The sequence below is a fragment of the Balaenoptera musculus genome, chromosome 1 (genome assembly GCF_009873245.2).
Source record: "Balaenoptera musculus isolate JJ_BM4_2016_0621 chromosome 1, mBalMus1.pri.v3, whole genome shotgun sequence".
In the NCBI taxonomy this organism is placed as follows: domain Eukaryota; kingdom Metazoa; phylum Chordata; class Mammalia; order Artiodactyla; family Balaenopteridae; genus Balaenoptera; species Balaenoptera musculus.
In genome coordinates this window covers 134,789,303-134,933,481 of record NC_045785.1, presented here as the reverse complement: position 1 = coordinate 134,933,481, position 144,179 = coordinate 134,789,303, and the positions used below count along the sequence as shown (strand labels likewise).

At 37.8% G+C, this 144,179-nt stretch overlaps 1 protein-coding gene across 3 annotated transcripts; it reads right to left on the bottom strand.

The window, feature by feature from the left end:
* Window positions 1-43,743: 43,743 nt before the first annotated feature.
* Window positions 43,744-138,987, bottom strand: TDRD5 (tudor domain containing 5). 3 transcript variants are annotated; one of them, XM_036864700.1, is made up of 19 exons: window positions 138,794-138,987; window positions 137,722-137,967; window positions 136,702-137,109; window positions 134,562-134,755; window positions 106,587-106,670; window positions 105,340-105,396; window positions 89,615-89,768; window positions 87,432-87,640; window positions 85,694-85,911; window positions 83,414-83,626; window positions 82,764-82,830; window positions 71,190-71,390; window positions 70,523-70,681; window positions 68,116-68,280; window positions 58,484-58,666; window positions 57,577-57,720; window positions 49,864-50,074; window positions 48,433-48,474; window positions 43,744-45,132 (listed from the first exon to the last, which is right to left on the bottom strand). In XM_036864700.1, exons 2-19 carry the CDS (start codon window positions 137,951-137,953, stop codon window positions 44,885-44,887), a joined length of 3,189 nt encoding a protein of 1,062 aa, XP_036720595.1. In that variant the 5' UTR covers window positions 137,954-137,967; window positions 138,794-138,987; the 3' UTR covers window positions 43,744-44,884. The 3 variants fall into 3 exon arrangements, with proteins under 3 accessions (XP_036720595.1, XP_036720603.1, XP_036720613.1); XM_036864708.1 differs by lacking the exon at window positions 68,116-68,280; XM_036864718.1 differs by lacking the exons at window positions 57,577-57,720; window positions 58,484-58,666; window positions 68,116-68,280.
* Between the last annotated feature and the right edge of the window lie 5,192 nt (window positions 138,988-144,179).

The window sequence follows — 144,179 nt, the reverse complement described above, 5'->3', positions numbered from 1 at the left end:
GTATTAAATCAGAGCTAGGATTTAAGTTTTTCTTTTTAAAGATGTCAAATACTGTTTAATCAGTGATTAAGACCACAGATGTCTCTAGAGAGGGGTTAGATTATAAAACCCAGCTCAGTGGTTTTCTCTCATACAGTTCTACAATCCCTTATCCACAATTTGAAATTCAAAAACCTCTGAACATCAGTATAGAAAAGATCTCATTTGAGAAAGAACCTGAGTCGATCTGATCTGATTTGGTGGCAAATCTCAAGCAACAGTGAGGCTATTTAAAATCTTTATTTATCTCAGTTGGTGCCAGTATTTATTAATTCTGCAAAAACTTTGATGTATTTGAATGCCACTCCAGTCTCTATAAGGGGTGTGTTATGTTAATAGACAGGATATGCACCAAATTTCCTTTCTAAATTTAGGGGGGAAATTGATTTTCAAAAAACTGTTCTCCATGAGGCAAGGGGAAGACTTTGTTGCTCCTGGGATGTAAAGAACAAGGAGGAAGAGAGGAGGTCAGTGGACACAGGCACGTGTCACCCCTTCCTGTGAACTTCTTCCCCCAAATCTTCAGCAAAGTTTCTAAACTGACAATATGCATTTCTGTGAGCGAATTTGTGGGTGTGTAGGAACAAGTGAAGGGGGTTGGCTTTGTGCCTGTTGCAGTGCAGGTCAGGAAGGAAGAGCATGTGTTAATATACATGAGACAGAGAGAAATGTGAGAAAATGAGTTCTGAAAACTCCCAGAAATAATGCGGGTGTGGTCTTCTCTCACAAGTCCTTGGAAATGAGACTCTGGTAAGGTGTAATGAATTATCCAACAAAAAGGGGTGTGCTACCTCTGTGAAGGTCTGAATTTTATCTTGCATTTAAATTCATTCAACTTTGCATTTTCTTCTGTCTCCCTTTCTTGGTCTCCCCAATACAAGTGAAGCATCTATCCTCTCTTAAGATAAAGTCTTTTAATTTATAGTTGCTTCTTGGGAATCAGGAATTTTTTTTTAATATTTATTTATTTATTTGGCTGTGCCAGGTCTTAGTTACGGCACACAGGATCTTCGTTGCGGCATGCGGGATCTTTAGTTGCAGCAGGCAGGATCTTTAGTTGTGGCAATGCAGGATCTTTTAGTTGTGGCATGTGGGCTCTTAGTTGCAGCATGCGAGATCTAGTTCCCTGACCAGGGATCGAACCCAGGCCCCCTGCATTGGGAGTACGGAGCCTTAACCACTGGACCACCAGGGAAGTCCAGGAATCACGAGTTACTGGCTTGAATTTTAAATAATCATACTGCAAAAACAAATAGTATAGTCAATAGTCAAACGATTAACAGCATGAACATTTTAATCAAACAAACTGAGTCTGGATCTTTTCACAGCCAGAGTAACCTTGGGAAAGTTACTTAATCTTTCTTAACCTTAGTTCCTCAGCTGCAAAATGGGAGATAAATACTCTCTACCTCTTAAGGCTGCACATACGGAGATTGCCTAACCCAGTGCTTATGCAGAGTTAGTATACAATAAAGACAGCTTTAAAAAACAGAGAGTTGCTAGGGTCCCTGACTCATCTCTGTGTGCTTCATGTTCATATCACTATCAAGCAACCCTTTTTACTTTCACACTCTAGGAAGACTTTCTGAGCAGGTTTGTGTTCACATCCTCTCCTCTGGCTCCTCTCACCTGCCCTGGTGGCCAGGACAGGCCCATGCACGAGACTAAGCAACCACTTTACAGCCAGTGTAGCTGCTTTTAGAGTTGAATGTGGTCAGTCTCTTTTCTTGTGTGGGCAGGGGGGTGGTGGTACAAATATAACTCACTAAAACAATGTGTTGAAATGTATTATAATCATAGTGGAGTACTTTCTCACCACTGAGTTAAGGTAACTGGTACAGCAAACTGAGGGTAAAAAAGTGTGTGGCTGTATGGGAATACAGTACCAACGCCCATACCCTGAAAGCTCCACCCAGCACCAAAGAGCTTTAGGGCATCTATGTTTCCATATGAAGCAAAGTTGACATCCAATTTCCATTTGGCATGGGCCACCAGAATATATTGAAGGATGAATCTGTTTTTGAATAAAAATTCACAAAAGAGCTATGGGATAATTCAGTAAATAAGTAAAGAGCAATTTCTTATTCAGACTTGTAACCTCTTTAAGTGGTTCCTGCAATTGCTTAAATCAAAGGAGAGTGATTTAAAGAAATAGAGGGACTTTCCTGGTGGTGCAGTGGTTAAGAATCTGCCTGCCAATGCAGGGGCACAGGTTTGAGACCTGGTCCGGGAAGATCCCACATGCCGCGGAGCAACTAAGCCCGTGTGCCACAACTACTGAGCCTGTGTGCCACAACTACTGAAGTCCGCACGCCTAGGGCCCGTGCTCCTCAACAACAGAAGCCACTGCGATGAGAAGCCCATGCACCGCAACAAAGAGCAGCCCCCGCTCGCCGCAACTAGAGAAAGCCTGCACATAGCAATGAAGACCCAACGCAGCCAAAAATAAAAAAATAATAATAAGAAAAAAAGAAAGAAAAATAGAATTCGCTTGCCTTGGTCTGTTTTTATCCACCTAAAACATAGGCAGGATATTAACTTACCTTTCTCAACACAATTATATATTTGGTAATTAATTCACATGGTTGGGAACCTCTCCAGGTCCATGTGAACTGGGATTATTAGCCTATCTTCACATGGGGATAGAATATATAAGTGATTTACTCAAGCTATGCAAAAGATCTGAATAGACCTAGGAACATCGTTGGCACTATAGTCTTTCTTTGCCATCAAGGATGTAGCATTTGTCTTGTTCCTAGAGGAAAAGCTTTCAGCTTCTCACCATTAAGTATGATGTTAGCTGTGGGCTTGTCATATATGGCCTTTATTATGTTGAGGTGCATTCCTTCTATACCTAATTTGCTGAAAGTTTTTATCATGAAAGGATGTTGACTCTGTCAAATGATCTCTATTGAGATGATCATACAATTTTTAATCTTTCATTTTATTAATGTGGTGTATCACATTTATTGATTTGCATATGTTGAACCATCCTTGCATCCTGGGGATAAATCCAACTTAATCATGACATATGATGCTTTTAATGTGCTACTGAATTCTGCTTACTAGTATTTTGTTGAGTATTTTGCATATATGTCCATCAGGGACGCTGGTCTGTAATTTTCTTCTTTTGTAGTATCCTTGTCTGGCTTTGGTATCAGGGTAATGCTGGCCTCAGTAACAAGATAAGGATGCCCACTCTTGCCACTTTCATTCAGCATAGTACTGGAAGTCCTAACCAGAGCAATTAGAAAATAAAAAGAGACAAAGGCATCCAAATTGGAAAGGAAGGAGTAAAATTGTCTCCATTTGTAGATGATATAACTGTATATATATATAAAACCCTACAGTCCACCAAAAAACTGTAGAATTGATAAACAAATTCAGTAAAATTGCAGGCTATAAAATCAGCATACAAAAATCAGTTGTACTTCTATTCATTAACAACAAACTATCAGAAAGAGAAATTAAGAAAACAATCCCATCTATAACAGCATGAAAACAATAAAATAATTAGAAATAAATTTAACTAAGGAGGTGAAACATCTGTATGCAGAAAACTATAAGACACTGATAAAATAAATTGAAGAAGACACAAATAAATGGAAAGATATCCCATGTTTATGGATTGGAAGAATTAAAATTGTTAAAATGTCCATACTACCCAAGGTGATCTACAGATTCAATACAAAACCTATAAAAATCCCAGTGGTATTTTTCACAGAAATAGAACAAGCAATCCTAAAATGTGTATAGAACCACAAAAGACCCTGAACAGTCAAAGCAATCTTGAGAAAGAAGAACAAAACCGGAGGCATCACTCTCCCAGATTTCAAAATATATTACAAATCAGTAGTAATCAAAACAGTATGGTATTGGCATAAAAACAGACACATAGATCAATGGAACAGAATAGAGCACCCAGAAATAACACATGCAGGTATGGTTAACTAATCGTTGACAAGGGCTCTAAGAATGGGGGAAAGGAAAGGATAGTTCCTTTAATAAATGGTGTTGAGAAAACTGGATATCCACGTGTAAAAGAATGAAACTGGATCCCTATCTTACACTGCTCACACACACACGAAAATAACTTGAAATGGATTAAAGACTTCAATGTAAGACCTGAAACTGTAAAACTCCTAGAAGAAAACACATAGGGAAAAAGCTCCTTGACATTGGCTGTGGCAATGATTTTTTGGATATGTCATCAAAAGCATAAGCAACAAGTGCAAATATAAGTAGAACTACATAAAACTAAAAAGTTTCTGCCTAACAAAGGAAACAATAAACATAATGAAAAGGCAACCTATGGGATGGCAGAATATATTTACAAGCCATATATCTGCTAAGGGGTTAATATATAAAATATATAGGGAACCTATACAACTCAATAGCAAAAACAAAAACAAAAACAAAATAATCTGATTAAAAATGGGCAAAGGACTTGAATAGACACTTTTCCAAAGAAGACATACAAATGGACAACAGGTAACATTAAAAGGTGTTCAACTTCACTAATCATCAGAAAAATGCAAATCAAAACCACAGATAGCACCTCATGCCTGTTAGGACAGCTTTTATCCAAAAGACAAGAGGTAACAAGTGTTGGTGAGGATGTGAAGAAAAGGAAATCCTTGTATACTATTGAAGGGGATGTAAATTGGTACAGCCATTATCAAAAACAGTGTAAAGTTTCCTCAAAAAATTAAAAATAGAACACAGTATGATCCAGCAATCCCACTTCTGGGTACATAGCCGAAGGAAACAAAATCAGTATCTCTAAGGTATCTACACTCCCATGTTCACTGCAGCATTAGTCACAATATTCAAGATATAGAAACAACCTAAGTGTCCATTGACAGATGAATGGATAAAGAAGATGTGAGATATATATATGAATACAAATATGACTCAGCCATGAGAAAGAAGGAAATCCTGCCATTGTGACAACATGGATGGGCCTTGAGGGCATTATGCTAAGTGAAGTAAGTCAGAGAGAGAGACAAATGCTGCATAATATCACTTATATGTGGAATCTAAAAAAGCTGAACTCATAGAAACAGAGAGTAGAATGGTGGTTAACAGGGGCTGGGGTGTGGGGGAAATGGGGAGATGCTGGTCAAAGAGTACAAGCCTTCAGTTGTAAGATGAATAAGTTCTGAGGAACTAATGTACAGCACAGTGAAGATAGTTAATAACACTGTATTGTATACTTAGAATTTGCTGTGAGGGTGGACCTTAAATTTTCTTATTACACACACACACAAAGGTAACTATGGGAGGTGATGGATGTGTTAATTAACTTGACTTGTGGTCATCATTTCACAAAGTATACGTATATTAAACTATCACTTTAAAATACGTACAATTTTATTTGTCAATTATAGCTCAATAAAGCTGGAAAAAAAAAATGAAGGACAGCAACATCACAACAACAAAAAGAGGAGGCAATATTTGCCCTCTAAAAAGACTTTATATAGCATATCCGGGCACAAGGGAAAAGAATGGTGTTCTTCTAATTTGCAAGCTGCTTGAAGACACAGAGGAATCATGATGAGGTCATTCTAAACACCGCAGTTTGGGCAATGCTGAGTCTGGCCAGAATGGCCTAAGTCCAGAGCATTATTTATTCAGGCCAAGGTGAGCACCACAAGTCAATATTTTCTTCTTATACCGGAAGTTATCATTAAAAATCTACCATATAAATTGTTTTCTCATATGTCACGTCTTATAGAGCAAACTGTCCTATTTCCTGTGGAAATTTCTTTGAGGCCACTCTCCTACTATTATCATTGCTGTCCAAAGGAGAGCCCTAAATCTTTGTATTTAGCTCAGTATTGCTCTCCCAGGCTCTCACATCAGAAGTGATTTGCTCATTGTCGTCTGGACATTTGCTGCTACTTCAGTCTCTCCTTTGCTACTTCACAGCCAAACTCACATTTATAGTTTTTCATGGCATATCACCTCATAAATCTATATTCCTCTTTCTTCTGAGGCCATTCTGTCTGAACTTACCTTAACCCTCCAATACTAAATATATTTGTCTCACTGATTATACTAGAAAATTTTTTGCTTCAACCTAATGAAGGATAAATAACCATTTCAAAAAACGAGTGTGTTGGACTTGTATCACAAAAACTAATTGCAGGCATTAATATACAACTTTTTCTTTTGCAAATTCAAATTTTGCAAATTTTAATTCCAAGTTAAATTTTAACAAATAAATTAAAATTCCAAATTAAATGCCTGGCTCAGCAAATAAATTTCTACGTAAACTTTTGAGCTTTCCTCAAAAAAAGAAGCATTTATTTCAATAATTAGCTGTGGAAACAAGATAGGGATAAACACTCATAATCTTTCTATTTATTTTCCCTACTAACAATGATTTTGAGCTTTATATTCCATCTATTTTTTTCATATATTTGCTGAGTGCAAATCAGTGCTTTTTTACACTAAGGGCTCACAAAAAATATACAGATTCTGGTTGGAGATCCAGCATAATAAGCTGCATAGACGGGCTCTTAATATTTTCTGCTGATGACAACAAAGGTGTTAATTTCAGCTTGAAAAACAAACATCCCCATGGATTCTTCCTATGGCACTGGTTCCTATTTTATATCAAATGCAAAGAAAGGGAAACCAGGGGACCTTTTCCTTCCCAGAAACTTGCTGCCAGTGGTCTGAGGCAAGAGTCCAAGTATTGCTTTGACCCAGTAAAGTCACATCAGAGGCCAGGTGTGAAGGCTGTCTGGCTGTAACATCTGTCTCCCCGTGATTATCAGGATTGTTTTGCCTACTTTGGAGGAAAAGGAGGCCCTGCTCCTCCAGCACTGTTCCATGTTCCTAGAAAGAGGAAATCCATTCCTTTTCAGAAGTATACGAGGGTTACAGAAGCTTAGCCTTGATTCTCTACTACTGTTTTAAAATCACTTTATGGATGCCAGCACATGGCATCTTGATGGCTTCCCTAATGGTGATCAGTGCTTATAACTGGGAGGATAAATGCCCCCGCGTGATATGAAAGGTGATTGGGCTGTAAGGATGGTAAGGGCTCTTTGCAAATACCCAACCTGTCTTTCTTCTTGATTACCATTCTCAAACACTGTCCTCATTTCAGCCAGGGCTGATGGGAGGCCAGGCCCCAAAGGTAGGAGGCTGATGCTCAAATCTCCTAATGGAGCCTGACAGCAGCAGGATTAAAAGCACAAGTGCAACACCCAGAAAACAGCACAGGAAAGCGTATGCATCCTTTCTCTGCCCATTCTCCTGCTATCGGCTCTTTCTTTTAGAGAGCTGAACCATAAGATAAATCTTTTCATAGAAACAGAGGTTTAAAAAAAATAGTGATGAAAGGGCTTTGGAAAGTGGGAAAAGAGGACAGAAGTAAACTTTGCTGGGAGATTTCTAGGGGCCAGGATCTGGGCTTGTCTATAGAACAAATTCCTTTAGGGAAGCAGAGAGATCTGTGTACAAAAGACAAAATGACAGTTGCAGTAATACTATTATGCTAGGTAGATTTATTTGTAAAACCAACTATTGACTTATTCTCTCAGGGCAAGTAAGAGCCTTCTCAGACTGGCCCAGCCTTGTGACTTTTTCTCTCCTGGCATCCTTGGCACTGTACCTCCTGGGTCTACATTTCCACTTTGGCATTGAATTGTTGCTTTGCCTTGTTATTGAACTATTTCACCTGAGTATCCCTTGCCTCCCCAGTGAAACGCTAAGATCCTCGAGGGTAAAGTAATGCATTAGAACTAATTCAAAAGTATTTACAGAGTGTCTACACTATATACTCAGCTGAAGGGAATTCAAAGAAATTTAAGGGGCTCACAGTTATAGTTGGAAAAATAAGACACACAGAACAACTATATGTCAATGCAAGGCAATGACTGAAGTCACAAATACATGGGGTTATATAATGAATATCCATCAAATTGCTTTCAAAAAGGAGACAATGCTAAAAAGACATCAAGGGAGCGATTTAAGAAGCCACAACTCCAAGAGGAGAAGCTTCAGGATGGTGCCTTTCAGCTGGCAGAAGGAGAAACAGAAGGGTCCATTCTGACTTTATCCCGTTGAAGATAAGAAGAAATGTTCTTCTCTTTCCAGAACAATAGCTATCCAGCTGGCTACAAATACATTCATTTACTGAGAATATGGGATTAACTGATGCTTTAACAGGATTGACATGCTGCACATATGCCCAGGTTTTGAAACGAATATGGAGCTACCGCTTGGGACATGAGCTGGTGCCTTGAGGAACAGGACTAGAGAGACAGGATAGACACCATTAGCGCCCTTCCCCTTCTGCTAGGGTAGTTTACCTTGGTTGTAAGTTGTCCAAGTTGCTTTGTCTTTCTATCCTTATGGCCATTTAAGCGATCATAGACAGTGACAACTGGGAAATATGTCTATGTGGCAGACATTTCTCAAATAAAAGACCAAAAGCAAACAAATCACAAACCCGCCACCACCCAACAATTGTCATAGGAAAATATGCAAATGCCAGAAAACCTGTCTAGAGACAATGAATGTGGGTGCTCTCACATCTGTACTATAATTGAGCTGAAGGTGGGACCCAGCAGCAGAGAGAAAAAGGAGAAAAATCACTTCCTGCCTGGAATCTGGTACTTGGCAGCCCCTTCAAAGCACTCTTTCAGGCTGAAATGACTTGTCATCTGACCTCACCCTGCCAGCACTAAATGCACTCTGACAAGCCACTTAAGCACAAAGCCTTTCCTTTTACAATTCCTGGAACAGTAACTTTTGTCTATAGTCGCCAGAGATACAATCATTCATAACTGTGGGTGATTCTCTGAGTCACTGTACATTCCCAGGACTCAAATAAGACAATCAGAGATTGAAAATATTTTTAGAAGAAAATGTGAATAGACATAGAAAGGACTAGGAATAGGAAAGATAATACTAAAAATAGCTATGTGCTCACTCTGTGCCAGGTGTTGGTCTCAGCACTTTATATGCGCTGTTTCATTTCACTTGACGACAACATGCCAGCTACTGTCCCATTTCTCTGTCCACTCACAGCAAGTCTCTGGAGTGAGTTAATATTGTTCCCACTGTCTCACTTCTCATTCATTCTTCCACCCATCATAATCAAGCTCCTATCCCTACCCTCCACTGTCAAGGTCACCAACCATCTTCATGCTGGGAAATCCAGTAGACCCATCACTACATGTAGCTCCACACTCAACCTTTTGGCAACATTTGGCAAAGCCGACCAAGCTCTCCTTGAGATCCTCAAAGGCTGGTCTTCCTCAGGCTATTTTATGTTTCTCATAGGGTTTATCAGGACCCAAAGCTATTTTGTGTCTCTCCATACTAGAATGTAAGCTCATTGAGGACAGGGACTCTGTTTCATTCGCTGCTCTATCCCCAGGACCTAAAACGATGCCTGGCACCATTGCCCCTGGGATAAGACACTGGAGGATTAAGGGAAATGGATGGGAGACATTTTTCTGTAGACCCTTCTGAATCTTTTCAAAGACTCAAGTTAGGGCTTCCCTGGTGGCACAGTGGTTAAGAATCCGCCTGCCAATGCAGGGGACACAGGTTCAATCCTTGGTCTGAGAAGATCCAACATGCCACGGAGCAACTAAGCCCATGCGCCACAACTACCGAGCCTGTGCTCTAGAGCCCGTGAGCCACAACTACTGAGCCCATGTGCCACAACTACTGAAGTCCGCATGCCTAGAACCTGTGCTCCGCAACTAGAGAAGCCACCACAATGAGAAGTCTGAGCACCCCAACGAAGAGTAGACCCTGCTCGCCGCAACTAGAGAAAGCCCGCGTGCAGCAACGAAGACCTAACATAGTCAAAGATAAACAAATAAAATAAATAAATTTATATAAAAAACAACAACAACAAAGACTCAAGTTAAAGAATCTTGAAAAGTCATTCATTTCTCTCCCCTACCTTTTCGGGGCCATACCAAAGTGCCCTGAATGTTGTTTTAGAGGAAAAGGAATGGAGACCTAAGGGAAGTGATTTTTGTAGGTCACCTTGATAGTTTTTGTTTTCTTGCCATCTCACTCAAACCCAGATGTATTAGCAGTTGTTTTATTAGACATTGTCAGTAGCCATTCATGAATCTGAGAAAACATTATACTTGGGAAGATGGGCATTTTTCATCACCCCTATCGTCCTGGGCAAGTGTGCAGTGGGATTCCTTGATGTTGATTGTCCTCGGAAACTGGGAGCCAGTTCAGGCTTTATTAAACCTGGCCCTGGTTTCTGGCCACAGATGCAAACTTCTCATCTATGATTAAGCAGCTGATAACTTTGCAGGAAAGAAAGGTGATTTGTGAGCCCAAGATATATTCAAGACGGTACATGCCCCTCTCTCTGCCAAAATGTCAGACATGGCCTCTGTAGGTCTGGACCAAATAGTGGAAGTCACCACTGATGTAATGGGATTGTAAATCATGGAAACAGATTGAAGCACTCCACGGGGTTCTTGTCATGAGTCATTCTTCTTTTTCTGGGACCCACTGTATTTGGGACAACCCTAGAGAGTTCGTGTTTTAATACTTGCCAAGACTGAGGTTGTGAGCAACAGATTTACATACATAATGCCATTCAGTGATGAAGGAGATTTCTAATCTTCACTAGAATTCATATTTACTTTTAGACTAACCAATATTAATCCTTATCTAAATTCTTTTTATTCCCAAAATACTCCAAGTATTATTACAAAAGCTACTATTCCAAATTTCAAAGTTACTATTAGAGAAAGCTATTCATTCCTAAGGCTTTAGGGGCTCAGACATAAGTAGATATAAAGAAGGGAAGGGACCTCCCTGGTGGCACAGTGGTTGAGAATCTGCCTGCCAATGCAGGGGACACGGGTTCGAGCCCTGGTCTGGGGAGATTCCACATGCTGCAGAGCAACTAGGCCCATGCGCCACAACTACTGAGCCTGTGCTCTAGAGCCCGTGAGCCACAATTACTGAGCCCGTGTGCCACAACTACTGAAGGCCATGTGCCTAGAGCCCATGGTCTGCAACAAGAGAAGCCACCGCAATGAGAAGCTCGCTCACTGCAACGAAGAGTAGCCCCTGCTCTCCACAACTACAGAAAGCCCGCATGCAGCAACGAAGACCCAACGCAGCCAAAAATAAATAATAAATAAATAAATTCATTTTAAAAAAAAGGGAAAATAAATTACATTTATTGAGTACCTCTTACATACCTAACACAGCTGAGATATTGGCATGAATTTGGGAAAATAAGTGTAAGTGACCAATATGCTTTGTAAATATTCTTCATGAAACATGAGTTATGGACAGCAATTGCTCTTAGAGTAGAGGAGAGAAATCTTGGTATAGAACCAAAATGACTTAGAATGAGAGGAATCTGGATTTCTTGATTCTAATTTCTCATGCTGTCCTCTAATAACTGGGCAGTCCTCAACACCTAAATCAGGAATATATAAAATCGTAGGTTTGGTCTTATCCACACCTTAAGAGACAGGATGGGAATTGGGGCATGGAAACACTCATAATTCCACTGCAGACCCACTAAATCAGAAAACTTAAAAGTGGGCCTATTGTCTGTATGTTTTAAAAGCTCCACAAGTGATTCTGATCCATGTCTCTGATTAAGATCCCATACAGCACTGTGTCCTGAGCCTCCTTTGTAGTCTGTGAAGTCAACAGCCCCGCTTGATCAGATATAGGCTTTTGCTCCAATCAAGACTTTTTTTTTTTAATTATTAGCACCTTTAATTATTATTTATTTATTTATTTATTTTTTTGGCTGTTGGGGCTTCGTTTCTATGCGAGGGCTTCCTCTAGTTGCGGCAAGCGGGGGCCACTCTTCATCGCGGTGCGCGGGCCTCTCACTATCGTGGCCTCTCTTGTTGTGGAGCACAGGCTCCAGATGCACAGGCTCAGTAGTTGTGGCTCACGGGCCTAGTTGCTCCGCGGCGTGTGGGATCTTCCCAGACCAGGGCTCGAACCCGTGTCCCCTGCATTAGCAGGCAGATTCTCAACCACTGCGCCACCAGGGAAGCCCCAAAAGACTTTTTTTAATTAACTTTTTTAAAAACTGAGACATAATTCACATGCCATAAAATTCACCCCTTTAAAGTGCACAATTCAGTGGCTTATTCATAAAGCTAAGAAACCATTTCCATTATATAATTTCGGAACATTTTCATCACTCCAAAAAGAAACTCCATACCCATTAACAGTTACTCCCTATTCTCCCCTCCCCCCTAGCCGTTGGCAATCACTAATCTACTTTCTCTCTCTATGGATTTGCTTATTCTAGAAATTTCATATAAATAGAATCATACAATATTTGGCCTTTTGTGTCTGGCTTCTTTCACTTACCGTAGTGTTTTCAAGGTTGATCTATGTTGTAGCATGAATCATTACTCCATTCCTTTTATGGCTGAATAATATTCCATTGTATGGATATACCACATTTTGTTTATGCATTCATCCATTTGTTGTCATGAGTCATTGGGTTGTTTCCACTTCTTTCACTATCATGAATAATGCTTCTATGAACATTTATGTCCAAGTTTTTGTAAGGACATCACTTTTCACTACTCTTGGGTAAACAGCTAGGAGTAGAACTGTCAGGTCATATGGTAGTTCTGTATTTAGCCAGACTGTTTTTCAAAGCAGCTGCATCATTTTATATTCTTGCCAGAATTGTATGAGGGTTCCAATTTCTCCACATCCCCAAAACACTTGTCATTTTCTGTCTTTTTTATTATAGCCATGGTAGTGATTGTGAAGTATTACTTTGTGGATTTGCTTTGCATTTCCCTAATTGCTAACGATGTTTAGCACCTTTTAGTGTGTTTATTGGCCATTTGTTTATCTTCTTCGGAGAAATATCTATTAAGATCCTTTGCCCATTTTAATTGGTCTAGTTGCCTTTTTGTTACTGAGTTGTAAGATTTCTTTATGTATTCTAGACACAAGTCCCTTATATATTTGCAAAAATTCTCTCCCATTCTTTGGGCTATATTTTCATTTTCCTGATGTATCCTTTTAAGTACAAAATTATTTTGATGAAATCCAATTTGTCTGTTTTTTCTTTCGTTGCCTGTGTTTTTGGTGTCATATCCAAGAAATCATTGCTAATCCAAGGTCACTGAGATTTATGCCTGTATTTTCTTAGGTCTTTGATCCATTTTGAGTTAATTTTGTATATAATGTGATGTAGGGGTCCAAGTTCATTCTTTCCAGAGCATATGCACAGCCTCAAACAGCTTTCTAGAATCTCAGGAATATGTACATCAGAGCTTTTCAAAGTTCTAGGTATATCTCATGCCCTACTTTTCTTTTATGACTTTTAGTTCAGCTACTGTCCCAACTATTATCTACTGCCTCAGGCATTCATGATGTAAAATAATTGTCTCTGATTGTTTTCAATAAATATCCCCAGGGAATAGGTTGTTTGTACTGGTTGAACTCTGTCTCAAGTCAAATAAAGATATACTTGCTAGTGGAGTCTTCCAGGGAACTGCTAGACAGGTCAAAAAATACAAGTTCTCTGGTAATGGGACTGTGAAGAAGCTCCATCCTACTGCGCCCCTACAGTAGCTGCCAGGCTGCTGATTTTCACTGTGATCATTGGTTTCAAGACCACCATGATGCTGGGGAAAGGGGGAATGGAAATAGGGCAAGTTAAAATGCCACAATGCTTGCTCTTCTTACCAAGTTTTTCTTGAACATTCCTTGGATTGCTGCAAGCCTTTGGTTAATTTCCAGAGTTCTGAACAAGTTGATTCTCACAATGTTGCCAATGTTTTCTTTGCTTTTATGAAAGAGGGAATTTTTGGAGATCTTTACTCCACCAATTTCCCAGATGGCTTTAGGTCCTGGACTCCTCAGTTGTCTCCTTCTCATTCTTTTTTTTTAAATTTTACTTATTTATTTATTTATGGCTGTGTTGGGTCTTCGTTTCTGTGCGAGGGCTTTCTCTAGTTGCGGCAAGTGGGGGCCACTCTTCATCGCGGTGTGCGGGCCTCTCACTATCGCGGCCTCTCTTGTTGCGGAGCACAGGCTCCAGATGCGCAGGCTCACTAATTGTGGCAAACGGGCCTAGTCGCTCCGCAGCATGTGGGATCTTCCCAGACCAGGGCTCGAACCCGTGTCCCCTGCATTGGCAGGCAGATTCTCAACCACTGTGCCACCAGGGAAGCCCCTCCTTCTCATTCTTAAATGACCAGTTGGGATCCTAGTCCCCTCTAAGAGATCAACTTATCTATCTTTCCACTACATGCCAAAGAAAACACCAACTTTAGCAAAAGAAAATGATGCATTTTTTTAAGAAAAAGAGCTTTGATTAGTTATAAGTGATTCATTGGAATTGTAAAAATGAAAAATTTCTGTTTCCAAAAGACTTGAAGGGAGATAACTGTAGTTCAAGGTTTCTGCCACATGACCAGTTCCTCTCAGGGTGCTCTTCTTAGGAACATGGGGAAAGTTTCATAGACTCTGAGTTCCTAAATGTATGTACAGCAAAAGATACAGCTGGAGAGGCCAAATGTGAAACAATATTATTCCCCGAACAGATTCAAGACACATAGATAAAATTCCTGCTTGGAATGTTATTGTTATCTCTTTGCTTTCATACAAATAGATGTGGAGACAAGACATGGGAAAGAGTTATACTTTCTGATAAGATCTTTGGACAGTTTCCTTTTCAAGGGGAGGTAATCTGATCCTCCCTATCCCCTATGTCCTCCTTTAGGGCTTCATGACTTCTACATGGATGATGGATTATTGCAGTAACCTCTTTTTTTTTTAAATTTTATTTATTTATTTGGCTGTGTTGGGTCTTCATTGCTGCGCATGGGCTTTCTCTAGTTCCGGTGAGTGGGGGCTACTCTTCATTGTGGTGCACGGGCTTCTCATTGCGGTGGCTTCTCTTGTTGTGGAGCACGGGCTCTAGGCACGTGGGTTTCAGTAGTTGTGGCACACGGGCTCAGTAGTTGCGGTGCACGGGCTTAGTTTCTCTGCGGCATGTGGGATCTTCCCGGCCCAGGGGTTGAACCCATGTTCCCTGCTTTGGCAGGCGGATTCTTAACCACCGCGCCACCAGGGAAGTCCCTGCAATAACCTCTTAACGAGTGACGCTGTTTCCAATCTTGTGTCCTTCAGTCTATGCTTCATATTTGCTATCAAAGTGATCTTTACAAAGTGCATTTGAAATCTTTCAATGACTCCTTATTGCCCTCAGAAATCTCCACTCCTTTGTATGGCTTGCAAGGCCCATTTTCATTTGGCTTCTATTTGGGGCAGCTTTATTTCTTCATTACCTTATCTGCTCAGTGATCCAGTCGTACTGACCTACTTGGAGTTCCTCAGATACACTCTTCCCTTGCTCCCCACATCTCTGTACCTCTGCACATGTGGTCTCTTTGCTTGGTGCATACTCACTCTCCACCTTATTTATCTATACACTTGTCTCTCAATTTATATGCAATTAATTAAGTGAAGAAGAAATGAACTCCTTTAAAAACAACCATGAACTAATTTAAAAATTACTCAGTTTAGAGGAGATTAACCAAGATGGCGGAGTAGAAGGACGTGCTCTCACTCCCTCTTGCGAGAGCACCAGAATCACCACTGGCTGCTGGACAATCATTGACAGGAAGACCCTGGACTTCACCAAGGAGGATACCCCGCGTCCAAGGACAGAGGAGAAGCCACAGTGAGACGGTAGGAGGGGCGCAATCAGAGTAAAATCAAATCCCATAACTGCTGGGTGGGTGACTCACAGACTGGCGAACACTTATACCACAGAATTCCACCCACTGGAGTGAAGGTTCTGAGCCCCACGTCAGGCTTCCCAACCTGGGGGTCCGGCAACGGGAGGAGGAATTCCTAGAGAATCAGACTTTGAAGCCTAGAGGGAATTGATTGCAGGACTTTGACAGGACTGGGGGAAACAGAGACCCCACTCTTGGAGGGCACACACAAAGTAATGTGTGCATCGGGACCCAGGGGAAGGAGCAGTGACCCTGGGGGAGACTGAACCGGACCTACCTGCTGGTGTTGGGGGGTCTCCTGCAGAGGCGAGTGGTGGCTCTGTTTCACCGTGGGGATAAGGACACTGGCAGCAGAGGCTCTGGGAAGTTCTCCTTGGCGTGAGCCCTCCCAGAGTCTGCCATTGACCCCACCAAAGAGCACCGGTAGGCTCCAGTGTTGGGTTGCCTCAGGCAAAACAACCAACAGGGAGGGAACCCAGCCCCACCCATCAACAGTCAAGTGGATTAAGGTTTTAATGAGCTCTGACCACCACAGCAACAGTCAGCTCTACCCACCACCAGAGCCTCCCATCAAGCCTCTTAGATAGCCTCAACCACCAGAGGGCAGACAACAGAAGCAAGAAAAACTACGATCCTGCAGCCTGTGGACCAAAACCCACAGTTACAGAAAGATAGAGAAGATGAAAAGGCAGAGGGCTATGCACCAGATGAAGGAACAAGAAAAAACCCCAGAAAAACAACTAAATGAAGTGGAGATAGGCAACCTTCCAGAAAAAGAATTCAGAATAATGATAGTGAAGATGATCCAGGACCTCGGAATAAGAATGGAGGCAAAGATTGAGAAGATGCAAGAAATGATTAACAAAGACCTAGAAGAATTAAAGAACAAACAAACAGAGATCACCAATACAATAACTGAAATGAAAACTACACTAGAAGGAATCAATAGCAGAATAACTGAGGCAGAAGAACGGATAAGTGACCTGGAAGACAGAATGGTGGAATTCACTGCTGCAGAACAGACTAAAGAAAAAAGAATGAAAAGAAATGAAGACAGCCTAAGAGACCTCTGGGACAACATTAAACGCAACAACATTCGCATTATAGGGGTCCCAGAAGGAGAAGAGAGAGAGAAAGGACCAGAGAAAATATTTGAAGAGATTATAGTCGAAAACTTCCCTAACATGGGAAAGGAAATAGCCACCCAAGTCCAGGAAGCGCAGAGAGTCCCATACAGAATAAACCCAAGGAGAAACACGCCGAGACACATAGTAATCAAAGTGGCAAAAATTAAAGACAAAGAAAAATTATTGAAAGCAGCAAGGGAAAAACGACAAATAACATACAAGGGAACTCCCATAAGGTTAACAGCTGATTTCTCAGCAGAAACTCTGCAAGCCAGAAGGGAGTGGCATGATATACTTAAAGTGATGAAAGGGAAGAACCTACAACCAAGATTACTCTACCCGGCAAGGATCTCATTTAGATTTGATGGAGAAATCAAAAGCTTTGCAGACAAGCAAAAGCTAAGAGAATTCAGCACCACCAAACCAGCTCTACAACAAATGCTAAAGGAACTTCTCTAAGTGGGAAACACAAGAGAAGAAAAGGACCTACAAAGACAAACCCAAAACAATTAAGAAAATGGTCATAGGAACATACATATCGGTAATTACCTTAAACGTGAATGGATTAAATGCCCCAACCAAAAGACATAGACTGGCTGAATGGATACAAAAACAAGACCCATATATATGCTGTCTACAAGAGACCCACTTTAGACCTAGGGACACATACAGACTGAAAGTGAGGGGATGGAAAAAGATATTCCATGCAAATGGAAATCAAAAGAAAGCTGGAGTAGCTATACTCATATCAGATAAAATAGACTTTAAAATAAAGAATGTTACAAGAGACAAGGAAGGACACTACATAATGATCCAGGGATCAATCCAAGAAGAAGATATAACAATTATAAATATATATGCACCTAACATAGGAGCACCTCAATACATAAGGCAACTGCTAACAGCTATAAAAGAGGAAATCGACAGTAACACAATAATAGTGGGGGACTTTAACACCTCACTTACACCAATGGACAGATCATCCAAAATGAAAATAAATAAGGAAACAGAAGCTTTAAATGACACAATAGACCAGATAGATTTAATTGATATATATAGGACATTCCATCCAAAAACAGCAGATTACACGTTCTTCTCAAGTGCACACGGAACATTCTCCAGGATAGATCACATCTTGGGTCACAAATCAAGCCTCAGTAAATTTAAGAAAATTGAAATCATATCAAGCATCTTTTCTGACCACAATGCTATGAGATTAGAAATGAATTACAGGGAAAAAAACGTAAAAAGGACAAACACATGGAGGCTAAACAATACGTTACTAAATAACCAAGAGATCACTGAAGAAATCAAAGAGGAAATCAAAAAATACCTAGAGACAAATGACAATGAAAACACGACGACCCAAAACCTATGGGATGCAGCAAAAGCGGTTCTAAGAGGGAAGTTTATAGCTATACAAGCCTACCTAAAGAAACAAGAAAAATCTCAAGTAAACAATCTAACCTTACACCTAAAGAAACTAGAGAAAGAAGAACAAACAAAACCCAAAGTTAGCAGAAGGAAAGAAATCATAAAGATCAGAGCAGAAATAAATGAAATAGAAACAAAGAAAACAATAGCAAAGATCAATAAAACTAAAAGTTGGTTCTTTGAGAAGATAAACAAAATTGATAAGCCATTAGCCAGACTCATCAAGAAAAAGAGGGAGAGGACTCAAATCAATAAAATCAGAAATGAAAAAGGAGAAGTTACAACAGACACCACAGAAATACAAAGCATCCTAAGAGACTACTACAAGCAACTTTATGCCAATAAAATGGACAACCTGGAAGAAATGGACAAATTCTTAGAAAGGTATAACCTTCCCAGACTGAATCAGGAAGAAACAGAAAATATGAACAGACCAATCACAAGTAATGAAATTGAAACTGTGATTAAAAATCTTCCAACAAACAAAAGTCCAGGACCAGATGGCTTCACAGGTGAATTCTATCAAACATTTAGAGAAGAGCTAACACCCATCCTTCTCAAACTCTTCCAAAAAATTGCAGAGGAAGGAACACTCCCAAACTCATTCTATGAGGCCACCATCACCCTGATACCAAAACCAGACAAAGACACTACAAAAAAAGAAAATTACAGACCAATATCACTGATGAATATAGATGCAAAAATCCTCAACAAAATACTAGCAAACAGAATCCAGCAACACATTAAAAGGATCATACACCACGATCAAGTGGGATTTATCCCAGGGATGCAAGGATTCTTCAATATACGCAAATCAATCAATGTGATACACCATATTAACAAATTGAAGAATAAAAACCATATGATCATCTCAATAGATGCAGAAAAAGCTTTTGACAAAATTCAACACCCATTTCTGATAAAAACTCTCCAGAAAGTGGGCATAGAGGGAACCTACCTCAACATAATAAAGGCCATATATGACAAACCCACAGCAAACATCATTCTCAATGGTGAAAAACTGAAAGCATTTCCTCTAAGATCAGGAACGAGACAAGGATGTCCACTCTCACCACTATCATTCAACATAGTTCTGGAAGTCCTAGCCACGGCAATCAGAGAAGAAAAAGAAATAAAAGGAATACAAATTGGAAAAGAAGAAGTAAAACTGTCACTGTTTGCGGATGACATGATACTATACATAGAGAATCCTAAAACTGCCACCAGAAAACTGCTAGAGCTGATTAATGAATATGGTAAAGTTGCAGGATACAAAATTAATGCACAGAAATCTCTTGCATTCCTATACACTAATGATGAAAAATCTGAAAGAGAAATTATGGAAACACTCCCATTTACCATTGCAACAAAAAGAATAAAATACCTAGGAATAAACCTACCTAGGGAGACGAAAGACCTGTATGCAGAAAACTATAAGACACTGATGAAAGAAATTAAAGATGATACCAACAGATGGAGAGATATACCATGTTCTTGGATTGGAAGAATCAACATTGTGAAAATGAGTATACTACCCAAAGCAATCTACAGATTCAATGCAATCCCTATCAAATTACCAATGGCATTTTTTACGGAGCTAGAACAAATCATCTTAAAATTTGTATGGAGACACAAAAGACCCCGAATAGCCAAAGCAGTCTTGAGGGAAAAAATGGAGCTGGAGGAATCAGACTCCCTGACTTCAGACTATACTACAAAGCTACAGTAATCAAGACAGTATGGTACTGGCACAAAAACAGAACCATAGATCAATGGAACAAGATAGAAAGCCCAGAGATTAACCCACGCACCTATGGTCAACTAATCTATGACAAAGGAGGCAAAGATATACAATGGAGAAAAGACAGTCTCTTCAATAAGTGGTGCTGGGAAAACTGGACAGCTACATGTAAAAGAATGAAATTAGAATACTCCCTAACACCATACACAAAAATAAACTCAAATGGATTAGAGACCTAAATATAAGACTGGACACTATAAAACTCTTAGAGGAAAACATAGGAAGAACACTCTTTGACATAAATCACAGCAAGATCTTTTTTGATCCACCTCCTAGAGTAATGGAAATAAAAACAAAAATAAACAAATGGGACCTAATGAAACTTCAAAGCTTTTGCACAGCAAAGGAAACCATAAACAAGACGAAAAGACAACCCTCAGAATGGGAGAAAATATTTGCAAATGAATCAACGGACAAAGGATTAATCTCCAAAATATATAAACAGCTCATTCAGCTCAATATCAAAGAAACAAACACCCCAATCCAAAAATGGGCAGAAGACCTAAATAGACATTTCTCCAAAGAAGACATACAGATGGCCACGAAGCACATGAAAAGATGCTCAACATCACTAATTATTAGAGAAATGCAAATCAAAACTACAATGAGGTATCACCTCACTCCTGTTAGAATGGGCATCATCAGAAAATCTTCAAACAACAAATGCTGGAGAGGGTGTGGAGAAAAGGGAACCCTCTTGCACTGTTGGTGGGAATGTAAATTGATACAGCCACTATGGAGAACAGTATGGAGGTTCCTTAAAAAACTAAAAATAGAATTACCATATGACCCAGCAATCCCACTACTGGGCATATACCCAGAGAAAACCGTAATTCAAAAAGACACATGCACCCGAATGTTCATTGCAGCACTATTTACAATAGCCAGGTCATGGAAGCAACCTAAATGCCCATCAACAGACGAATGGATAAAGAAGATGTGGTACATATATACAATGGAATATTACTCAGCCATAAAAAGGAACGAAATTGAGTCATTTGTTGAGACATGGATGGATCTAGAGACCGTCATACAGAGTGAAGTAAGTCAGAAAGAGAAAAACAAATATCGTATATTAATGCATGTATGCGGAACCTAGAAAAATGGTACAGATGAGCCAGTTTGCAGGGCAGAAGTTGAGACACAAATGTAGAGAATGGTCATATGGACACCAAGGGGGGAAAACTGCGGTGAGGTGGGGATGGTGGTGTGCTGGATTGGGCAATTGGGATTGACATGTATACACTGATGTGTATGAAACTGATGCCTAATAAGAACCTGCAGTATAAAAAAACAAACAAAACAACTAATACTAAACTTTCATTGGGTTATTTGTATGGAAATATGTTAATATAAATGTTTCAGACATTACATGAAATTTCTAAAAATCTTATATTTGTATTTGTATGGAAATATGTATGGAAATATGTTAAGATAAATGTTTCAGACATTACATGAAATTTCTAAAAATCTTATATTTGTATTTGTATGGAAATATGTATGGAAATATGTTAATATAAATGTTTCAGACATTACATGAAATTTCTAAAAATCTTATATGTTCTGGTATAATGTTATAAGTAATAATCCTAGTTATTACTTTAAAATGTATATCTCAGAAATAACTAATTTTCTTGTCAACTGCATTATTATGAACTTTCATCAAATCTTTAACCGTGGTCATTTTTAAGTCTTTTGTCATTTACAGACAGTTCTGGGTGTACTCTGATGATTTTGCAAATATGTTCCTATAAAAGGGTTTCATCTTCAAGAAATTCATGGAAAAGACTCTGACAAGTACAGGTTTCTGGTAACTGACTGTACTGCTGAACTGAATGAATAAGCATTTTCAGAACTCTAATGAAAAACTGATGAACTCATAAAAGTGCTAACAAAAGATCAAGATGAAAAAAAAATTAATTACATGGGACTGAGTGAACTGATGAGGATGAGTATAATTTTTGTGACTTTCTGTCTGAATTTAAAAAAAAAAAAAAAAAAATCCCACAAGGACTCAGAGGCAAAGAATATACAAATCAATTTTCACTGCAAAGTAAAGGAGCTGTTACAGTGGAGGATTACTGCAGTGAATGTCAATATTATGACATAGTATGAGTGTGTTTCATGTTTGGTAATTGCAATCATTGTTGCTTTTGTTGTGGTCATCCAAAAAAAAAAAAAAAAAAAAAAAAAAAAAAAATTACTCAGTTTAAACTCATGTCAAAAGTTTTGGATCTTGTGATGGCCAAGCTCAGAAGAAAGTGTCCTAATCACAGTGCTGCACTACTTCCAGCAGGATGTAAGCTTGTTTCCTGGCAGGTATACACTTTCTTAATTTCTACATGGTACTATATGGTTCTGGTGTTCTCAAATTAATCTCTGTAAATGTATATGCTTTTTAAAGCACAAGGAAAAAACCCCACAAATTAACATTTCCATAGGCCCTAGATGAAGCAGTGAAAAAAGGTCCCTATTAGTTCACATAGGTGACAGATCAATAGTTGAGACTGCTGCCTAGATGAAAGTGCTAAGTCTAGATCATTACTGAATATCCCTATTTTTCTTATGATGGAAAAACAGAGGAGAACGTAGCTAATAAGGGTTGGGTAATATCACTAAATTCAAAACCTTTATTTAATAAGCATTTTGCATACCATATATGCTTTTATAATGAGCTATTATTTTCTGGTCATACTTATCTATCAAAGGGTAACTCCCAAAATGTTACAAGCCTGATTTTTAAACAAAAAATAGTGAGCTCATTTCAAAGTTTTATTAACTCTAATGATGAAACCAGCAGGATGGCAAAGTTGTTTTTAAAGGCAATGTGAAAACTTGGGATTTTTATAATTAATGAAGAAAAGAAAAAAGAATGGTGAAATAAATTTGCTAAGTTAGTTTCAAATTGGTTAATGTCCTACAGGACAATAAACTACAAACCTCAGAGTTATCGTCTTTAAATTGGCAAAAAAGAAAATCACCTTATAAATTTTACAGACTTGTAAAATGTTCGGGCCATGATCAGTTGTGCAAATAAAATTAGGTAGGCTCTTTAGAAAATGCTCTTAGCTTGACATAAAAGGTCATAAGATCATCTTTTACCTTCTTTAGAGGTTCTGGGTATTTTCCTTAAACTTATTTTTTAAACTCCCCATCTCCCCCGCAACTGGAATACGTCTCCCATACTTCCTTTCTTCCTTTTGTGCTTTTGAAATACCTTTCCAGTGGTTTTTAAATACCTTCTATGCACTAAAACCAGAGACAGGTAATATGAAATTCAAAACCTAGCATAGGCGAAAACTTCAGAGAAGTCTTCCAGGCAACGTATCCTGCTCTCCAGCCCTAGGCTGGGTCAGGCCTTCTCTGCTGCCGAGGATGCCTAAACATGCTCCACAGAGCATTTATCAAGCCTACAGTGGTTGCTCATTGGCAAGTTCCCGCCATCCTGCCCATCCCCTCACCAAACTGTGGAATCCTTAAAGACAGGAACGACATCTGTCTTTAGCATCTAGCACAATGCCTGACACATGGTAGGTCCCTGGCAAGTATTTGTTGATTGAATGAAGAAGCTGGGCTTTAGCCATCCAGGACCAGTGGGCTAGACATTTATTCACACTTGGCTTTAGTGTTTCCTCTTAGAGTCTATTCCTCAGTTTAAAATGGGTCCTTTGAGTTGGGGGAGGTGGAGACTTAGTTATCTTGGAAGAAATCTTTAACAGCCATCTTTCATTTTGTATGTGACTGGATCACACATTTTTGGACAAAGTAATGAAGAAATTTAACATCTTTTCATAGTTAAAATAATACCACTTCATGTTGCCACAGGTGAGGAATTAGAAACAAGGGGAACTGGCGTCTGTCTGGAGAAGGGGAGGGTTGATTAGGAACTAAAAGTTGTCTCAGTTATGACGAGGGTCAACGGAATGGTTTCTTCGTGGCATAGTCGCAGAATTTAAGTTAATTCTTGTATTACTTTGAGGCATAGCAGCTAAGAAGGGCCTATTTGGTCCTGGACATGTAAAGCCTCATTTTCTTGATTCATTCACTGCTTCTCCAAAAGACAAGCACTCCAAGAAAGGTCATCTAAACGCTTATCGTCATTAGCTATTCCTTTTGACTTGGTTTTATCACATTCCCCTCCTAGATGGCTAAGTTCCCTGGGAAGAAGATTGGGGTTCGGGATAAAGTTGTAAGTGGATCCTTTCAGATCCTAGTTTTTGCAGCAGCGAAAATTTTATTAACCTTTAACATGAAAGTAATGGCGCTGAACATTCAGCCTGAATGTTCCCAATGGTTGTGGACAGTCTGCCGGGCCTGCCCTGAGCGTTTTGTTCTTGGGACATAATCTACTAAAATGATTGAAAATAGTGCCCTTACTTTGGTGCTCAAGGTGTAATTTTTTTCCAGTAAAATTATTTAATTAATTTCTAAAATTATTTTTGCAATTTGAATCTTATTTATTCCAAGATTCCCACCTCATCAAGGTGATAGGAAGGATAAATGCCCAGTGCCAAAACAAGTTTAAGATACTTCCTCTTAAAAAAAAAAAAAAGAAAAAGATACTTCCTCCTAGGACATTACCAAGAAAAAGAAAAACATTATGTTAAGCCAAAGATAAAGGACTGATGGGAAAATCTTCAAGTTGTTGAAGCAAATATGCAGAGAGCATAGATTCTCTCCCCTTTATATGTGCAATTGTTAAAAAAAAAAAAGACGGAAGATTTAGTCAGGGGACTAGATTTCACTATAAGACACTAATAGTTACTAAGAGTGATGGGTAAAGTTTAAAACTGGATAGCCAAATCCTGCCTCTAAAAAGTGAAACAAGGGTCATGCTGCCTAGCAGGGCCTGCATGTGCTGTGATGGGGGAGGGCAGGGCAGGGCCCCTCATGGGGCACAGCAAACAAAGGTCAGAGAGAGAAGAGTTGAAAATGAAAATCTAAGAATGCTGAGGATCAATATGGCTCCTCCCCAGTTTGGCTGGGCCAGTTCTGCCTTACAAGATCTGGCAGGTCTAGGATTTCCCTCTAGAACCCTGGGCTGTCATCTAAGGTGTCCTGAGTTCCAGCTAGCATCTGGTCAGTTTTCACAAGAAGAAAGAACAAGTTCTTGCTACTGGCATTTAGTTGATCCCAAGGCCTTCCTTTTTTTTTTTTTTTTTACCCTCTCTCTGCCTGGTCAGTTGCACTAGGGAACTGTCTTCTTTTAGTAAAGGATGAGCTCTTTTGGTAAATTTAATACCATGGAAACAGGAAGTTTTACAGCCTGTGTCAAATAGGCCATAGTAACTTTTCATTGAATTAGAAAATGACAGCCCTCTCATTGAGTGACGAGTACAAGCTGAAGGTCCACCCGGAATGAAGGGGGAGAGAGAGAAGAGAAAACCATCCTCCCCCAAAGATACTTCTCGCTCCATCTTCTAGTTTATGCATTTTAGCCGTATTACTACTACATTTCTGCAAACCGCTGTAGAATTTTCTAGTTAGCAACTGCATACTGAGATGGTGATTTCTCTAATCAGTAATTCAGGAACATAACAGTGCAGAAATAAGGTGGGTTGCAAATTTACACAAAGTTATTGAGTAAACATTGTTATTCTAGTTGTTAACGATTATGTTTCCTCCTGGGACATTCTGGGAGGAAATGATTTTCAGCAGCAAATCTGCTTCTCGGGGCCCATGTGTGCACGCTCTCATCCTCCCTCTCCCGCTCCACCTTCCTGTTGGCGTCATTCGAGACTGACGCCAACAGGCTTCCTGCGCTTGCTTTAATTTATCTCTGCCCAGTGCATCAGGGTCACAGTGAGGTTAGAGCAGATGTTCTTCTCACTGCTGCTGCTTAATATTCACTTTGTTTCTTCTCTGGGGATTACCAGAGATCTCTGGGGGGAGATGATTGGATATGGAGGGTGTTTGGAAGCTGTGGTGCTTTCTTTGGAAAGGGGGCAAATGTGGTCAGTCAGGCCCAATTCCCAATTTTGTTTTATCAGACAGGCAGGAACCTCAACGCCACTCTAAGGTCCTTCTAGGTAGGAAGTATCTTGTTTATTCTCATATCCTTGGAGTTTAGCATGGGGCCTGGCATATAGAAAGTAAACAACTTTTTGTTAAATAGGGTGCCGAGGGACATGGTGATTGCCTGGGCAGAGAGACATGGACAGTCCCCGTGCCTTGACCCAGAATGTCCCAGGATGGAAGGACCATCACAGCTGGGATGTACGTGCAATCCCCACCTCAGCCAATAACCTCCTCTCCAAACCACACACTCTCCAGTTCTTCAAATATTTTTCATAAGACAAGTTGAAACAGAGGGGATATAACGCAACGGTAAGGAGTGTAGTCTTTCGAAATCATTCATTCATTCAACAAATATTTATCAGGTACCTATGTGCTATTGTTTTAGCCCCTTGGGACGTAATAGTGAACAAAATAGGTAAACATACCTGCTTGTGGAGTTCATATTCTGGTTGCTGGAGACAGACAATACACAATAAGAAGTTACATCCTATGTTAGATGTTAGGTGCTGTGGAAGAAAGTAGGGCAGGGTAGGAGGCATTGGGAGTGCGGGGTCAAGTAGTAATTTTCAAAATGACCTCTTTGAGAAGATGCAGATACTAGAGGGAGAAGAGCCAAGGCAAAGCCAATGGTGGGAGCTGTCTGTTTTACTCAAGGAAAGCAAGGTCAGTGTGGGAGGAATGGAGTGAGCAAGGGGGAGGTTGTGGGGATGAGGGCAGAAGGTAATGGGGGGCACACGTCAGCTAGGGCCTTGCGGGTAGGGTTGGCAGAGTGAGCAAATAAAAATATGAATTCCAGTTACATTTGAATTTCAGATAAACAGTGAATATTTTTAAGTATAACTATGTCCCAAATATTGCATGAGACATACTTACACTAAAAAATTATTTGCTGCTTATCTGAGATCCAAGTTTAACTGGGCATCCTGCATTTTATCTGGCAATGCCACTGAGGGCCACGGTAAAGACTCTGAGTAGAACTCGGAGTCCTTGGAGGGTCTCAAGCAGAGGAGAGATTCCTTCCAACTTGTGGTTTGGAAGTTTCTCTCTGACTTCTTTGTGGAGAACAGAGTGAAAGAGCAACGTAGGCCATAGGGAAGCCAGATGAGGCTGCTGAAGTAACCCGGGCTACACACCATGATTCAGACCAGGTGGCAGGAGTAGGCGTGGTGGGGAAGGGGTCGGATGCTGGATACATTTTGAAGGTAAAGCCAGTAGGACTCCTCCGCTGATTGGGTGCAGGATGTGAGAGAAAGAGGAGAGTTGGTGATAACTCCCAAGGTTTTGGCCTGCGTAGTTAGATGGAGGGAGTTGCAATCACGTGGGTTACAGAAGATTCTGTACAAGGCGTGGTTTTGGTTGCAGACAGGGCAAAGACCATGAGTTCCATTTTGGACCTGCTAAGTTTCAGATGTTGTTTGGGTATCTGAGTGTAGAGGTCAAGCGGGCATTTGAGTATATAGTTCAGGAGAGAGGTCTGGGCTGGAGATAAATATGTGGGAACATACAGATGATAATCAAAAGCCATGGGACTGGAGGAACTCACCAAGAAAGTGAAGGCTGGTGTCCTCCAGCATTAAGAGGTCAGGGGGAAATAGGAGGAGCCAGGAAAGGAGATGCCAAGCATTAACCAACAAGTAGGAGGGAACCCTAGAGAATGTGGCATCCTGAAGGAGAGAAAGGGCATCAAATGCTACCGATGGGTCAGGCAAGATGAGGACTGAGGGCTGACTCTTAGAATCAGCAATGTGGAGGCTACCGGTGACCTCTACAGGAGCACTTTTGATACAGTGGTGTGGGTGGAAGTGGAGGGGGTTTAAGAGGGAATAGAAGAAGCATGGTGTGAGACAACGTAGACAACTCTTTGGAGGAGTCAGACATTTAGTTCCTGCCACTTACTAGATGTGACTTTGGGTAAATTAATTTTCTGAGCCTCAAGTTTCTCCTCTTGTAAAACAGGAATAGTAATAGGGATGCTGTGAAAATTAAATAAAATATGTAGAAGGTATAGCATATAATAAGTACTTAGTAAGTTAATATTAACATTCTTATGACACAATATTAATTTCTGTTAGTGTGGGCAAGATACTTAACTTTTCTGTGCCTCAATTTTCTTATCTGTAAAACAGGAGTAATAGTACCTACTCCATAGTGGTGCTGAAAGGATTAAATGAGATAATCTGTATAAAGCAGATAATCTGTAACAAGCGGCTTGTGGTACCTTACATAAACTTGATAAAGCTCTTATTATTCAAGCAATACTCTTGGGAATGATGGTCTACCTCTTCTGTAAATGTGGTGTTGCCCAGAGGTGAACAGGGTGCTGAACTTATATACGATCCTTGTGCTAATGTGACCCAAACTCATTAGCTTTTGATGGCGGCTATCTCTGCTGCTTTGTGATGTGTACAGCCCTATGAAGTGACGGTTATTAGAACTGATTCAAGATCTTGTTGTGAGTCAAACCCATTCTCTGCACCATAGAAGTTGCTTGTCTTCACCAGACAGTGAAGTCACAAGGGTTGACAGTTGATTTCCATCTCCTCTATAGTCTTTTAACACAGGCTGCAAGATTCCTGAAGGCATTCTTAATCATTCTTGAAGATCCAAGGAAGCCACGGACCTTCCCCCATGAAAACACAAACACACACAATTTAATGCCCTGGGATAAGAAAATCCTTTTAAAGACTCAAAATGTGCTTAAATTGTAAGGATTTTGCATTTTTTTTACAACAGAAATTTATAAAAGAGGGTAAAAACATATCTGCTTGGAAAGTCCAAAATAAAGATGGAAAGGTGACTTTTTTTTTTCCTTAGAACTTTTTCAATGGAGCAAGGTAGCATTAGTAGTTGTAGCTTCCAAATATGGTTATATTGGTGTTTCCCCTCCACCTTCACGTAATAAAGATGGACATACAGTGTTAAAGTCTAAGTTCTGTAAAGAGAGAGCTCTGTGGCGGCTTCTTGTAGGGTCAAATTAGAAGAAATTTTAAAGCGTGGTAAGAGCATCCTATGAGAATTACTCCAAGACCCTTACTTCCCAAAGAAGTCACTTATGTCACTTTATTTGTTTTTTTCAAGTAAAAAGAGAGGTTGGATGAAGTGAGCTCCAGGATCCATCCATTTCCACCACTGAAACTCTACAGTGCTGTGAAACAAAGTATTTCAAGGAAAAGATTTTTAGCACCAGGCTTGGCAACGGAATTTCTGTCCTAGAGCGCCACCTAGCAGTGAGGAGACAGCAAAACCCAATCTCGGAAGAACCACGTACTTCAATTAATTTAGAACACAACAGATTTTATAAAATGCACCTTTGTTGAAATATTCCTTCCACCAAATGTACTCTGAGAGGTAATTCAGGTAGAGAAAGTCTGGGTTTATAATCCCCAAGTTAAAACTCCCACGAGGTTTCCACACACTACTTTCACTCTTGCTGTCTGTCCCGTTTTAGCAGCTGCTCCTCAAAGCTCAGCTGTGTCTGGTCTTGAAGAAAAGCCCAGGAAGTATCATCAACAAACCCTCAGCTAACGCCCTTTGTGACACCAGACCACCCCAACACTCCTACAGATTCCTTCCAAAGACAGCAGGAAATTCAATTTCCTTAGCGCTTCATATCAAGTTTCCAGTTGCACCTGTTTATCTTGTTGAATCAACTGGTTAACAAAGAATAAAAGAAAAGAGTTACTGCTGACTTCACGGTTGGTCATGTCCTTCCCACACTTGTCATGTTGCCGTAACACTTGGTCCTTTTTGAGAGAGGGGAGAAAAGCCACCACAACTCAAGCATATAACACCACCCACATTAATCTTTTTTTTTAACATCTTTACTGGAGTATAATTGCTTTACATTGTTGTGTTAGTTGCTGCTGTATAACAAAGTGAATCAGCTCTACTTATACATATATCCCCATATCCCCTCCCTCTTGCGTCTCCCTCCCACCCTCCCTATCCCACTCCTCTAGGTGGTCACAAAGCACCAAGCTGCTCTCCCTGTGCGATGCAGCTGATTCCCACTAGCTATCTATTCTACATTTGGTAGTGTATACATGTCCATGCCACTCTCTCACTTCGTCTCAGCTTATCCTTCCCCCTCTCCGTGTCCCCAAGTGCATTCTCTACATCTGCGTCTTTATTCCTGTCCTGCTCCTAGGTTCTTCAGACCCTTTTTTTTTTTTTAGATTCCATATGTATGTGTTAGCATATGGTATTTGTTTTTCTCTTACTGACTTACTTCACTCTGTATGACAGACTCTAGGTCCATCCACCTCACTACAGATAACTCAATTTCGTTTCTTTTTATGGCTGAGTAATATTCCGTTGTATATATGTGCCACATCTTCTTTATCCATTCATCTGTCGATGGACACTTAGGTTGCTTCCATGTCCTGGCTATTGTAAGTAGTGCTGCAATGAACATTGGGGTGCATGTGTCTTTTTTTTTTTTTTTTTTATTCACACACACACACACTGTATTTTATTTTTACAAGACATAAATAGACTGACACCAAGCATTGTACATGGATGACCACAACAAAAGCAACGATTGCAATTACCAAACATGAAACACACTCATACTATGTCATAATATTGACATTCAGTCCAGTAATCCTCCACTGTAACAGCTCCTTTACTTTGCAGTGAAAATTGATTTGTATATTCTTTGCCTCTGAGTCCTTGTGGGATTTTTTTTTTTTTTTTAAATTCAGACAGAAAGTCACAAAAATTATACTCATCCTCATCAGTTCACTCAGTCCCATGTAATTAATTTTTTTTTCATCTTGATCTTTTGTTAGCACTTTTATGAGTTCATCAGTTTTTCATTAGAGTTCTGAAAATGCTTATTCATTCAGTTCAGCAGTACAGTCAGTTACCAGAAACCTATACTTGTCAGAGTCTTTTCCATGAATTTCTTGAAGATGATACCCTTTTATAGGAACATATTTGCAAAATCATCAGAGTACACCCAGAACTGTCTGTAAATGACAAAAGACTTAAAAATGACCACGGTTAAAGATTTGATGAAAGTTCATAATAATGCAGTTGACAAGAAAATTAGTTATTTCTGAGATATACATTTTAAAGTAATAACTAGGATTATTACTTATAAATGTGTCTTTTTGAATTATGGTTTTCTCAGGGTATATGCCCAGTAGTGGGATTGCTGGGTCATACGGTAGTTCTAGTTTTAGTTTTTTAAGGAACCTCCATACTGTTCTCCATAGTGGCTGTATCAATTTACATTCCCACCAACAGTGCAAGAGGGTTCCCTCTTCTCCACACCCTCTCCAGCATTTACTGTTTGTAGATTTTTTGATGATGGCCATTCTGACTGGTGTGAGGTGATACCTCATTGTAGTTTTGATTTGCATTTCTCTAATGATTAGTGATGTTGAGCATCCTTTCATGTGTTTGCTGGCAATCTGTATATCTTCTTCGGAGAAATGTCTATTTAGGTCGTCTGCCCCCTTTTGGTTTGGGTTGTTTGTTTTTTTGATATTGAGCTGCATGAGCTGCTTGTATATTTTGGAGATTAATCCTTTGTCACTTCATTTGCAAATATTTTCTCCCATTCTGAGGGTTGTCTTTTCATCTTGCTTATAGTTTCCTTTGTTGTGCAAAAGCTTTTAAGTTTCATTAGGTCCCATTTGTTTATTTTTGTTTTTATTTCCATTTCTTTCACCCATAGGAGGTGGGTCAAAAACGATCTTGCTGTGATTTATGATATAGAGTGTCTGCCTATGTTTTCCTCTGAGAGTTTTATAGTGTCTGGCCTTACATTTAGGTCTTTAATCATTTTGAGTTTATTTTTGTGTATGGTGTTAGGAAGTGTTCTAATTTCATTCTTTTACATGTAGCTGTCCAGTATTCCCAGCACCGCTTACTGAAGAGGCTGTCTTTTCTCCGCTGTATATTCTTGCCTCCTTTATCAAAGATAAGTTGACCATATGTGCGTGGGTTTATCTCTGGGCTTTCTATCCTGTTCCATTGATCTATATTTCTGTTTTTGTGCCAGTACCATACTGTCTTGATTACTGTAGCTTTGTAGTATAGTCTGAAGTCAGGGAGCCTGATTCCTCCAGCTCCATTTTTCGTTCTCAAGATTGCTTTGGCTATTCGGGGTCTTTTGTGTTTCCATACAAACTGTGAAATTTTTTGTTCTAGTTCTGTGAAAAATGTCATTGGTAGTTTGATAGAGATTGCACTGAATCTGTAGATTGCTTTGGGTAGTATAGTCATTTTCACAATGTTGATTCTTCCAATCCAAGAACATGGTATATCTCTCCCTCTGTTTGTATCATCTTTAATTTCTTTCATCAGTGTCTTATAGTTTTCTGCATACAGGTCTTTTGTCTCCTTAGGTAGGTTTATTCCTAGGTATTTTATTCTTTTTGTTGCAGTGGTAAATGGGAGTGCTTCCTTAATTTCTCTTTCAGATTTTTCGTCATTAGTGTATAGGAATGCAAGAGATTTCTGTGCATTAATTTTGTATCCTGCTACTTTACCAAATTCATTGATTAGTTCTAGTAGTTTTCTGGTGGCATCTTTAGGACTCTCTATGTATAGTATCATGTCATCTGTAAACAGTGACAGTTTTACTTCTCTTCCAATTTGGATTCCTTTTATTTCTTTTTCTTCTCTGATTGCTGTGGCTAAAACTTCCAAAACTATGTTGAATAATAGTGATGAGAGTGGGCAACCTTGTCTTGTTCCTGATCTTAGTGGAAATGGTTTCAGTTTTTCACCATTGAAGATGATGTTGGCTGTGGGTTTGTCATATATGGCCTTTATTATGTTGAGGTAAGTTCCCTCTATGCCTACTTTCTGGAGAGTTTTTATCATAAATGGGTGTTGAATTTTGTCAAAAGCTTTTTGTGCATCTATTGAGATGATCATATGGTTTTTCTCCTTCAATTTGTTAATATGGTGTATCACATTGATTGATTTGCATACATTGAAGAATCCTTGCATTCCTGGGATAAACCCCACTTGATCATGGTGTATGATCCTTTTAATGTGCTGTTGGATTCTGTTTGCTAGTATTTTGTTGAGGATTTTTGCATCTATGTTCATCAGTGATATTGGCCTGTAGTTTTCTCTTTTTTTGTAACATCTTTGTCTGGTTTTGGTATTAGGGTGATGGTGGCCTTGTAGAAGGAGTTTGGGAGTGTTCCTCCCTCTGCTACATTTTGGAAGAGTTTGAGAAGGATATGTGTTAGCTCTTCTCTAAATGTTTGATAGAATTCACCTGTAAATCCATCTGGTCCTTGGCTTTTGTTTGTTGGAAGATTTTTAATCACAGTTTCAATTTCAGTGCTTCTGATTGGTCTGTTTATATCTTCTATTTCTTCCTGGTTCAGCCTCAGAAGGTTGTACTTTTCTAAGAAATTGTCCATTTCTTCCAGGTTGTCCATTTTATTGGCATATAGTTGCTTGTAGTAATCTCTCATGATCCTTTGTATCTGCAGTGTCAGTTGTTACTTCTCCTTTTTCATTTCTAATTCTGTTGATTTGAGTCTTCTCCCTTTTTCTCTTGATGAGTCTGGCTAATGGTGTATCAATTTTGTTTATCTTCTCAAAGAACCAGCTTTTAGTTTTACTGATCTTCGCTATTGTTTCCTTCATTTCTTTTTCATTTATTTCTGATCTGATCTTTATGATTTCTTTCCTTCTGCTAACTTTGGGGGTTTTTTGTTCTTCTTTCTCTAATTGCTTTAGGTGCAAGGTTAGGTCGTTCATTCGAGATGTTTCCTGTTTCTTGAGGTAGGCTTGTATTGCTATAAACTTCCCTCTTAGAACTGCTTTTGCTGCATCCCATAGGTTTTGGGTCATTGTGTCTCCATTGTCATTTGTTTCTAGGTACTTTTTGATTTCCCCTTTGATTTCTTCAGTGATCACTTCGTTATTAAGTAGTGTATTGTGTAGCCTCCATGTGTTTGTATTTTTTACAGATCTTTTCCTGTAATTGATATCTAGTCTCATAGCGTTGTGGTCAGAAAAGATACTTGATATGATTTCAATTTTCTTAAATTTACCAAGGCTTGATTTGTGACCCAAGATATGATCTATCCTGGAGAATGTTCCATGAGCACTTGAGAAAAATGTGTATTCTGTTGTTTTTGGGTGGAATGTCCTATAAATATCAATTAAGTCCATCTTGTTTAATGTATCATTTAAAGCTCGTGTTTCCTTATTTATTTTCATTTTGGATGATCTGTCCATTGGTGAAAGTGGGGTGTTACGTCCCCTACTATGATTGTGTTCCTGTCGATTTCCCCTTTTATGGCTGTTAGTATTTGCCTTATGTATTGAGGTGCTCCTATGTTGGGTGCATAAATATTTACAATTGTTATACCTTCTTCTTGGATCGATCCCTTGATCATTATATAGTGTCCTTCTTTGTCTCCTGTAATAGTCTTTATTTTAAAGTCTGATATGAGAATTGCTACTCCAGCTTTCTTTTGATTTCCATTTGCATGGAATATCATTTTCCATCCCCTCACTTTCAGTCTGTATGCATCCCTAGGTCTGAAGTGGGTCTCTTGTAGACAGCATATATATGGGTCTTGTTTTTGTATCCATTCAGCCAGTCTATGTCTTTTGGTTGGAGCATTTAATCCATTTACATTTAAGGTAGTTATTGATATGTGTGTTCCTATTACCATTTTCTTAATTGTTTTGGGTTTTTTATTGTAGGTCTTTTCCTTCTCTTTTGTTTCCTGCCTAGAGAAGTTCCTTTAGGATTTGTTGTAAAGCTGGCTTGGTGGTGCTGAATTTTCTTAACTTTTGCTTGTCTGTAAAGGTTTTAATTTCTCTGTTGAATCTGAATGAGATCCTTGCTGGGTAGAGTAATCTTGGTTGCAGGTTTTTCCCTTTCATCACTTTATATATGTCCTGCCACTCCCTTCTGGCTTGCAGAGTTTCTGCTGAAAGATCAGCTGTTAACCTTATGGTGATTCCCTTGTATGTTATTTGCTGCTTTTCCCTTGCTGCTTTTAAAATTTTTTCTTTGTATTTAATTTTTGATAGTTTGATTAATATGTATCTTGGCGTGTTTCTCCTTGGATTTATCCTGTATGGGACTCTCTGCGCTTCCTGGACTTGATTGACTACTTCCTTTCCCATATTAAGGAAGTTTTCCTTTCCCATATTAAGAGATTTTCCCATATAATCTCTTGAAATATTTTCTCAGTCCCTTTCTTTTTCTCTTCTTCTTCTGGGACCCCTATAATTCGAATGTTGGTAAGTTTTATGTTGTCCCAGAGGTCTCTGAGACTGTCCTCAATTCTTTTCATTCTTTTTTTTTATCCTGCTCTGTGGTAGTTATTTCCACTATTTTATCTTCCAGGTCACTTATACGTTCTTCTGCCTCAGTTATTCTGCTATTGATTCCTTCTAGAGAGTTTTTATTTTCATTTATTGTGTTGTTCATCATTGATTGTTTGCTCTTTAGTTCTTCAAGGTCCTTGTTAAATGTTTCTTGTATTTTCTCCATTGTATTTCCAAGATTTTGGATCATTTTTACTATCATTACTCTGAATTCTTTTTCAGGTAGACTGCCTATTTCCTCTTCATTTGTTTGGTCGGGTGGGTTTTTACCTTGCTCCTTCATCTGCTGCACATTTCTTTGTCTTCTCATTTTGCTTAACTTACTGTGTTTGGGGTCTCCTTTTCGCAGGCTGCAGGTTCGTAGTTCCCATTGTTTTTGGTGTCTGCCCCCAGCGGGTAACGTTGGTTCAGTGGGTTGTGTAGGCTTCCTGGTGGAGGGGACTGGTGCCTGTGTTCTGGTGCATGAGGCTGGATCTTGTCTTTCTGGTGGTCAGGACCGCATCTGGTGGTGTGTTTTGGGGTGTCTGTGACCTTATTATGATTTTAGGCAGCCTCTCTGCTAATGGGTGGGGTTGTGTTCCTGTCTTGCTATTTGTTTGTCATGGGGTGTCCAGCACTGTAGCTTGCTGGTCATTGAGTGGAGTTCAGTCTTAGCGTTGAGACGGAGATCTCTGAGAGAGCCTTCGCCGACTGATATTATGTGAGGCCAGGAGGTCTCTGGTGGTCTAATGTCCTGAACTCGGCTCTCCCACCTCAGAGGCTCAGGCCTGACACCCGGCTGGAACACCAAGACCCTGTCAGCCACATGGCTGGAGTGCCTTCAGAGTTGGAGAAGCTGGCCTGCAGTGGCCGTCCTTCTGCGCTGCACATTAGAATCACCTGCTTCTTCCTTGTTTTGCTCCAAAGGCAGTGTTCCACAGAGAAAAACAGTAGCCTTGAAAATAGTCACAGCTCTGAGATGGCTTTTTTTTTTTCCCTTTGTGCTTAGTCGGGTTTCACTTGCTCACAGGGGGCTACGTGCAGAGGCCTTGCACCTGGCTCTTCCGACCGGAGTTCCTAGTGCGGAGTGGCTGCTGCCAGCACCTCAGCTCAGGCGGGTGTGTGCAGAAGTTGGGTGAAGGACACTGCATCCAAGATGGCATCTGGGGGCCGTGTCCCACATTAAATCTTTACAATATTTAGTGGGAAAAGGCCACCATGCGAGATCAAAGAACCTGGGATTTAGATATCAGATGACCAAAGTAAGATCATTTTGGGGGACATGGGGAGTTGCTAATCCACGGGGTTAAAACCTCAGTAACACAGCTAAGTTCTAGGGATCTGCTGTACAACATGATGCCTATAGTTAACAATGTGGTATTGTCCACTTGAAAAATCTGTTTAGGGGGTAGACCTCCTGTTAAGTGTTCTTACTACAATTAAAATTTAAAATTCAGTTGCAGTAGTCAATCAGCACCCTATTTATTTAAAATAAAAATCATTTTCTAACACAATAGTTCTCAACTCCTCATTCCCAGGCCAGTGTTTCCAAGGGATAAAACCCTCCAGTCTGTCACAGTGGCTCACGTACCTGTGCATGGGAGGGAAAGTGGGGGGTGGGGATGGTGGGCTCTGTCAGATGAGGCAAAGGACGAGGAGATGGGCAGGCAGGACCGGGCAGCAGGAGTAGTTTGAAAAAGTTGGACAGCAACCTCCTCTAACCCCTCCCTGAAGAACCATCACTTTAAACTTTAAAGCTTATGGTGAGAAAGGTCAGGGCACGGTGTGTAGTTTTTCCTGGAGTTGGGATTATCCTCCTGCACAGTAGTTCTCGGCCCTTTCTGCTCATTGGAACACCTGGGACCAATAAAACCAGAACCTTTGGAGGATGATGTGGTCCAAGCTGGGGACGTTTTTGAAAACTCCTCCAGGTGATTAAAACACAGGGCCAGGATGGCAAACTGCTGCCCTTCCTGTGGGCTCTGTAATGTCGGTAACGGTCAGTCACGAGCATTTTATATTTCAGTGTGAATCTTTAATTTAACCTTTGCCATCTAACAAGTTTAAAGCTGGTGGCAGTTTCCCTGCTCGTTTCTTTAGTTGCAAATCACTACACTGAATTCAAAACAGGAAAACCTCACAATACGAATCTTCCAAGTCAATATATTCTTAAAAAGTATTAATGGCATAAAAGTCACCAAAAACTAAAAAGGAGGTTCTGGGTAAGAAGAGTAGATTCTCTGGTGTCTTTCATTTTGCTTTTGCCCCTGGAGGCCATTATTTGGCACCATACATAGCGCTGTCACAAGCCTGCCCCCCCCCCCTCATTACACAACTCAATTTAGCCCCAACTGAGAGGCCACCAGAAAGTCCACAAAAGCAGTTTATGTCCAAATTAATATATTAACCCTAAAGAACACTTTTAAATCAATTTCTTTTGCTTGAATACTGAACTGGAGTCTGTAGTGATGAAAGAATTTTCTGGAAAATAAGATGGGAAGTCAGAGGTGAGGCTCCAAGAATAAAGAACGATAAACTAAAAGGAGCCAATTTGGTAAATCAAATTTTTCTGAGAGACGGCTAAGAGGCTGGTTGCTGAGAAGCTGCAAATGTTGAACTTAAAAAAAAATTTTTTTATTTTGGCACTTTCTTTCGCAAGCCAAACCAGGAAAATAACCAAATACGGTTTGTGCAGAAGAGTGACCTGGACAAAATATCTCTGGTCCTTCTACTACTCAGTTGTCTCATCTGAAGGATGTGCTCCTTATTCAATTCGAAAAGCAAAGTTTAAATGGGCTGTTTGCTCGTATTTGATTAGACTCTTCCCAGTAAAGCCTTCTGTTTAATAGATATTCAGAACATAACCTTGTAGAAAAGAGATCAAGATTTCAGTTGATCTTAATTATATCTTATTCTCTGTCCTGTTTACTTATTCACTCAATAAAATGTACTGAACATCTACCACCTGCCAGAAAAGACATGAAGGTGGCTTGGCCTAAGGTGGTGGCAGTAGCTTCACAGAGAAATAGGACTGGTGAGATATTTAGGGGTAGAATTTGACAGCCCTTTATGACGGGCTGGATGTGGGACGAAGGGCAGGGAGCAGTCAAGAATGATTCTACTCCTAGGTTTATATCTGAGGCAACTAGGGGATGGTGGCAGGGACACCAGGGGTGGAAGTGGGGGGGCAGGGAGGAGGGTAATTTTCCTGTTCACGAATGTGTAGGGTGGGTTTGAGTCACAGACTCCTAAAAAATAGGGAACAATTTTGTACGAACAGGCACTTTCTGGGGAGACAGTCCTCAGTGTTTGACATTTATTTAAAATAAAGTTAATGACCCCATAAATGGTTAGGGATCACAGATGCATAGCATATAGAACTTGGAAATTCTTAAACATTACATTCACGTCAAACAGATGATTCTGCCAAGTTGTTCAAGCAAATGGTCTTTTTTTTTTTTTTAATGTAAATCTTCTCATGTGCCACAATCACATTCTTGGTAATGACAGGGAATATTTTTTAAAAAGTTTTAAAAATTTTTTGGCTATGTTGGGTCTTCACTGCTGCGCACAGGCTTTCTCTAGTTGCAGCAAGTGGGGTCTACTCTTCGTTGTGGTGCAGGGATTCTCATTGCGATAGCTTCTCTTGTTGCGGAGCACGGGCTGTAGAGTGCAGGCTCAGTAGCTGTGGCGCACGGGCTTAGCTGCTCCATGGCATGTGGGATCTTCCCAAGCCAGGGATCGAACCCGTGTCCCCTGCATTGGCAGGCGGATTCTTAACCACTGTACCACCAGGGAAGTCCAAGCAAATGGTCTTTAATAAGACTATGTCTCAAGAGTATTCTATGCTTATGATCTGGTACAAGAACAAGGTAGCATCAGTGAGCGTTAATTTCATTCAACTTGGCCAAGAGACTTGATAAAAATTCTGCGGAACTCTAGAATTTATATCAAAAACTAACTTCCACAATAAGTTGAATGACTTTGTAAATCTGAAAAGATTCTAAGCAAAGCCAGTACAGAATGCGGGTTTATTGATAATTACATGATGTTTGCTAGAACTGATTTGGCTTTTATTGTAAAACTCACCATTTTTCCCTTAACACAAGTTTTGAGGCAACTTTGCTGAGCCTCATCAATCTGGGTAAAGTCAACTGTTGGGTCAATTCCATGTAGAAACCAAATAAAGACCAAAAAGTTTTGGTGGAGTTATATTTCTGAATCCAAACAGTTTAGCAAAGATAAATCTGCATCAACTGCAGAAAAAGTTGTTGAAAAACAGAGTCTACCTGATCATAAACAGTTGTTCCACTGCCTAAAATGTGAGATGTAAGAAGGATGTTATCACTTATTTATAGCCAAATGTTCTACCCCTCTCCTCTCAGTTCAATTAAGGTGGTGGCAGCAGCTCTACAGAGAAATAGGTGGACTAATGAGACATTTAGGAGGTAGAATTTGACAGGCCTCTGCCCCACTCCAGATGAGTAAAGGAATGTTATTACTTTTAAAATTCAGAAAAGAAAGGATAAACTTGTGGCTCTGGCCCATATCATGTATATCTACTTAAGTTTCATCCTTCTAAGCAAAAGGAAAGACCAGTATCTGTTAAGGAGGAAGGTATTGTGAGGAGGAAATATGGAACAGCCTGTGGGGATATATTTTGCCTAATAGTATTCTAAATGGTTCATACACAGTCTTATTTAATTGACAGGTATTGTCATATACATGGTATAAGAAGAGATTTTTCATCAGAATATATGAGTAACAACACTGTAGTAACAGGAGGCTTTTGTCAAGGAGTCATTTGTTGTAGTAAGAAATGAACTGAGCTCAGTCTTTGGTTTCCACCTGTGGTCCTGTGGAATGACAGATTAAGGAAGAGTTTGTACCAAACATCACTTACATGGTGTTGAGAACCACCTGGAAATACTCTGCTCAAGGCAGAAGAGCTACTGCAGCAGACTCTGAATGTGGAACCAGGAAATCAAGGAAGTGACTGAAAGAGCACTGAATTACAGTCACAGCAAGATGGGACTAGGTTTGGAATTCATGTGTGGAATAGTCTCAAAAGAGAATTTAAGAAACTGGAAGATGGCTTAGAAGGGTTTGATCCGTTGCTATGAAGGAGAGAAAGAAAACAAGTCTTTGAAATGTGGCTGCCGGGTACTTAAGAAAAGGCTCCAGTGAATGAATCTCCAATTTCATGGAATAAAAGTATTTACAATACAGCAAAGGTTTACAAAGGCCAAAGTACTTGAAGAATAAAGAGGTCATGCCAAAGATGAAGACATATATTTTGGTCAAGAAGAATGTCAAATATTTGTTTTCACAACTACACAAGGAGATTTTGTATTTTACTCAACTAAGCTCTTTGGGTCACGTATTTAAGTGAAATTTTCGTTCCTGCAGAATTATCACAACAAAAACTATAAAAAAACCACCTAGACATTTTTGACAAAACAAATTCCAACTTCAAAAATATTTAAATAAATCAAACAAAATGCTGTTACAAACTCCAAAGATTAGGCTAATCATAATTCTTTGAGCCCAATAACTTCCCATTAGTTCCATAACATAAATTTAGAAGGCAGAAATAGAGTAATATTTTGGTTTCCTCATCAAATTATTTATCTAAATTGCACCAAGAAGCAATAATCAAGTAAACATTGTTTCCTATATAACCATTTTTCCATAAACTAAAAAACATCAAAAAAATTTAACAGAAATATAAAACAAAGTTTACACCAAACAGAAAGATAAAAGCATTTCCTGAAATCTATGCTTATAACCAAGAAAATTTAGCTATTAATAAATTCTCTACTCAGTTTTGGGGTATGTCAAACACTCAATTTCATGTGAAAAGTGGCACACAATGATAATTCTAAAGTTAGAGAAGTCCTTGCCTGAGAAGTTAAAACAATTTCTGTCTACGTGGTTAAGAATGGCAGAGTTTAAAGTATTCTGGTTCCAAAAGGCTAATGACACCAAGAACTTACTAGGCCAACTGGTGACTGACTAAATGAGACAAATGACACCTGTTAGGAACAGGGCTGCGTTCAAAGCACACGGACAAATCTAGTTGACAGGCGCCTTGGTTGGCATCTTGGAAAATGTCAAGATCTGAATGAGCTATCAGAAATGAAATCTTTTAAATGTCTTAGTGATGGCTCCTGCAAAATTATGAATGTGGCACTGTATACATAAGTAAAATGAATTTAATTCTGAAAAGGTACCAAAAGTTTGTTAGAAAGGCCTTGCTACCTAGTATAAATGTTAATAGGAAGCCTCAGAAGGACTGCTCTGTAAGATTTTAGTTTCTCACCCCCGAAGATTCCCGCCCCCCCACCCCACCCCGATTCAGATTCTTCAGCTGTATAACTGGCCCACTGTTATTTAATCTATCCACATTCAAAAATATGAGATCTTTGTAAATCAATCCCTCTCCCCACCAACACCAGGGGTTGCTCAGCTATCTATCAGAACCACCATTCTTTTGGACTTATGCCCAAACTGTGTCTTCTGGCATCAAATCATTTACATGACACAAGATGGTGTTGCAGTATTTTCCTGTGGAAAGGGCCCTGAGGAGCTAAGAGTCAGCAGAAATGGGAATTTAAGCTGTGTTACTATAGGCAAGTCAGTCTTTCTAGGTTTCAAACTTCCTCATCTGAGGTCCCTTCTACACCAAAATTCTACAATTCTAAGTCTTTAGGTTAGACATAGTCTGACTGCAGGCAGAAGTCTCTAGTTATCCCCTAGTTATACCTTGAAATGGACAACTGGCATCTCAAATGTGTGAGAGTGAGAGGGAAAAGGCATGGCTCACTCAGCTGGAATGGCCCTCTTTTGATATCCCATGGTGTGTTTTTGGATGGGAGCGGGGTATTGGCACAAGCCACTGGAGTTAAAACCTGAGTGGCTAATAGTAAAGCCACTCTCTCTGCCACCCCTAAGGAGTTTACAACCAGGATTCTCCTGTGTGTTCTCACCCCCATTCCCTCAACACACACCTCAGGCCCCCACTTCCCAGTCAACATTTCTTGGGGACCGTCACTACTTCTAATAGATCCTTAACACCAAAAATATGGGGGGGGGGACCTGTTCTAAGTATAGTAGATATCAACCCATCTTTTGACAATAAAATATAATTAACCCTAAACCACGAGCATCTCCCGATCTTTTGAGCATTTCTTATTGCTATTCCTGCCCATATACAGAAACCTATTTATTCATTTTCAAATGATCTATTAAATTTGTTTGATGCTTTGAGCTATTTCAGTTAACTACCAAACAAAGCGCACCTTTTGGGAGAAGGTAGGGAAACATATTGGCAGATTGGCTGTCCTAGTCAAAGTCAAGTAGTCAAAATGTGCGAGCCTCCAAAGGTTCATTCTTCACTCTGCTAATTCAAATAGGATCTTAACTATTCATTACTAAATAGGCTTCTGTCAAAGTGTGTTGACACTCATTAGTTTGACATGGGTCTGTCTAAATGATTCTCTATCTGGCCATTTGCAAATGGATAGGATTCTGAAAGAGCCTTATTAGCACAGTGATTCCATTATCCCCATCTAACTGGCAAAGTGTGAAATTAGTTGCTGTCAGGTTACCCAGTGTTGGTAGAGTTCTTGCTGGTAGTTTTGTGCCGTTATAGAGAGGGTTACAGTTTGACCTACTAAATATGTAGATACTGCTTCTACCAGATTCACCCTACCGGAAACCCAATGATTGTCCATCTGGAGAAGTGATGAATGTAACTCAATATTCTGGGTTTCTTCTCTAAAGAATGAATTCTAAGAAGCATCATCCAAAATGAATTTTCTTCTTTAGAAACAAATTGTGGATAATTACCTAAACTTATATGAAAAACAGCTTTTCCAGTTCATATCACGGTTGAGTATCACATATGAAATTTAACTGTCATGTGATATTTAACTGTTCATTGACCCTCCATATAACTCTTCAACTGTCTTCTCCAATAAAGATGTCTGATGGAAAATCACAAAAACCCAAATGGGAAACCTGTTCTTTCTGGGTCAACGATCACTGATGTTTCCAGACTACAGTTTTTTGGTCAATTAGTATACCACCATTCTTATAGATATATTGGAATTAAAGGTAAATCTGGATTTTAAAATTTTACTGCATTTAACATGTTTTCTCTAAGGTTTTTAAACCAAAACACTCAGTAGTTAGAGATAGTTTGGGTTAAATTTTGTTTCATGATCACTTCATTCTAAGAAAGAAGTTTCAACCAGTAATACTCTACATTTAAATGCACTCTGATATTTACTCTCATCTCACTCCCTTCCTCAGTGGACATTTTGCTTATTAAGTAACTGAGAAGGAAAGAGGAGACATTCCTTATTGTAGAAAGAGAGAAAGGAACTAGGGGCCAGCTCTGCCATTTAATGCCAAAAGAGGAGGCCTTAAAAGAGGGGCTAAAGGGTGAGAACCTAGTCATAGGCAGCGTGCCAGTAATTCACACCTCTTTCTCTGATTTTACCACTAAGAAATGCTTCTGTATTGGATTTTTTACATTTGGGTATAAGTCTGGTATTTTATCATAAAGAAATTTGTATCACTCACATTCTTTAATTTCACCTTTCAGTCTTTTCTCCTGATGGTTTATACTATGAGCTAAACAGAATGTCACATAATAAATTGAACTTCAGAGAACATCATGTTATATAAATGCTTAAACAATACCACTGTTTAACTACTGTTACATTAAGGCTCCAGGGAACTATGATGACTTACAGAGATGGCTCAGCTAAGTTTCAACAATCGGTCTCTATAATTTTGTTGTTAAGTCTTCAAGAAATTGCCTATGCTGAAAGACAGCTTAATTTTTTTTAAATGTAAAAGGGTTCACATGACCAAAGCTTCATGGTATGGATTTTCTTACTGATCCTAGTATTTCAAAGAAATAATGATGGTAAAGATTGGAGCCCTAGATTCTCTCTATGATATAGAAGTTTTCAAATGAGAAAAAGCAGCCTTAAAATTCAGACATCCTTTTTCTGGAGATAGGGATGTGAGAATTTTTGTCTTATTGCATATGGATCACAAAACATTAGTTTTTCAGTTTACATTTATCAGTCACGATATATACAAGAAAAACATTTATAGAAACACAAAAAATCCTTTAAACTACTACACTGAGCAAAGGTGAACAAAACCATACAGAAAAAGAAACATCCATAAAAATGAAAATTAACATTAAACATCAATACTTACACAACAAAGCGGACTGTTAGCATAACAAAGCTAACGAAGAGTCACACAGAAAGACACAAGCATCAACCATCAAAATACTACTTTGTCTCAATACCTCCTTCTTCTTTTGGCCTGGGAGGTCACCATGCCCTAAGCATCTAGTTTATTTTATCCTCCCTGCTCTCTCATGCTTCCATCCTTTTCACACTGGGGTACCAGTGCAGGAGGCTCCTGGATGTGGCTAGCCGCGCAGCAGCTCCTAAGGCAGCAGTGGCTGTGCTTCGAGGAATGTAGAGCTTCTGAGAAATCTGGTGCTCAGGAGACAAAATCAAAGACAGCTGGTCCATGGCTCCCTGACTCTTATCTTTGAACACTGTAATAGCATGGCTACTAGAAAAATCTTCATTCTCTAGGCTCTCTGGAGAGCTTTCCACTGAAAAAGAAAGAAAACACAGGTCTTTTCAAGAGGTTTTCACACCCTCCCATTCTAGACCTTTACTAACGTGTGTTACAACCATCTTCTGGTTAGGTGGTGCCAATTACCAATGGCAAATCAGAGAGAAAGAGACTCAGAAACCAGTCAAAAAATGGAAAGGAGATGAGGATGGGGGATCATGCACTGAGATAAAATGAATCTTGTCAGGATGAGGGCAAAGAAGAGAGGAAAAAATATGTACTTGTGAATAAGGAAGGGAAGATCTCTTTCTAGGACATCAAAAAAATAAATTGGATATAATTCCAATTCCAGGGAAGAATCCTTAAGCTCCCTTACTTCCTCCTCTCAGCAGTGAGCAAAATGGTGTCCCATGGGCCTTCTCTATTGCGGAAGTGGTTCCAATTCCAAGTCTGCCAGCATAAAAACAAAACTGACCAAGACTGTGTTTGCTAAGAAATTCCAAAAGCCAATTATCAGCCACAAAAAGAATTCCTTGGGAATTAGTTTAACTAAGAAGAAATCATCTTTTCAATGGAATAAACTGCTGGGAACTCCATGCTGAGAGTTCTTAATAGCCATGCAAGTGGATACTAGCATCCTCACATGTGTACTCTAGACCAGGGCTACTGAAGGAGCTGGTCTATGAATTGTTTGAACCTGCCTACAATGAGAGAAGGAGTTTTGCCAACATCTAAGCCAACACACTGCTTCCTTCAAGAAAGTCCTCCTTTAGGAAAAAAAAAAATCTAGGGGAGCTAAACAATGTGCTATTGTGTTGTCCATCATCACAAATCCTTCATAGACTAGTACTGGTATGCTGACTACATTCTGAAAAGCACCGCTCTAGACCTTAAAATTACAGATTTCAAAAATTCAGAAAAAAATCAGGCATAATCCAATATCTTATTCATCTTTGCATCTAGCAGCAGTAGCATGTGGTACATGTGCCATACACTTATGATAAATTAAATTAAGGAGAATTTTACAGGGTATTCTAAAAAGTAAAACTCTGACCGCAAGACTATAATTAATGCCCACTAGAGTGGAAAAGAGACAGTGAGTTCTAGTGAAATAATGGGGCTTCACAGGAAGTCACTGATGATCTCAGATTTTAAAAGGTATAAAAACATGAAAGCAGGGACACATGATGAAAGAATTTAAAAGAGTAGCAAAACTTCTGCTTCCAGACATGATGCTAATTAAACAGGGATTGAAAAATAATCTCTCCTGTTTTAAACAACTGAAAAACTGGACAAAGTATATAAAACAACAGCCTTCAGACACTGAACAACAAGCTCAGAGGACAGTGCTCCCTGAGAGACGGGAAACAAAGTGAGCCCTACAAGTGCCTGAGCTCACTGTCAAAATAAAGCCCAGGCTGCAGTACAGGGAGGGAGGGTCCACAGTGACCCTGGAGGTCTCACTGTGCTGAGAAGACAGAGTTTGGAATTCATGGAGGCCAGGTGTCTGGAATTCGTGGGGGAAAAGTACACGCGAAGAGGCAGCTGCAGAGAGAAAAGAAGCTGGAGACCTGCAGAGGTCGCTTTGAGCCTTAGGCTGGGTAGCGATCTGGCTCACGTATGTGAGGGGACCACCAAGGCCAGGGAGAAAACCTACCTGAAAGGAGTAGGCAGAACAATCACTAGGCATTTTATACTGGGGCAAAATAGTTTGTGTTCCCACCAGCTACGGTGTAAAGACATCCTAACACATAGGACACCAAGTCCCATCGATACCCTCAGAAAGGTACTGCCTAGCAGGGCCAACAGACTTAAGGCTTTTCTAAATCAGCCTAATGAAACCTAAAATAAACACAGAAATAATCAAACCAACTGCAGGTAATTTAATTACATTCCTACCCCCCCAATAAATTATACATAGACAGCAGGGAGGGAGGGAAAGAAGGAAGAAGGAAGGGAGGGAGGGAGGGAGGAAGGAAGAAAAAGAGATCCAGCCAACAATATATAATTCAGCATCTGCCATCCAATAAAAAATTACCAGATATACAAAGAAGCAGAAAAATATGACTTGTAATTAGGAGAAAAACCAAACAGTAGAAGACAATTCAGAAATGACAGATGACAGAATGCAGAAATGATACATATGCTAGAATCACAAGACAAGGGTATTAAAATAGCTGTCATAAGAACACTCCAAGGGGCTTCCCTGGTGGCGCAGTGGTTGAGAATCTGCCTGCCAATGCAGGGGACACGGGTTCGAGCCCTGGTCTGGGAAGATCGCACATGCCGCGGAGCGACTAGGCCCGTGAGCCACAATTACTGAGCCTGCACGTCTGGAGCTTGTGCTCTGCAACAAGAGAGGCCGCGACAGTGAGAGGCCCGCGCACCGTGATGAAGAGTGGCCCCCGCCTGCCACAACTAGAGAAAGCCCTCGCACAGAAACGAAGACCCAACACAGCCAAAAATAAATAAATAAATAAAATAATAATAAATTAAAAAAAAAAAGAACACTCAAGTATTCAAGAAGTGAATGATGAGTATGCTGAAGGGAAAGATGGAAGATATAAAAAAGACCCAAACCAAACCCTAGAGATTATAAATTGAACTTCTGAGATGAAAAATATACTGGATGGGAAAAGAACATAGTAAACACTGAACAAGAAAAGGTTGTATTATGCTCATAGATCAGAAGACTCAATATTGTTAACATGTCACTTCTCCCCAACTTGATCTAGAGATTAAAAAAAAATCCCAATAAAACTTTTAGCAGGCTTTCAGTAGAAATTAAATTAATCCTAAAATTCATATGGAATATGACCTAGAATAGCCAGAACAATTTGAAAAAGAAGAACAAATTTATATGATTTCAAGACTTACTATAAAGCCACAAAAATCAAGACAGTGGTATAAAGGCAGACGTAATAATAATAGAACAGAATGAAAGTCCAGAAATAGACCCTCACATATACAACTTAATTGGCTTTTGACAAAGACATCAAGGCAGTTTAATGGAGAAAGGACAGTCTTTTCAATAAATCATGCTGAAACAGCTGAATATTTATATGTAATCAAAATAAACACTGATCCTTACATCACACCATACACAAAAATTAACAAACTAGATCACAGACCTAATGCACGACCTAAAACTATAGAACTTTTATAAGAAAATGTAAGAGAAAGTCTTAGTTACTTGAGTTAGGAGAGATTTCTAAATAGGACACAAAAAGTTCAAACTATAAAGGAAAAAAAGAATCAACAAATCTGATTTCATCAAAAGGAAAACTTTTGCTCTTCCAAGGATGCCGTTAAGGAAATGAAAAGGCAAGCCACATACCTGAAATATTTGCAACAGATGTATCTGACAAAGGTTTTGCATCTAGAATAAAGAATTTTTACAAATCAATAAAAAGAAGATAATCCAATAAAAATGCACAATTCACTAAAGAAGATATACAGATGGTACATAAACACATGAAAACGTAGCCAACATCACTGGCAAACAGGGAAATGTAAATTAAAACCACAATAAGATACCACCACACACCCACTAGAATGGTAAAATTTTAAAAGACTGGCGATATAATATGTTGCCAAGAAGATGAAGCAATCAGAACTTATGTATATCGCTGGTGTGAATTACCAAATGGTTCAGCCACTTTGGAAAACATTTTGGCAGTTTTAAAAAGTTAAACAGGGGCTTCCCTGGTGGTGCAGTGGTTAAGAATCCGCCTGCCAATGCAGGGGACACAGGTTCCATCCCTGGTCCAGGAAGATCCCACGTGCCGCGGAGTAACTAAGCCCGTGCGCCACAACTACTGAGCCTGAGCTCAAGAGCCACAACTACTGAGCCCGTGTGCCACTACTACTAAAGCCCACACGCTTACAGACCATGCTCCGCAACAAGAGAAGCCACCGCAATGAGAAGCCCGTGCACTGCAACAAAGAGTAGCCCCCACTCGCTGCAACTAGAGAAAGCCCACGCACAGCAACAAAGACCCAACGCAGCCAAAAATAAATAAATAAATAGATTTATTAAAAAAAAAAAAAAAAGTTAAACATGCAGTTAGCATATGACCCAGCAATTCCACTCCAAGGTACTTGCTGAATAGAAATAAAAAACATATGTCTACACAAAGAGCTGTATGTGAACACTCAACAGCAGCTTTATTCATAATGGCCCAAATCTGGAAACAATCCAGATGTCTGTCATCTGGTGAACAGAAAAACAAATTGTGGCATTTCCATACAACTGGGTACTACTCAACAATGAATAGGAACAAACTTTAGACACCAGCAACAACATAAATGAATCTCTAAAAATCACACTAAATGAAAGAAATCAGACATAAAAACTACATACTGTATGACTCCCTTTATATGAAATTCTAGAAAAGGAAAAGTAACATGCCAGAAGCCAGAAAGTAAGGGGAGGGAATGACTGCAAAGAGATATGAGGAAGCCTTTTAGACTGATGGAAATATTCTATTATCATGACTGTGGTGCTTATTACAAGACTGTACACATTGGTCAGAACTCACAGCATTGTACACTTAAAAACTGGCAAATTTTACCGTGCATAAACCTGACCCCGCCACCCCCCAAATTGCAGAAAAAAAAAGAAGAGTGGCAAAGTGAAAGGGAACAATTGGAGGAGTTCAGACAAATGCTAACATCAGCAATTTTTCAAGTCATGTTCTGAAAAGATAAATGAAGGTTTTTAACAACATGGCAAACCATTGCATTTGTCAACTGTATGTCAACCTACCTGAACCAGAGTGTTTTTGTGGGGAAGCGACCACTGCAGGAGTTGAGTTGAGCGCTGCTGTGGACAGCTGAATTTGCTCTGGCCGAGTCTCAATGCTGCTAGGCTCAAACTGGCCACCTTCTGCTGACTGCTGCGACTGGATAAGAGAGATGTAGAGCTCCTCCAATTCGGGCAACGCGGGAGAATCTGAGGAACTCTTTAAGTCTGGTTGCTACAGAACAGGGAAAATGGGGCAAAAGCATGAAAAGTAACTGTTAGTTCAACAGTAAGAACTAAGTCTATTTTGTTTCCTTACTTATATACAAAAGAATATTTTCATATCATAATTAATAAATAAAACTCCCCACTTTAAAAAATCTAGATACTCTCTGGAAAACAAGTCCTTCTCCAACTTAGTGACCATTAATTCAAGAAGCATTTATTGAATGCATATTATGAGCAAACATGGTACTGAGGGCTGCCAAGGAAGAACGGCAGGAAATGAGAGAAATAACATTCACTGAGCACTCACTGTCAGGCACAATGCTAGGTTCTTGGCATGTGTTTCTTCAATGAAACATCAGAACGTTTTTCTAGGTTAGGTGTTGTTACATCTTCTTTATTACCGCTTCCTTTACTTAGCATAATGCTTTTTTACAAGAGGCTTACCAAGTTATCCAATGTCAACCAGTAAGCGACAAGGCAGAGAGATGAACTCAGGCTAGCCTATGTTCTCTCTGCTCCATCACACCGCCCCCCAGTAAACACGGTCCCTGTCCCTAAGGAGCTCACAGTCCTCAGCTAGGGAAACAGTACACGTGCTGCAGGTGGCCATGAAGAAGGCATTAACTGCATTCCGCAGCATCAACAACATGCTAGGAGAACACAAAGGACTTAAAGGAAGGCTCCTCAGAAGAAGTGACAAAATGGAGTACTAAGAATCAGGGTTTGAGAGGAAAAGATGAACTTCCCAAACAAAGCCTCGATTTGGGCTAAAGTGAATGAAGTGCCAAATTTTAATCAATAGATCCTATATCCTACCACAGAGTCGCTGCTGAAATAGCTACAGTTTACGGTGACTCAGAGAATTTGTCTTCTGTGATGCTAACTGGCACTGACGATTAAGTGGGCCCCATCAGGACCAGGCCGTGACGAACCAACCTAAGTGGCTGACAGCCTGGGATCTGCCCAGTGTAAACGGAAACAAAATTTATACAAACAGAAAATGTAGCTTTGTGTGTTCTTTAGGCTGTGGAGTAGACATTTAATATCAGCTGGCATTCCTTTTGCATTCCTTTCTTCTTCCATTACGAAACACCTTGTACATTTTCAAACATGGCTGGCATGGATGTGACTGATATATAATTATGTCATATACAAATGGCCGTGCCCCTTTATTTGGCAGCAAAAATGAAAACTCTAAAAGTCCACATAGCTACCCTGCCATACAATATTCTACTTCAGGAGAGCAAAGAGCTGGATTCAAATTTTTGCTTAATTTATGCAGCTTCATGTATGTGCTTTAGCTACCCTTTAAGTTTATTCTCACTGAAAATGAGGTTCTTTCAATAAAGCTTCAGTAATAATTAAGTAAATATTAATATGGCAAACTTTTAGAGCTGGAAAGATCATTAGTCCAAATCAGTCCTTGCAGATGGATAAACTAAGGCCCCAAAAGCCAACTTGTTCAAACTTGTGGTAAAGACTAAGCCACAGATTACAGAACTCCCAGACAGGCGTTCTTTACACTAAGCCCTGCTGCCTATTTTCAGTAGTTTAACAACAATCAAAATCAGAAACAGTTTTTTTAAAAGCTGTATCTTTTTTTCTTTCCTGATAAATATGATTTTGAAGAAAGACAAATTGTTAAAACATATTTAAATGCATTCTCACAGCTTTTCACACTGGAAAAAAAGAACATAGGTAAATGCCTTCTAAATTTGAATGCCAGTACTGAAAGCAAGTACCTGTGGTCAACTTAAGCACTCAATTGAAAAGTAAGAGTCTCTTCCTCTAAACAGTGGTTTAGAGTGCTGCTGCTCAAAATGTGATTCACCATCAAGCAGCTTCAGCATCAGCTGGAAGCTTGTAAGACATGGAGAACCTCGGTCCCCATACCAGATCTGCTCAATCAGAATCTGCACTTTCGTAAGATTCTCAGGTGATCTGTATGAACATTATAGTTTGAGAAGCATTGCTCTACCAGATTTATCCCTCTATAGTTATCAACTACTGACTCCCTCATAGTTGTCTGAAAATATACCTTTATGTAACTAGAGGTCAGTGGCAGATTTTCAAGAAACATGTTCATGATTTCTGAAACATTAACTTATGCAATCAAAAGCACAGCCCAAAACCACAATAACATACAACTTCATGCCCACTAGGATGGCTATAATTTTTTAAACTAGATAATAACAAGTGTTGGCCTCTTTGACATAAATCACAGCAAGATCTTTTTTGATCCACCCCCTAGAGTAATGGAAATAAAAACAAAAATAAACAAATGGGACCTAATGAAACTTCAAAGCTTTTGCACAGCAAAGGAAACCATAAACAAGACGAAAAGACAACCCTCAGAATGGGAGAAAATATTTGCAAATGAATCCACGGACAAAGGATTAATCTCCAAAATATATAAACAGCTCATTCAGCTCAATATTAAAGAAACAAACACCCCAATCCAAAAATGGGCAGAAGACCTAAATAGACATTTCTCCAAAGAAGACATACAGACGGCCACGAAGCACATGAAAAGATGCTCAACATCACGAATTATTAGAGAAATGCAAATCAAAACTACAATGAGATATCACCTCACACCAGTTAGAATGGGCATCATCAGAAAATCTACAAACGACAAATGCTGGAGAGGGTGTGGAGAAAAGGGAACCCTCTTGCACTGTTGGTGGGAATGTAAATTGATACAGCCACTATGGAGAACAATATGGAGGTTCCTTAAAAAACTAAAAATAGAATTACCATATGACCCAGCAATCCCACTACTGGGCATATACCCAGAGAAAACCGTAATTCAAAAAGACACATGCACCCAAATGTTCATTGCAGCACTATTTACAATAGCCAGGTCATGGAAGCAACCTAAATGCCCATCGACAGACGAATGGATAAAGAAGATGTGGTACATATATACAATGGAATATTACTCAGCCATAAAAAGGAACGAAATTGAGTCATTTGTTGAGACATGGATGGATCTAGAGACTGTCATACAGAGTGAAGTAAGTCAGAAAGAGAAAAACAAATATCGTATATTAATGCATGTATGTGGAACCTAGAAAAATGGTACAGATGAGCCGGTTTGCAGGGCAGAAGTTGAGACACGGATGTAGAGAACAGACATATGGACACCAAGGGGGGAAAACTGCGGTGGGGTGGGGACGGTGGTGTGCTGAACTGGGCGATTGGGATTGACATGTATACACTGATGTGTATAAAATTGATGACTAATAAGAACCTGCAGTATAAAAAAACAAACAAACAAAACAACTAATACTAAACTTTCATTGGGTTATTTGTATGGAAATATGTTAATATAAATGTTTCAGACATTACATGAAATTTCTAAAAATCATATGTTCTGGTATAATGTTATAAGTCATAATCCTAGTTATTACTTTAAAATGTATATCTCAGAAATAACTAATTTTCTTGTCAACTGCATTATTATGAACTTTCATCAAATCTTTAACCGTGGTCATTTTTAAGTCTTTTGTCATTTACAGACAGTTCTGGGTGTACTCTGATGCTTTTGCAAATATGTTCCTATAAAAGGGTTTCATCGTCAAGAAATTCATGGAAAAGACTCTGACAAGTACAGGTTTCTGGTAACTGACTGTACTGCTGAACTGAATGAATAAGCATTTTCAGAACTCTAATGAAAAACTGATGAACTCATAAAAGTGCTAACAAAAGATCAAGATGAAAAAAATTAATTACATGGGACTGAGTGAACTGATGAGGATGAGTATAATTTTTGTGACTTTCTGTTTGAATTAAAAAAAAAAATCCCACAAGGACTCAGAGGCAAAGAATATACAAATCAATTTTCACTGCAAAGTAAAGGAGCTGTTACAGTGGAGGATTACTGGACTGAATGTCAATATTATGACATAGTATGAGTGTGTTTCATGTTTGGTAATTGCAATCATTGTTGCTTTTGTTGTGGTCATCCATGTACAATGCTTGGTGTCAGTCTATTTATCTCTTGTAAAAATAAAATACAGTGTGTGTGTGTGAAAAAAAAAAATCAAGTGTTGGCAAAGATGTGGACAAATTGGAACACTCTTATATTGCTGGTGGGAATGTAAAATGGTGCAAGTGCTTGGAAAAGTTTGGCAATTCCTCAAAACACTAAACATAGAGTTACCATAGGACCCAGCCATTCAACTCCTAGGTATATACCTAAGAAAACTGAAAACCTATGTCCACATAAAAACACATACACAAATGTCACAGCAGCATTATTCATAATAGCAGAAAAACAGAAACAACTCAAATGTCCATCAGCTGATACATGGATAAACAAAACGTGGTCTATCCATACAATGGATTATTCAGCCATAAAAAGAAGTAAAGTACTGATACATGATACAACATGATGAACCTTGAGAACATTACGCTAAGAAGCCAGACACAAAAGGCCACACACTGTATTGATTCCAATTATATGAAATGTCTTGAAGAATAAGTAAATCAATAGAGAAAGTAACATTAGTGGTTGCCTGGGGGGAAGAGGGTTGGGGAGATTGGGTGGGGGTGACAGCTGAAGAATGCAGGGTTTCTTTTTGAGATAATGAAAATGTTCTGAAATTCTTATGGTGATGGAAGCACAAAATGCTAGTAAACTAGTGAATATACTAAAAGCCGTTGAATTGTACACTTTAAATGGGTGAACTGTATGGTATGTATGTTATATCTCAATTAAGCTGAGGAGACAGAGGATGGAGTCTGAGCCCCACGAAGGCGGAGGAGCTTTGACAAACTCCTCAGGCTTTCAGCTGAGATCTCCAAAGAATCATGCTTTAGGAGTAAGAGCCACATCCAAGGAGTAAGGACAAAAGTGAAATACAGCAGTCCTCACCAAACCTAAACCAAGCTTCAATATGTGTGAAGGTGACTGGCTGGTATCTGCCAGCCACTAGACAACTGAACCCTCTTTGGAGGAAGCTATCTCATCCAGAGCCTCTCTAATTTTTTACCCATAATGTTCAACATTCAATTAAAAAGAACGATGAGGTATGCTCCGCCTGTCTTTCCCCTCCCCTGAATGCCCAAAACAGGATCAAATGACAAGATCAAATAGAGAAAAAAGACAGTAAGAACACACTCAAAGGTAATTCAGATACTGAAATTATCTGTGAAAAACTTTAAAATAACTATGATTAAAATGTTCAAGAAAATGGAAGTTACAGACAAAATTGAGGAAAATATGGAGAATTTAAATGGAGAACTGGAATCTATAAAATAAAGAATCAAATGGACATTCTAGAGCTGGAAAATAATATGTTTGAAATTAAGAGCTCAATGTGTGGGTTTAGCAGCAGACTGGATCCTGTAGAAGACAGGACTAGTGCACTGGAAGAATCAATATAAAACCTCCAAACAGAGGCATTGCAAAAGTAAAAAAAGAGAGTGAACAAGAAAACAGAGCCCAAGTGGGACTCAGCCAAAAGTGAGTAGAACTGAAAAAAGTATGTAGAACTGAAATGCCAGCAGGAAAGGAGAGAGATAATGAGGCAGAAGTAGTGTTTGATTAGATAAATGGACCAGAATTTTCTAAAACTGATGAACAGTATCAATCTGCTGATTTAATAAGCTCAGTGATACATATGCAGAATAAATCCAAAGGAAATCACATCTAGATATATAATTATCAAAATGCTAAAAGCAAAAGACAGAAAAATCTTAAAAGAAGCCAGAGGGGGAGAAAAAGACATACCTTCAAAGGAGCAATGGTAACTGACAGCTGGCAATTCAACAGAAGCCAGAACATAAAGGAATGACATCTTCAAAGTACTGAAAGAAAACAGTGCCAACCTATAATTCAATACTCATGGAGAATATCCACCAAAAAGGAAGATTAAAGTCAGAAATATGGGAAATTAAACATCATACTCCCGAACAACCAATGGGTCAAAAAAGATCAAAGGTAATTAGAAAATATTCTGAGACAGACAAAAATGAAAACACACAGTATACCAAAATTTAGGGGATGCAGCAAAGGAAGAATTAAGAGGGATGTTTCTAGCAATAAAACATTAAAAACACATTAAAAAAGGAAGAAAGATCTCAAACAACTCAATTTTACACCTTAAGGAACTAAGAAAAGAAGAACAAACCAAGACCAAAGTTAGCACAAGGAAATAGTAAAAATTAGAGCAGAAATAAATGAAATAGAGAAAAGAAAAAAATCAATGAAACTAAGAGTTGTTTTATATATTGAAAATATAAACAAAACTGAGAAACCTTTAGCTAGACTAATGAAGAAAAAAAGACTCAAATGATATCAGAAAAGAAAAAACATTACAACTAATGCCACAGAATTGAAAAGGATTTTAAGAGACCATTACAAACAACTGTACACAAACAAACTGAATAACCTGAAAGAAATGGATAAACGCTTAGAAACATACAGTCTTGCAAGACTGAGTTCGGAAGAAATAGAAAATCTGAACAGACAGATTACTAGTAATGAAATTGAATCAGTAATCAAAAACCTCCCAACAAAGAAAAACACAAGATAAGATGGCTTCACTGGTAAAATTCTACCAAACATTTAAAGAATAATTAATACCAATTCTTCTCAAAGTCTTCCAAAAAACTGAACACTCCCAAACTCATTTTACAAGGCCAGCATTACCCAGATACCAGAGGGATAGTGGTTTTTTTCTGAAGGGGTGATGAAAATGTTCTAAAATGGATTATACGGGTGGTTGCACAAGTCTGTGTATACTAAAAGTTATTTGAATTGCATACTTGAAGTGAATTGCATGGTATGTGAGTTATAGTTCAATAAAGCTATTATATCTTAAAAAAAAACTACCTGAGAAACAAAATACAACAGTTTATTTTATCCTAAAGCTAAATCTGTGCTTTAAGTAACCTACATTTCTGGAACAGACTGTTCTGTGTAATGCAGCATACTTTTATCAATGATCTCATGCAAAGTAACCATATTCTGTAGAAAATGTATCACTCAGAAGGTTCATCTTCCACAAATCTGCTTTTCAACAATTCTCCTATACTTGAGTGCTTCATTTTCAATGTAATGCACAAAAGTACAGAGACCGTTAGCCAAATTTCACGATTCACACAAATAGTCCTGCTGTTTTCAGGATGGAGAAACACAAAACAAACGGATTTTGTTCCAGGGTTAGTGTTTTCTGCCAAAGCAACAAAAAGAAAAAAACTGGCCTAGATGATAGGACAGATACAGAACTTAAAATGTATGGTTAAGTGAAAATACCTGTTTTCTCTATCCCTAATGTAGAGGCTTAATCAATCTTTTAATTCTAGTCTCAGAATTTTTCTCTGGAGAGATGAATAACTATAGTAAGTTAAATGAAATTTATTTTTAAATAAACATACATTTTTATGTATATGTATTGTGCCAAATGCTAAGAGAGGGATCATTAACCAGAATTTTACTTTCTAAAAATGAAAGTACTTCCTCATGAAAACTTGTCACAATAACATTCATTAGACATTTACCTTTTGAATTCTGGTTGTGCCAGTATTTTTTTCTTGAGCACCCAGTCCTTCTAGGTTTTGAACTTCTACTTTCTTTTCACTCACAAGACCTGAAGGCTGCCATGAATCATCCCATATATCTTTGGGTGTAGAAAAACAACAATCCTATAGAGAAAAAAATTGCAAAAATAAACTGAGATATAGTGCCATATGATCCAAATGGAGGATAACTTGGGCAAGGTAAAGGCAAAGAGGCAATGTATACTAAACAAGAAAAGATATTTATTAACTTTCTATATCAGTGTGAGTTTTCCCCCTTGCTTCATTGGTCCATGCCCAATACACTGAATTCCTCTGAATACACAGATCACATAAAAAAACCCACAACTCTCTTTGTAGTATTTTCTTCAATACTGTTTTCATGGTTAGATGATTTTCATGATCACCCAGTATTTAAATGGCACAAATAACAAGGGGCAACTTAAGTGTTGATATTTCTTCTTTCTAAGAGCTGGTGGAAAATAGATTAAAATTTAAATATATAGGGCCCAATATTAGTAAATACACTCACTGCACAGATCCAGACATAATATTACAAGGCAATGCAATAAAAATTAAATTAGGGAAAACTTTATTTTTAGATCCTAAGGCTTTGACTAGGTGCCAATGGTAAAACAAAAATCATAATGATTGATAGGATAGATAGCCACAATAAGTCCATGGTTTACTCTCCCCTGCTTCATCCTGCCCCCATCCCTAACACTACCATCTTTGGTGGGGGGGTGGGGGTGGGAATACATTCTTCTGAATTATTGTCTGATTAATCCCTATGAAATGCAGAATGCATAGCTTTTTTGAGGCTTGGACAACTACATTAATATTTCCTTTTGCAGTAGTGATTTGCTTTATGTTTTCCCAAGGATCTAACCTTCTGTGGCATTTCTTTACATGATGAATATGGTTTCTTTCCACCAAGGCTTGAGGTAGATAAGTGGGAGGCAGCATCACTTCCTTCTCCCATTCCAGCCTGCAAAGGTAACCAGTTCTCATCCCATATATCATCACCTATGGTTACTGACTCCAGGCATGGCATTCCAGTGGGAATCTCATCCTAGAATGTATCAGGTGACAAATAAAACTTTAATTTATGGTTCCTGTATGGATACATTTTGAAATTTAGGTTTACAATTTTTCCTAACTCCAGGTAAAGATGGCAGTTCGAGTACATAATTTATTACTCTCTCTCTCTCCTGACACATCACCAAAATAAAATAATTTAAGGCATAAACTTACGGTCAAAGAGAATGTAAAAGGAGAAAACATCACCTATGTTCTGGATACAGGGAATCAGACAACTGACAACTTATTAAGCAGTCCTGAGAAAGTGGAATCCTGAGCTTGGAGCAGGAAAAACTGAGAGTCAACCCAAATTTATACCATAAATACTGCAAAAGTTCAGGAATTGCTCCTACAGAGTTTTTGGAATTGAGGGTGTAAAGTGGGAATGAAAACAAGAGCTCTCGTTAAAAGTCTGTGTAAGAAGCAGTTAGATCTCCAGGTACCCTCCCCTATTTAAAAAACCCAGGAAACTACACCTCTTCCTCCTGCTGGAAGACTAGAGGTCTTCTGGAGGGTAAAGCTGAGGACGGTGCAAGTATATAATAAAAACAGTGGAATTAAATGAAGGGTTGTTTTATACTGAATATAGAGCTCTGTCACTCTCTTTTTGATAGCAGGACAGAGATGAGAGTAAAGAATGCACAAACTTGAAGATAGATCCAATCTGATTATCCAGTCTGAACAACTGAGAAAAAAATTGGGAAAACAAACAAACATACGTACAAAAATAGATCCTCAGGGACCTATGGGACAATACCAAAAGGTTTAACATTTGTGTCGTCAAAGTCCAAGAAGAAAAGAATGCAGTGCAGAAAAGTTATTTGAAGAAATATGTCTGAAAACTTCCCAAATTTGGTTTGGGAAGACACAGACCTACAGATTTGAAAAGCTTAGCAAAACTCAAACAGGATAAACTCAAAGAAATTCATGCCTACATAGATTGCGATCAACATGGTGAAAACTAAGACAAACAAATATCTTGAATGAAGCCAAAGAAAAATTACACATTATTATAGTGGAAAAACAATTTCAACACTGCACAGGGCTTCCCTGGCGGCGCAGTGGTTGAGAATCTGCCTGCTAATGCAGGGGACACGGGTTCGAGCCCTGGTCTGGGAAGATCCCACATGCCGCGGAGCGGCTGGGCCCGTGAGCCACAACTACTGAGCCTGCGCGTTTGGAGCCTGTGTCCCGCAACGGGAGGGGCCGCGATAGTGAAAGGCCCGCGCACCGCGATGAAGAGCGGTCCCCGCACCGCCATGAAGAGTGGCCCCCACTTGCCGTAACTAGAGAAAGCCCTCGCACGAACCGAAGACCCAACACAGCCAAAAATAAATAAATAAATAAATAAAGTAGCTACAAAATTTAAAAAACAAAACAAAAAAAAAAAACACGGCACATCTTGTATCAGAAAACATGAAAGCTAGAAGGAAGTGAAATGGAATTTTTAAAGGGTTGAAAGAAAAGAACTGGCAACCTAGAATTCTACATCCAGCAAAAGCATCCTTTAAGAATGCAGATGAAATAAATACATTCTCAATGAAGAAAACAAAAATAATTTGTTTTCTACAGACTTGCCCTAAAAGAATCACTAAAGGGAGTTCTTTGAATAGAAAGGAGATGATACCAGAAGGAAACTTGGAATATCAGAAATAAAGGAAGAGCAACAGAAAAAGTAGATATCTGGGTAAATATAATAGACTATTCCCCTCTTGAATTTTTCAGAATGTTTGAAGATGGAAAGCAAAAAATATAACATTATAAATTCTCAATATACATAGTTATTATACATAGTAGAAAATAAAGGAGGTGGGAAGGGGTAAAGACCTATATGGTAGTAAGATACCTACATTCCACTTGAAGTGGTAAATACTGATTAAGTCCACTGTGAAAAGCCAAAGGTGTATATTGTAATTCCTAGAGTAATCAGTACAAAACTATACATATACAATGAAAATGTAATAAGTAAATTAAAATAGGCTACTAAAGAAGAATGCTAAATAATAAAAGAATACTACCAAAAAACAGTAACACTAAAAGAAGAAAGGAAGAGCAAAGGAATGAAAAGCTGGGGAAATGAATAGAAAAATAATAAAATGGTAGACCTAAAATCAAAACATATTGATAATTTTATTAAATGTAAATGGACTAAACATACTAATGAAAATTCAGATTGTTGTGCCTGGACCTAACCCTTCCCACCTTCAGGCTGGAATCAGCCCTGGGACACCCAGAACCATGCAGCCAGCTATGCTGGAAACCAGCTCCGCCACCAGCAGACTGGCACCACAGAACCAGCCGACACAGAACCTGGCCCCAGCCACCACATAAAGCAGGGCCTGGCAACCAACCAGGCTGAGAGCCAGCCTTGCCTACCAGTGCACCCACAGTAGTGGGCACAGTCACAACAGAAGGGCCCATGCAGCCCACATGGGGGCATCCCCATAGAATATAGCTCTGGTGACCAAAGGGGAGTGTGCTGCTGGGACCCACATGACGTCTCCTATATAAGGCCACCTTCCAAGAGCAGGATATGGAACAAACTAACCCAATACTTAGATATAAACACAGAGAATTAGGCAAAATGAAAAAGAGGAATATGTTCCACATGAAGGAATAAGACAAAACCCTAGGAAAGGAACTAGGTGAAGTGGATATAAGCAATTTACCTAATAAAGAGTTTAAGATAATGATCATAAGTATGCTCAACAAATGCAGAAGAAGAATGGATGAACACAGTGAGAAGTTTAACAAAGAATTATAAAATATAAGGAAGACCCAAACAGAGCTAAAGAATACAATAATGGAAATAAAAAATACACTAGAATATCAGCGGTAGATTATATGATACAGAGGAACATATCAGCAAACTGGAAGACAAAGTAGTGGAAATTACCCAAACTGAACAGAAAAAATAATTTTTTAAAATGAGGATAGTTTAATACGAGACCTCTGGGACATCAAGCATGCTAACATTCACATTATACAGGGGTCCTGGAAAGAGAAGAAAGAGAGAGAAAGGGGCAGAGAACTTACCTGAAGATGTAAATAGCTGAAAACTTCCCTAATTTGGGAAAGGAAACAGATATCCAGGTCCAGGAATCACAAAGAGCCCCAAACAAGATGAACCTAGAGGTCCACACCAAGACACATTATAATTAAAATGACAGAAATTAAAGATAAAGAGAGAACCTTAAAAGCAGAGAGAGAAAAGCAACTAGTTACATATAAGAGAACTCCCATAATACTATCAGCTGACTTCTCAGCAGAAACTTTGCAGGCCAGAAGGGAGTGGCATGATGTATGTCTACAACCAAGAATACTCTATCCAGTAAGGCTGTAATTCAGATTTGAAGGAGAGATAAAGAGTTTTAAAGACAAGCAAAAGCCAAAAGAGTTCAGCATCAGTTTTACAAGAAATGTTAAAGGGACTTCTCTAAGCAGCAAAGACCACAACTAGACATATAAAAATTATAAAAGGAAAATCTCATTGGTAAAAGCAAACATACAGTAAAGGTAGTATATCAACTACTTATAAAGCTAATAGGAAGGTTAAAAGATAAAAGTAGTAAAATAATCTATAACCACAATAAGTAGTTAAGAGATACATAAAACAAAAAGATGTAAAATATGATGTCAAAAAACACTATATGTGAGGTAGGGGGAGGGAGTAAAACTGCAGGGTTGTTACATTGTGTTTGAACTTGAGATCAGCAACTTAAAATAACTATATATATATGCTTTGAAAACTTTACATATATGTGTGTGTGGGTGTATATATACATACATATACACACACACATACAGAGAGAAAGAGAGGGAGAGGGAAGGAGGAAAAGGGGGAGAGTTAGTTATATATAAACCTCATGGTAACCCCAAACCAAAACTCTATAATAGATATACACAAAGAGAAAGGAATCCAAACATAACACTAAAGATAGTCAACAAATCACAAGGGAAATGAGCAAAAGAAGAAAGGAACAAAAAGAACTACCAGAACCAATCAACAAAATGGCAATAAGTATATATCTATCAATAACTGCTTTAAATGTAATGCTCCAATCAAAAGACACAGAGTGGCTGAATGGATTTAAAAAAAAAAAAAAGACCCATCTAAATGCTGCCTACAAGAGACTCACATCAGATCTAAAGACACACACAGACTGAAAGGGAGGGGATGGAAAAAAGATATTCCATGCAAATGGAAATGAAAAGAAAGCTAGGTTAGCAATACTTATATCAGACAAAATAGACTTAAAACAAAGACTGTAACAAGAGACAAAAAAGGATATTACATAATGATAAAGAGATTAATCTAACAAGAAGATGTTACAATTGTAAATATATACACACCCAACATTGGAGCACATAAATACGTAAAGCAAATATTAATAAACATAATGGATTTTATTATAAACAATAATAGTAGGGGACTTTAACACTCCACTTACATCAATGGACAGATCATCCAGATAGAAAAATTAATAAGGAAACACTGGCCTTAGATGACACAGACCAACTGGACTTAATAGAGATATATAGAATATTCCATCCAAAAGCAGCAAAATCACATTCTTTGGATGTGCACATGGAACATTCTGCAGGATGGATCACATGCTAGGCCACAAAACAAGTATCAATAAATTTAAGAAGACTGACATCATATTAAGCATTTTCTGACCACAATGGTATGAGACTACGGAAGTCAACTACAAGAAAAAGCTGCAAAAAAACACCAACACATGGAGGCTAAACAATATGCTACTAAACAAAAATGGGTCACTGAAGAAATCAAAGAGGAAATTTTAAAAATACCTGGAGACAAATGAAAACGGAAACACAATGATCTAAAAAATCTATGGGATGCAGCAAAAGCAGTTCTAAGAGGGAAGTTTATAACAATACAAGCTACAAACAAGAAAACAAGGAAACAAGAAAAATCTCAAATATACAATCTAACCTTATATCTAAAGGAACTAGAAAAAGAGAAACAAACAAAACCCAAAGTTAGTAGAAGGAAGGAAATAATAAAGATCAAAATATTGTAGAAATAAATGAAAGAGAGACTAAAACAACAATAGAAAAGATCAATGAAACTAAGAGCTGGTTCTTTGAAAAGATAAACAAGATTGATAAACCTTTAGCCAGACTCATCAAGAAAAAGAGTGGGCCCAAATAAATAGAATCAGAAATGAAAGAGGAGAAGTTACAACTGATACCCCAGAAATACAATCATACAAGACTACTAAGAACAATTATACACCAACAAATTGGACAACCAAGAAGAAATGGATAAATTCCTAGAAACATGCAATCTTCTAAGACTGAATCAGGAAGAAATAGAAAATCTCAACAGACCTATTACTAGTAATGAAATTGACTTGGTAATTAAAAAAACTCCCAACAAATAAAAGTCCAGGACCAGATGGCTTCACAGGTGAATTTTACCAAACATTTAAAGAAGAATTAAAACCTATCCTTCTCAAATTATTCCAAAAAATTGAAGAGGAAGGAATGCTTCTGAATTCATTCTATGAGGTCAGCATCACCCTGATACCAAAACCAGGCAAAGACACCACAAAAAAAAAAAATTACAGGCCAATATCACTGATGAAGAACTAAACTTGTAATTACCATACAACTCAACAATTGTGCTCCTGGACATTTATTCCAGAGAACTTATGTTCACACAACAACCTGTGTACAGACATTCATAGCAGCTTCATCTGTAATAGCTAAAAACTAGAAATAGCCCAAATGTCATTCAACAGGTCAATGATGAAACAAACTATGACACATACATGCCATGGAATACTACTCAACAATGAAAAGATCTAACTATTGATACATGCAATGACTTGAATTATACTGAGTGAAAACAGCCAATTTCAAAGGGTTACATACTATATGATTTTACATAGCATTTTTAAATGACAAAATTTTATAAATGGAGAACCAATTAGTGGGGCGAGGGGTGGTGGGAGGGAGGTGGGTGTGGATATAAAAGGGGCAACACAGGGACCCTCGTGATGATAGAATTATCAGTATCTTGACTGTGCTGTTGGATACATGAACCTGCATCTGTTAATACTGTAGAGAACTAAATACACACACACACACACACACACACACACACACACACACACGTAAGTACAAGTAAAACTGGAGAAATCTGAACAAGATTGGTGGATTGCATCAATGTCAATATCCTGATTGTGACACTGTATTACAGTTTTGTAAAATGTGACCACTGGGGGAAGTGTGTAAAGATTACATGAGATCTATCTGTATTATTCCTTATAGCTGCACATGAATCTTTTAGTTACCACAATAAAAATGTCAATTAAAAAATAAAAAAGAAATAAAACTAATTCAACATTATCTTTTCCAGAAAACAGAAAAGGAAGAAATGCCTCTAGACTCATTTTATGAGGTCAGCATTACCCTGGTACTAAAACCATGCAAAGATAGTACAAGAAAACTACAGACCAATATCCTTCATGGAAATAGACGTAACAATATTCAACAAAATATTAGCAAATGGAATCCATGGTGTATAAAAAGAATAATACACCATGACCAAATGGGGTTTATCCCAGGAAAGCCAGTTTAATCCAATATTTAAAGATCAATTAATGTAATATACCATATTAATACAATAAAGGAGAAAACATGATATCAATATATGCAAAAAAATCATTTAACAAAATTCACATCCATGCATGCATGATAAAACTTTTCATCAGGATAACAAAGACATCCTCTCTCACAACTCCTGTTCAACATCGTGTCTGAAATTCTAGCCAGTGCAATAATAAGGCAGGAAGGAAGATAAAGACATACAGATTGGAAAGGAAAAAATAAAGCTGTCCCAATTAGCAGACAACACTATTGTCTATGTAGAAAATCCCAAAGAAATCTACAAAACACCTCCTAGAACTAATAAATGAATTTAGCTAGTTCACACCATACAAGGTTAAAACACAAAAATCAATTTCTACATACTAACAATGAAAATATAGAAACTGAAATAAAAAGATATCATTTATAATTTCTCCCAAAGTAAATAATTAGATAAGTGTTACCTAAGTTAGCTTAATCTTTGTTAGCTTTAAATACCTAAAGATAACAAAACATATTCTGTATATTAAAAACTATAACACCCTGATGAAGGAATAAAAGAAAACCTAAATAAATATATATATTGTGCTCACAGATTAAAGATGTTAATTCTCCTCAAATTTATCTACAGATTTAATGCAATTCCAATAAAAATCCCAGATACAGATATGTTGATTCTAAAATTTAAATGGAAAGGAAAAGGAACCATAATATTAAAAAAAATTTTGAAAAAGAGTAAAGTAGGAGGAATCATACTAGCTAATTTTAAGAGGTATAAATCTACAGTAATCAAGACAGTACGCTACTTACTGGTAAAGGAACAGACAGATCAATGGAGCAAAATAAAGTCTAGGAATAGTCTCACACAAATATGGACATTTGATTTTTGGAAGGTCTACAAAGGCAATTCAATGGAGAAAGCACAGTCTTCTCAACAAATAGCACTAGAACAATTGGACATCCATATGCAATAAAATGAAACTTAACCTAAATCTCAAACCTTATAGTAAAATTAAGTCAAGATGTCTTGACACTGAAAACACTGTACATAAAAGAAAAAAATCTGATAAACTGAACTTTCTCAAAATTAAAAACCTTTCCTGTATGTAAGACACCATTAAGAGAATGAAGCTACAAGTGGGAGAAAATATTTGAAAATCGCAAAACTGACAAAGGGCTATCCAGAACATATCCAGAACAAAAACCCATCAGTAAGAAAGAAAAAAAACAATCAAAAAATGGACAAAAGACTTTAATAGGCATTTCACCAAGAAATACATGTGGATGGCAAATAAGCACTTGATAAGATGGTCAGCATCATAGTCATTAGGGAAATGCAGAGTAAAACCACACTGTGATACTGCTACACACCTACGAGAATGCCTAAAAATAAAAATTACTGACAATATCAAGTGCTGATAAGATATGGAGCAACTGGAACTCACACACTGCTGGTGGGAATGTAAAATGGTATACCCAGTCTGGAAAACAGTTTGACCACATAAACCAGCAATCCTACTCCTGATTATGTTTATAAAAAAACCTGTACACAAATATTTATAGAAGCTCTATTCATAATTACCAAAACCTGAAATAACCAAAATGTCCTTCAATGCATGAATGGATATACAAACTGTGGTACATCCATACAATAAAATACTATTCATCATCAAAAGAAATGAACTATTGACACATGCAACAATTTGGATGAAGGTACTATGCTGAATCAAAGAAACCCCTATTGCGAAGTTACATACCATATGATTCCACTTATATGATAGTTCTGAAAAGGTAAAACTACAGTGACAGAAAACATAAATGGTTGCTAGGGGGTTAGGGATTTGGGGAGATGTAATTATAAAGGGGTGGCACCAGGGAGCTTTTTCAGATGATGGAAGCATTCTGCATCCTGATTGTGGGGGTGGTTACATAAATCTATACATGTATTGATAGGACAGTACTCCAAATACAAAGTCAATTGTGTACTGTATGTTGATTTAAAGAGAAAGAAATATTAACACCAGAGAAAATAAAAATTATGCAGGAAAGGAAAACTTGCCGTAACATACTACTTGGCTGTAAATAGCATTTACAGTCATAGCAATAAAATACTGAATGGTGATCTAATGGAAAGTTTGATATATTAGTAAGATGATGGTGGGGGAACAGAAAGGATATTTTTGTCTGTGGTGGGGGAAAAGGGATGAAAGAAAACTAAACCCTCATCTTTCGTAGTAAGAAGGGCATACATACTTAAAACTGAAGAATCAGGAAATAACATAAGCATGCTATTAAATGAAAGAAATCGAGGTAAATTCCAGAAAAAGCAGCTAAAAGAGATGAAAATGGTTGCTCGGTGAAATAGGAAATGTAGGGGAAGGGGTTATAGGGAACTCTAAGCTGTGTGTACGCAAACATTTGTTTTTTTTAAAAGCTGTGAATACATAAACATTTGATTAAAATAAAAATAAAGTATATCCTTCAAAAAAGTTGTCAACATTTTTCCTGATGGGTTTTCTTAATACCGTTTCTCAATACTAGTTTCCATTCACTGCATAATTCTTGAAGACTGTCCAGAGCTATGGGATAGTAAAACACATCAAAGTCAAATAATGGCGTTTCTTTTTTTGTGATCAAGGCTATATTGCTGCAACTTTGGTCTTGGTGACTGTTGGAGAATTTGTAATTCATCTGTGGGAGAAGCTCTGATGGCACTGGAGCAGTAGGGTTTAAAGAGCTATGTTATTCCAGTACCCTTCACTTATGAATTAATTATATTACATTAATTACATTAAAAAAAACTATCTTCCCTTCTCCTACCTCATCTTCTTCCTTCAGATCTTTTAGCTCGGAGAAGGAACACTTTGGATCGTCTTCACAGCTCTTCTCTTGGGTTTTCAAAGAACTGAATTCAGAATCCTTTAACAGCTCCTTTGAGGTGACTGACTTAAGGTGACTGAAAGTCTTTTCATCATTAATATCTCGCTAGTAGATATGAAAGAGAAATTATTTTATTTTCTATACTAATGCTATTTCCAAAATCTACTTGTCTATAAATTCTGAGGGGAACTTTTTGCTATGGTCCATGCATATGCCTTATTATTTTCTAACTTTATGCATGACCCTAGGTCTTCCCATCCTACTAAACTAGTTCAGGCCGAAAAACATTTATGGAGTACATATTACGTAACGTGTACAGGGTAGCTCTGTGGATATAAAGATGAATGCAACAGGTCCCAGCTCTAAAGGAACTCAAAATACAGCATGAAGACACACAATCAGATAATCACAGCACAACCTTCAGTGTAGAGCCAACACAGAGATATGACCAAAATATCATTGGGGAAGGAGGATGTCTGAAAATATACAATAAAGGAGATAACACAAATTGTTAGGATGCCTAAAAGAAGAGTAGGAATTACAGGGAACTCGGTGTATAGAGGTAGGTGTGTGTGTGTAGCATATGGGAGTCTTGATATGTTAAAATATAGGCTGGGATAGGATAGAGGAGCTTTGGACCTTATCTTTTTTGCAGAAAAATGGCCTTATTTCATTTTCAGGACTGAACTATGATTATTTAAAGACATCAACACAGTGATGATAAGATATTCTAAAAACTTTTAAGGTTGAATTCAACTGACTATTTAAGAATCAGGAAATATAACTGTTCTAATCAAGTAATAACAACTAGCAAAAATTCAGGTTTCAGAAAGGCAAACATGCCAAACAAGCCCAATTAATTTTAACTAATTTTATTTTATTATTATTATTTTCAAAATAAATTTATTTATTTATTTTTGGCTGCACTGGGTCTTCGCTGCTGTGCATGGGCTTTCTCTAGTTGTGGCGAGTGGGGGCTACCGTTCGTAGCAGTGTGTGGGCTCCTCATTGCGGTGGCTTCTCTCGTTGTGGAGCATGGGCTCCAGGTGCACGGGCTTCAGTAGTTGTTGCACACGGGCTCGGTAGTTGTGGCTCGTGGGCTCTAGAGTGCAGGCTCAGTAGTTGTGGCGCATGGGCTTAGTTGCTCTGTGGTATGTGGGATCTTCCTGGACCAGGGCTCGAACCTGTGTCCCCTGCACTGGCAGCTGGATTCCTAACCACTGTGCCACCAGGGAAGTCCACTAATTTTAAACTAAAATGAAATCTAAAATGCTGACATCATTTTAAACATGCAGCAGTAAACATTCATACATATTTTTCAGAGGTTAATCTCTCAGTAGTCAAATGGCCTTTTAAAAAAATGTTTTATTGAAATATAGTTGATTTACAATGTTGTGTTAGTTTCACGTGTACAGCAAAGTAGCCTTTCCTTTTTATCTTTCCTAATAGTAAAAGTCCACTAAAAAAATAACATCATCCCTGTAATTTAAAAAGTCAGATATATAAAACATACTTACACAAAATAATATTTTCATATTTTATTCAAAGAAAAAAGCTTTGCTGTGTCCAAAAAAATAAATTTGGGGCTCTCAAACTGAACCCAATCTATATTCTTAGCCCAGTATTTGTTGCCATGAGGAATATGAGACTCAGAGGACATGTCTATTTATCTGCTCATTTGTTGAAAAATCATTTAACTTACTTACTAATGTGCTTCACTTTACTTATATCTAAAATGGGGATCTTAAAGCACCAATCTGGTAAAGTGGTTGTGAAGATTAAATTAACTAGTACATGCAAGTACTTAGAACAGTGCCTGCCATGCAGTATGAGTTCAATAAGTGTCGGTTATTATTTTTTTATTATTGGTACTGTGGGATGGAATAATACATAATATTATTATTACTGTGGGTAGGAGTTGCCACAAGGTTTACAGAGAAAGTAAGAAATGAGAATACTTCAAGAAGAATCTAAGGAGTGTAGAGGGAAGAACAGCATTTGGGTCAGTGTAGGTGAGGTCACAACTGCAGCAAGGCAGCAGTGGAATTCAGTGTATGAGAGAAATCATACAGGAAAAGCATGGCTGAAGTAAAGGTTTAAACCAGCAAATGATGACAGACAAGATAACTTAAGATTACTGCATAGTTTCCAAACTTTCCTAGGTTAGGAATGCCTCAGTTTCGTCATCAGTAAAATAGGGTTAATTATAGTCACTACATCACAGGGATTTTATAAGTATTAAATAATATATTTAAAGTGCCTTTTATAGTGTTTGGCATATAGTAAGTACTCATTAAGTATTAACAATAATAAAAAGAATATGATGATGTTTGCAAAAACCTCTTACCAGGGTATATAATTCTCTCTCTTTTGATTGTGGACTTATCTCTCGATCTTCATTAAAATAGTGCTGCTGGGAAGGATAACCCAGTTCTGTCAGGACAATGTCCTCTGGCCCTGCACTGGATTTAGTGTATAAAGTTAAAGGGTTGAGGTCTCTGAAACCCTAGGATTAAAAAAATACGAAGGAAGTTTAGGTTCTCAGAGAAAAAGTGAAAAAGTTAGCACTTCATAATTTTCAAATGTTGTGGAAATGCATTATCTTCTAAAATTTAATAGTCAGATTTTTTTCCATAGTGATAGTTTTTGCTAGCCACAAAAATTATCAACACCAATATTAATGGTAATGTAGACACTGCTATCAATAATTACAAAATAAGAGAGTGTTGCTCTTCTCTAAGAAAACTTCAGAAAATTAAATAATTGGTGGTAAGACAGAATCTTCAATCAATTATTTAAAATAAAAGTATATTCTAAAGGATAATAAGCCTTTAAAAAAATGTAGTTTTTTGTGATCATGTGAAAATTAAGAAAGTGCTCTGCATTAAGAAGGCAGGAATCTCACAGATAGCGCTGAAGAATAAATCAAATAACCTTCAGTATTAAATTCTCTTATACCTTAAACTGTTGAGATTAAATACAATACATTACAAAATATATCCAGACTGCTCCACCTTAGAAGGGACATTTTCTTGGCATACAATAGCATGGCCCTCTGTTCTCAAGACATGATGGAAATAGATGTCTTCATGTGAGGATGTATCACACAGAAAAATGTTAAGGATTCCATCTACATATTCATCCACTACCCCCACTAATGGCTTCAAACCACACAACTTCTGGAACTGCAAAATAGCTCTGGATGTCCAATGTTCCTGAAAGACAAACAAGATATGAGATTCAGATGACAGATTCAAACATGAATTATAAAAACCATATACAAAAATGAATTCCTAATGAACTAGAGATTTTAGTAGGAAAATCAAAGCATGAAAATACTAAAATAACACATTTGAGGATATTTATGATTTGGGGATAAGAAAAGTCAGAATAAAGGAAAAATGATGAAAATGGGATTATGGGAAAAAATTTATTTTAATGTGATGAAAAACTTTCATGTTTGGAAATGTTTGAGTTAGATTATTTGACCAACCCTCCCACAGAAACTATTCTAGATAAAATATTTTTAAAATATGTCCTAAAAGCATCACAGAACTGACAAAATTGTAACAAATTATCAGGCCAAAATTAAAGGGAAAGTGGGAACTATTTTTGCCTTCAGGGTATGTGCTAATCCAGGCAAATCTGCACTTTGGTTTTGATGGTCTCACAGGTCAAAGAGGACAGAAATCAAAGCCAGTATCCACCCAGAGTAGGCAGTGGAGAGGAGGACTTTCCTTTATTAAGCTGAGTCCCTAGGGGTTCATGCTCAGGATAAGGAGGAAAAGAAATAAACTAGCCTTCACATGGATTTGCAGCTCAATTTTCACATCACCTGGGTGGTACACAAATCCTCAGGTTGTTCATTTAAATTAACATGGTTCCAGACTGGTCCTACTGCTAGATACCTGGCAGAAGCAAATGTAAATCTCTCTGGAGGTAGGCAATCTCAATGTGTATTCAACCATTTTTACAAAAATTTCTAAAAGTCAATGAGCAGTACACAGACAAAGATAAAAAGCATATAAAGAAGGCTTCCCTGGTGGCGCAGTGGTTGAGAATCTGCCTGTCAATGCAGGGGACACGGGTTCGAGCCCTGGTCTGGGAAGATCCCACACGCCGCGGAGCAACTGGGCCCGTGAGCCACAGCTACTGAGCCTGCGTGTCTGGAGCCTGTGCTCTGCAACAAGAGAGGCCGCGACAGTGAGGGGCCCACGCACCACGATGAGGAGTGGCCCCCGCTCATCGCAGCTGGAGAGGGCCCTCTCAAAGAAACTAAGACCCAACACAGCCAAAAATAAATGAATAAATTTATATTAAAAAAAAAAGGCATATAAAGAGACAATGAATCACAAGGAAGAACAAAGAGAAACAACATAACTAATACAAAACCTCAAAAACTTTAGATGTTTGAATTTCCAGATGAATTGTAAAAGAACTAACATACTATGCTTAAAATAAAAACAAAAAAACAAAATTAATTTGAAAGCTTCTGCAGAGACCTGCAATCTATTAAAAATTGATCTAGCAGAATTAAAGAACCAAGAGAACTTTTAGAAAGTAATAATATAACAACCAAAATTAAAAACTTAATAGGTTTATTCAATAGCAGATTAGGTAGAATTAAAGAGTATATCCGTAAAGTGGAAGGTGATTTGGAAAAGTTACTCAGAATGCAACACAGAAGACAGAAATATGTAACATACAGAAGAGAGGTTAAAAGATATGGAAGGTAAATTGAGAAGGTTTCACATACTTTTAATTATCGTTCTAGAAAAAGAGAGGCAGAAACAGAGAGAGGGAATATAAATATGAATATGGGGAAATGACAATAATTGAAGAGATAATGGCTGGGAATTAGCCAGATTTAATGAAAAGTAACAATGCACAGATAAAAAGTCCAATGAACCACAAAGCAGGATAAATAAGAATAAATTCACACGTAAACATATTAAAACTGAAGAACACGGTTTTCAGACTTCAGAAACATGTTAGAGTGGAAAAACTACCTTTGTCTCCCCCTTTCAATCTACATCCAGTGAAACATCCACAACTCAACAAAGGTGCCTCCGCCCAACACAATAGGGCACTGGAGAATTCCACACATCTGCACACCCAAAGCTGGGTGTACTGGAACACACAGCGGGGGCGAGGGAACCTCAGAGCCCGTGCCTGCAATCCTGGCCCTCCAACTGAGGCAGCGGAGCCCACAGCTTCAGAGAACCCAGTAGCAGCAGGGAAGGTGGTGCACACACTGTGGCCACCTGACCACTCCCGGCACCCATGACCACAGGCAAGTGGGGAGCAGCAGCAGTGGGGCCCGCGACCCTGTCCCTCCAGCATCTGAGGCGCCCATGACCCCTCCTCCCATCCCCCTTCCCCCACAGAAGATCCTGTGTCTCAAGGGATCCCAGACACAAGGAAAGAGCCAACCATCCTGGTGACGACAGCGGCTCTGGGAGAAGCATGGCAGCAACGACCCTGGTGGCACAAAAAGCAACAAAGAAGGCAATGGAGCCACACCTATTACACAGTAGGTGCAGACTGAAAAGTGCTAACTCTCAAATATGACCAGAGGCAGCTCAAGTAAGAGAAACCGAAAACTTGTGTGATGGCGCCACCTACCGGAGGAAATCTAACTCCTAACCTGTCATTTAATACTAAATGCACTGGCTCAAGAACACTTCATCAAGCAACGTGAGGAGCCACAGTGACACGGTACCACAAAAAGACAATGACAATTCTCCAGAGACCAAAGTTATGGAATGTTCCAATTTAACTGATGATAGAGAATTCAAAATAGCTGTTGTGAAGAAATTCAATGAGCTAAAAGAAAACTCAGAAAGGTAGTTTAATGAGCTCAGGAATAAAATGAATGAACAGAGGGAATACTTTACCAAAGAGACTGAAACTTTAAAAAAGAACCAAACAGAAATTCTGGAGCTGAAAAACTCAATAAATGAGACGAAGAATGCATTAGACTGGGACTAGAGCAGACCATATGGAAGAGAAAATTAGGGAGCTTGAAGATAGAAATCTAGAAATGATACAAGTAGAAGAGGAAAGGGAAGATATTTAAAATGAGGAAATCCTACAAGAGCTCTCCAACTCTTTAAGGACAGGCAACATTAGGATAATGAGTATCCCAGAAGGAGAACAGAGGGAAAAGACAGCAGAGAGATAGATTATTTAAAGAAATAATACAAACCTGAGGAAGAAACTGGATATACAAGCCCATGAAGCTAAGAGAATATCTAATTACCTCTATGCAAAAAGACCTCCTCCAAGACATAATATTAAAATTGTCAAAAGTCAATGACAGAATTTTAAAGGCAGCCAGGGAAAAAAGGATGGTGACCTACAAAGGAGCCCCCATTAGGCTATCAGTAGATTCTCAGCAGAAACCCTACAGGCCAGGAGGGAGTGGAATGACATTCTCAAAATACTAAAAGATAAAAACTGTCAGCCATGAATACCCTATTTCAGCAAAGTTATCATTCAGATATGAAGGAGAAACAAAGACTTTCCCAGACCAACAAAAGCTGAAGGAGTTCATCAACACTAGACCTGCCTTACAAAACATGTTGAAAGGAGCTCTTCAACCAGAAAAAAAATGGCAAAAATACACAAAACTTTGAGCAAAGTAATAAAAAGACAGAACTGGAAAACTGCAACTCTCTATCAGAATAGATTTTTAAACACTTTATTAATAAATAGTATAAAATCTAAAGGGAGAAAAAAATAAAGCAGAAAAACAAATATAGCTCTCTTAGTTTGATAACAACTCACAACATAAAAAGGGGTAATTTAAGACAACAAAAACAAATTTTATAGGGGAAGAGGAAAAGGACGGAACTTGTATAGGTAAATGAATATAAGATGCTATCAGCAGAAAATGGACTATTTTAATTGAGATGTCTTATACAAACTTCAGGGTAAACACAGAACATAAAAATAGAGCAGAGACACAAAAAACAGCAAAAGAGGAAGCTAAGAAAAATATCTTAGAAAACCACCAAACCAAAATGGCAGACAGAAACACAAGGAAAAAGAACCAATGGGGGAATAAAAGAAACAATGGGAGATTTAAAGCAACCAGAAAACAAAAGCTAAAAAGCCAACATCCAACTATCAATAATCGCCCTAAATGTAAACAGACTAAATTCACCAATCAAAAGACACAGAGCGGCTGGATGGATTAAAAAGCAAGACCCAACTAAATGTTCCCTCCAGGAGACTCATCTCAGCTCTAAATACAAACATAGGCTCAAAGTGAAGGGATGGAAGATGATTCTCCAAGAAAACAGCAGCCAAAAGAAAGTAGATATAGCCATATTCATATAAGGCAAAATAAACTTCAAGGCAGAAAAGGTAACAAGAGACAAAAATGGACAGTATAATAAAGGGGAAAACACATCAAGGAGACGTAACAGCGATTAATATACTTGCACCTAATATAGGAGCACAAAAATATATAAAACAATTATTGACAGACCTAAAGAGAGAAATTGGCAGCAACATGTAATAGTAGAGGACTTTAATAACACCCCACTTACATCTATAGATAGATCATCCAGACAGAAAGTCAATGAGGAAACACTGGCCTTAAATGAAACAACAGACAAGATGAATTTGATAGATTTGTACAGAGCATTCATTCCACCCAAATGCAGCAGACTATACATTCTTCTCAAGTGCACATGAAACCTTCTCAAGGATAGACCATATGCTGGGATGCAAAACAAGTCTCACTAAATTTAAGAAGATTGAAATCATATCAAGTATCTTCTCTGATCACAATGGAATGAAACTAGAAATCAACTACATGAAGAAAACTAGAAAAGTCACAAATATATGGAAACTGAGCAACATGCTACTGAACAACTATTGGGTCAACGAAGGAACCAAAGAAGAAATAAAAAATTACCTGAAGACAAATGAAAATGAAAATACAACATACCAAAATCTATGGGATGCAGCAAAAACATTACAAAGAGGGAAGTTTATAGCAATATAGACCTACTCTTAAGAAACAAGAAAAATCTCAATCTAACCTTACAGCTAAAGAAACTATAAAAAGAAAAACAAAGGGCAAAGTTAGTAGAATGAAGGAAATAATAAAGATCAGAGCAGAAATACATAAAATAGAGAGTAAAAGGACAGTAGGAAAGATCAACGAACTAAGTGCTGGTTCTTCAAAAACACGAACAAAATTTGGCAAACCGTTAGCTAGACTCACGAAGAAAAAAGAGAGAAGGTCCTGATAAATAAAATCAAACAAAAGGCAGAAATAACAACGGATATCACATAAATACAAGATTATAAAAGAATATTATGAACAGCTATATACCAACAAATTAGACAGCCTAGAAGAAATGAACAAATTCTTAGAATCATACAAACTTCCAAGACTGAATCAGGAAGAAACAGAAAATCTGAATAGACTGATCACTAGCACAGAGACTGAAACAGTACTCAAAAGCTCCCAAAAAAACAAAAGTCCAGGACCAGACAGCTCCACAGGTGAATTCTACCAAACAGTTAAAGAAGATTTAATACCTATCCTTTTCAAACTATTCTATAAAACTGAAGAGAAGGGAACATTTCCTAACTCATTTTAAAAGGCCAACATCACCCTGATACCAAAAGCAGATAAAGACAACACAAAAAAAGAAAATTCAGGCCACTATCTCTAATGAACATAGATGCAAAATCCTCAACAAAATATTAGCAAACTGAATTCAACAGTACATCAAAAAGATCATACTCCATGATTAAGTGGGATTTATTCCACACAAGAATGGTTCAATATTCACAAATCAATCAATGTGATATACCACATTAACAAAATGAAGGATAAAAGCCATATGATCATCTCACTGGATGCAGAAAAGGCATTTGACAAGATTCAAAGCCCATTTATGATAAAAACTCTCAATAAAGAGGATACAGAAGGGACATATCCTCAACATAGTAAGGGCCACATGTAACAAACCCCCGGCTAACATCACACTCAAAGGAAAAAAATTGAAAGCTATCCCCCTAAGATCAGGAACAAGACCAGGATGCCCGTTTTCACCACTTTTATTCAACACAGTATTGGAAGTCCTAGTCAGAGCAATCAGGCAAGAAAAAGAAATAAAAGGCATCCAAATTGGAAAGGAAGGAGTAAAACTGTCACTATTTGCAGATGACATGATTTTATATATAGAAAACCCTAAGGACTCCATCAAGAAACTCTTAGAAATAATAAATGAGTAAAGTAACAGGATACAAAATCAATATACAAAAATTTGTTGCATTTCTATATGCTAACAATGACCTAGCAGAAAGAGAAATTAAGAAAACAATCACAATTGCAACAAAATAAAACATTTAGGAATAAATTTAACCAAAGAGGTGCAAGATCTGTATATTGAAAACTATAGGGACTTCCCTGGTGGTGCAGTGGTTAAGAATCCACCTGCCAATGCAGGGGACACAGGTTCGATCCCTGGTCCAGGAAGATCCCACATGCCGCGGAGCAACTAAGCCCGTGCGCCACAACTACTGAGCCTGCACTCTAGAGCCCACGAGCCACAACTACTGAAGCCCGCGTGCCTAGAGCCCATGCTCCACAATAAGAGAAGCCACTGCAACGAGTAGCCCGCGCACCGCAACGAAGAGTAGCCCCCACTCGCCTCAACTAGAGAAAAGCCCGCGCGCAGCAACAAAGACCCAACGCAGCCAAAAATAAAATAAATAAAATAAATAAATTTTTAAAAAAAAGAACTCATACAACTCAAAACAATAAAAACAAACAACCTGATTTAAAAATGGGCAGAGGAACAGAATAGACATTTTTCCAAAGAAGACATACGTATGGTTAACAGGTACATGAAAAGATGCTCAACATCACTAATTACTATGGAAATGCAAAACAAAACCATGATAAGATAGCACCTCACACCTGTCAGAACGGCTATTATCAAAAAGGCAAGAAATAAGTGGTGGCAAGGATGTGGAGAAAAAGGGAAACCTGTTGGTGGGAATGTAAATTGGTACCTCCACTATGGAAGACAGTATGGAGAGTCCTCAAAAAACTAAGATTAGAACTATCATATGACCCAGCTATCCCACTTCTGGGTATTTATTCAAAGAATATGAAAACACTAATCTGAAAAGATACCTCAACCCCCATGTTCTTTGGCATTATTTACAATAGCCAAGATATGGAAACAACTGAAGTGCCCATCAACAGACAAATGGTAAAGAAGATGTGGTATACATGTACATGACGGAAAACTGCTCAGCTTTAAAAAAAAGATAAATGTCTTGCCATTTGCAACAACATGGATGGAACTTGAGCATTTTATGCTAAGTAAAATAAGTCAGAGAAAGAGAACTACCACATGATTCCACTGATGTGGAGTATTAAAAAAAAACAAATAAACAAACAAACAAAAATAAAATAATGTACAAACCAAACCAAACAAAAACAAATACATATATATGGAGAACAGAGTAGTGATTACCAGAGGGGAAGGGGAAGGGGGGAGGGCAAAATGGGTAAAGGGGGTCAGGCCAACTATGGTTACAGATGGAAAATAAATTTTTAGTAGTGAACACGTGGTAGGGTATCCAGAAGTAGAAATATAATGTTGTACACATGAAACTTATATAATGTTATAAATCAACATTACCTCAATTACAAATAAATAATTTTGTTTCCTAAAGAGTAAATTTACAAGTTTCAATTTCATTAGCAGATAGTTTTAATGTCATCCTGAAATTGTTAGAAGCATAGTATCCTTTGAAAAAATATCCTAGGGCTTCCCTGGTGGCACAGTGGTTAAGAATCTGCCTGCCAATGCAGGGAATGTGGGTTCAAGCCCTGGTCCGGGAAGATCCCACATGCTGCGGAGCAACTAAGCCCATGTGCCACAACTACTGAGCCTGCACTTGACAGCCCGTGAGCCACAACTACTGAGGTTGCGTGCCACAGCTACTGAAGCCCGCGTGCCTAGAGCCTGTGCTCTGCAACAAGAGAAGCCCCTGCTCGCCGCAGCTAGAGAAAGCCCGTGCACAGCAACGAAGACCCAAAGCAGCCAAAAATAAATAAATAAATATATAAATTTATAAAAAAGAAAGAAAGAAGAAATATCCTGGATTATTGAGAAGGTCTTTCTTCTATACAGATAGCAAATATCTATAAAATAAAAATCAATCCTGCTTTTTAAAAAAGCTGAAGAACACAAGTAAGGAATATGAAATCTTAAAAACAGCCACAGACAAAAAGGATATTGCCTTCAAAGGAACATCCATTAGATGGACAGCTGGCTTAAATATCATAAGGGAAACCAGAAGCCAGTGTAATGATACCTGCCATGTGCTGAAGATAGTAACTGCCAACCTAGAATTCTATACCTACTGAACATATCTTTCAAGAATAAGCACAAAATGATATTTTCAGGTGAACATAACTGAGTTTGCCATCAACAAACCCTTACAAAATGAAATCCTAAAAGATACAGTTCAAATAGAAAGAAAATGTTCCCAGAGGGTTTGAGCAGCAAGACTGAAGAGCTAAGAAACTGAGAAATACGTGACTAAATCTAAATGGACATTATTATTATTATATGCAGTTATTTTCTTGAGGGGTTACAAACAATAACGTTAATTACAAAACAAAAATAGATCAGAAAAGGACGTTAAAGAAATTCGTGTTCTAATGTCCTTGCACTGCTACACACATATGCTGTACTTCCTAGAGTAATCACTGAAATAACATAGTGGAATGATTAAAAACCCTCTTCAAAATGAGGCATACAAGGTGAGAAAAAGAATAGGTAAGCCAGTGACTTTTCACTAGGGCCACTGGGTTCTCTACAGTCCTTGCAAAGTTTAGCTGTCATCTAAGGATTTGGGCGGATTTTATATCCGTACAATGATTTTGGAACGCACCCATTCTATGGCTCCCACCCTTTAAGTATTACACCCTAACTTCTAGCTGTTCTGCTATTCCCAAACAATGTCCTCTAATCCTGCAAGCCAGCAAGGCTGTAGACTGGGGAGTGACCTCAGGAAAGAAGCTGAAAAATTCCTGATCTTACCTATTGCGGTTTGACTTCCAAGGGTAGACTTCTACTTTTCTGCCTGCTTTAGATTTTGTATATGAGAGTATTAGCTCACCAAACCAGAACAAAGATATAGAAATAAAGATATGAATGAGATACATTCAGTTAAAAAGATTTATTGAGCACCTACCATGCACCAAACATTGATCTAGGCACTGGAGATACAGTGGTAAATATGACAGACAATATCCCTGACCTCAGGAACTACAATGTTGTATGTGAACAAACAATTAAGGTAACACCAGACAGTGTTATAAAGATAAAACAAGGGACTTCCCTGGTGGTGTAATGGTTAAGAATCTGTCTTGCAATGCAGGGGATGCCAGTTCGATCTCTGGTTGGGGAACTAAGATCCCACATGCCATGGGACAGAAAGCCCGTGCACCACAACTACTGAGCCCACGTGCTCTGGAGTCCGTGAGCCAAAACTAGAGAGCCCATGTGCCACAACTACTGAGCCCGCACACTCTGGAGCCCATGCACCACAACTAGAGAGCCCGCGTGCTGCAACTAATGAGCCTGCACACTCTGGAGCCTGCATGCCACAACTAAGACCCGATGCAGCCAATAAATATATAAATAAATAAATAAATATTAATGGTACAGATGAAACTATTTGCAGGGCAGACATAGAGAATGCACGGGTGGACACAGTGGGCGAAGGGGAGGGTGGGATGAATTGGGATATTAATTTTGACATAAATACACTACTATGTGTAAAATAGATAGCTAGTGGGAACCTGCTGTATAGCACAGGGAGCTCAGCCCGGTGCTCTGTTCTGGCCTAGGTGGGTGGGATGGGTTGGGGAGGGAGGTCCATGAGGGAGGGGATGTGTGTGTGCTTATGGCTGATTCACTTCACTGTGCGACAGAAACTAGCACAACATTGTAAAGCAATTATACTCCAATCAAAATAAATAAATTTTTTTTTAAAAGAAAGATAAAACAAAATGATGATGAATCATTTTGACTGAAGAGGAAGAGTGCACTTTAAATTGACTGGTCAAGGAAGTCCTTCTTGGGGAAATAACATTTGGGCTTAAATTTGAACGACAAGAAGGAGCCAACCATGAGAATTCTTTGAATAAGCTATTTCAGTGACCAGCATGGGCAAAAGCCCTAAGGCCAGAAGCAGTTTAGGAAGGAAATTGCAAAGAAAACGAAAAATGGAAGCCACCTGGCTGATATGAGAGTAACGGACATTGGCTATGAGTGGGTCACAAATTTAGCCCTGGCCTCCCTGATGGAAGTACTAAAAAGAAACCTAGTCAGGGCTAAAATACACCCTAGAAAACAATGCTGAGTAGTGACTCGCACAAAAACCATACTTTGCATAATCATTTATAATACTCAAAAATCAGAAGTGGACTGAATTAGTCTAACAAAAAGGAACAGTTAAACAGACTACAATGCACGTTTAGCTAATAGATTACTTATGTACCTATTAAAATTGAGAACTATAACATGTAAATGTATTTATGCTATAATGTTGAGTGGAAAAATGGAATATAAAATAATATGATTACTATTTTATATAAGCCTAAAAACCCTACAAAACCCTCATCCCCAACATCCAATAAACTAAACTGAAAGAAACTCATATCAAATTTCTAAATTGAATGCATTTGAATGGTGGAATTACAGATAATGTTTTTTCTTTTTCTTTTCTCTTTATTGTGTTTTTCAGATAAAAAAAAAGTAAGGAATAATCCACGTATATGTTAGCAACTGCTAAGTTATTTAGGTTAAACAGACAAATATGGTGTAATAAATGTGAATGGCATGTATAATTAAGAGTTCTGAGGGAAAAAACATAAAATTAGGTGCATAATTATAGCTACATAAACAAATGTATGTATATGGATGAAAATGCCTCCTGCTCCATCCCACTCCAATCATCTCCCACCACTAGAGAATTCTTTAAAAAACATATATCTGATTGTGGCAGTTCCCTTTAGTTGCTCCCCAGTCTGGACATTGTGTCCAGACTCCTGCACATGGCTATGGGTCTCCACCTTAGTTTACTGTCTACTTCTCTGACATCGTTTGCCATGCACCAATTCCAGCACATCCTCTATTATGTAGCCAAACAGAACCACTTAAAATTCCTCATATTTGAGATATTTCATGCTGCTCTCCCTTTGCCTGAAATGTCTTTCTTTTCTTGTTTGTCCAGTTATAGAACTAATCTTCCTTCAAAGTTTCATGCAAATGCCACCTCTATTATGGTGCCTTCTCTGATTACCCCGAACAGAGATGAGCGCTCTTTCTTTTGCATCTCTACCATACGCTGCAAAATTTTCTAGCAAATAGGACACAGCACAATTATTTCTGTCTACGTGCCTATCTTTCATACTGTCTACAATGATTTCTTTGAGGGCTCATTCTATGTTTTATTTTTGTATTCTGAGAACCTAGAATTGTTCTTGGCATCAAATGTTTGCTGATTAAACAGGAAACAAGCAAACATACCTCTACTGGTCTCACCCAAGCCAAAGAACAGGGGATAGCCTGAGCTGGAAGCCTGGTGTAGCAGCACCTGCAACAGATAATCAAATATATGAATATTTATTCATATTTCAAAACTGGATTTTATGGCATCTCTTACCCATTCCTTGATTTAAGCTTTTCACACGATTTCAGAGTATTTTACTCATGCATTTTAAAATTAATGTCTTACACTTTAAAGTAACCTAAGAAATACACTTGTAAAAACATAATAGTCTTTGAAAACCATGCAATTAAAATATAGGTAGGATATGTATAACTGAAAATAAATAAATAAATAAAATATAGGTAGGAACAGTTCAACCTTCATGCTATATAAATGCAACTCTTAACATGACCCAAAGAATGATTTTCTTAACATAAGATTGAAATTTAGTCTCATGGTTCATTCAGATTCACAGTCATGTGAAAGAAGACGCGAGAGACTGTAATCCAACTGTGATTATAATGACCAAATGACCATTTGCCAAACCTGCACTAAGATGAAAGGGGGTGGAATGGAGGGTAGGATGGAGGGAGAGAGGCAGGAGGAAAGGAAGAGAGATCCTAAGCCCACAGAGCTTCAGCATTACAGCTCAAAACTTAAGTTGTCCTTATTCAGTTTATTAACTCACTTGAGGAACCTCAGGGAGGACTTCTGAACAGTTCCAATATTTCCGAAGTCTGGATAGAACACTTCAACTTCCTGTTTCCCAAGAATTCGATGGATAATGACCCGATACCACCACTTATCCTCAGAAATCCTTACACAACAGAGATGTCCCGTTTGGATAAAATACTCTGGCATGGCATATCGATCAGAAACCAGCTGATTAGAATAACAGCGCCTGCGGAATTCCATAATACACAGAAACCCATAGGGGAAGAAAAAATTAAAGATCATTTTTATTGATGTATCAAGAGCAGGAATGTCTTGGCAAAAAGCAAAGAAAAAAATCCTCACTTTTTCTGATTTGGTAATGTTTATTATTAATACCAACTAATTTTCTTTTTCTTGTCCAAATCCCTTCTCTTTATCAACAAACTTCTTCCAACAGAAACTAAGTGATTATTATGTAACATTATGCCAGGTGTTCTTGGGTGGGAGGTGAGTATATAATGTGGTAAAGTTAGAAAAAAACTTTTGCAGATATACAAAGTAAATTATTCTTCTATGTGGCACCAATGTAAAAATCAGACATTTGTTGTACATGAATAAATCTAAAGTAACTGAAAATGTAAACATTTTACATAGTGTCTACTAACAAAGGACATGATTTTTCACTAGAGAAAAGATAATTTAGAGCAGTAGCTCTCTAAGTGTAGTTCACAAATCCCTGGGACCTTGATACCCTTTCAAAAAGTTCCTAAGATCAAAGCTATTTTAATATTTTAGTATTATTATAAAAATAGTTATTTGCCCTTTTCACTATGTTAATATTTGCATTGATGCTGTAAAAGCAAGAGTGGGTAAAATTCCCGGTGCCTTTGCTAAATCAAGGCAGTGGCATCCAACTGTACTAGTAAACATTTATTTTTCACTGCCATGCATTCACATTAAATAAAAAAGAAAGAAAAAAGAGGCTACTTTCACTTAAGAATGTCCTTGATAAAGCAATAAAAATTATTAAGTTTATTAAATCTCAACCACTATCTTTTCAATATTCTCTGTAACAAAATGCAAGTACAAGTAAAATACTTCCCAAGTTGTTTTAATGAAAAGCACTTTTGCATTTCAGCTGTGAACTGAATTAGCTGCTTTTTGTGTGTGTGTGGAGATTTATTTTTACTTGGAAGATGAACTAGACACTATTTTCATGGAACACCATTTTTGCTTGAAAGGTCACTCACAAACTATGTTTATTCCGACTTGGGTATTTGCCACACATTTTCTCAAAAATGAAGCAAGCTTGCCACTTCAAGGAAAACACTGACAGTATTTATTGTCAATGATAAAATTCAAAAGCTTTCAAATGAAAATTAGGATTTTGGCAATGCTGCATCCACCACCATAAACATGACAGTTTCCTAATACTTAATACTTTTCTGATGCAGTCAGTGATAATATTAATGAATGTGATTTTTTAAAGATATATTGTGTGATGAAACATGTCAACATCTGGAAGATCTATATAACTCAGTGAACCAATATTTTCCAAAAGACCAATACATGATGTTTTAAAATCGTAGATGGTGGTAAAATTCAGGGCCAGTTCCACTGAGTCCACACTGAGAAGTTCCCTATGCTTACTTTAATGTTAAGCTACTGTTGTCTTGAAATTCTTAATACTTTTTAAACAAGGAGTCTTACATTTTAATTTTGCACTGGAGCCTGCAATTACATAGCTAGTCCTGGATCCATTCAAAGTGCAAAGGCAGAAAATGTATTTTAACATAGTAGAGTTTGAGAAGTTCAAATTCCACACTGAAACTAACTTCAAGAAACTACCACTTGTCAAGTTTCAGTATACTATCAAAGAGTATTCACAATTTTATGAAAAGGCTATTAAAATACTCCTTTTCCCAATTATGTATCTGTCAGAGGCCAGATGTTTTCATGTACTTCCACCAAAATAATGTATTTCAAGAAATTAAAGACAGAAGCAGATACTGAAATCCAACTTTCTTCTAGTAAGCCGGATATTAGAGATCTGCAAAAATGTAAAACAGTGCACTCTTCTAATTTTCATAAAAGTTATTTTTCATCAAATGTTATTTATATTCATAAAAATGAATTTATCATTATTTTTAAACAATATTTTAAATTTTTTACAGTTTTAATTTCTATATGATAAATATTGATAAACAAAAGTTCTCTTGGGTCCTTAATTTTTAAGAGCCCTGAGACCAAAATGTTTGAGAACTGACTTAGAATGAGATACATGAAAAATACATTGAAAACAACAGATTCCTACCGCATTTCAATCATCATGTCTTCAAGTAACTCTGATGAATCCCTGCTATAGATTCGGATGTAGAATTGACTAGGAGAGATGATATACTCCACAAAGACCCCCACGAGGGTACTGGTACCTAATGGGGGTAGTTTGCATAATTTCTTGTCCCGTACAGCGTCAGGTGGGATATCATGATTTGCCATTGCCAAGTTGAGCTGTGATTTAATTTCTACTTGCTACAAGTTAAAAAAAAATCAAAGAAACCACTATAAATCTTTGAGTAACATTTCAAACTCTATGACAACGTTTCTTAAAATATATTTCATGAGTCACCTTTATCAGAATCACCTGGCAAATTATAAAAATGAAAATTCTTAGGCTTTAGCCCAGACTCACTCACTAGAAGTGAGGCCCACAATTATGCCTTTAAAAAAATTCCCTAGGTGATCCTTACCTACATTAAAATATTAAAAGTACTGTCTTACGATATTAGGTAAAGAGTGAAAAGTGTGTCACACAACTGCCCTATGTAAAATTGAAAACATCGTACTTCAAATACTTAGGCTGAACTAAGAGTCTCATCCTACCCAATTCTACCAACAAAGGCAACTTTAAAGAATGGATTTAAAAAAAAAAAAAAAAAGAATGGATTAAATTTCAGGGCTTCCCTGGTGGCACAGTGGTTAAGAATTTGCCTGCCATTGCAGGGGACACGGGTTCAAGCCCTGGTCCGGGAAGATCTAACATGCCGCGGAGCAACTAAGCCCTTGCGCCACAACTAATACTTAATACTTTTAAGTACTTAATACTTTTAAGGCTTAATACTGAGCCTGCGCTCTAGAGCCTGTGAGCCACAACTACTGAGCCCACGTGCCACAACTACTGAAGCCCGCGTGCCTAGAGCCTGTGCTCCGCAACAAGAAAAGCCACTGCAAAGAGAAGCCCACGCACTGCAACGAAAAGTAGCCCCCGCTCGCCGCAACTAGAGAAAGCCCGCACGCAGTGACGAAGACCCAACACAGCCAAAAAAAAAACAAAATAATTAAAATTTAAAAAAAAAGAATGGATTAAATTTCAGACTAGTCTTCCGATCAAAAATACGGTTTCTCAAACACTCTCATTCTCAAATATATTATGTTCCTTCAGGCCTTTCTATTGTCCTCTAGAAAATATAGCGGGCTCTCCAAACAAAATGTTTTCCTTCCATGAAAGAAGCCAGGTGTAAAGGGCAGAAGGCAAGAAGAGTAAGCAATTAATTCCTTAGTAACTACAAAATAAGTAATAGGAGACGAGAATACAAAAAGGGAGAAGTGTGTGTGGAGATATAATAAGGAGAAAAACAATAAAAACACCCTCTAACTGAGGCTAGGTGCAGGGGCAACCTGCAGCACTGCTGAGGCATACGGCTACAACAGAGCTCCTCAATTCTTCCCTCAAAAGCCCTGGAGGGTGGTGAAGCCTACTGAAACACATGGACAGAGAATCAGCAATGTTATCCTGAAACAACTGTCAAATCTTCGAAGCCAACTGAAAAGCCTGAAATGAGACTCAAGAAAAGCTAGTTATACAAAAGGCTGAAAACCAGAATAAATGCTGCATAAGGTGACTTCAGACCAAAGTTCTGGTCTAGCCTAAGAAATCATACATCTAGAAATAAGACTTTTCTCAAACAGAATTTTTGTGTAAAGAAACATTCATTCAGTTACTTTCCATAATGCTGAATCTCCAGGGCACAAAGCCATCAAACCTTACTCACCAGCTGTAAAGGCTTTACCACCAGATTAGGCTTCTTGCAAATCTTCTGTTCTGGCTCTTTGTGGTTTTTTGAAGGGTAATCCCGTGTAGTCTCCTTGATAACAGTAGTAGACAGTGAATTTCTAGGAGGACTGGACACACAAGCTTTGGCTTCTATTTTCTTATCTGATTGAACTAAACATGAATTTCTGACTGATGACACAGCTCCATCTGAAATGACCAATAGAGGAGCCTATGTATATCTATTAAAATAATTTGGAAACTGTTACTAAGCACATTCTATGTGCCAGGCACTGGGCAGATAATGATAGATGAGAGATATGAACCTGTCTTTGCAGACCTTTCAGTATGGAGAGATGTAAGGGAAGTTCCAGATAGGAAAAAATCTTACGTTATTTATGTTGGGGGGGGGGGGCAAGTCTGATAAGGTTTTTTTAACTTTGGTGAAAGGTTTTATTTTACAACATCCTGATTTCAATTTATTTCTTGTTCAGCTTTAGTTGTGAACATTCATTGTTGCTTAATGTACAACGTATGTGACTACTTAATAGTCCATAATACAATGCCTTAATTTTTAGGGAATTCCCAAACCAATCACATATTTTGACCATACAACCATACAAATTTACATGTGTATGATGATTATAGGAGGCTGACACATTAAAACAGACCCCAGATAGACATAAGACCATAGTGGCTCCTAAAGAAATAAACTAGTAACTGTACAAAGATGTAGGTACAAGAATATTTATCACTGTATTTTTTATAATGATAAAAATATGGATACTCTCTACATGTCCATTGACAGGAGACTGGTTAAATAAACTATAATACAGTTACATAAAATAATTATATGTAGTCAAAAAGGAAGAAATAAACTTGTATATGCTGTTATAGAATATTACCTCTATGAAGTATAAAAAGCAAGGACTTATATAATGTTTATACAATACTGTTTTGTGGAAGAAAATTATACATATGATAAATAATTATAGAGAAGAGGTCCAGAGAAAAACCACTAAAACTATTACTACTAGTTACTACCTCTGCATTGCTGGAATTGTTTAAACAAGCAAATACTGCTTTTGTAATTTTTTCTAAGTGCAGCTAGGCTCACATATACATTTTTAAAAGTCTGGAAGGCTATATAAAAATTCTAATGGCATTTTTGGTGGGAGTAAAATGAAGAGAAATATTCACTTTCAACTTTTTACTCATCTGTGCTATCTGAATTTTTTAGAATGAATGTAAGTTATTTTAATCAGAAAAATCAACAAAGATACATTTACATTTTGTAAAAAAAACACACAGCTGTCCACTATAGCCACTTGTAGAAACTTATAAAAATATAAGTATCATATTGTACTATAGATGGCAAGACATTACCATTAAGGGAACTGAGGAAGGAGTACATGGGATCTCTCTGTATTCGTTCTTAATAACTGCAAGTGAACCTACAATAACCTCAATAAAAATTTCAAAAGAAAAAAACCACTAAGCCAAACAAAAACAAAAGTCAAGTGCCCTAAATGCAATGTGATATCCTGGAGTAGATCCAGAAACAGAAAAAGAACAAAACTGATAAAATCGGAATAGAATCTGGAGTTTAGTAAATAGCAATGTACCAATGTTAATTTCTTAGTTTTGATAAATATATCATGGTAATGTAAGATGTTAAAATTAGAGGGAAACTGGAGGAAGGGCATATGAGAACTCTGTACTATCTTTGCAACTTTTCTATAAACCTAAAATTATCTCAAAATAAAATGTTATTTTTTTTTAATTACAACTGCTGAGTCTCAATGCACACCCATTTATTCTGAACGTCCATGTATTTCTAAGAACCTCCATATATTTCTAAACAGAGTTAAGAACCACTGAACTATCTAGTGCTTCCCCCTCAGAACACCATTTCAGGAAATTTATTTCTTCAGAATTATTAAAAAATCTGGACAATGAAGAAAGTAAACTTAAAAAACTCAGATTTTAATACAGTAACCTCATTGCAACATATATCACCAGAAAGGAGGTCATTATATACAAAACATTTTCAAGGCTAATGTGTGATCTGTTTGGTTGATGTGGTTACAATAACGCCTACTTACATAACCAGTGCTCTCTTTTTCCTTGTTCTTACAGAGACAATTAAAAATCAGGTTTGCATCATATTGTAATTCAACTCACCAGGTGGTAGAGGCTTCATATCAGCATCAAACACCAGCAAGTCTTGTTCTCCTTCCCTGAACTCAACATGGAGAATGTCACTAAGAGCTCCAACAAGCTCGGTCGCATTTAAGAAGCCCAGTTTTTTGGGTGAAAGTTGCTCTTTAAAAATTACCTGTCACCAAAACAAAACCAAAAACAAAAAAAAAACCAAAACAATAATATAACATATACAGGTGCCCATGGACAATGCTTTAATTTGGACTTAGCCAAACTAAATTTGTAAGGGTGAGTTAACTCAGGCATTACAACAAACCCTTGCTTCCATGCAAGTGTAATACAAACCAAGAGACCTATAATCCCTCACCATAAACTTCTAGGCCAACTTCAAGTTCCTTTTAGAGCATATGTTAAATTGAAAAGAAAATTAAGGGACATTTTTACCTCTCATTTTTCACAATGTCTGATTATAAAGCAAAAAGTCTTTTTTAAAAAAGAGGGGAACACACAAAATACAAAAATCATAATAAAACTTGATATTTCTCTATTTTCAGAGAAAGAATATTCACTACCACTTTCCACATGCAATAAAATACTATTTTTAAACATTTCCTTAAAAATTTTGTTTATTATTTCACCCTGGAAGTTGGGATAAATAGGCAGGTGTCAATGTATTTCCTATAACTGTCTGATTTTCTCACCTTGGAAAAGAAGAAGAACTATACCAAATACAGATAGAAGAGAATATATATAAGATAGATAACAAATATGTTTGGTTTAAACTGCACAGTGAATTGGTAAGTTTGCCCTTGTTAATAAAGACGTCCCATTAAAATGTCTGAATTCTTAAACTTTTGTCTCCATAACCAAGGCAAAGCAGTTGTTGAGCTAACCGTAGTTCTTGCTCTCTTCCTCTTGACTAGGTGTTAGTAGGAAATAAATCCCTGCTCTAACTTAATCACCTTGGGGAAGATCAACAGGAACACAGAAGGCAAACAGTTCTAAAGGACTGACCCTTGACAAAGGGTGGGATTTCTGCAGTGCATACTTCTTGTTGGTGTAATGCTCTGAGACCCAACTCAACTCTTTACTGACTGCTCCCAGGACACTTGTAAAAACGGGGCCCAGCGTCAGTCAAGTCACGGTTTAAAAGGGTCATTAGTATCACATCTATAGCCAATCACAGATATCCCAAAAAGAACTGGTAGAGGACAGAAGAAGCGTGGTGGTGAGTTAGATTTGGTACTTCTACTTACTTCTTTGTACATTACACATTATGACTTCTTTTCTTTTTATGTTCATTACTCTCTAATGGTTTCTTTACCTTCTCGGTAAGTGCCCAGTACTATGATGTGCAATTCAGCTGAACACACGACTAGGTTGGGAAGGATTCTTTTTAATGTAAGTTATCAATTTTTTGAATAAGTGATATTCAGAAGTTTTAAAAAGGTACACAGCAAAAACTAAGTCTCCAGCCCACTCCCATCCCTCAGTTGACCAGGAGATCACGTCCTTGGAGGTAACCATTACTACCAGTTTCTTGTGCAAACCATCACCAGCAGATTCTTGTGAATCTTTCCAGAAACTGTCAAAACTTGAACATGCATCATGCTTCAACATAATAGATTACACCTGTTGTATTTTTAATGAGTTAATACGGAGGTAATTCCAAATCCTTATATGAAACACAGTTGAGTAATCCTATCTCAGAAGCAGTTTCTTTTAGTAAGTTAGTTTGGTCCATCCATTGATATGTCAGATACACTGCCCTAGGTCCTTTGTTATGTTATCTTCTTTATATACTCCCAACCATAAGCAAGAAAGTAATTGGTGTATTTCTACTCCCACTCTCTTACTTCTCTTCCATCTCCAATCCATTTTGGTTGTTTTATTTTTTCCTTAGAGTTTATATTTATGCCTTCAAATATATGTATATATCCTATTACATGATTTCATTTCCTCATGGAGTAGATTTTGTAGATGATACACTCGTAGTGCAAACACTTTATTTTCTGCAAATTGGCAGCTGGACCCAGTGGCTTGATCAGACTCATGCTCCACCCCTATGACAACACTATTAGTGATGCCATGTTCTAAAAAGAGGTACATATAATGTCTGGTTGTCTTTTTTTTTTTTTTTCTTGGTGTTGTTAGGAGCCATTACTGGTCAATGCCTGATCTACTATTTTACTGAGAGGCTTAACATAGTGATATTCTAATTCTATAAATTCTTTTTTGTTATTTAGTTGGAATATTTTATAGAGATATGCTCCCCTCATCTGCTATTTGGTTACACAGTCCTACCAGTTCATTCAGGAAAGTGAGGTAAGTGACTGGCTCTTTCTCTTTATTTACCATTTTCTAAGGTAATGAATTGGTTCTCTATCATCTTCCATGATAACCAATTAGTTTTTAATATCATATGAACTCATAGAATTAAACATATTTGATGGGCTTCAAACCACTGCAATTATTATCCTTATTGAAACCTGAAGTAACACTTCACATGGATTCCTAAGCCCTTCTAATGTGAACCTAGTCTTTAATAGTCCTTGCTGGTCTGGAATGGTAAGATGTTCCAGGTTCAATTTATGCAATTAGAAATCCTTGTACATACAATTAAAATTATCTCATAATTACCCCCATATATCCCATAATTATTAATATGCTCTATATCAGGGGTGCCCAACCCCCGGATGGCATACTGGTACTGGTCCACGGCCTGTTAGAACAGGGCCGCACAGCAGGAGGTTAGCAGCGGGCAAGCGAACGAAGCTTCATCTGCTGCTCCCCACTGCTCACATTACCGCCTGAACCATGCCCACTCTCCATCTGTGGAAAAACTGTCTTCCACAAAACTGGTCCTTGGTGCCAAAAAGGTTGGGGACTGCTGCTCTATATCACATTACTCAATAGTCTCAAAAAAAACAGTACTCACATTACCATCACCAGTATAATTAATAAAAGCAGTTAACATTTTTTTCCTATGCTCACCCCTTCTCTTTCTACCATTTTGTGTAATTGTCCTTTATATTGTCAGAGTATATAGCCATTATATACTATATTCTCTTCTTTCTAACCCTCATTTGGTCTTAGTTTTATAAGTGGCGCTCACGTTCAGTTCTTTTGTTGCTGTCCCTCAAGTGATTTTGGTTACCTGAAGTTCATTCTTCAGTAGACTCCGTGAGGTCTCATGGGAACAATGGTTCTTGAATTCTTGCATGGCAGCAATAGCTTGTCTAGTTCTGTATAGTTGAAAGTCAATTTTGCTAGCCATAAAATCCTTGGCTCACATTTTTTTTTCCTTGAGTGTTTAAAATATGTTATTTTTTAAACCCCTTTTCTTCTAAACATGAGAATGTTTAGAAGAACACTGAAAATGTTCTATAACCTAATTTTGTCTCCTTTATAAGTCACTTGTTCATTTGTTCAAAGGATTATTTTTTTCTTTAAGTCCAATAATTCGGTGTTTGTCATTCTGGGTTGATATTCTCAGGTATGCTGTGTGTTCTTTCAATATATAATTTCAAGTCTTCTATTTCAGTAAAGTTCACTCAAATTATAGTTTTCAATATTTGTTCTGTTCCATCATTGGTTTTATTTCATACGTTGGCTCTTCTCTGCCTGTTTTCAATGCCTGTTACTTTCGCTTCAATCTTTCTTGTTCATTTTTTCCTAGTATTTTCTTATGAAAATTTTTAAACACAGGAAAAGGTGAAAGACTTGGACAGTGAACATCCGCCACCTAGATTATATAATTATTAGTATTCTGCTATATTTCCTTTATCATCTATATAGCCATCTACCTACCAAACCATCTTACCTTTTTTAAGCATTTCAACACGAGCTGCAGACATCAGTACCCTTTACCCCAAAATATGTCAGTATGCACATAATTAACTGAGTTCAATATCTGTTGGTTTTTTAAACATAAAATTTACATACACTGAAATGTATAAAACTTAAGTTTATCATTCAATTAGCTTTGATAAATGCACACTGTGTGCTGCAAACTCATATTTAAGATATAAAACATTTCCATCACTCAGCAAGTTCTTTCTTTCCCAGAGAAAAACAACTCTCTTTTTCCACCATAAATTAGCTTTGGCTATCCTAGCAATTCAAATAGAAGGTATCCTACACTGTATACTCTTCTGTTCAGCAGCAAGCGTTTCTCAAATTCATCCATGTTGATTCATCTATCAGTAGTTGATTTATTTTTAATGCTGAATAGTATTTCATTGTAAGAATATACCACAATTTCTTTATTCATTTTCATACTAATGAATAATAGAGTTTTCTCCAGTTGTGGCTATTAAGCATAAAGCTGTTACAAATATTATTGTACAAGTCTTTTGGGGGGACATAGGCTTTGATTTCTCTTGAATTAATAATTCTGGATCAAAGAGTATAATTCTGGATCAAAGAGTAAATATACATTTATTTTATAACAAACTGTCAGAACATTTTCCAAAGTAGTACCATTTTATACTTGAACCAAAAATGTATGAGTTTACTAGCATTTGTGTTTATTAATCACTCATACATCTACACTTGTGAAGTGTCTGTTCAAACCTTTTTTTTTTTTTTTTTTTTTAATTTTTTTTTTTTTTTTTTTAATGCTATTCTTGTCTGCTTACATTCTTTTTATTTATGTATGTATGTATGGCTGTGTTGGGTCTTCGTTTCTGTGCGAGGGCTTTCTCTAGTTGTGGCAAGCGGGGGCCACTCTTCATCGCGGTGCGGGGGCCACTCTTCATCGCGGTGCGCGGGCCTCTCACTATCGCGGCCTCTCTTGTTGCGGAGCACAGGCTCCAGACGCGCAGGCTCAGTAATTGTGGCTCACGGGCCGAGTTGCTCCGCGGCATGTGGGATCTTCCCAGACCAGGGCTCGAACCCGTGTCCCCTGCATTGGCAGGCAGATTCTCAACCACTGCGCCACCAGGGAAGCCCTCAAACCTTTTTTTAATGGAGTTGTTCGGCTTTCTGTAATGGAGATATAGAAGGTTCTCTATGTATTCTGGATATGAGTCCTTTTTCAGATGTATGATTGTAAATATTTCTTCCCAGTCTGTGGTCTGCCTTTTAATTTTTAAATGGAGTCTCCTAAATAGTAAAATTTTGATAAAGTCTCATTATCAATTTTCTTTTAAATGATTATTGCTTTCTATGTCCTAAGAAACTCTTAAATATCCCCAGATTGTAAATAAAGTTTTCTTCTAGAAGCTTTAATTTTGAATTTTTCCCATTTATGTCTATGATATATCCCTAATTTTGTACATGGTGTGAGGTTGGGGTTGAGATTTATTTTTTTCCCACATAAGTAGTTGTTCCACCATCATTTGTTGAAAAGATTTTCCTGTCCCCATTGAATTCCTTTGGCATCTCCATCAAAAATCACTTGAGTGCATAAGAACTGAACTCCTTATGTACTCTCATATATAACAAACTTATGGATTTGTCAGTATTTACAAATAGCCTACAAGAATTATGATGGGGACAATACTGAATCTATAGGTTAATAACAATACTAAGCTTCTTACCCATGAATGTTACAGCTCTCCATTTAGTCTTCTTTAATTTCTCTCAGCAACGTTAGTATTTTTCAGTACAGGTGTCTTATGTTTCTTTGTTAGACTTATTTTCAAGTAATTTGACACTATTGTAAATAGAATTTTAAAAATTTCATTTTCCAATTGTTTGCTGCCTCCATATGGAAATATAACAGATTTTTATATTAATCTATATTATATTATTTTTATTATTAATCCATATAATATACAACTTTTTTATATTAACTTTGGCCTTAATAAATTCACTTATTTGTTCTAATAGCTTTTCATGGATTCCTTAGTACATTCTATGTAGGCAATCATGTTTTCTACAAATAATGACAGTTTCACTACTTCAAGTTTTTGTGCCTATTTTTTTCTTATTTTATTACATTGTCTAGGACCTCCAGTACAATACTGAATTAAAGCCGTGCGAATGGACATGGTAGCCCTGATTTTAGGGGGAAAGTGTCCAGTGTTTTACTATTAAGTATGACAAGTATAGGTTTTTCATAGCTATCCTTTACCAGGTTGAGGAAGTTCTATTCTATTCCTATTTTTCTGAGAGTTTTGATTACAAATGGGTATTAAATTTTGGTAATTCTTTTTCTGCATCTAAAATGATCATATGATTTTCTTCCTTATTCTGTTAACATGGTGAATTATGTTAATTCCTTTTGAAATGTTACTCCAACCTTGTATTGCTGGGGGAAAATACCCTCTTGTTCACATATTGCTGGATTCAATTTACTATTATTTTGTAATATTTTTTATCCTATGTTATGATAAACATGATCTAATTGGGTTTTTTTGTAATGTCTATGTCAAGTTTTGGTAGCAGGATAATGTATTCATAGAAAATACTCCCCAACTCATTCTATTTTATGAAAGAAACAATGTATGATTAATATAATTTCCTCCTTAAAAGTTTGACAGAATTCACCAATAAAACCATATGGGCCTGGAGTTTTTTCTTCTTCTCCCTTCTTTTGTGGAGAGGTATTTTGCTTTCTTTTGTTTTTTGTTTTTTTTTTTAAATTTTCGTTGTGTTATTTTTTTTTTTTTAATTATTTATTTATTTATTTATTTATTTTTGGCTGTGTTGGGTCTTCGTTTCTGTGCGAGGGCTTTCTCCAGTTGCGGCAAGCGGGGGCCGCTCTTCATCGCGGTGCGCGGGCCTCTCACTATCGCGGCCTCTCTTGTTGCGGAGCACAGGCTCCAGACGCGCAGGCTCAGTAGCTGTGGCTCACGGGCCCAGCTGCTCTGCGGCATGTGGGATCTTCCCAGACCAGGGCTCGAACCCGTGTCCCCTGCATTGGCAGGCAGACTCTCAACCACTGCGCCACCAGGGAAGCCCTGTTTTTTTTAAATAACAAAAATCCATTTCCTGATACTTACAGGGATATTCAGATTTTCTATTTCATCTTGCCTCAGTTGGGTAATTTGTGTCTTTTGAGGAATTTGTCCATTCCATCTAAGTTGTCAAATGATAGGCACAGTTGTTCATAATATTTCCTTATTGTCCTTTTAGTATCTGTAGAATTTATAACGATATAACCTCTTTCCTGAAATTGGTGTTTGTGTCCTCTCTTTTTTTTAATTTAACTAGTTAATGGTTTATCAATTTTGGTGATCTTACAAAGAATCAATATTTGGCCTTGTTAATTGTTGCTATTTTATTAATGTCTATTCTTTTTTTTTTTTTTAATGCTATTCTTGTCTGCTTACATTCTTTTTATGTATGTATGTATGTATGTATGTATGGCTGTGTTGGGTCTTCATTTCTGTGCAAGGGCTTTCTCTAGTTGTGGCAAGCGGGGGCCACTCTTCATCACGGTGCGCGGGCCTCTCACTGTCGCGGCCTCTCGTTGCCGAGCACAGGCTCCAGACGCGCAGGCTCAGTAATTGTGGCTCACGGGCCGAGCTGCTCCGCGGCATGTGGGATTTTCCCAGGCCAGGGCTCGAACCCGCGTCCCCTGCATTGGCAGGCAGATTCTCAACCACTGCGCCACCAGGGAAGCCCTTAATGTCTATTCTTGATTTTATTATTTGTTTTCTCCTACTATTTTGACTTTACTTTGCTCCTCCCTTTTCTAGACTTCTTAAGTAGACCTTCAGGTCAATGATGATTTTATATCTTTCTTTTCTTCTAATTTAGGCATTTTAGAGCTACAAATTTCTCTTTGAGCACTGTTTTAGCTACATCTCACAATTTTTGACATGTTATATTTTCATTTTCAATTGGAAATATTTTCAAATTTCCCTTGTGATTCTGTCTTTAATAAGTTATTTAGCTACATTCAATATCCTGTAATAAACCATAATGCAAAAGAGTATGAAAAAGTACATATATGTATAACTGAATGACTTTGCTGTACACCCAGACACTAACACAACATTGTAAATCAACTATACTTCAATTTTAAAAAATAAGTTATTTAGAAGAGAACTGTTTAATTTCCAAATTATCTGGAGGGTTAATTCTTAAGTAATTCATTGTATTGATTTGTAATTTAATTCCATCTTAAAGAACGTACTCTGTAAGATTTCAGTATTTTGAAATTTGTTGAGACTTATTCCATGGCCAACTACATGGTCCATCCTGGCAAATGTTCCATGTGTACTTGAACAGAATGTGTATTCTGCAGTTGTTGGGTACAGTGTTCTATAAAAGTCAAACAGATCATGATGGTAGACAGTGTGGTTCAGATTTTCTATGTCCTTATTCATTTTTTTGACTATTTTATTAAATGCCAGAAAGAGAAAACCCCTATAATTGTGGAGTTAACTCATAATTAATTCTGTCAATTTTTAGATCATTTATCTTAAAGCATTATTAGGTGAATACACATTTGACTGTTGTGTCTTCCTAATTAACCGTTTATCCTTATGAAATATCCCTCTATCTCCGATAATACACTTTGCCTAGAATTCTGACTTTACCTGATTTTTTTAGTCACTTCAATTCTTTTATGCTTACTGTATGTATGTATGATATATCTTTTTCATCTTTTACTTTCAACCAATCTGTATCTTTTTACTAACAATGTATTTCATGTGGACAGCATTTAGTTGCATCTTTCTTTTTCATTCCATTTCATAACTTCATTAATTGTAATATATACTCCACTACATTCCTGAAATTATTAATATAATTGGACTTACAGATACCATTTTTTAAATTGAAGTATAGTTGGTTTACAATGTTGTGTTAGTTTCAGGTGTACAGCAAAATGATTCAGTTTATATACATATATATTTTTCAGATTCTTTTCCTTATAGGTTATTACAAGATATTGAATATAGTTTCCTGTGCTATACAGTAGGTCCTTGTTGTTTACCTATTTTATATATATTAGTGTGTGTCTGTTAATCCCAAACCCCTAATTTATCCCTCCCTCCCTTTCCCCTTTGTTAATCATAGTTTGTTTTCTATGTCTGCGAGTCTGTTTCTGATTTGTAAATAAGTTCATTTGTATCATTCTTTAGATCCCACATATAAGTGTTATCATACGATATTTGTCTTTCTCTGACTTACTTCACTTGGTATGATAACCTCCAGGTCCATCCATGTTACTGCAAATGGCATTATTTCGTTCTTTTTTATGGCTGAGTAATATTCCATTGTATATATATACCACATCTTCTTTATTCATCTGTTGATGGACACTTAGGTTGCTTCCATGTCTTGGCTATTGTAAACAGTGCTACAATGAACACTGGGGTGCATCTATCTTTTTGAATTATGATTTTCTCCAGATATATGCCCAGGAGTGGGATTGCTGGGTCATATGGTAGCTCCATTTTTAGTTTTTTAAGGAACCTCCATACTGTTTCTCAATAGCGGCTGCACCATTTTACATTCCCACCAACAATGCAGAGTGTTACCTTTTCTCCACACCCTCTCCAGCATTTATTTGTAGACTTTTTGATGATCGCCATTCTGACTGGTGTGAGGTGATCCCTTATTGCATTTGCATTCTCTAATAATTAGCAATGTTGAGCATCTTTTCATGTGTCTGTTGGCCCTCTGTATGTCTTCTTTGGAGAAATGTCTATTTAGGTTTTCTGCCCATTTTTTGATTGGGTTGTTTTTTTTTTATAATGAGCTGTATGAGCTGTTTGTGTATTTTGGAAACTGAGCTCTTGTTGTTCACATTGTTTGCAAATATTTTCTCCTATACAGCTAACATTTTTGCTATTTAATTTCTGCTAATCCCATTTGTATTTTGTTTCTCTCAAACTTTGTTCCTTTGTTGTCCTTCAAGCAAAACAGCTGAACAGTAAACCCCGTCTTCCTTTGAGTTTACTGAGTATTTTTATACAATTCCATTTTAATTTATCTATTGGCTTTATAGCTATAACTCTGCATTATTTATTGTTCTATACATCCTTAACTTTTCAGTCTTACTGTACTACTTCACATAAAACACAAGAACCTTGCAAACTATAGTTCCATGTACTGCCCCTCCACTCATTATGCCGTGGTTTTCACAAATATTACGTCTACATGTTACAAACCCAATTATACAGTGTTATAATTTTTGCTTTAAACAGTCATATACTTAATTGATTTTTTAAAAAGTCTTTGATATATACCCACACATTTACCATTTCCTGTGCTCTTCAATCCTTCCTATAGATTCAAGTACAATCTGGCATCATTTCCTTCAGCCTGAAGAATATTCTTTAGAATTGCCTATAATGCAGGGCTGCTTACAATTAATTACCCACTTTTGATGATCTGAAAATACCTCTACTTTACCTTCATTCTTCAAAGTTCTTGAAAGATACTACCAAGATACTATACTACTGGAAATAAAAAATTGGGCAAAGAGTGGGGTTTTTTTGAAAACTTTAAAGATGTCATTCCACTGTCTTCTAGCCTTTACTGTTCCTAATGAGAGGTCAGCCATCATATTTAACATTGTTCCCCTCTATGGCAATGTGTCATTTTTCTTTAGTTGCATGATTTTCTAATTACTTTGAGTTTTCTGCAGTTTGACTACGATGTGCCTATGTAAGATTTTCTTTGTATTCATTTTGTGGGCTTTCTGGGTTTCTTAAATCTGTAAACTCTTTCATAAAATTTACAAAATTTTCAACCATTATTTTCTCAAGAATTTTTTCTCTTTTCATTTTTTCTCCTTACCATCTTTCTCTCATCACAATTATACATATGTTAGGCCACTTGGTATCGTCCCACAGGTCTCTTTTTTTTTTTTTTTTTGGCCATGCCACACGGCTCACAGTACCTCTCAGTTCCCCAACCAGGGACTGAACCTGGGCCACGGCAGTGAAAGCACCAAATCCTAACCACTATACCACCAGGGAACTCCCAGATTCTGCTTTTTAAAAAATTTTTTTCATTTATTTTCTCTGTTCTTCAGATTGGATCATTTCTACCAATCTGTTCTGGGGTTCACTGATGCTTTCTTCTGCCATTTCCAATTTGTTCTTAAGACACTGCAGTGAATTTACTTCAGATATTTTATTTTCAACTCTAGAAAATCATTTGACTTTATAATTTCTTTTTCTCCACTGAGGTTTCTTATCTGTTCATTTAGTGTGAACATATATTGCTTTACATTTTTTTTTAATTTTTTATTTATTTATTTATTTATTTTTGGCTGTGTTGGGTCTTCGTTTCTGTGCGAGGGCTTTCTCTAGTTGTGGCAAGCGGAGGCCACTCTTCATCGCGGTGTGCGGGCCTCTCACTATCGCGGCCTCTCTTGTTGCGGAGCACAGGCTCCAGATGCGCAGGCTCAGTAGTTGTGGCTCACGGGCCCAGTTGCTCCGCGGCATGTGGGATCTTCCCAGACCAGGGCTTGAACTCGTGTCCCCTGCATTGGCAGGCAGACTCTCAACCACTGCGCCACCAGGGAAGCCCGCTTTACACTCTTTTTAATGTGGTTTTAAGAATTCTTTAAAACCTTTTTGCTAACTTCAACATCTGCATCATCTCAGGATCAGTTTCCATTGATTATTTTTTCTCTTCACCAAGGGCCACATTTTGTTTCTTAAATCTATCCAGTAATTTTGGTTTGTATCCTGGACATCATAATATGTAAGCTGTAGAGACTGTGGAATCTTTCACAGTCCTTCTAAGAGTACTGCTTTTTGCTTAGTTTTAGCTGGGCGTTAACTTGACTAATCTTAAATTCTGACTCCCTGTGGTGGGCAACAGCTGAAATAGATTCAGTTCTTTTAGCCTTACTAGGCTGCTTTGAGTCTGCCCCAGGCATGTGTAGTTCAACAGTCAGAGATTTGAGCAGAATTTATGTGCAGAATTTGATGCTCCCTCTCTGCAGCTCTCTCCATCCTATGATTTCTCCCCTCATTTTTCAGCTGCTTATGTAGCTCCAAATCAGAAGCCAGTAAAACTTCTGATTTCTATCCAATCTCCAATTCCAAACAATGTATGGGGCCTGCCATCAGGCCAAAATCCAGGCAAATAAAAAGGTGCCATTCCCTCCTCCAGGTGCTGACTCCTTTCCAGTTTCTGCCTGCTTTTGGACAATTTCTAGTACCTTCAGAGAGTGATTTTGCATATTTTGTCCAGAACTTATAATAATTATCTTCAGGATTGTTCCAATATAGGCTACTCAGACATAATATTACCTTAATTTATTTGCATGCCTGAGTTTCTCACTAGATTTCAAAAACCTTAGTGACAGAGCCTTTTATGCCTGGATCCCCAGTGCCTCCCTCATTTATTTTGACTTTCAAAATGTTCCTCATTTTTACCTACTGTTTTTTCTTAGGGCATAAGCTGTTATATTTTTTGCTCTTGTAATCTTTGAAGTTTAGTCTTCATTTCTGAAATGATTTTTCCTTTTATTTATAATTCTTCCCTGAGTACTGTTCACCTTATTTACAAATTCGTGTAATTCAGATTTATGTTGTTCTTTCATGTTTTGTATCACTTTCTTAGTATATATTTTTGAAAAAGTAGGTTTCAGTTTTGACCTTTATTAGGGACATGTCTTTCTGACATGCTTTTATTGTCAGTAGATACGTTATTCTGCTCCTTATTCTCATTTTTTCTTAAGACAATGATGCAATTTGACCCTGATCCTCTTCAGTTGAAATTCATTGAATTATGAAATTCATTTTCCTGACTTACAGGACATCATTCTGGATTGCTTTCTGCTTCACAGAGCTCCTCCTTCCATTGTTTTCATATACTGTTTAAAAATACAGTAGGTTAATTTTGAAATTTCCTGGCTCTTTTCCCTTAATACTACTTACATCTAAGACTTCTCTTGTTCTACTGTCCGTATCCTGCTCAATTTTTCATTAGTGTCTGTAAGGGAGCTCTGGCTGGTCAGTTTCAAGAATACACAGGAGCTATGGTGCTCCAGCCCTATTCAACTCTTACCATGAAACATTCTCTGCTATTAGATAAGTCAAAATATCATCCAGTTTCAGCTGCTGTTTTCAAAATGGCTTGCTGTACATTCTAGTGAATACCTGATGGCTATTTTGCGATTCTTTTGTCCCTAGGTCCATCAGACATTGGCTCTCTTGCTTCCCTGTTTTCTCCTGGCACAGACATTGATATTATGAGGCTCTTGTGGCTGCTGCTGATTACTCTCCAGCAATTATTCATGGGAGATCTATTATCCGATTTTGTTATAAATATTGTCTGTGGATTTTTTGTTTTGCTATCTAGTTTCTCTGACTGTTGTTACGTGGCACTTCAGGAAGATCCAAAAACTATGCTGTCACTGCACTATCTTCCCTTCAATTAGCAATTTAACAAAGGATCTTGAAAGAATGGCAGACTGGTGCCCAGGTATTTCAAGAGGACAAATCACACAGGTAGCTTTTATAACATGTTGGATAAATAAAGGGTTAGTAAGTGTTACTACAAGTTAGAATAAAGGTTAAATTAAATCTATACTTATTATATATTTCTAATAATAATGTTGAATTTCTGCCGAAGTCTTTTTACTAAGAAGGGCAAAGAGCTTCCCTGTAACATTAAAAGGTTTGTTTTACAGACTCACAGACTTAGAGAATGAACTTATGGTTAGCAAGGGGGAAGGCGGGGTGGGGGAAGGACAGATTGGGAGTTTGGGATTGACATGTACACACTGCTATATTTAAAATAGATAACCAACAAGGACCTACTGAATAGCACAGGGAACTCTGCTCAGTATTCTGTAATAACCTAAATGGGAAAAGAATTTGAAAAAGAATAGATACATGTATATGTATAACTGAATCACATTGCTGCACGCCGGAAACTAACACAACATTGTTAATCAACTATACTCCAATATAAAAACAAATCCTATTAAAAAAAAAAAGGTTTATTTTAATTTCTCCAAGATTGTTGACTTTTAATCTTAACTCCATGAATTTTTATTATAGGAAGCTACTTTTGCTAAAATGTTAGTTGTATAAAACTATTCACTTTGAGTTGTGAATCTGGCATAGGAAGTTTATTTTTACCCATAAATTTTGTGACAATTAAGTCATATTCTATTACTTTATTACTCTATTTTACACTTTATTCTTTTTAGTTATTTATTTATTTTTGGCTGTTGGGTCTTCATTGCTGCGTGTGGGCTTTCTCTAGTTGTGGCGAGTGGGGGCTACTCTTCGTTGCGGTATGCGGTCTTCTCATTGTGGTGGCTTCTCTTGTTGCACTGCATGGGCTCTAGGCACAGAGGCTTCAGTAGTTGTGGCACACAGGCTCAGTAGTTGTGGCTCGCAAGCTCTAGAGTGCAGGCTCAGTAGCTGTGGTGCATGGGCTTAGTTGCTCCGAGGCATGTGGGATCTTCCCGGCCCAGGGCTCGAACCCATGTCCCCTGAATTGGCAGGCAGATTCGTAACCACTGAGCCACCAGGGAAGTCCCTACACTTTATTCTGTAATTTCATTTTTAGATAAGTGACTTGACTTGTTAATCCAAAAAACATCAAGACTCTTTGTTTTAGCTTTCTCTCATGGGCCTATCTGAAATAAACTTTTTGGCTCTAAAAGATTCATTTCTTTAAATTCACAATGTGAAATTAAGTTTTCTCCATCACTGAGGGATGATATGCATCTTTTCTAAGTTTTCTTTTTTTTAGTCTACTATGAGTTTTAACAGTTATCGAACAATTACTATGTGGCAGGCACTGTTCTAATTACTTTATTTTAAGCCATTTAAACTTGACAAAACTCTATAAAGTAGGTAATATTATTCTGACTTTACATATCATCTATGAAATAGCACTAGAGGTGATGTATCTTAACCATTATGCTATGCAGTATCTCACAACATCCGTGTTCATATGTACAAATATGTGATAGTGTTCATGACATAGTAGTTAAGAGTTAGGATAGTGAAGCCAGACTGCCAGGGTTTCAAATCCTGGCTCCACCCATTATTGGCTACCTGACCCTTAGGCAAGTTACTTTTCTGTGCCTCACTCTGTTGTGAAAACAAATGAACTGCTATAAGGAAGGCATTCCAAATAGAGACTGGCACACCTAACCATTTTTAAAACTTGGGTATATGGCAGTATCTGAATTATCATTCTGCAATGTGATTTTTTTTTCACTAAAACATAATTGTTCCAAAAATGATTCATGTTGCATGGATGAAATCTAGTTCATTTATTTTATCTGCTACATATTACTCCATTGTATAAATGTCAATCTCAATTTATTTATCCATTCTCCTACTGATAGCCATTTAATTTGTTTCCAGTTTTTTACTATGCTGCAATGTGCGTGTCATATGTATGTCTTCATGTGCACATGTTTAAAAGTTTCTCTAAAGTGTATCTGTAGAAGTATTAATAGAACTCCTGAATCATCAGGGGTGCATATCCTCAAGTAAAGTGATATTGCCAAAATGCTCTCCAAAGGGGTTTTGTCCCACAAGCAGTGTATGAGTTACTCTGTTTCTCCATATCCCCACTGACACTTAGTATTATCAGACATGAAAAATAACTTTTATTCTAATAATATAACAATAGTGGTAAAAATATTCTTCCTATGCATAATGAAGTATTTATTAAGAATCAGATTCTTAACTCTTTTAGTAAAGAAGAGGCCACCAAAATGCAAAGCAAGATGTTTAAGTTCTAGAGCATAGACTTGGAGGATCCAAGGAGTAGCAACAAAATTTCTATCAATCATGAGAAACATAAGCAAGCCATAAAAAAACATGGTTGGTGAAAAAGAAAACACTCACCTCAAACTCTCCAAGAAGTTTAGAAATAAGTAAACCCTCTGGAAACCTGGATACAACCTAATAAATAGAAAATTGAAATACAATATAAACAGACACCACTGGAATGCTGGGTGACAAAATATCAAAATAAGAAAGTATAAATTTAAATAGTAACAAGGCAAAAATAACATTATTATTGAGTGAATTAATTAAAGTCACAGTATTGTTTTAAAAATCAGTTTCCAGGGTTTTTTTTAAATATTTATTTATTTGCCTGCACCGGGTCTTAGTTGCAGCATGCGGGATCTTTTTAGTTGAGTCATGAGGGATTTTTAGATGTGGCATGCGGCATCTTTTAGTTGTGGCATGTGAGCTTTTAGTTGTGGCATGCAGGATCTAGTTCTCTGACTAGGGACTGAACTCAGGTCCCCTGCATTGGGAGTGTAAAGTCTTAACCACTGGACCACCAGGGAAGTCCCAGTTTCCAGTTTTTAAAAAAGTTATAACAACCAAAAAAGGCAGTGAATTCCAACATTTCCAGAGTTGAGAAATCATTCTTGCATAATACTGCAATGCCACAACTCCCCAGAAATTCCTATACATAGTTCTTTAGCTCAGCTAACATAATTAGTTTTAGCTCACATAAAATAAATATTCTATGGCATAATTTCAAGCATTCTAAATGGCAGAAAAGAAATACAATGCACACTATAGAAAATGTTGGAAAACATAGTTAAGCAAAGATAGTAGCCATTGTTGTCCATATGCACATAAAAATACCTTTACTGAATATGAAAATAAGGTCATTACTTCTCCAGCTTTTTAGTATCATATCACAGACCTCTTTCCATATCAGTAAATATAGATCAACATGTTTCCTAGTGAAACTGAGCAGGACCCTGTTGGGGCCCAGGGCTCGAACCCGTGTCCCTTGCATTGGCAGGCAGATTCTCAACCACTGTGCCACCAGGGAAGCCCAAGATCTTTAACTTTTAACAATGATTTATTGGGGTAAGGGGAAGAAAAGAGAATTTTTGGAGGAACTTATATTTTCTAAATAATTTTGAGAACACTAAAAATGTTTAGAGTATGAAATTTATTTTTTTCTAATCTTAAAAGATTAGCCACTCCATTTGTAATATATTTGAAAAGATCAGGAATAAACATAAAACTAAAATATTTGTAGGCAAATTAAAATTAACCACAAATGATACCCAAATGTATAATCAATTATTCTTATCCATTTCCCAGAAACAGCAAACACTTACAAATTTTATCTTATGTTTTAGCTCTGGATTGATAGTCCCTCCAGGTCCAGTTTGTGCAATAACTGATTTGAAGGTATTCTCCAACTATGAAAAAAAGCGGAAAAAATTTTCAAGTTAGTCAAAAAAAAAAATAGTCAAAGATAAATCTGAACAGTATTAAAGGAAACATCTATCAAAGGAAACGTATGTCAATCAAATGGAAGAATAGTGTTCCTAAGAGGCACTGTAACATTTCATACCCTATAAAATACACTTAGAGTTGATGGACTCTTTTTTTTTTTAATATATTTTTTAAAAATTTTATTGGGCTATAGTTGATTTACAATGTTGTGTTACTTTCTGCTGTACAGCAAAGTGAGTCAGTTATACATATACATATATCCATTCTTTTTTAGAGTCTTTGCCCATATAGGTCATTACAGAGTACTGAGTAGAGTTCCCTGTGCTATACAGTAGGCCCTTATTTGTTATCTATTTTATATAGAGTAGTGTGTATATGTCAATCCCAATCTCCCATTTATCCCTTCCCCACTTCCCCCCTGGTAACCATAAGACTGTTTTCTACATCTGTAACTCTATTTCTGTTTTGTAAATAAGTTCATTTGTACCACTTTTTTAGATTCCACATATAAGCAATATCATATGATATTTGTCCTTTTCTATCTGACTTACTTCACTCAGTATGACAATCTCTAGGTCCATCCATGTTGCTGCAAATGGCATTATTTCACTCTCTCTTTTTTTTAACATACAGACTTTTTAATGTAGAAAGGTTTGAGGGTTTTTTGTTTGTTTGTTTTGGTTTTTTTTTTTGGCCACGCAGCTTGTGAGATCTTAGTTCCCTGACCAGGGATTGATTCTGGGCCCTCAGCAGTGAAAGAGGGGAGTCCTAACCACTGGACCACCTGGGAATTCCCTCGTCCTTTTTTATGTAGTTGGACTCTTTATAAAACTAAACACTGAAAATTTCCAGGATAATTAACATTCTCTATAACAATTAGATTGAGTCTTCAATTACAAAATCCCATACTTTTTTTTTTTTAATGCTTTTATTTATTTATTTTTGACTGCATTGGCTCTTCACTGCTGCGCGCGGGCTCTCTCTACCTGTGGTGAGTGGGGGTTACTCTTCATTGCAGCGCACGGGCTTATGTGGTGGCTTCTCTTGTTGTGGAGCACAGGCTCTAGGCATGTGGGCTTCAGCAGTTGTGGCTCGCAGGCTCTAGAGCGCAGGCTCAGTAGTTGTGGCGCACGGGCTTAGCTGCCCCGTGGCATGTGGGATCTTCCCGGACCAGGACTCGAACCCGTGTCCCCTGCACTGGCAGGTGGATTCTTAACCACGGCGCCACCAGGGAAGCCCCCAAATCCCATACTTTTACCCAGTAAAGATTTTTGTTACTAATTTTCTTCTGTTTATAAAATTATTCAATGTTTATTAAACACATTATTTAATGCAGGTTAGAGATGGGATGGTGGAAGGTCCCTGGGAGCCAGGAATGAGAGTGAGCCAGGGCACCGGTGGAATGTCTTGCCTTAAGGAGACAGGAAGGAGAGCTCTGCTGTTGTAATAGAAATGAAGAAGGACCAGTAGGGATACAGAAAGGCTCTGTAAATGTGGGGTCAGCAGGTGGAGAGAGTTACTATCTGATAGCTTCAGTATTCTCTGTGAGTTCAGAAGCAAGGCCCACTCCTGAGAACAGCAGGAAAGGAAAGGGAGCTCAGATAGCTGAGAAAGTGGAAAAATAAAGTTGAGGAAAAAAATGGATGATTATCTAAACTCAACAGGTAGGCGGTAAAGATAGGCGAGGCCTGAGTTAAGATAGCAGGGGTCAGAGGATTTTAGTAGAGAGAAGCCAAAGGCATAGAGAGGCCCCAGTATGGTAAAAAGATGATGCATGGGAATAACTGAAAAAATAAGTTGGAAGCACAGGAGGTTAGGAGTAGAGAGTATCATGGAACATATCCAGACACCAAGGTCCAGTGAAGAGCCACGGAGTGGAAACCTGAAGTAGAATGAAAGGGTGGGAGGGAGACACAAGAGGGAGGAGACATGGGGATATATGTATACATATAGCTGATTCACTTTGTTATAAAGCAGAAACTAACACACCATTGTAAAGCAATTATACTCCAATAAAGATGTCAAAAAAAAAAAAAACAGGTGAATAAAATTTAACAGGAAAGCAAATAATAAAATTCAGGATATTTTAAAAATTATAAAAAGTAGAATGAAAGATCATGGAGTTATATTTAGAGCTGATAAGTAAATGTAAAAAATATACATTAGAAAAAACACAAAGATATAAAGAAAAATACAAATCACCTAAAATCCTATCACAAAGACATAATCACTATTAATTTTTTCCTTCTAAACTTTTTATTTTTTAATATTTCTTCATATTACCACTTGGCCTGTCATTACTTACAAACTGTGTGACCTTTTAGGTTTCAGTTTCTTCATATGAAAAACGAAGACAATCTCATTATCTCCTAAGGCTGACATGAAAGTAGGATCTGAGAAGGGGGAATTAGATTCCTAAGATTATATCACTAACTTTCACAAAAGGCCTCAGCCCTTGGTCTTAGGTTCTTTACATTTCTCCTGGATCTGCCATGAGATAATTCCCTAAAGCTCTCCCAGTGAACAATGGGAGAACCTAAAGATAATTGATTTTTCACATCCCAACATGCTCCCACCATTTGAAGATTCAATACAACAACTTATTACAGTAAGTCCCCTACATACAAACGAGTTCCATTCCAAGAGCACGTTTATAAGTCCAAGTTGTTCGTAAGTCCAACAAAGTTAGCCTAGGTACTATATAGTACTGTACTGTAATAGGTTTTTAATACTTTTCATACAAATAATACATAAAAAACAAACACAAAAAAATAAAGAAAACATTTTTAATCTTACAGTACAGTACCTCAAAAAGTACAGTAGTACAATACAACAGCTGGCATACAGGGGCTGGCATAGCGTGAACAGGCAAGAAGAGTTACTGACTGGAGGAGGGAAAGGAGGTGAGAGACAGCAGAGCTGAAGGATTGTCAGTAATAGGAGACAGAGGGCAAGCTGCAATTTCACTCACGCCGGATGCTGATGGAATGCACGTTCGCATCTTTGAAAGTTCACAACTTGAAGGTTCGTTTGTAGGGGGCTTACTGTAAATTATCACTGTGCTATGTGTTTCAGGGGACCAAAAAAGGGTCACTTTTCACAGCTACACAAAAATTCACCAATTTTGATAAGTTTTTTTTTTAAAATGCACGTTGATATGACAGCTATCACAATACAATCAAACAAAATTGTTTCAAATGAAGCTAAAGACAACTAGGTGCTACTAGAGCCATCTTATGGAAAAAACCGAACGAACTTTTTAGCCAACCCAATATTTGCCAAGCCTGGGTTAAGATGTCAAAATGATAGGCTCTTAGCTAGGAACAGAATGCATCTCAAGAAGATAAGAAAAAAATGTTTTTTGCCTCAAGCTAGATGAGTAAATTAAGCTGACTTTAAACTGAATGCGGTGAGGGAGATTTTTTAAAGTCCAAGTAATCCTGGGAATATCTAGATTAGTAGGTAAGTAGATAAGTAGAAGGTAAAAGTTATAATGTTTCAGGGAAAGTAGGAGTGGGAGATAATCAGTGATTGACATGAAGAAAGTAATCAAGAGGAGACCCTGATTTCAACAATGCTTTAGTGTCAGATGCCTACACACCAAACAGAAAAAATGGACAATAAATCAAGCTAACAAAAGATCACAAATAGGGGCATAAATAAAGATGGAAAGTAACCCACTATATATATATGCCATATTCAGATAGGAGCCTACAGAACCAGAGAAGGGGCAGAGAAGAGCTTTGAATCAAAAAGATATACTCCTCAGAAAAATGGATGAAGATATGAATAGGCAATTGATTAAAAACTAACACTAGCTAGCCAATAAAAGCATGAAGTTCAACCTCTAATAAACAGACATTAATAGTCAGATATAGTTATTAGCCTATCAAATTGGAATATTTTTACAATAATGCTCATTTATTCATTTAACAAATATGTACTGAACACAAACTATGTGCTTCACATTGTACTCAGCACTGAATATACAGGGGTAAATAAACTAGGTATGATCACTGCCCTCATGGAACTTGCAGTCTAGTGATGGGAGACCAACATGAGACAGTCATATAATTACATAATTACAACTATGATGAACATTATGAAAAACCCACAGTGTCATGATAGAATACTATGCCTGAAAGTGTTAGGAAAGCAACGTGAGATCTAACTTAGACTAGGGTTGGTGAGGAGGGAGAGGTCAGGGGAGGGTGTTCTGAAGAAGTGCCCATTTATACTGAGTACTAGCAAAGGTACAAGGAAAGAAGCACATACACATGCATCTTATGTGAGTGCTAACTGAAACAACTTTTATGGAGGACAACCTAACTACATACATGATAAGCTATAAAAGTACACATTCCTTTAGATGTAGTGATTGCTCCTCTAGAATTTTATCCTGTGGAGTAACAGAGATACCTGTAAATTTGAGCAAGATTTTCATCAATAAGGTTATGTTTAATTGCAAAAATAGCAACAGCCTAAATCCCCAAGTTTATGTGGAATCTAGAAAAATGGTACAGATGAACCAGTTTGCAAGGCAGAAATAGAGACACAGACATAGAGAACAAACGTACAGACACCAAGGGGGGAAAGAGGGGGTGGGATGAATTGGGAGATTGGGATTGACATATTTACACTAATATGTATAAAATAGATAACTAATGAGAACCTGCTGTATAGCATAGGGTTTCTACTTTGTTGTACAGTAGAAACCAATACAACATTGTAAAACAACTATACTCCAATAAAAAAACATAAAAAAAAATCCCCAAGTTAAAAAATTATGGCATATCCATAGTGCCATTAAAAATTATGTTGCATTATAATATTTAACAATGTGGGATGTTCATAATTCATAATTCTGACTAAAAAAAGCAAGTCACAAACCTGAACCAGAATGATGCTAAATTTTATTTTTTTAAAAAAGAAAAAGTCAACTTTTCTGGGTGATAAAAGAATATGTGATTTTAATTTTCTTCTGTGCTTTCCTGTCTTTCAAATCTTTTGCAATCTATCTGTATTACTTTTGTAATAAGAGAAAAATTTTAAAAACATAGACACCTGGGTGATATTTAGAAACATGAGGGTGGAAGCATTTTGGAAGGAAGATACATGAAGCTAAAAGCAGAAAGGAACAGAAGTTACATCTTAGAGGAATATACAGCAGACCTTTTGGCCATATGGTAAAACATTAATACATTTCTGATAAAGATCACAAAACTGGCACAGACACACATACAGAAGTGATGCTTTCAACTGCTCAAATATTTGCTAAGTATCTCATTTGACTAAAAACTAGGAAGTATGAAATTTGACTTGCCAAACTAAAAATTTCATCTGAACTCACGGGAAAATAGGCAGGGAACAGCTACTCTAAGTTGGCCAGAGAATGCAACTTCCAGAGAATTGCACTAAAGAACTACTGAAGGGCTCCTTTTGACAGTAATTGTTTAATAGATCCAGTTACTTGTTGAGGATACTCTGAATAGACACTGGAGCCAGGTCATCAGGTGAAATTTAAAATCCTTCTTTTTTTATATTCAATACCAATCACAGCATCTAATTCATGTAAAAACTATCAATTATTTGAGTGAAAAAGTTAGTTGCAAACGAAGACCCAGCCCTGATTTTTAATTCATTTAAGACCAGAACTTCTTTTATAATTCCAGGTTTACCTACTTTAAATCTCATGCTGAATATTACAATAAGTTTTCTAAAAGTAGGGTAGGATGGGGTACTGATGAAATAAAATTATGTTAAGACAGGAAAAGAAAAATTAAACATAAAATTCTCTCTCTGCGCATTTGAACCGCTACCTGCTTTACTGTGTATTGTACATCTGCATTATACATTAACTAGATCCCCTTAAAAGATACAGGAATGCCTACTTGCCAAAAAACAAAAATAAAAGCAAAAAAACAATTTCCTCCTGGCTCCAGCAAAGTAACTCCTTAGGAGATAAAATTCCTTTTTCAATCCTGTAGGGGGGTCACAACAACCTACTAATTGCCTTGTTGAACTATGTAAACTGTCAGTATGTTACTTTGATGTATAACCCTTTGTCTCAAACACTGATGTAACTGTGCCTTGACCTCTAAGAGGTGGAACAGTTTTCAGAGCTTTCTGAAAGACCGCCTCCTGGGTTATAATTCTCAGGTTGGCTCGAATAAAATTTCCCATTTCTTTCTTAGATCGACTATCGATTAATTTTTTTCATTGACAGTACTCTTAGTTGTAAGGCTGGAGAACAAAGAAATGCCAGATCCCTGTTACTTGACCAAACACTCTTACGGGCAATAACCTGTTAATGGGAAGCGAAGTAACATCACTGTTAGCTGTGGTCTAGGTCTATAGACTAAGGCAGAGAATTCTGAAGAGCTGGGCTAGACAGTGTCTGAGGCTTCATTCATTAGAATGATAATAGCTAATCCATACTTGCCCATTCACATTTTCATCCCTCATCTAAACTTCCTCTGAAGAGGTCAAAATAAAGGAAATTGAATAGAATGTGGTAAATAGATTATTCATGTCTTGCAAAAACAGGGTTTAAATTTTTCTAACCGTTTGCTTTTGTGAAATAAAGCAGGAAAATGGGAAAAGGTAGGATACTAATGAACAAGCCTGCCTGTTCCTCTTGCAGGTGAAAAAGAAACTCCAGTCCTCATTTTACAAACGAGAAACTGATTTTTTTTTAAATGTTTTTTCTATGACAAAAATAATATACGTTCACTGCAAAAAAATAAAATACAGATGATCAAAAACATTTGTCTAAATTACAATTTAAATTTAATATTGTTATAAATTTACCTATTATTTTTCTGTAAATATAAAAACATATACATATACTTGTAGGGTTTTGAGGGAACACCCAGCAAACTGACAGATCTATAATGTTAAGTAATAGAAAGTTGTACTTTTTTTAAATAGAATTATGTGGGATCTGATAATTATGTAGAGTCTGTCCCACTAGGAAATTAAAATATGTAATTTAGGAATTAAAGCCCACTCCTTAGAACAAGATTTAAATGGTTCTGGTGGCAAAAACTTCAACTGGAAGTGAAATGTGGTTATTAGGTTACATCTATGAGGAATTCTTGGGACTGCAAAACATAGGATGAAACTCAAAGGAAAATAAATATAGAAAAAATATCTCTGTATCTCTCTCAGCCGTCTCCTTGGAGCCATGCCAGGAGTAAATGTCCTAAACTTGGCATGTGTTATTGCCTGCTTCTGACAGTTAAAGGCCGAGTCTTCCTGACCAATTCTATAGAGTTTGAGGTCTCCAAAAAAGAAATATGCACTATCATTCTTTAATATTTTTTTCTGGAATTTTTAGTCAGTACAATAAATTTAGAAAATGGAAATAAAAACTTTAAACATTGCAAAAAAAACAAAGCAAACTTACTATTTATAAACAGTAACTTATTCATAAACATTATCATGATCTATTTGGAAAACCTATGAGAATGTCATTAAAACAAGTTCAGTGAGGTGACCAGTTTCAAAACAATGTCTTTAAAAATCTGTTTCTTGGGCTTCCCTGGTGGCGCAGTGGCTGAGAATCTGCCTGCCAAGGCAGGGGACACGGGTTCGAGCCCTGGTCTGGGAAGATCCCACATGCCGCGGAGCAACTAGGCCCGTGACCCACAACTACTGAGCCTGCGCGTCTGGAGCTTGTGCTCCGCAACAAGAGAGGCCGCGATAATGAGAGGCCCGTGCACCGCGATGAAGAGTGGCCCCCGCTTGCCGCAACTGGAGAAAGCCCTCGCACAGAAACGAAGACCCAACACAGCCAAAAATAAAAATAAACAAAGAATTACAAAAAAAAAAAAGAGTAAAATATTAAAAAAAAAAAAAAAATCTGTTTCTTTTGTCATAAGCCATAAGCAGTTAGAATCCCATTCTCACTGGCAAGAAAAGTATTACCCTATACGGTACCTAAGAAAACATAAGGACTGTGCCAAACTCTAACGAAGAAAAGTATGTATCTGCAACTGAAGAGCAGAATACTGAATAAATACTGCAACATGTTATTGAATGAATACACTTAATGTAATGTGTGAAGGCTTCAAACGTTTTAAAACTTAATTCTAAGAGAAATCTCATTGAAATTTTAAAACTTACAAAAGTAATTCTAAACTTCCTGGAAAAAACAGAATAAAGTCTGAAAAGAGACTAATTAAGGGAGACTTGCCTTAACAAACATGAAGGTGAATTTAAAAGTACCAAAACTAAACAGCTGCTGACAAGAAAAATGTTGCCTGCCATTCCAGTAAACAATGAATATTGCTGGCTATCAAGCAACACCTCTCCACCCCGCTGCCATCCTGATGGTACACGCTGAGGGGAATTCAGGATAGAGAAAAGCAGGATACTGGCCCTAGAGAGTTAAGATGCATACCTAAGGAATAATTTCAATAAGCCTAGACTCCTGCATCTTCCCATACACAGAAAAGCACTGAAATCATTTACTTGAGGTGGCTGTTCTTTGTGATTATCAGTAATCTTTTTATGTTTGGCTGCATGTTCCCAATCTCCCCCTCCACCCCCTTCCTAGCTCCTCCCTTACCTTTTCCAAACACTTCCTCAGTTATCTGAGAGGCTGTCTCCCAGGCTATAGTCCTCAGTAAGGTCCCCAAATAAAACATAACTCACACACAACTTTTAGGTTGTGCATTTTTTTGCAGTTGACACAGTGTAGAACTGGCACAGAAACACAAAATTACACACCCCAAATTATAATCCAGCTAGATTAAAACTTTAAGTTTTCTTTTAAGCCATGAATCAAAGAGAAACCAATTTTTTTTTAGAGATTAACTATGATGCTATTATTTACTGAGGGTGTACAACTGTCAAGAACTATTCTAGACACTTTACAAATCTTAACCCATTTATGATACAAAAGTCATCCACACTTTACAGATCAGAAATCTGAGTTACAAAGAAGTTAATCAATTTGCCAAGTTTACATGGCTGAAAACTGGCAGTGGTGAAGTTCGACTCAGTCTAGTTTGAAACCTCACTCTCAACCATTCCCCCCCCACCAATTCCCACACAGGTCAACTCAAATCTCACTTTCCCCTGGAAGACAGTCTTGACTACTTTAGTCCTTTCTAGATTCCGCACGACAGAATTAGCACCTACATTACAGAATGTTCTATATTCTTCATTCCTATGCAGCAGAAAGCATAAGCCACCAGAAAACATGAGATGTGGACCGAGGGGTGGAAAATGTATTTTGGGCTGCCCTGTTCTAGCTGTTTGTCTTGGGTCAACTTAACTTCTCTGAGTCTAGTTTTCTGCCATAACAATATTTTTCTCTTGAAGTTCTCATGAAGGTCCAATAAGGAAACATAAAAGAACTTTGTAATTTTAAGGCACTGTCCCAATATTTTTCATGCCTCTCATTCTCTTTCTCTCTCAGTCTGTACCTAATTAGATTATGTCTCAAATTCAGGGCAATTCTTGTCTCTTCCTTTTTTCTCTCACAGCTTTCACAATTTTTCTTTGCTTATGACCTTTGCTAGGACATTGGTTGCTAAGCAGACTTGCTGAATACTGAAACATTCAGGGTCCCAGTCTTTATTAACCTCCAAAGCTTTATTTCCCAATGGACCCTCAGCCCAAAGATGACTCAGGAACCCAAAAGGTCTTCTGGCCCTGGAGACTTGCCTGGCCTAGCACTCTGAGAGCATTACACAGGAGGCACAGAACACCATTTATATTAAAGTCACATTGATTTAGATTCTACTTAGTTACATCATTCCGACATGGTAAATGTGCTTCTAATTCAGAATTTCGCCTTGGGCAACATCACGAGCTTGGCAAGTTTCTCTTTGGTGTCTAACCCTGTCACTTCTCTCCCCTCCAAATCTGCATGTAGAATTCCCATGATCCTTGGATCTTCTTTAGGGTAAATTAATCTTTTGATTTGTGTATATGCATGTGTTACTATAAAATGGAGGTTTATGTTTTATTTATTCTTAGTGCAGATGAGCAGTTTAATTGAAGTCTTTGGATGACTATAATTTTGCGTAAGGCATTAGCACCAACAGTGGAAATGTTAGGCATTCCATTGCTGCTAGGGTCTTAGACGAAGGGAATTTGAGACAGATAAATATTTCAAAACTCATCAGAATGACTAGAAAACAGATAATGCCTATTCTGAATAATTATTTCTCTTGTGAACTTTCAGAATTTTTTCTATACAAAAAAAAAAAGTGAGCTGATCCTAATTTAAAGTTCATTGCTGCATTGCAATTTGAATAAAGCTTCTAAAGGCTGTTATTTGAGTCTTCAGCTGGAAAAATGACACATCTAGTTGCCATGTGTTCACTAGAGTTAACTTCCTAAGACTTACTGAGCATCTCCTTAGCATAGTAGGTTATTTAAGCTGAAAAAGATATGAGTTGTCTCCCTCTAGATGCTTATGCATATGCAGAACCATGAAGAACAATGTGAACGGACAAATCTGAGTTTAAGTTTTGGCAGTGAAACTTTCTAATTAAGAAATTATTTAACCTCTCACACCTCAGTTGCTTTCTCTGTAAAACAGGAATTATAAGTCTAATATCCCAGATATCCTGTTTTATGAGTAACTTAAAATGAGACAATATAAGAAAGTGCAGGGCATATCATGGTCTCTCAAACAAATAACAGTTCCCTTTTTGTCTATAATATACTGCAGATTATGATGAGTGAGAAACCAAATTTAAACCTTCAAGTGGGGAAGAGCTTTGTAGGTATGAGATCAGAGGCAGAAGTAAAAGAAAAAGACTAATAGATTTGATATTCCTAACTTGTGAACTTCTATTTCAAAAAAGGAAAATGACAATTTAGAAAAATACATTTCTAGCCTATGACAGCCAAAATTCCTTCACTTCACTAAGTAAAAACTGACTAAGCAAACTTTCTTCCACTCATTAAGATGAGCATATCTCAAGAGAAAAATAGGCAAAGGAAGAGAACAGATAATTCATCACAATAAATTAAAGTGACTAATAAACAATTTTAAAAGTTCAACTTTGTCAGTAACCAAAAATGGATATGAAACAATTAGACTATGTGTAGCTTTCGGTCAGAGAAAATATTTTTGTATTTAACCATGTTTCAAGAATTAACATTTGAGTTTTTAACAACCACATGAAATCCCAAGGGTTATATAACCAAAAGGTATGGAGAAAACAGACACTAACATACCATTTGTTGTAGAACATACTGATACTCTTCTGGATATCAGTTTGGAAAAAAATCATTTTCAAAAATGAAAATATTTTTTGATAAAATTAATGAAAAAGAGTCCAACAGTTCATTGTAACCTTCTGAATTTCAAAGATAAAGACAGGAATTGACAAACATACAGTCAGTTTATCTACCAAGGAAGATGACCATGCTGGTGTCAGGTCTCTCCAGCACAGGAAATGTCAGGAAAAATAAAAGAAATCTAAAAAACGGGGAAATCACTATGAAAGGAACAGGAGTGAAAACTATCTTTTGGCAGTAGGGCTGTGAGTAACTTTCTTAGGCTGAGTTTTCTGTATTAAGAAAACTTCATCATTCAAAACAAAGTTATGGCTCCCATCCTCCTGCCATAAACAGTTGGAAAATAATGAGTTACAGATGTTAAATAACAGTGCGCAACTGAGCGGTGAGTCCTAAACTGCCTCACCTGACAGCCTGGAGAGTTCAGTCCGTAGCACAGAAAGAGGTAAGAGAAACAGATGAACTGAGGAGACAGATTCCAGTTTGGGGAGAAAAAGGATGCTAATATACAGGTAGGTATGGAGAGTAGGGATTGGCACAGAGAGATATAGCTCTGGAGGTCTGCAGAGGGACCCCTCAAGTTTCTGGATGAGTACTGATGTGTGCATAAGGCGGGGGAAGGGGATATTCTCTGAGGCTGGGGAAACAAACAATAAGAAACAACAGGCCAAACAATACCCAGAGCTCACATAGAGCTGAGAAAAGTTAAGTGTTCCCACTAAGGCAGAATGGAAGGACCTCTTAACACACCCAGGTGAATCCTCAGAAAGGTAATGCCTCAGTGGTGGAGCCAAATTAGCCCTAGACTGAAGGTTTCTCTGGACTAGCAGTCTTAGCCTGCTAAGGGTTCTATAGCAAAATAGATTAGGTAGCTTTAAACAACAGAAATATATTTTCTCACAGTTCTGGAGGCTGGAAGCCCAAGATCAGGGTTCCAGCTAAGAAATAAAATATCGCTTGCCATATCAGTAAATAAAGGATGTCGAAGTCATCAGCAATTGTAGCTACCCCAGACGGTGAGCCCTGAGGGAACTCAGGATAAAAACAAGGAATGCCCATCATCTAGCAGCCATTGGACTGCAGCTACTCCCAACGGGGCAGCCTAAGGAAACTCAGGATGGGAAATCATAGGATACTGGCCCCAGATAGCTGAGGTGCATATCAAAGGAATTATTTCAGTGAACCCAGACTCTTGCATCTTCCCCTACATAGAAAAGTGCTAACTAAATTCCATAACTTGAGATATCTAGTTTTCTTTTATTAACAGTAGTCTTTTGTTCCAACTACTTGGTATTGTTATAAAAACTCCTATATATCCTGGTTTCCCCCTCTTCCTCTTCAGAACAGTTTCCTCAGCGTTTATCTGAGAGGCTGTCTCCCAGGCTTGAAGTACTAAGAATGTCTGCTGAATAAAACATAACTCTCTACTTACAGGTTGTGCAATTTTTTTCGGTTGACACAGCATAGTTGGATCCTGGTGAGGATTCTCTTTCTGACTTGCAGATGGCTGCCTTCTTGCTGTGTGCTCTCACGGCCTTTCCTTGGTGTATGCACATGGAGGAGAGCAAGCTCTCTGGTTTCTCTTCTTATAAGGGCACTAATCCCATCACGAGGGCTCCACCCTCACAACTTCATCAAACTCTACTTCCCAAAGGCCCCATCTCCAAATACTATTGCATTGGGGGTTAGGGCTTCAACATATGAATTTTAAAGGAACACAATTCAATTGATAGTACCCGCCCTAACAAATCTTAAAAGCAAAACTCAAAATGATCGATTCCAAGTAAATTAACTGAGTGAAGCTCAACAATTCATAATGTCTAGCAGCTAATCAAAGTTACCAGCCATGCAAAGAGGTAGGAGAATGTGACCACATCAAGAAGAAAAATAGGGAATTCCCAGGTGGTCCAGTGGTTAGGGCTCCGTGCTTCCACTGCAGGGGGCACAGGTTCAATCCCTGGTTGGGGAACTAAGATGCCGCATGCTGTGGTGAAAAAAAAAAAAAAAAAAAAAAAAAGAAGGAAAATGAATTCAAAACCCAGAAATGATAGAGATGATAAAATTAGCAGTTAAGATCATTAAAAGTTATTATAAATATGCTTATGTATATAAAGAAAGTATGAACATAATAAAGAAATAAATAAAGGACATAAAAAAGATCCAGGTGGAATATGTAGAACTTAAAAATACAATGTCTAAAATGAAAAATAATCTGGATGGGACTAAATGCAACAGAAGATCACTGAATTTGAAGACAGCAAGAGAAAGTACCTAAAATGAAGCACACAGTGGGGAGGTGGAGGGGAAGAGACTCAGAGAAAAAAAAAAGAACAGAGCCCCAACAATCCACAAGGAAATAACAAGCAGTCTAATATAGGCATCCTAGAAGAAGAGGAAAGGGGAAAAAATATTTGAAGACAAAAATTCTCCAAATTTTCTAGGAGGGTAGATCTTATGTTAAGTGTTCTTATCACAAAAATTTAAAAATAAATAAAAATAGGGAATTCCCTGGTGGTCCAGTGGTTAGGGTTCTGTGTGCTCACTGCCAAGGGCCTGGGTTCAATCCCTGGTTGAGGAACTAAAATCCTACAAGCCACGTGGCATGGCCAAAATAAATAAATAAATAAATAAACAAATAAGATAAATAAAATAAAATAAAAATAAAGAGGGCAGGTGATGAATATGTTTATCGTATTGGCTGTGGTGATGGTGTCAGAGGTATATAATTATCTCCAAACTCATCAAGCTGTATACATTAAACATATACAGCTTTTTGTATGTCAATCATACCTCAATAAAGATTTTTAATTAGAAATAAATTTCCAGATCTCATGAAAATTATAAAACCCATATGCAAAAGCTCAGTAAATCTCAACCAGAACAAATAAAGAAAACTCTACCAAGGGACACCAGAATGAAACTGCAGAAAAACAATGATAAAGAGAAAATCTTGAAAGCATCAAAGGGGGAAAAAAAAACCACGTTATGTACAGAAGAACAAAGATAAGAATGACTATAGATTTATTGTCAGAAACTATGCAGACCAGACAGCAATGAAATTGTCTCTGAAGTTCTAAAAGAAAAAGAACTATCACCCCAGAATTCTATACCCAGAAAAAGTATCATTCAAAAATGAAGACAAAGACTTTCTCAGATGAACAAAAGCTGAGAATATTCATTGCCAATATATTTATGTTATAGGAAATGTTAAAATTTTCCAGGCAGAAGGAACATAATACTGAAGGGAAGTTTGGGTGCAAAGGATTGGAGACTTCTAAAAATAAATAGGTAATTTATTTTAATATTTTTATTACTTAAATGTTGCTTATTCAAAATAAATATTTTAAAACAAAAATAAAAATGCATTAAGGAGCATATAACATATACACAATTAAAATGTATCACAACAATGGCACAAAGGATGGGAAGAGAGAAATGTAAATCTATTGTTCTAAAGTTCTTAATCTACATGAAATAGTATAATATTACATGAGGATCAACTGTGATAAATTAAAAACATATGTTGAGAACCCTAAGGCATCCACTAAAAATATTTTTAAAGAGTTATAACTAATAAACAAATAACAGCAACAAAACAGAATCATAAAAAATACTTAATCAGGAATAAGGTAAGGATGTCCCCTCTCACCACTGCTTTTCAATACTGTTCTAGGAGTCCTAGATAATTCAATAAGATAAGAAAAGGAAATAGAAAGCACAGCTGACCCTTGAACAACATGGATTTGAACTGTACAGATCCACTTACACACAGATTTGTTTCAGTAAATATATTAAAAAGTTTTGGAGGTTTATGACAAGTTGAATAAACTTGTAGGTGAACCGTGTAGCCTAGAAATATTCAAAAAATTTTTAAAAGGTATATCATGAATGTATAAAATACATGTAAATACTGGTCTATCCTTAATAGGCATAAGATGAGTAATATTCAATATAAAAATAATGTCTTCATTTTCTTACTGTTTTATAACTGTGCTTTCAAAGAATTATATTACTGTACAGTATGTCTCTCGTAATTGGAGAAACTGCTCATCAGCCTATCATCACAGGTAAGTGGTTTTTTAAAAAAATGGAACAATGCTTCCAATACTGTTTTATGAATATAATACTGAATGTCATAAAAATTTTATAAGTCATTCGTTAGTATACAGGCTAGGCTACCATGAAGCAATCATATCGATTACTTTAGGCTATCATAAAGCAATCACATTGCTGCTTCTACAACATCAATGCATGAATCACTGTACCTGTAACTAATATTATTTTCTGTTTCACATTATCTTTTCATTTCTGATGTCTAGTGTTAGTAATATGTATAATATATACAGTGTTTTGTATCATGTAAAACAATATTGATATAAGTACTGACAGATGATTCATCTTGTAAACAGACAATATACACTTATGCTATTGATAAATATAGTAGAGTTCTGTAAATATATTTTTCTTATGATTTTCTTAACATTTTTTCTCAAGCTTCCTGTATTATAAGAATACAGTATATACTAACATATAATATATAAAACATGTTAATCAAATGTTTATGTTATCAGTAAGGCTTCTGGTCAACAGTAGGTTATCAGTAGTTGTTCTGGGGGAGTCAAAACATATATGCAGATTTTTGACTGTGCAAGGGGTGGGCACCCCTAACCCCTGCAGTATTCAAGGGTCAACTGTATAATAATTCAGAAGGAAGAAATACAACTATCTTTGCTTGAAGATGACACATTTGTCTATATAGAAATCCCAAAGAATCAACCAAAAAACCGGAATGAATATGCAATTAGAGCAACGTTGGAGAATACAAAGTTAATAATACAAAAGGCAATCACTTTCCTATATACTAGCAAGGAACAAGTGGAATTCTAAAGGAAAAACACATAGCCATTAACATTAGTGTCCCCAAAATGAAACACTTAGATATAAATCTAACAAAACAGGTACAAAATCTATATGAGGAACAATACAAAACACTGATGAAAGATATCAAAGAACTACTACTAAATAAATGGAGAGATATTCCATGTTCACAGACAGGAAGACTCAATACTGTCAAGATGTTAGTTCTTCCCAACTTGATCTAAAGATTCAATCCAATCCCAATCAAAATCCCAGCAAGTTTTTTTGGGGGGATATCAACAAATCAATTCTAAATTTTATATGGAGAGACAAAAGACCCAGAATAGCTACCTCAATATTGAAAGAGAAGAACAAATTTGGAGGACTGACACCATCCGACTTCAAGATTTACTATCAATATAAAGCTACAGTAATCAAGGCAGTGTGGTATTGGCAAAAGAATAGACAAAGAGACCAATGGAACAGAACAAAGAATGCTGATGTAGATCCTCAAAAATATAGCTAACTGGTCTTTGACAAAGAGAAAAGGCAATACAATGGAGAGAAGAGAATCTTCAACAATGGTGCTGGAAAAACTAGACATCCACGTGCAAAAAACTGAATCTAGACACAGACCTTACACCCTTCACAAAAATTAACATAACATGGATCACAGACCTAAGTGTAAAATACAGACTATTAAAACTCCTAGAAGACAACATAGGAGAACACATAGATGACCCTGGGTATGGTGATGAGTTTTAGATACAACACCAAAGATATGATCCATAAAAGAAATAAGTGACAAGCAGGACTTCATTAAAATTAAAAACTTCTGCTCTGTGAAAGACAATGTCAAGAAAATGAAAAGACAAGCCACAAACTGCCAAAAAAAAATTGCAAAAGACATATCTGATAAAGAGTTGTCATACAAAATATACAAGGAACCCTTAAAACTCAACAGTAAGAAAACAAACAACCTAATTAAAAACTGGGCAAAAGATCTGAGCAGACATCTCACCAAAAAAGATATACAGACAGCAAAGTAAGCCTATTAAAATTTGTTCAACATCATATGTCATTAGAGAATTGTAAATTAAAACAACAGTGAGATACCACTATATACCTAGTAGAATGGCCAAAATCCAAACACTGACAACACCAAATGCTAATGAGGATGTGGAGCAACAGGAACTCTCATTCACTGCTGGTGGGAATGCAAAATGATACAGCCATTTTGGAAGGGAGTTTGGCAGGTTATTGCAAAACTAAACTAAACTCTTATCATACGATAGAGCTATCATGCTCCTTGGTATTTACCCAAAGGAGCTGAAAACTTATGTCTACACAAAAAACTGCACACAGATGTTTACAGCAGCTTTACTCATAACCAAAACCTGGAAGCAACCAAGATGTCCTTCAGTAGGTAAATGGATAAACTGCAATATATGCAAACTATGGAATATTACTCAGCACGAAAAAGAAATGAGCTATCAAGCCATGAAAAGACATGGAGGAACCTTAAATGCATATCATTAAGTGAAAGAAGGCAATTTAAAAGGCAACATTTGTATGATTCCAACTATATGACATTCTAGAAAACACAGAACTATAGAAACAGTAAAAAGATCAGTGGTTGCTAGGGGCTAGGGAGGAGGGAGAGAAGAGCAGATGGAGCACAGAGGATCTGAGGGGCAGTGAAACTATTCTGTGTGATACTACAATGGTGGATATATGTCACTACACATTTGTCAAAACCCACAGAATTTACAATACCAAGAGTGAACCCTAATGTAAACTGTAGACTTTGGGTGATTATGATGTGTCAATGGAGGTTCATCAACTGTAACAAAGGTACCACTCTGCTGCAGGATGCTCATAGTAGAAGAGGCTGCATGAATGTGGGGGCAGGGAGTATATGGGGACCCTCTCTACTTTCTGTTCAACTTTGCCGTGAACCTAAAATTGGTCTAAAAATTTTATTTTTAAAAATTAATCCAAAAGAAAAAAATAGGAAAAAACCCCACAAAAATCAGATTTAAATCAAACCATACCAGTAATTACACTAAATATAAATGGTATAAACACCCCCATTAAATGACAGAGATTGACAAATTAAATAAAGAAGCAAGACAACCATATACTGTCTAAAGGAAACACATTTTAAATATAAAACAGGTATGTTAAAAATAAAAGTATATAAAAAGATACACAGTACTAACATCTAAAGAAAGCTAGCATCACTATGGTAATATCAAACAAAGTAGACTCCAAAACAAGGAACATTATGAGCCATAAAGAGGGACATTTCATAATGATAGATAGAGCAATTCATCAGGAACACATATCAATCCTAAATATGTATGCACCTAACAGAGATTTATAATATCTGAAGCTGAAAGGTAAAATAGACAAATTCACAATTATATTTGAAGATTTCAACACTGATCCTGCAGTAATTAATGGAAAAAGTAGGAAAACATCAGTAAAAATATAGAATTCCTGAATGACACTATAACCAACTTTGCTAATTGACATTTATAGAACACTCTACCCAAATATAGCAGAGAACACTCTACCCAAACATTCCTTCAAAGTAGATATGAAACATTCACCCACATAAATATATTTTGGGCCACATAAGTCTCAATATATTTACAAGGAATGAAATCAGACTATGTTTTCTTAACACAATCAAATTAAATTACAACTCAACATCTCTGAAAAGTCCCCAAATATTGGAAATTAAACAACATGCTGTTAAATAACCCATAAGACAAAAGAAATCACAAAGGAAATTAGAAAATATTTTGAACTAAATGAAAATACATCACATCAAAATTTGTGAGATACAGCTAAAGTAGTACTTAGAGAAAATCCATAGCCTTAAATGTTTGTATTAGAAAAGAAGGACAAAAACCAATGACCAAATTTTCTTTTCTTGCTCTTAAGGTAAATATTAACCCAAAATAAACAGAAAGAAGGAAATAATAAAGATAAGCACAGAAATAAATGAAATAGAAAACAGGGGGGAAAAATCAATAAAACCAAAAGCTGGTTCTTTGAAAAATCACTGGATAAATCTTCAGCCAGACTGATCATGAAAAAAAGAGAAATTATCAATATTAGGAATGAAAGAAGGAGCTTCACCATAGATCCTACAGATCTTAAAAAGACAATGAGTGAATATTATAAACAAATTTATTTCAACAAATTTGACAACTGAGATGAAATGGACATGTTCTTGAAAGACAAAGTATCAAAGCTCATTCAAAAAGAAATGGATAATCTGGGACTTCCCTGGTGGCGCAGTGGTTGAGAATCCGCCTGCCAATGCAGGGGACACGGGTTCGAGCCCTGGTCCAGGAATATCCCACGTGCCACGGAGCAACTAAGCCCATGTGCCACAACTACTGAGCCCGTATGCCGCAACTACTGAAGACTGCACACCTACAGCCCATGCTCCGCAACAAAGAGAAGCCACTGCAATGAGAACCCCGCGCACCATAACGAAGAGTAGTCCCCGCTTGCTGCAACTAGAGAAAGCCCACGCGCAGCAAGGAAGACAGAACGCAGCCAAAAATAAATAAATAAATTTATTTTTTAAAAAAAGAAATGGATAATCTGAATAGCTCTTTATCTGTTAAAGAAACTGGGTCTGTAATTTAAAATCATTACCCAAAAAATCCCCAGGCCCAGACTGCTTCACTGATGAATTCAGTGAAATGTTTAGGGAAACCTAATACAAACTCTTGCCAAAAAAAAGAAGGAAAACGTCCCAACTCAGTTCAAAAGGCCTGTATTACCATGATTCCAAAACCAGATAAAACAATACAAGAAAACTACAGAACACTATACCTTATGAACATTAACACTAAGGTCCTTAACAAGAAAACAGCAAATCACATCCAGCAATATATAAAAAGGCTAATACATGACGACCAACATGCTGGATTCATTCAGCAACATAAGGTTGCTTTAACGCTAAAAAAAAAAAAAAAAAAAATCAATGTAATTTATCATATAAAGAGATTAAAAAAGAAAAAGCTCTACAGAATTCTGACTCCAATTACAATGTGTGTGAGGGTGTTTCCCCATATCCAAGCAATTCTTCAACACAAGCTGGGTGTCCTACAGTTCAACTCAATTCTGACATTGGAGATAGCATTCAGATTCCAAGGTTAAGGGCCAAGTTCTACAAGACTGAACCCCCACCCCATCCTCTGACTTCAGATGACAATTGCAAATCCAGGTTGTTACCTGAGCTTCTGATCCAGTGGCTACAAATCAGGTTTCCACAACCCTCTCCTTGGGTTCAGTTTAATTTGCTATAATGGCTCAAAGAACTCAGAGAAACATTTTAATTACTAGATTACGGGTTTATCATAGAAGGATATAACTCTACACCATACACAAAAAGTAACTCAAAATGGATTAAAAACCTGAACGTAAGACCACAAAACATAAAAATCCTAGAAGAAAACTTAGATGGTGAGCTCCTTGACCTCGGTCTTGGAAATGATATTTTGAATTTGACACTGAAAGTAAAGGCAGCAAAAGCAAAAATAAACAAGTGGGACTACATCAAACTAAAAATCTACGGCACAGAAGACCTCGATAAAATGAATGGGAGAAAATATTTGCAAATCTTATATTTGATAAGGGGTTAATATCCAAAATATATAAAGAACTCTCACAACTCAACATCAAAAAAAACTAAATAATTCAATTAAAAAATGAGCAAAGGATCTCAACAGACATTTTCCCAAAAACATACAGATGGCCAATAGGTAAATGAAAAGTGACTTGATATCAGTAATCATCAGGGAAATGCAAACCAAACCACAGTGAAATATCACCTAACACCTGTTAGAATGACTACTATCAAAAAGACTAGAAATAACAAATGTTGGCGAAGGTGTGGAGAAAAGGGAACCCTTGTGCACTGTTGGGGGGAATATAAATTGGTGCAGCTACTATGAAGAACAGTACAGAGAAACACCATATCATCCAGCAACTCCACCACTGGGTATTTAGCCGAAGGAAACAAAAACACTAACTCAAAAAGATATCCGCACTCCCATGTTGACTGCAGCATTATTTACAATAGCCAAGACATGGAAACAACCTAAGGGTCCATCGAAGGATGACTGGATAAAGAAGTTGTGGAATATGTATATCAGCCATAAAACCAGAAGGAAATCCCACAATTTGTAATAACAATGGATGAACCTTGAGGGCATTATGCTAAGTAAAATAAGTCAGACAGACAAATACTGTATGATCTCCCTTACATGCAAAATCTGTTAAACAAAAATAACAACAACAAAAACCCGAACTCTTAGAAACAGAGAACAGATGGGTGGTTGCCAGAGGCAGCATGCTGGGGGTGGGCAAAATGGGTAAAGGTGGTCAAAAAGTACAAACGTCCAGTTATAATCAGTCCTGGGGATGTAATGTACAGCATGGCAATTATTACTTATATATATATTAACTGTATATTAATAATAATATATATTCTATGTTAATAATAATATGTATTCTATAATTAAAAGTTGCTAAGAGAGTAAATCTTAAAAGTTCTCATGACAAGAAAAACAATTTGTAACTATGTGTGGTGATGGATGTTAACTACACTTACTGTGGTGATCATTTCACAATACATACATATATCTAATCCTGTTGTAATCCTGTTGTACTGAAACTAATATAATGTTATATGTCAATTATATCTCGATTTTTTTAATGAATGAAAAATAAATAAATAAAAATAAAAAGATATAACTCAGGAAAAGTCAAATGGAAGAGATACATAGGGCAAGGTATATGGGGAGGGGCGAAGAACTTCCATGGCTTCTCCTGGCATGCCATTCTCCCCAAATCTCTAGGTGTTCACCAACCTGGTAGCTCTCTAAACCCAGTCTTTTGGGGTTTTTATGGAGGCATCATTATATCAGCATGACTGATTAATCATTGGCTATGACTGAACTTAATCTCCAACCCTCTAATTACATGGCTGGCTCCAACAGCAACCCATCCTTAGGTGCTTTCCAAAAGTTACCTCATTAAAATAACAGAAGATACCTTTATTGCTCTCTTTACTTAGGAATTTCCATAGGTTTTAGGAGCTCCGTGCCAGAAAAGGATGAAGACCAAATATATATATTTCTTATTATAAATCATAGTATCACATCCTATAATCATCTCAATGGATGGAGAAAAATTCAATATACATTCATGGAAAAAATTCTCAGAATCTAGGAATAGAAGAGTATTTCCTCAATCTAATATAGGGCATTTATAAAAATGCTACAGTTAACATAATAGTTAATGATGAAAGAATGAATGCTTTTCCCCTATAGTTAGGAACCAGGCAAGAATTTTTACTCTCACCACTTCTATTCATTATTAAACTAGAGAAACTAGCCTTTGTCATAAGGTAAGGAAAAAAAAGCCATATAGATTGAAATGGAAGTAAAACTGTCTTTACTCCCAGTATAAACTAGAGATGAGTTTATCAAGTACCTTGATTCAAGGTCACAGGATACAAGGTCAATATACAAAAAAAATTGATTTTCTACATACTAGCAATAATTAATTAGAAAATAAATTGACAATACCTTTTATAATAGTATCAAAAATATGAAAAATGTAGCTGTAAGCTTAACAAAATATATGCAAGCCTTGTGTACTGAAAACTATAAAACAGTGCTGAGAGAATTTACAGACCTAAATAAATGGAGAGCTATACTGTGCTCAGGAATCAGCAGATTCAATATTGTCAAGATGGGGCTTCCCAGGTGGCGCAGTGGTTGAGAATCTGCCTGCCAATGCAGGGGACACGGGTTCGAGCCCTGGTCTGGGAAGATCCCACATGCCGCGGAGCAACTGGGCCCATGAGCCACAATTACTGAGCCTGCGCATCTGGAGCCTGAGCTCCACAACAAGAGAGGCCACGATAGTGAGAGGCCCACGCACCGCGATGAAGAGTGGCCCCCGCTTGCCACAACTAGAGAAAGCCCTCGCACAGAAACGAAGACCCAACACAGCCATAAATAAATAAATAAATAATAAAAAATTTAAAAAAAAAATATTGTCAGGATGTCAATTCTCCCCAAACTTATCTATAGATCCAATGCAATTCTCATCAAAATCACAGAATAATTATTTTTGGTAGAAATTGACAAGCTGATTTATATCAAATTAAGTTTATATGGAAATTCAAAGAACCTAGAGTAGCCAAAGCAATTTTTAAAAGAACAAAGCTGTAGGACCTAACCATATAATTTCAACATATTATAAAACTACAGTCATCAAGACAGTGTGATACTTCCAAAAAGACAGATCAATGTAGATCAATGGACCAGAATAGAGAGAGAGACAGAGAGTCCTGAAAGAGACCTACACATACATGAGGTCAACAGATTTTACAGAAGTGTCAAAGTAATAAAGTAGTCCAGTGAGGAAAGAGTGTTTTTCAAAAATAGTGCTGGGGACTTCCCTGGCAGTCCAGTGGTGAAGACTCCAAGCTTCCAATGCAGGGGGTGCATGCTGGATCCCTGGTTGAGGAACTAAGCTCTCATGTGCCGTGCCCCATGGCCAAAAAATAAATAAATAAAATTAAATTTTAAAATAATAGAAATTTTTAAAATAGTGCTGGAATAATTGGCTATCCATATGCAGAAAACTTTGATCCATACCTGGTACCTTACACAAAAATTAACTTGAAATAGACCTAAGAACTAAAATCAAAAAACTTCTAGAAGAAAACATAGGAAAATATTTTTGTGACTCTGGATTAACCAAAAATCTATTAGGTAGGCAAGAACCAAAAGAAAAAAATAAATAAATTAGATTTCGTCAAAATTAAAGACTTCGCCACAAAAGACAGGATTCAGGAAATGAAGAGGTAAGCACAGACCAGGAGAAAATATCTGCGAAACATGTCTCAATAAAGGACTTGTAACCAGCATACATAAATAACTCTTCCAACTCAATACAAAGAAAACTCGATTTTTAATAATGAGCAAAAGATATTATTAGACACTTCAAAGAAGATATACAAATGGCAAATATACTTACGAAAGGATACCCAATATTATTCATCATTAGAGAAACTTCAGTTAAAGCCATAATGAAATACTACTATACACGTACTCAAATGGCTACTGTTTTTTAAATTGATAACATCAAATGTTAACAAAGATGCAAGTGGAACTCTTATACATAGCTCATGAGAAAGTAAAATTGTACAGCCACTTTGGAAACAGTTTGGCAATTTCTTAAAAAGTTAAACTTACTGTCTGACCCAACAATCCTACTCGTAGGTATTGGCCCAAGAGAAATGAAGTCAATGTTCATACAAAGTGTAAGCAAATGTTCATAGCAGCTTTATTCATAATACCCTTAACAGGAAACAACCCAAATATTATCTAATGGTGAATGGATAACAAACTGAGGTATATCAGTACAGTGGAATGATACTCAACAAGAAAAAGGAACAAACCACTGATAAATCCTGGATGAATCTCAAAAGCATCCTGTTAAAGAAGCTAGACACAAAAAGCTAAGCATTATTTAACCCCACTTATATGAAACTCTTGGAAAGTCAAAATTATACTTATAGAAAGCAGTGGTTGTCTGTAGCTGTAGTTGGGGAAAGAGATCAACTACAAAGTGGCATGAAGGAACTTTGGGGAGATGATGGAAATGCTGTTTCTTGATTTTGATGGTGATTACACAACTAGATACATATGTTAAAACTCAAGGGCTTCACCAGAAAACTACTAGAGCTAATCAATGAATTTGGTAAAGTAGCAGGATACAAAATTAATGTACAGAAATCTCTTGCATTCCTATATACTAATGATGAAAAATCTGAAAGTGAAATTAAGAAAACACTCCCGTTTACCATTGCAACAAAAAGAATAAAATATCTAGGAATAAACCTACCTAAGGAGACAAAAGACCTGTATGCAGAAAATTATAGGACACTGATGAAAGAAATTAAAGATGATACAAATAGATGGAGAGATATACCATGTTCTTGGATTGCAAGAATCAACATTGTGAAAATGACTCTACTACCCAAAGCAATCTACAGATTCAATGCAATCCCTATCAAACTACCACTGGCATTTTTCACAGAACTAGAACAAAAAATTTCACAATTTGTATGGAGACACAAAAGACCCCGAATAGCCAAAGCAATCTTGAGAACGAAAAATGGAGCTGGAGGAATCAGGCTCCCTGACTTCAGACTATATTACAAAGCTACAGTAATCAAGACAGTTTGGTACTGGCACAAAAACAGAAATATAGATCAATGGAACAGGATAGAAAGCCCAGAGATAAACCCACGCACATATGGTCACCTTATCTTTGATAAAGGAGGCAAGCATATACAGTGGAGAAAAGACAGCCTCTTCAATAAGTGGTGCTGGGAAAACTGGACAGCTACATGTAAAAGTATGAAATTAGAACACTCCCTGACACCATACACAAAAATAAACTCAAAATGGATTAAAGACCTAAGTGTAAAGCCAGACACTATCAAACTCTTAGAGGAAAACATAGGCAGAACACTCTATGACATACATCACAGCAAGATCCTTTTTGACCCACCTCCTAGAGAAATGGAAATAAAAACACAAATAAACAAATGGGACCTAATGAAACTTAAAAGCTTTTGCACAGCAAAGGAAACCATAAACAAGACAAAAAGACAACCCTCAGAATGGGAGACAATATTTGCAAATGAAGCAACTGACAAAGGATTAATCTCCAAGATTTACAAGCAGCTCATGCAGCTCAATAACAAAAAAACAAACAACCCAATCCAAAAATGGGCAGAAGACCTAAACAGACATTTCTCCAAAGAAGATATACAGATGGCCAACAGACACATGAAAGAATGCTCAACATCATTAATCATTAGAGAAATGCAAATCAAAACTACAATGAGGTATCATCTCACACCGGTCAGAATGGCCATCATCAAAAAATCTACAAACAATAAATGCTGGAGAGGGTGTGGAGAAAAGGGAACCCTCTTGCACTGTTGGTGGGAATGTAAATTGATACAGCCACTATGGAGAACAGTATGGAGGTTCCTTAAAAAACTAAAAATAGAACTACCAGACGACCCAGCAATCCCACTACTGGGCATATACCCTGAGAAAACCATAATTCAAAAAGAGTCATGTACCAAAATGTTCATTGCAGCTCTATTTACAATAGCCAGGACATGGAAGCAACCTAAGTGTCCATCATCGGATGAGTGGATAAAGAAGATGTGGCACATATATACAATGGAATATTACTCAGCCATAAAAAGAAATGAAATTGAGTTATTTGTAATGAGGTGGATGGAGTTAGAGTCTGTCATACAGAGTGAAGTAAGTCAGAAGGAGAAAAACAAATACCATATGCTAACACATATATATGGAATCTAAGGAAAAAAAAAAAAAAAAAAAAGGTCATGAAGAACCTAGTGGCAAGATGGGAATAAAGACACAGACCTACTAAAGAATGGACTTGAGGATATGGGGAGGGGGAGGGGTGAGATGTGACAGGGTGAGGGAATGTCATGGACATATATACACTACCAAATGTAAAATAGATAGATAGCTAGTGGGAAGCAGCCACATAGCACAGGGAGATCAGCTCGGTGCTTTGTGACCGCCCGGGGGGGTGGGATGGGGAGGGTGGGAGGGAGGGAGATGCAGGAGGGAGGAGATATGGGAACGTGTGTATATGTGTAGCTGATTCACTTTGTTATAAAGCAGAAACTAACACACCATTGTGAAGCAATTATACTTCAATAAAGATGTTTAAAAAAAAAAAAAAAAACTCAAGGGCTTCCCTGGTGGCGCAGTGGTTGAGAATCTGCCTGCCAATGCAGGGGACACGGGTTCAAGCCCTGGTCTGGGAAGATCCCACATGCCGCGGAACAACTGGGCCCGTGAGCCACAACTACTGAGCCTGCACGTCTGGAGCCTGTGCTCCACAACAAGAGAGGCCACAACAGTGAGAGGCCCGTGCACCGCGATGAAGAGTGGCCCCCACTCGTTGCACCTAGAGAAAGCCCTCGGACAGAAACGAATATCCAACACAGCCAAAAATAAATTAATTAATTATTTTAAAAAAACACAAAAAAACTCAAACTGTACATTTTCAACGGGCAAATTTTACTATATGTAAATTATGTCACTAAAGCTAATTTTTTTAAGTTACAGAAATGAAGCACTTTTATGTCTTTAATTTCCACGTGCTTATTTTGAACTCTACTTAGGTTGTTATCTTGCTGACTTAATCAGGCTTTTGTTGGCTTTATTCTAGTAGGTTTTACTCAAAGTCCTTCAGCATTATAGTCACAGAAAAATACCAGGATTGCAGTGCTCAGGGCCAGCCATTCAGGTGAAGATATTCATGAGTTAAGTCGCAAATACGCTTCTATAACTTTGGTGAGAAGCTGGAACTAGAGATACAGATTTGGGAGTCATCTGCAGAAAACAGCTGAAACCATGGAGTTGATAAAATTGTACTCTTTTCTCACTGCCACCTCTCATTTCTTACTAATCCACAGAACCATAGAAAATGCTTACGTTAAATGTGAAATAAGTGAATGACTTGAATTTTAAAAGGTCAGCTTTTCCATGAGAGCTAAGTAATAGCCACTGAATTTAAACACGTTTTTGGTGTATTTATAACTCCAAAGTCGGATATCTCACCTGGTTTAATTTTTCAGTGTGATTCAGCCTTGAAGTCTCCACCACATTTGACCTAGAAATATTCTCCACGTCCAGTATTTGCTTCGGTGGTTCCCTGTTTGAAGTGGGTTGTGAAAAGCGTGCCATTGCTACTGGGGAGACTGTGGGATATGACCCTTGTTGCTTCCTTCTAAAAGGCTGGGTAAAAATTTTACCTTTTGCAAATAAAAGAAGAGGAGAGAAAAATTATCACTAACAATTTCTAGTTTTCTGGTGTTTATATATAGAGGCTAGGCCCTCAACTTAGAAATAAAAATTAAGTAAGCTTACATTTTTATATTAAGCCAATAAAATTTACATACAAGGGAATGATTAGTCATCTACAGAAGAAAACCAAGAGATCATAAGTGTGTTACTGAAAGGTTGGGGCTATCTAAAACTCCACTTAAGGACACCTGAATGTAATTACAAAGAGGCAGGATTCAATAGGTATAAACCTAAAAAGCTGTATCCTGTTTAGGAGACCAAAAAGTCTTCAAATAAGGAATCTGCTTGAATTATGCTTTTCAAACTGGATAACCATCTAGTGGTATGGGGGGAGGGGGTGGGGAATGAAAAGCTACAGAATAAAGGATATTCTTCTACAGTACAGATTTTTTTTCTTCAAGATTTGTAGGGAGGGGAATACTACAGGAGAAGTATATTCTGTTATACAACATGAAAGACAGATCACTGGACCCCACCATGGCCTAGCTCTTTCTTTACCCTAAGATCAAGCTCACACACACACAAAAAATTACTTCCAAGATATCCTGATGAGGAGTAAGGTACCATGTATGAGGAAAATGAACAATTCAATCACTAGGAAGGAATACCCACCCCCCCACAAGTCAGTAAGTTGGCAAACTGCTTTATACAACTCAATCTCACATAAGTTTAATAGCATGAGTTACTCTCCCAAAGTTTGAGCACCGCAAGAATACTGATACAGGGAGTTCCCAGGTGGCCTAGTGATTAGGATTCCGGGCTTTCACGGCCGTGGTCTCGGTTCAACCCCTGGGGGTCAGGGAACTGAGATCCCACAAGTCGCGCAGCAGGGCCAAAAAAAAGGTTTTTTTTTAATTTTTAAAACAAATACTGATACAGTTGAGGTTTAGACTCAAAACACTCAGTGGCCCCCATAGCCTTCCCTGACCAGAGCCTGTAAACCCCCTAGCATATTCTTGTCAAATTACACTTCCCACCACAATTTAAATATTGGTTTGTAAATTCATGATATTCTCACGGTTCACCTATATTAATCTAAATACAAATTTTGAGAAAAAGAAAAATCATTGAAATGGGCATAGAATTCCCCAAATAGGCAGTGTATAGATTCTATACTGTCAAGGGTCTAGAGGGACACTATACAAATGATCACATCAGTTTTCTGGGCCTTTAAGAGAGACAGTGATTGGGTAGGAAAAGCACTGAATGAGCAGTAGTAAGAGTTCAGTATCTAACTCTAGCTGTACCACTTTTCAAGTCATGAAATTTTCAGAACGTCATTTAACTTTCTTGAGCTTTGGCTTCCTTATCTATAAGGATAAGATTGGGTTACTCACCCAATGTGTCTATGGTATGAGAATCCAAGGTAAATTGCTATACAAATAAGGTGGTTATCATTACACTACATCAATTACTACAATGCCTGCTAGGATATCAAAGATCAGTGTTAGCAAAGATCAGATGGCAAATGCTACAAACTAGTATTATTTTTAAAACTTTTCATTTTCCATGTTATATCTTCTTTACCTGAACACATATAACTAATGTTCATTTACAGCACTCTAGAGAGAGCTGATCTTGCGTTTTCATAATAATAGCTACCACTTATTAGGAGCTTACTAAATGCCAGGCACTTTACAGACCCCCATCTCATTTAACCCTCAGCCTGACTCCAAGAGGTAAGTATTATTATTCCTATTCTAGAGATGAGGGAACTAAGGCTTAGACATTTTAAGTAACTCGCCTGAGATCATACAGCTAGCAAGTGGTAGAGCCAGGATGCAACTTCAACAAACTGTTGGAGCTTAGTCATTACATACATACGTACATATGTACTACAACTGCTCCAAAGTCTGCTGATCTGCAACACAGTTACCAGTGCTAATATGCTTACCTGCTGGCCATCCTCTCTGCTTTTCCTCAGATAGGCTCTTCTTCAGCCTCAACAAAGAACCTGCTCTGGTCTGTTCTACAGAAATGACATCTGCAGCGGCATTCAGCACTTCAAACATAGAGAAGAAGCCATACTGCACATACTGGAATGATCGTCCAAATCGCTTGGCAAATGCGTTTTCAAAATCAGAAAGGAGAACAGGCGATAACGCCAAGAGGTCTTTCAACTCACTCTTCACGACAGCTGGAAGAATAGGGGGCACCCTTCCTCGGTAAGGTACTTGCCGTTGAGAGCTGGGCCCAGAGCAAACACTGGCCCTTCCCCTCCGCACGGAGTTTCGAACCTTATGGTTGTCCCTCTGTTTTGCAACTAAACTTGCTATTCCTTTGGTGGATTCATCTGGAATGGCTAAGGAGGTGTGAAAAAAGAAATCATATTTAGGTGAAAACTTCCTTCCTTCTTTATTCTTTGCATCTGTGGTTATATAATTTTTAACTCTCCAAGGAGCTGTGTATATAGGTGACATGATAAACACGAACCCTTGGTTGCTCCATTTCTTGCATTTTAGACAACAGCTTGTTAGCTTCTCTATTACAGGATGAAGAGAGAACAGTAAAACCCAATTTATTATCACTGCTGCTAATTAACTCCTGAAAGATCTGAAACCCTGGAGATGAACACTAAACTTCCCTACAATTATGTTTCTGTGCTTCGTGAAATTTTAAACTTGATTTCATAATTTGAAGTCCCATTGTTAAGTTTCTCCTGACTTAAGGTGCAATAATATTAAATCACAGGCACAATGTAGTTTTTGTGAATGCACAGTATTCTGGGGAAGGTTTCTTGGTTGTGCTAAAGCTCTAACTCTGTCCACAACCTCTAAGGTGCCTATGATCTCTCTTCTCCCTCACAAAAGTAAAATCCCCTGCCGGGGATGCAGGATACTTGCAGAGCTAGAACAATTCTTTACTAAGTGATTATTATTAACAAAGTTCATAGACCTTCAAGTCTTAAACCTACCTTTCAGTATTACAGTACCGTCCCCACAGGGGCAGACACTGACAACATCAGGCATATCCAACACCAGCTCCATGGTGGACCGATACCCAAGGATTCGGAGTGGTAAATGGTTGCCAACCATCAAAAGGTACTCCTTTTCCAACTGCTGTGGGGTCAAACCATCTTTGGTGGAAATGAGAAGTGACCTTATTTCCTTCCTCAGGCATTCCTGTATACGCTCTTGTTCAGACATTGTGCCCTACAAGACTTAAGACAGAAACACTGCTCAGGAGGAAAAGCAGGCAAACCCAAGATGGAAAAATAAATAAGTCTAAAATGGCCAATAGTGGAATACAGACAACTGAGATGCGACTTCTACATGTGATGAGGCAGAAGCAGTACCAAGAGGGTGCTCTGAAACTTCGTTTAGCAAAGCCCCCATACAATTCAGTCTTTATCCCAACCTGTGTTGATTAACCTGTGTGCATCGCAAGAAATCCCTGCCACGGCCTAGTGTGTGAGAAGTCCGAGTTCCTGGCTCGTTTTTCGGTGAAGCGTTAACTCGGATTGCTCGGGGTCTCACTCTACACTGCAAACTTCGTATCAGATAAACTTTTCGTCCACTCTTTGGGAACCAGGGCTGGGAAGGAGGCAAACGCAACACCCCTTTCCCAGCGCGAGGACAGGGCTCCGCGTAAAGACGCTCGCACCAGCATACTTTCTCCACCCCAAACCCATGCGGAGGATCCCCTCGTCCCCTTCCAAGTCAACGACCTCATCGTTGCCCACCCCCTCCCTACTTCGCTCGGGCGAGGGGTGGAGGTGGGGGAGGGGGGCCCCGGGGAGGGGGGCCCCTGCCCCGCCCCCAACGTCTCTCAAGGGCGCCGGCAAAATGAGGGCTTGTCCTTCCGCCTGCCCCGGGGACTGCCCACGACCCAGGGTAAAAGAGGCAGGCCGGAGGAAAGCAGGCGAAGCGTCCCTCACCCTGGAGCTGGCGCCGGCGCTGCCGTCGTGGGCCTCACAAAGTCAAAGGCGCTCCCCTAACCAGCGGCCACGGAAGAGGAGCTGCGAAGCGGGCTGCGCGCCTGCGCACCTGTGCCGGAGGGCCTGCGCGGTGCTCCCACGGCGCCGCGTTCCGGCCCTGAGGGCGCGCTGCAGGTGGGACGGTCGGGAAGGTCCTGGCTGCTCCGGAGTCTAGCCTGGGTTCCGCCCCAGTCCTGGGGCCGCTTGGCCGGGCTCCCAGGCAGCGTAGGTGGCCTTCTGGGATGGCGGGCGCCTGCCTCTTGCGACGTGCTTGGAAGACACGCGGTGCGGCAGCGCGCAAGAACCCCTCCAACCACCTCCCGGCCAGGGTCAGGGAGGGTCAGTCCCGCCCTACGGACGGGCAGCCCGAGAAGGAGGCTGCGAGGTTCTTAGCTTTGGTGTGCCTCTCATTCACCCGTGGAGCTTATTTAAGGAAGAAAAATGATGCCCAGGTCTGATCAGCAGAAATTCTGATTCAGCAGGTCTAGGTCTATTGGGGAAATTTTAGGCAATTCTGGTGCTTGGTGGAGAATCACTGCTGAGCTAGATAGATGCAACTTAGGCTCCCGGAAGAGAGGAATGGGTGAGGCGAGGAGGGCTTCTTGAATGACTGGAGAACATTCCAGGTGCCCCTGGAGATGAAAGAGCTGGGAAACTAAAGAAGAGGATGTATTTGAGCAAATAACCTGGGGGTGTATTTATTGAATAGGTGGAAAAAGCCAGATTTATAAGGTGCTAGAAAACCAGAAAACAGTATATATGAGGTGTAGACTAGAGAGGCATAGTATGAAGACTTTTACCTTAAAATATACAATCTAATTAAAGGAACAAGACAAACCAAAAGATAACCAAGGAATTCGAATCAAGAAGGAAATCAGAGCACACGCATCTACTTTATCTTCCATCTAAAATCCCATGACATTAAAAAAACAAAACAAAACAAAAACAAAACCTCTAAGGAAGAAAATGGTCCATCAATGAACCAGGAATATTTTGTAATCTCTGAAAGACAGAAAAGATCTGTGGGCTGGTTTATAGCAGAACGGACAGGGCTAAATAGCGCAAATTAACAAAAAGGAAAATGATGAGACATGAAGAATGGATCCAGCCAGATGTTCCAACATCTGAATGACAGATGTTACAGAAACAACAGAATGGTGGTGAGGGTTGGACGTTTTAAAAGAAGAAAATGTCTCAGATTTGAAGAAAAACACAAATTTTCAGATTAAATGGGCCCTCTGAGTCCTTAGGATAACTAATGAAACTAAGATCCCATCCTAGACAAAACCTAGGAGAAAAAGAAGAGCTTTTATATAGAAATAGGTTACCTATAAAGCAATGGAAATTAGACTGCCATTGGATTTCTCAATGGAACAATATCTTCAAAGCTGAAACTGGAATTCTTTACCAGCCAAATCAGCATTTAAGTGGAGGAAAAGACATTTCAGACACGCAAAAATTCTGAAAGTTTATCATCTCGCTAAACAACTTGAGAATGACTCCAGCAAAATGAACAATGAAATGAAAAACGACATCCCAGATTCTCATCCCCAATTATCTAAGATAATAGGTAACACATATGGAACACTTACTACATGCTCTTTGCATAGATTATCAAATTTTCTTCCCGATTACTCTGAGAAAGGTACAGTTATGATCCCCACTTTAAAGTGAAGAAACTGATAGAAATGAACAAGGATATAAGAGTGATAGGCAATAAAAACAAAACTTTTGATTGAATATAGAAAGTTATTGGTGAGTAATGTAAAAAAAAGGATTTTTTACAAAGATATGCTGGAGCTAAATCCCAGATCAATAACTGCTGAGTGTCAGGGGCTGAGTTTCTTCAATAAGGAGACCCCATTTGGAAGAATAGCTACAATTGGAATCATCACTTGCTTGGGTTTACAATAATGCACTGTCATTCTCTGAGACCTGTCAGACTTCTGTGATGGCTAAACTGGGAAGTGAATGGGAATGAGGTGGGAATCATCACCCTAGCATCTTTCACGCCTATGATGGTGACACTCACCTCTGGAATTCTCCAGGTATGTGGTAATGCTTTTGATCTACTATTTTGGCACTCCACTTGGCATTTTCTTCCAGAGTAGCCCTTACTCAATGAGTGAATGTGCCCATGTAGGAATTCTGTCAGTTGCTAAGACTACCTATTCCAGCTATTCACTTGGCAAGTAGGGTACTAACCACGGGATGAATTCACAGTCCCACTAGCCCTGCCCAAAGGTGAACTTGGACCAGAATTTAATTCATTTATCACCTAATCCCTATAAGCTCAGAATGCTGACAGCAAACAGTGATGTTTGTGTTTGTTTGAAATTAGTGATAGTTACTGAAAAGTTTAGTTCCTCCTTTTCTCCAGAACAGTTATCCATAAGGGACTGCAAAACCTTTGGGGAAAGGCTGGAGAAAAGGTTTGCAGTCCTTAGGTACAGTGTTTCAGCAGCATCCTTCTTTAAGAATATTTAGGCTACACTCAAGATGCTCTGGGTCTGGGATCTGATTTAGTTCTTGGAATAGGATTGACAAGTCATGTCGCTCACTCATGAGGGGCCTCTGTTCACAAAGACCGAGAATTGTGTTTTGTTGGTTTGTTTGCTTTTGTAGTTACACAAATCAAAAAGACTTAGTGTGGGGCTTCCCTGGTGGCGCAGTGGTTGAGAATCTGCCTGCCAATGCAGGGGACAAGGGTTCAAGCCTTGGTCTGGGAAGATCCCACATGCCGCGGAGCAACTGGGCCCATGAGCCACAACTACTGAGCCTGCGCGTCTGGAGCCAGTGCTCCGCAACGAGAGGCCACAACAGGGAAAGGCCTGTGCACCGCGATGAAGAGTGGCCCCCGCTCGCCGCAACTAGAGAAAGCCCTCACACAGAAACGAAGACCCAACACAGCCAAAAATAAATTAATTAATTAATTAAAATTAAAAAAAAGACTCAGTGAGTCCTTTGTTGAGTTCATTCCCTGGGATCCTACAATTAATTACCACAACCAGAGAGCTCTGTGAGTCAGGCCAACGTGTTTGCCATCCTGCAGCCTATTATGATGACCAGAGCCCACTTTCCTTCTGGTAATTAACTGTCTCCATCTGGTCTCCTCCCATCCCTGCTTGTATCTGGGAGTATATTTCCATTGCAGCTGCTCCTACCAGCATTCCTGCCTTAGAAAACAGCCAGTAACGAGTTTCTGTGTTGTGTGTGTGTTTTAAGTTTCTGAAGCTTTAATATATGCCTCATGACAAGTATGAGAGAATCTTTTGAAAACACAGTGAAGGAGTAGGTGAGTTAGAAGCTCATAATAGAACTTATACAGCATTCCTACCTCCCACAGTTTTTTAACATTATGCCCAATTTGGGGCCATTTGATGTCACTGTTCAATTCTATTTCCCACAGCAATTACTCTAAGCTTTTGCCATCCCTATTAAACTTTTTTTTTTTTTTAATTTATTTATTTTTGGCTGCATTGGGTCTTCGTTGCTGCGCGCGGGGTTTTCTCTAGTTGTGGCCAGTGGGGGCTACTCTTCATTGCGGTGCATGGGTTTCTCATTACGGTGGCTTCTCGTTGCAGAGCACGGGCTCTATGCACACAGGCTCAGTAGTTGTGGCGCACGAGCTTAGTTGCTCCGCAGCCTGTGGGATCTTCCTGGACCAGGGCTCAAACCCATGTCTCCTGCATTGGCAGGCGGATTCTTAACCACTGTGCCACCAGGTAAGTCCCCTATTAAACTTTTTACACACTCCTACCTCACCACTAGAAAGTGACTTTGCTCCGACTTCCAGAGACACACAGAAAGAGAAAGGGAGAGAGACAGAAAAATACTTTCTTTCAGCCATTCCTTCATGGCCAAATCCTTGAATAAACTGTCCACACTCATTTTTTCCCACTTTTTCATCCACCATTCCCTACTCAATCCAAAGCAATCAGCCTACTATCCTGAACATCTTAAGTTAGTTTTACCAAAATCATCAATGACAAATCTTAAAGACTTTTCAATCTTTTCATCTTAGATGATTTCTGCTGTTTACTCCTGTTGTCCCCTCCCTTTCTGAAAATCTCTCCTCTGTGGGTGTCTCTGATGCTGCTGCACTGAGCTTGGCACCTAGCCTTCTGCTCTTATTTCCTATTTCTGTTATTCCATTGAATGTCCATGCACACCAAGGTCTGTCCTTGGCCCTTCTCCTTTTTACTCTTTCCCCTCTTCCTGAGCGAGCTTTTTCACTCTCATGTCTTCAGCTTTGTCTGATGCCTTCCAAAACACATGTTCTTTCAAGCAACAGATATCTTTTAGTTCCCCCTATGTGCCAGGCACTGTTCTAGAATATGGAACTACAAGAGCAAGACAAAGTTTCTGTTCTCCTGGACCTTACTAAGGACAAACAAAAAGCAGATAAATATATATAATGTCAAGTAATGATAACTGCTCTCAAGGAAAATAAACCAGGCTAAGAGGGAGTGAGAAGGGGCTGCTTTAAATGGAGTATTTAGAAAACACTTTGTTTAACCTCTATGAGAGTGATTCTCGACTTATGGTTCCAGAGCAGCAGAATAACCTAGGAACTAGTTAGAAATAACAATTATCAGACCCCATGCCAGACTTGCTCAACCAGAACCTGGGAGGAAGCGGGTAGAAGGAGCCCAGCAATATGTTTTCATAAGCCCTCCAGGTGATTTTGATGCCCTCTAACGTGAGAATCAGAGCTCCTCCTGCTTCATGCACCATGAATAGATTACAGGTGCGGTCTAATAGACTGATTTTTCTCAGCCCATAAGGGTAGCTTGAGGGTTCGGGGAAAAGGAGGTGCTGGGGACCCTCCAGTCAAAAGTAACCTCCACCCACACTTTTCAGAAGGCAACCAAGTGAGGTCAGCTGGCATGCCCACGGGCCTCCAGCGAGCCATTTGATACTCACTGAATTTGCTGCGGGAAGCTGGGCGCTGCCAGGCGTCTACTTCTGCCTCCAGGACCGCCCCTGAGAATCCTCGGGGGAAGTTCCCGTCCGGGTGCGCACGGAGGCTGCGCAGCCGTAGGCGAGGCCCAGGGAGGGCGGGGGAGGGAGCGGGGTTCCTGCGCGGCGCGCTTCCGGCGCCTACAGTCGCTTCTGTACCTGAAGTTTCATCGTTATTTTGAAATACTCGTTAGGAGAAAGTTTGACTGGATTTGAAATCCACTTGTACCATCAAAGGAAATACCAAAATTACATTTGTTGATGAAAGAAAAGATATTCAATTCTTTGTTCAACTGGTGTAAATTAAGTGTTGTAAAAATGGTTTTTAAAAGTTTTTAATCATTTCACAGTATATATATACACCTTAAATATGTGCAATTTTTACTGCGATAAAGCTGGAAAATCAATGACTAAATAAATAAATTTAAAACAAAACTGTGTGAACACGTTTCTCATCCACGGTAACAAAAATATTGAAAGCTTATCAAAAAGCC

What these genes read in the sequence shown, in the direction of transcription:
- TDRD5 (XM_036864700.1), bottom strand. Translation starts at nt 137,953, where the DNA reads ATGTCTGAACAAGAGCGTATACAGGAATGCCTGAGGAAGGAAATAAGG. An exon ending in TAAAACATAAGATAAAATTT is followed by an intron (nt 105,397 to 106,586) that starts GTAAGTGTTTGC and finishes TCTATTTATTAG; the next exon opens with GTTGTATCCAGGTTTCCAGA. An exon ending in GCACAACCAGAATTCAAAAG is followed by an intron (nt 50,075 to 57,576) that starts GTAAATGTCTAA and finishes CCTGTTCTGTAG; the next exon opens with CAACCAGACTTAAAGAGTTC.